The sequence below is a fragment of the Podarcis liolepis genome, assembly GCF_965112155.1.
Source record: "Podarcis liolepis genome assembly, chromosome: 1".
Classification (NCBI taxonomy): domain Eukaryota; kingdom Metazoa; phylum Chordata; class Lepidosauria; order Squamata; family Lacertidae; genus Podarcis; species Podarcis liolepis.
The window spans coordinates 75777928-75900296 of record NC_139554.1 but is presented as its reverse complement, the minus strand read 5'-3'; the positions used below and the strand labels follow the sequence as shown (position 1 = coordinate 75900296).

The window sequence follows — 122369 nt, the reverse complement described above, 5'->3', positions numbered from 1 at the left end:
CAGGCATTTGGCTAACTTAACAAATGATGGCCTTTTAAACCAGTGGGGGTGGGGTATTGTCTTGTTTGTTATTATGTTGTGTATTTTTGTGTTTTAATATTGTAAGCTTCCCAGCATATGGATTTCCTTGCAAAGCTCAGGTTTCTCCACACGCATATACACACAGATTCTTCAGGAAATTTATATAGCATCTGTTTTGCATGTAGAAGGTATCATGCTCAATTCCTGGTATCTCCAGATACGGTTGGAAGCAGTGGTGGAGCAAGTTGATCGGGTGCCTGGGGTGGCATGCCCGTGGGGGCAGGGCCAACTGCCTGTGGGGCAGGGCAAGCCAGGGCAGGATGCTCCGTGGGGCCTCCGAGGAGTCTGTCTGCCTCCTCCCACTCAGCTGCCCTACAGCTGAGGAGGAGGTGGTGGGCGGACCGTTTGGGGCAGCGCAGAGCCTGCGGGTGCCCAAGCCACCACGTCACTTCCAGGAGAGACATATGGCTCGGGTGCACTGAGTGCCGCCTGGCATTTTGTCACCCCCCTCAGCGGTGACACCTAGGGCAGACACCCCCACCGCCCCCCTTCCTCCGCTCCTGGTTGGAAGAGACTCCCTGTCCGGAGATCTGGAAAGATGCTGCCAGTTAGTGTAGACAGTCTCGAGCCAGGTGGCACCATGGTCTGATTCTGTATAAGGCAGCTTTCTATGTTGCATGTCCCTTCCTCCTGCACACGTCTCTAAGAGGATGTTTCAAAACCAAAGAGAACTAAAACTGTTTATGGGGCTTTGTGAATCATGAGCTTGCAGGTTTTTTCAAATAAAGGAAGTATTTGAAAATAAGAGGCAATCTTTGGGTTATTAACTGAACCTGAAAGCTATGCTATATGCCAGTTTAAAAAGCAGAATTGGGAGTGGGGAGGTCTTCATGGAATGAAATTTGTGATCTTGAAATACTACTTCAGATTCAGTTTCCTCTTGGGTCACTGACAGAAGTTTATCTAAAGATTTGCAAGGTTCTTGCCTGCAATCCTATCCATACTCACTACCGCATGGAATGCACTTCTAAGAAAGTCTGTGTTGAATTGTGCCGTAAGTCTTTTTAAATGGGAAGTAGAATCCATACTGCCAACACTTCAAGGCCTTCAGATGCAAGAATCACCTGTACACAAGAGAAAGCTGATGGGAAGTTTGTGATTCTATGATTCTATGTACTATACTGAATAACTGTCAAAGTGGTTTCCATAAACCAGGAGTGGACCTCTTCGATGGATGGTAAGGGCCTTTCAATCTCCTGTCAAACACATATGACACCAGGTGTAGGGCAAATGGGTGTGATTTGGAGCAGCCATCCTCATGGGCCAAACTGGGACGCATGCCAGACCTAATTAGCCCTATGGGCTGGAGGTTGCCCACCACTGCTATAAGCTTGTCAAACCAGCTTATCAGAAACACATGTCAAGACATCTCAGAAACCATCACTTAGGGACCCTACCGCCCTCCCCGGCCAAACATAGGAACACTGTATTTTCCAGCAAATGTTGCATCGCGCCCCCTTAAAGACAACTAGCATCAGAGAAATAACTCCAGATTTGTACTCCTCTAGGAGAATCAGCTTCTCAGAGGCATTGAATTGAAACCAAATATTGTCAGCACTGAAAGGCTTTCCCACCCATTTGCTTTAGTGAATCAGAGTGAATGAATGAGCATACAAAGGTGTTCCATACCATCTAGACCCACACCATAAAAGCAAATTTACCTTTTCCCATTCTCTCCCAGGTGTAGAGGAAGAGAAGGAAAAAGAGGACTCTAGCAGGCTGGCCACAGTGGTTTCAAAACCTCCCATGATCCAAGCTCCTGCCATGGCATACTGATACAAAATCTTCATATTCTATTTCTTTCCAGAGCACAAAAAAATATTCTGCCTATGCACATCTCTACAAAGATGTTGGAAACAATGGAATACTTACAGCCACCATTGGGGCTTTATCAAGAAAGGTGTGTTGATAAGGCGAACAACTCAAACCAGCCCTTTCTGTCAATATTAACATGAGATAAACCTCTCATGAAAGGCTATTGGCACACAGTATTCTACATTGCATTGGTAGTGGCCAGGAAAGGCACCTTTTAACATGAACCTATCCTAAAAGTTTCTAACCTTCCTAAGAATCAACCATAGAAGCGTAACATTCCACCCCACAAGAAAGAAAAGTGCTCTTTATACTGTTACAAACTGGGGGTGGCCAGACTCCTCTTCTTCCTCCTCCTCCTCCTTCTCATTATTGTTATTAGAATCTATATACCACCCAATACCCGGAGGTCTCAGGGCGGTTCACAGAATAAAATCAAAATATAAAACCACAAAATACATAATCAAAATAAAAACAACCACCACCCAATAATCCCCCCCAAGAAAACCCCCACCAGATTTTAAAAGGGCATAGGATGTCAATCAACCAAAAGCCTAGTTAAAAAGGAACGTTTTTGCCTTGTGCCAAAAGGTGTATAATGAAGGTGCCAGGCGAACTTCCCTGGGGAGAGCATTCCACAGATGGGGAGCCAACTGAAGAGAAGGCCCGTTCTCGTGTTGCCACCCTCTGGACCTCTCAAGGAGGAGACACACAAAGAAGGTGCTCAGAAGATGATCTCAGAGTCTGGGTAGGTTCATATAGAAAGAGGTGGTCCTTGAGGTATTACAGTCCTGAGCCGTTTAAGGCTTTATAGGTCAAAACCAGCACTTTGAATTGGGCCTGGAAATAATTGGTAGCCAGTGCAGCCTGACTGGGATTGGTGTAATATACTCAGACCGTCTTGCTCTGGTGAGCAACCTGACCGCTGAATTCCACACTAGCTAAAGTTTTTGAATCTGAGGCCAGGTAGAGGCAGCCCTAAATATAACACATTGCAGTAATCTAACCTTGAGGTTACCAGAGCATAGACAACAGTAATTAGGCTATCCCTGTCCAGATTGCTGGGCCACCAGCCGAAGCTGATGGAAGGCACTCCGGGCCACTGAGGCCATCTCAGCCTCAAGTGACAGCAAAGGATCCAGGAGTACCCCCAAGCTACAAACCTGCTCCTTCAGAGGAAGTGTAACCCCATCAAGAGCAGGTGATCTCTCTACCATCCAGTCTAGGGAACCACCCACCAACAGTGCTTCAGTCTTATCTGGGCTGAATATCAGTTTGCTGGCTCTCATCCAGTCCATTACCGAGGCAAGACACTGGTCCAGCACTTCCACTGCCTCAACTGCAGATGTAAAGAGCTGAGTGTCATCAGCATACTGCTGGCAATGTACTCCAAAACACCCAGCATTTTCATGTAGATGTTAAACAACATAGGAGATAGGATTGAGCCCTCTGGAACCCCACACTGAAGGTTACACGGGGCTGAAAAGCATTCCCCAAGCAACACCTTCTGGGAATGATCATCCAAGTAGGACTGGAACCACCAGAAAGCAGTGCCATTCACCCCTAGTTTGGACAGTTGGTCCAGAAGGATACAATGGTCGATGGTACTGAAAGCCTCTGAGAAGTTGAGTAGAATTAACAGGGACATGTTTCCCCTGTCTCTCTCTCAACAGAGGTCATTATACAGGGTGACAAAAGCAGTTTCTGTGTCAAAACCGGGCCTAAACTCCAGTTGAAATGGATTCAGAAAATCAGTTTCTTCCAAAAGCCATGGATCTGGTCTGCAACCACTCACTACAGAACTTTGCTTAGGAAAGGGATATTGGCAACTGACCAGTAGTTAGTTAGGTTTTCTGAACTGGGAAGGTGTCTTAAGGATAGGTTTTACCACTGCCTCCTTCAAATAGGCAGGGACCACCCCCTCTCTTAAAGAGGCATTGATCACTTCCCTGGCTCAGCCAGCTGTTCCCTCCCTGCTGGTTTTTATTAGCCAAGAGGGGCAAGGGTCTAGAGTGCAAGTGGTCTCCCTGACCAATCTGGGCACCTTGTCCACATCCTGAAGCCTTACCAACTGAAATTTATCCAAGATAACAGGACTAGACTGTGCTCTGGACACCCCATGAGATTCATCTGCTATAACATCAAAGTCAAGTTCTTAGTGGATGCAATCAATTTTATCCTCAAAATGCTGCAAACTAGTCACATTGAGCTACCTTTGGGTCTACTACCTCTTTTGGAGCAGCATGTAAAAGACCCCATTACAACCCAGAAAAGCTCTGCCAGACAACATAATGAGGATGCAATGGAGGCAGCAAAGTATGTCTTCTTTGCTGCCTTTACTGCTGCTAGGTAGACTCAATAATTGAGTTCTTACCAGTGCGGTTTCATTCATTATGATTTTTGCTCTACTTGTGTTCAAGCCATCTCCCACCTTGTTTCCTTGCCCTAAAGCTCTGGAGTATACCAGTGGGCCAAATGGACTCCACAAAGTGGGAGAGGGCACTCAGGGGTGATTGTATCACTAGCCCAAGCCATTTGGGGGTTCCAGAGGTCAGCCAGGGCTTTGACAGGGACACCATTAATTTCAGCCAGAAAACCCCCCAGAGCCGTTTGGAATCCCACTGGATCCATCAGCATCTGAGGGTGGACCTATCTAATAGGTCCCCTATCTCTGCAGACAGCCTAAATCTCAACAGGAAATGATTTGACCATGCCAAGGGACTGATGTCAATATCCCCCACCTTCAAAGCACCCTCTTCCTGCCCAGTCAAGAAGACAAGATCCAGAGTGTGGCCTGCCATGTGTGTTGGGCTGGTGACATGTTGGGACAGCCCCATGATTGTCATGGTGGCCATGAAGTCCTAAGTCACCCCAGAGCCAGCTGCCTCAGCATGGATATTGAAGTCTCCCAGAACCAGCAGTCTGGGAGTCCTCAACACCGCCTCTGAGACCAGCTCTGTCAGCTCAGGCAGGGAGACTGCTGGGTAGCAAGGCGGGCAGTAAACCAGCAGACTCCCTAATCTGTCCTGATTGCCCAACTCAAGGAACACAAACTCAAAAAGTCCTTGCTGGCCCAGGTAGAGAGAGGCAGGAGCATGGCCCTCAAGCTCTCAGCAGGATGGTCCTTGCTGGGTGGCAGCAGCAGTCCTCCTGCTTCAGTTACTAGCTGCCATCAGGCCACCAGAGGCAGGACAGCAGTATTTAAGCACCCTTCCATCATGCCTGGACACATCTGAAATGGTCTTTTTTTGTATTGTATATTAATTGTTTGTCACTTGGGAGTCAGTCTTTAGCTGAAAAGTTGGCTGAACTTACAATTAGTAAATAGAAGATGAAACCCATCTCTCTTATAGTCAGCAACATTTGAATGGTGTGTTGCATATATCTCAAGTATTATCTCCCATTCAGAAAACATGCCAGAGGATTGCTGAGCAGTCCAGTGCCTTAATTATTACAATAAATGCTATTGAAGGAAATTGATAAGGGATAAGAGTTCCAAGGGGGTCTCTGTTAACATTTATAGACACACCTACAATGTAAATACATGTCAAACACATGTTTCAATTACAATACTGCTTTTGTCCCATAACACTTTTCAGCACTTTATCTGCAGTTTTCTGATTAAGTTTACATTTCTTATTGGCTTTATAGAGTAGTGGGAGTTCTTTGGGTGTAAAAGATAGGAAATAGCTTTACAAATATTGGGCATCATCCATCCAGTCGAGTACTCTTTGAGAGCTGAACATGTTTAATTCCCTGAAATCAATGGGAATTCAGATTGGTTTGTTTTGGGGTGAATTATATAACAGGTCTCTTGCCTTTTGTAAAACCTAGGTGCATACATCATACATTTTTATGTCACCCTCACCCATTGAGAAAGAGAGAGAGAAAGAAAGAGAAAGAAAATCAGACTATTCTCTTTTAAATCTTTTTAAAAATGTGCAATGCCTACTTTTAGCTTTAGGGAAATCTTACACTTCCTCTTCATGATCCTCAATCCAGACCAAAGTCTCAGACTTGCAACTCTTAAACCATTTCTATTCATGAATTTTGCATAGAAGCCTAATGCATTGAGCATCTCTGGAAAAGTAGAAAAAGTTATACTATCCATTTCCCAGAGCAGATTTTTGTGGGGAGGGTGGATGTGATTGTCCAGAACTTGTCCTTTCTTTGCTTCTCAAGATAATGAGAGGAATTAACTAAACCTAAGAGCAGTCTACTTCAGTCCTTGAGTCTGATCCAGTCTCATTGCTTTCCCTTCAGAAGCACAGAAGTGGCAGTTCTCTGATCATTATTACTGTAAAATCTAAATCCCTTTATAAAGAGTAAATCTTGAAGCACATTGCAAATATGTCCCCCCCCCCTTTCAAGCTCTCTTTTCTTAAATTCTTCAGCTCTGCTTTTAAAAACTTGAACTTTCTTTATCCCTCCACTTCAGAAAAAGATCTACCAAGAGTCAAAGGAGAAGGCTTTATCTACTGGAAAGCAAATGTAAACCATGGGGGAACAACCTGCAATAGGATCACAGGATCACAGGATCTGAGGGGATGAACCACAGACAAAGTTAAAGGATAGGGATAAGTCCAAGAAGGAAAGGAACTGGGGGACTTAGGTCAGAAACCTCAGGCGGTAACTATGGTTTCCCTTAATGACAACCTCACCTCTAGACACCTTCCTTCAACTCTTCTTTTGGTCTGGAAGAAATCTTGCAGCAAAACTGTGTAAGAGCCTTGTCACCAAACTCTATAAAATCTTGTTAATGAAACCAATTAAGCTCTAAGAACCTTGTTGATGAAACCAATTAAGCTCTATAACCCCCAGTTAATTAAAACAATTAGCACCTAGAAAGAGCCTGAATTATATAGTTAAGCTTTGACAGATAAGACAGGAGCACCATTTAGTGCAAGGGGGAGGGGAGGAAGTGGTGCCTATCCACATCTTGTTGAACTTCTATCAACATCTTCACTCCTATCAACCTCAGCCAGTCAGCCTGGGCAAGGGTCAGACATGATGGGAGTTGCAGTCCAGCAGCAACTGAAGGGCTGTAAGTTCCTTATAACTGATATAGTGGGTTAGATCCACCACAGTTTCCCCATAAATTGAAGGAGCCCTTCTGTTCATAGAGGTGACTGCAATCCATCAGAGCCTACCACTAAGGAAATTGGATAGATTTTTTTGTTGTTGTTGCCAATTCTTCTCGCTTCATCTGCCATGATGTTCCAAAAAGTCTCCCACACCTTCCGGAACAGACTTTTGGAGGGGGTCTCAAGAGATTGTTGGGAGTGAAGATGGAGGTGCTTTCCTCATGGATTTTAGGATTCAGCCAAGTGGATCCTTACCATGAAACATGTCAGTAGCATTTGCCTTTGTAGGAGAAGCTTACGGCACAATTGTGCTGAATCACACAGTGGATAATGTTAAGCTATATGGCCAGGAAAAGGGGTATGAAAGTTAAAAAAAAGGATGCCCACCCTATGGCAAATAGAGACCAGTTATTTCAGTATTTTTACTGTCCAATATTAAAATATTATTTCTCTGCCAGTTTATTTCGGTACTAAGAACTATATGCTTTCATTGCATAATTAAGACATTGCAAAGTGGTTGAACAATCACTTTTCTTCCTCTTTCTTTCATTCCTCAGAATCCCTCTCCCATGACAATGACAATCTACACCTATAAACAGTCACTCATTCTGCAGATTTCTGATAATCAGATTTCCTGTGATATGGACACATGTGAAATATTAAAGAAAGTCATGTTGACGATGTTACATTGAAGCCCAGCAGCAAATCCATATGATCAAAACTCGGCCCCCTGCCTGAAACCCGGGAAAGCCATTGCCAGTCAATGTAAACAACCCACCTAGATGGGCTGATTCAGACAAGAGCGAGGTGGGCAGATCATTGTCTCTGCACTTGTTGGACTCATTATAAGGCAATTTCCTATGTAAATGCAGTGTTGGCCTAGCACTGAGTAAGGATGCAGTCCTAATCCTACTTATATGGGGGTAAGCCCCACTCATTTCAATCTCACCCTACTTTGCGTTTTACTTTGTAGATGCTGTTTGGTTCTCAGTCAAATGAGTTGGTTGCTGGATTCGTGAGTTGCTTTGAAAGTAATAAAGGCTACATTAATTACAGCTTCTCCTTAATTATTTCTTCGAACAATATAATTCTATTTCATTGAATACACAACTCATATAAAGTATCCCAGGTATAAGGTGCATCTTGCATTGCAAAGGCAAGAAGAAAGATCTTAAGGTTGAATTTCAGTTTGTATATGATCCACGTCATGAAGAATTGGAGGAGATATAATGATGTATCAATTAGCATTTCTAAACTTTATTGTTGTTCCAAGAGGATGTACATAATGATTACAATCCAGAATGGTTGCGCACAGGAACACAAGAAGCTGCCTTATACCAAGTCAGACCATATTCTATCTAGCTCAGTGTTACCAACACTGACCAGCAACTCAGGGTTTCAGTTGGGGGTCTCTCCCAGTCTTAACTGGAGATGTTGGGGACTGAACCTAAGAGGGACCTTCTGCATGCACAGCAGATGCTCTACCACTGAACTACTGAGCTGCTGGGGCACTCATGTAGAAATGATAAATTATATTAGCTGATGCTCTGCTAATATTTCCATTCAATGTGTGAAACCACTGGCTTGTATCTGTTGGCCTCAGGTCTATGCAGACTCCTAAGGACTGGACTTGTCGTTCTTTAGTGGTTTAGACCACTAAACTTGAGCAAATATGGTATCAGTATAAAACAATACAAACAGAACAAATAATGCAAATTAAACACAGTTCCCCCAAAGAAATCTGTGAGTCAACCCATTCTTCTAGGGAACAGAGACAGGAGTTTTTGACATCTGATGAAATGTTGAGGCCTGTCTAACTTCAATAGACAGTGTATATGTGGATGATACTTTCTGGTTGTTTTTGGATTCTTGTTCATGTTGTGCTTGGTTTATTCATATTATTTCTTTTTAGCAAACAACAACAATGGCCACAAAACGAACAATGGACGCTTGGTTTGTCTTGCTCAGAGCCACAGTGAGGCAAGGAAGAAGGGCTACCCTTATGCTATTCATATAATCAGTTATCAGTAATCAATATATTCATATATGCTCACACATAATCAGGGCTTACAGTATTGTATAATCCATTTTGAATCAAAGGGAAGCTGTGCCTTTGCTAACTGCATACTGCTTGAAACAGCAAAATTAGGAGCCGACCTTTCCCCTACAAACATCCGTGTACCCTGGACAAGGGGAAGACGTGAATCAGAGATACTGGTGCAAAATCCCCTCAGATACAGGCTAAATTAGTCCACTGGAACGGAAGAGCTAAACCACAAAATCTCCAAAACTCCCTGTCCTGTCATAACTAGGGGAGAGGTTAGACAGAACGTCACTGCAAGCAACAGAAAGCAGAACTAGAACTCCGTGCTTGACCAGTGCTTGACCAGGAGCTGGAAGCATGGCAAGAAGCTTGCTAATTGGCTAATTTTCGCTGGCAATATCGTGACTGTCTCATGGTTGTCTCATGATCTATGATTTGCTGTGATCTGCTCAGGTATAAAGACCTCTGGATTTCTGTCAATCGGGGTCCCAGTTCCTTTTGGAAGAGATTCCAAACTGGGTCCTTATTGCCTGGCAATAAACTTCACCTTCTTATTCTCCATTGCTGAGTCTGCCTGATCCTTATTAACACCAAGTGGGTACCTGCTTACGTTCATGTGCTTCAACAGTGCTTTCCGCTGACTAAAATGCTCAGCACTATTGAGTGCTTTGTTTCTTGTAGCATCTTCCCCATTGCCAGCCTTGACATTTATTCCTCCCTCACAAACATTAATGGGAGATGCCTTGAGCAGCCTGTTATATTTAAAATCCTTCAATCAACTGGTTTCCTGAATGCATTTCAGCAACTGAGGAGGTCAGAGATGTGTTGAGTTGAAGTAAAAAGTATGGGGAAGCAGGAAGTGAGAGTGAAGTCATTATCGGAATCATTTGCAAGCACTATGGAAACATCTTCCACCTGAGTTATTTTTGTGCATCTGTTTTAAGAATGGCTTACATTTAGCCAGTCTAAAGTTGCCGTTCATTTAATTACAAATTAACTTGTCAATGCAAGTTTCCTCCATGGGCTGCGGGCTGAATCCACCAAAGATTATGGAATACTGCCAGCAGAACCTGACTCTTCATGCTCAATGGTTCATAGAATCATAGAATAATAGAATTGGAAGAGACCACAAGGGCCATCGAGTCCAACCCCCTGCCAAGCAGGAAACACCATCAGAGCACTCCTGACATATGGTTGTCAAGCCTCTGCTTAAAGACCTCCAAAGTAGGAGACTCCACCACACTCCTTGGCAGCAAATTCCACTGTCAAACAGCTCTTACTGTCAGGAAGTTCTTCCTAATGTTTAGGTGGAATCTTCTTTCTTGTAGTTTGGATCCATTGCTCTGTGTCCACTTCTCTGGAGCAGCAGAAAACAACTTTCTCCCTCCTCTATATGACATCCTTTTATATATTTGAACATGGCTATCATATCACCCCTTAACCTCCTCTTCTCCAGGCTAAACATGCCCAGCTCCCTTAGCCGTTCCTCATAAGGCATCGTTTCCAGGCCTTTGACCATTTTGGTTGCCCTCCTCTGGACACGTTCCAGCTTGTCAGTGTCCTTCTTGAACTGTGGTGCCCAGAACTGGACACAGTACTCCTGGTGAGGTTCTTATGCCACTGTGCAGAGATTGCCCGATCCCATCCCTATGTGTGGCATTCTTTGGGTTGTTATGGGCCACAGAAACCATAGAAGCAGATTCTATAACATAATGGATGGAGGGACAGGCATTTACCAGCAACAAAGCCACACTTTAGTTGCCCTTGGTTCATATTTCTGCTTCCGATGTTGCCATATGAACCAAATTCCAGAATCAGACTGCCCATGGAAACAGGTCTTTTTAATGGCACCTTTCACATGGGTGTACAGTGGTGCCTCGCAAGATGAAATTAATTCGTTCCGTGAGTTTTTTCGTCTAGCGAATTTTTCGTCTTGCGAAGCACGAAATCCCATAGGAATGCATTGAAATTCAATTAATGCGTTCCTATAGTCAAAAAAGTCCAAACAAAGCCAAATTTGGTACAACAAGAGTTTATTAAGTGCTCTTTAAAGTCACACATACTGTAAAGAGCATTTCAAAAATTGAAGGAACAATAAATTAAGTTTCTAAACATGACAGAAAAACATTTAAAAATCAACAAAGTGAACAGTACATTTTCTAAGACTCTGGGGGACAACTCAAAGAAGGTTCCTCTTCCACTCTTTGCTTCTTGCTGAAGAACCCCCTCCCCAACTGTTCCCCCAGCCGCCCACCACACAGAAATTCAAATCCAGATTTTTTTAAAAAAAAACAGCAGAGTGGCCCAATGGTCACAGAGAATCATAAAAATGCAGAAAAAAACCACACAAGCTTCCAGATTCTTGCAAACCCCTCCCCAACACCAAGTCCTTGAATTCCAAACACCCCAACCCAAAATCCAACCCCCCCCCAAAGTTTTAAAAGTTTAAAAGAAGTTTTGGAAAAGCTTCAAAAATCACCAAAGTCTTCAAAAACCTCAAAAAAGGCTACCACACCGCGTTCTATGAGTTGCTCCTCAAAGTCAAGTCGCAACTGTATTAACGGTGTTAAGAAAAAGGAAACAAACTTGCAAGACGTTTTCGTTTTTCGTCTTGCAAAGCAAGCCCATAGGGAAATTCGTCTTGCGAAGCAGCTCAAAAAATGGAAAACCCTTTCGTCTAGCGAGTTTTCCGTCTTGCGAGGCATTCGTCTTGTGGGGCACCACTGTACTGTGCCTGAAGGATGTTACTCAACCTTGACTGAAATCAGTACAAATATTTAAGAAATCTACTGATGGCATAATTTGCCTTCACAGCAAATTAAATTATGCAACTAAAAAATGCAGATGTATTTAATTAGTGTTATTTATTCTAATATGGTTGGTTTTTGCACACATCTCTGCTCATAGACTGCCAGTATATATTAGCAGAATAGGTAGCATGTAAAGGATTCTGCCCAATTTTCATTTTGACTATCAGAGAGTTCTCAGTTGTTATGTGCTAATCTGTTAGTTCTGCCTGCACAGCCTGAAGTGGTTCAGTCCAAGCTTTACCACTGGATTCTGATGTAAATGAGCTCACATCCATAAATTCTGTAACTAAGAGTATAGAATGCATATCAGCCTGTCTGGCTGGAATGTCTCTAGCTGACAGACACAAATGCTTAAGTTAAAGTGAAAGACAGCTCAGAAATGAGTAGCACTGTTCATATGGAAGTATTTGGTTGGGTTGTTCCACTTCCTTCCAGTAATTTGGAGTCTTGTTGACAATCCAATTTATTGAGTAATTTGTGACACGGTCCACATTTGTTTGGGCTTCATTCTTTCTGTCTAATATCTCTTGTAACCCTAATCCAGCCAATAGGTTTTTCCCAGAGTTTTGATTCATGAAGCAAAAGGTGATTGATGGTCTCTGCTGAGCTATTCTTATGTACAGTGCAAATTTATTATACTGTCGATTGGTGTACAAGGGAAACATTACATTCTCTGTCACCTTGTAAAGGTCTCACCACCCTCTCCCAGCTCAAACAAATTTGCCAAGCCTAAACAAATCCCCTTCAGCAAGAACATGACTTACAGGGCTAGATCTGTTGAATTAAGCGCTCATTTTTGTGCAACAAGAGATGCCATGTATCGAAGAGCCTAGCAGGTAATAGTTCTTTAAATAAAACCACTGGCCTGCTTACAAAAATGCTTACTGTCTAGCATTTACATTGTTCTGAATACAATGGTACCTTCTTAAAATAAATTCCTGTAAAGCTACGGAGCTGGTAAAATATTTCTGCTGTGCAACGTGGGAAACAGGCTCATAAAATTTTATGTGGAAAAAATGGTGAGGTGAGACCCTTTTCATTTCTATGTATACCATATGGATAGAGATACAGTATATCTAAATATTTATGGGAAGTTATACTACCTGTTCGGCAATAGCAAAGATCTGATCTGCCAGGCAGAATAACACACAAACTGAGGAAATGTGAATGTTTAAACATTAAGGATTGAGGAGTTGTCATGTCTTCCATTTGCAAAGGCCTTCCTAAATGTGTACCCACCCATATACTTGAGATACGCAATTGAGGTGCATATAATGAGGGTTCTAAATCTAAACCCATGAGTGCAGGGGGCTCCCCACTGCAGACAGTTACCCTTCAACTTGTGGAGCTTGAAATGGGCATTTTCCCAAATAATGTTTTACCATAAACTCAATACTTCTTTTAAAAAGACAATGCCATTCATTAATCTCTACTGGTTTTCAGTATGGCCTATGTTGTCTGGCTATTGTGTTGAGGCAATCACCTCAGGGTGGCAGGTTCCATACAGCTGGGATGGGTGCTACCACCATGCATCCACTACCACTCACCCGCTGCCCACCCACCCACCACCCGCTTCTCTCTGGCTCCTTTTATTCCCTTGGCCGCTTCCAGATAATGGTGGCTGTGGAGTAAGAGGTGGATTCAGCATTTTCAGTTTGGGCTGGAGCAGCAAAATGTCCTGGGCCAACCCTGGCTTTGATTTTTATTCTGTTTTTATTTTTTATTTAATATGATCTTATTTCAATGAATGTTAGTTTTAGCACTCACTCCTGACTAGATGGAAAGGGTAGTCCAAAAATTGTGCAAATAAATAAATAAATAAGTTTCAGGCTGCTAATCTTCATGTAATTTTGAGTTATCACGCCATTACCAGCAAACACAGCAATCAACACAAAACCTCTTCTGAAATTATGCGAGCCGCAATCATGAGATATGTCCTAGAACAATTTTCACACACACACACACACACACACACACACACACACACACACACACACTGTAAGTCAACCACTTTCCTCTAAGGATTCCAAAATTACATTTGCTTTACAGGTCTTCCAAAAATGTTTTAATGAAAATTAGCCTCAAGGGAAGGATGTTCTCCACTGCTTGTTCCTCATGAGTTCCTTCACAGGAAAAAAAAGTCCCTTAAAATTAATACTCCTCCCCAGATGCAAATACACTTGGCCAGCCCCTGACAGAGTAAAAAAAAATAAAAAAATCATCTATTTACCTATGCACCTGCTAAAAATCTCTGAAGCCCCACCTCTTAGGAAACTTGTGAAACAATCTGGGAACTGAGCCAAAGTCCACACTCCTGCTATATAAGACTCATCAAAAGACAGGTGCCTCCTCAGAAGCCTGTCGTTCGGTACCTGTTGCCGAATCCCAGCCAAGATGGGGACAGGCAGGGGGGCAAGGATACCACTATGGATACCAATGCTAGTGATCGCCTTAACATGCCAAAAAGGTAGGAAATTTTAAAAGAACTTCATTCCCTGGGCAACAGCTAGTGCCTGCTTTCTCCATGGTCCGAAGGACTTTACAGTGATTTTGTTTGCTTTGCCTCATTAAATCTAATCAGGACTTTAAACATATTTGCCCTGTATTTTCCTATCACCATTCTAAAGACAATATGCTCAGGTTTCAGGGATATAAAATTCACTGCCCCAGTGCCCCGAGGCAGTCGTTTGGTAGATCAATAGGCCATGATCAGTAAGTAGATCAGCCTCAGTATAAAAGCCATTAAAAATTGGTTTCATCTTTTATGCTCAGACACCGATTGATTGATTTTTACTAGTACGAATGAGGTTTGTAAAATGTGATTGTCGAAAGGAGCAAACCTGGCAGGTTAATAAGGCAAAGAGAGAATTGTATATATTCTTTATAAAACCGTATGACTGCATCATTAAGCCTTTTGAAGTCAGTAGCAAAACTCTTGCTGACTTTGATGAACTGAGTTCCAGTTTAAATCCAGTTATGTTTGCGATCAGCCATACAGAAAGGGGTACCAGAATAGGACTTTGTGCCGGTGGAGCATTTTTCTGTGGCCTTCCATGGAATCAAAGTATTCTGAAATAAGGGACATCCCATTGTGATCCATGGAACTAAAATGCTCTGCGAAAATGAGACAATACTTTTAAGGGAAACACAGGTTTGAATGCTTCTTTCCTTCTATCAGCATCTTCGATAGAGAACAATTTCAAGAGTCAACCAGTTCCATTCACATTTTCTTTCTGAGCCTAGAGCAAAAATGGATGCAAACTCTAGGTTCTGAAAATAGCACAATACATAGCTATTTGAAAACTAAACCAGCCAAGCCCAGAGCCAGTTATTTCCTCAGCAGTGCATCCACAGAGAGTGTTCTTGAGTTAATGACTTCTCTCTCTTCCCCTTCAATTGCAAATGTGTATTGAAACAGGATGGTTTCCACTTACAGCTACAATCTTCTATGCGGGCATCAGTAAATACAGTGAATACTTCACCACAGGACAGCTGGTGTAGGCTACATGGAATGAACTACATCACTATCATTACAAATCTGCCTTATTTAAGATCTCCTACCCATTTATACTGAAGAAATAGCATAGAATTCAAGACAGCTGTTTCAGGGAGAATTGCACATGATTTGTATGCAAGTAAGGGAAAGTTTGTTGGGTTTTTTTTTGGGGGGGGGGGGTTAAGGTGGGTGGTCCAGAAGAGGAAGCTACCCAAGGCTGATTCAACTGGTTCATGTTGTGGTATGATTTTGCATACCAACAACAAGAAGCTACACTGCGGCAAAAAATTGTGCAAATAGGTTTTGGTGTTCAATCAATTGTCAGTTTACACACAGGATTTTCAAAGGTCTAATGACCAATCCAACTCCTATCAAAGTTATCACCTGGCTTAGGGTGACGATAGATGCAAAGCTCAGTTAAAATGTCAACTCAGGATGCTGCAGCAGTTGAAGGGCAAAATTCCCCTTAGGGTTTTGTTATGAAAGGGATTGGAAATAGAATAGGCAATGTGCCATAATGGGTTAGATCCAGACTAAGTTAATCATGCTTTATTCTCTTTCAAATCAATGGGGTAAAGTTCCTCTGGACCAATATAAGCCCCATTCAGTGAGTCTGTTCCACTAAGTCTCTAAGATCCATACCAGTGTCTTTATATAAGTCTGCGGTGTACTTGCATTTGGAAGGACCTATCCACACTTATCTTGTCCCACCACTTTCCTCCGGGGAAACTCGCTCCTTACAACTGAATCACAGCAAATGTCAACTGGATTTTCCATGAATTGATGATTGCTCTGTTTCAGTGGGAAAGAGCAGGTTTTCCCAGGGAAAGCAGTCTGGCAAGTGGAAAACTCCTGAGACTCATGCTTTCTAGGCATGGGACAAGGGGAAGTGTGGGTGAACATGAATTCTGCACAGTTCTGGCCACCTTATCTCAATAACTGGGCAAGTCAGTTCAAGGGATTAATAGGTCGGAGCAGTTTCCCACTCAGGAAACGTGAGCTCAGAAAAGAAGGGGGCTTTTTTCTTCAGAAAAGAAAGGTAACTAAAGGGTGAATTCTAGAGATTGACAAAAGCATGGATTGTGTTGAGAAAGTGGACACAGAGAGGTATTTTCTCCCTCTCTCATGCCAGAACAGGGAGTTACCCAACGAAACTGATTAGTATTTGATTCAGGATAGATAAGAGAAAGTCCTTCATCACTTTACACACATTTATGGAATTTGATGCTGCAAGATGAAGGCATCTCTTAGGTGACTTTGAAAGCGGAGCAGAAAACCAGTCAGGGAGGGCAGGTTGTTAACCGTAATAATTAAGTGGAACCTCCATGTTCATGCAGTACAAATCTGAATAGGGTATCAGTTGTGTGGCGTGAGGAGGAGAGTGGGAAAGGTCTGCTGCCTTGATACTCTGCTTCTACTGGGAAGGGTCACATGCTTTGTCCAGTGGAGTGAACTCTCTAACAGCTCAAAGCATCTGATACTTTACAAATGGGAAAGCCACAGATAATCGAAGAATCATAGACCTGTAGACTTGAAAGGGACCCTGAGGGTCATCTAGTCCACCCCCTTGCAATGCAGAAATCTCAATTAAAGCATCCCTGCCAGATGGCCATCCAACCTCTGCTTAAAAGCCTCCAATGAAGAAGAATCCACAACTTTATGAGGGAGTCTGTTCCTCTGTTGAGTAGCTTTTGCCATCAGAAAGATCTTACTGATGTTTAGCCAGAATCTCCTTCCTTGTAACTTGAAGCCATTGGTTCAGGTCCTACTTTCCAGAGCAGGGGAAAACAAGCTTGGTCCATCTTCCATGTGACAGCCCTTTAGATACTTGAAGAAGGCTATTATCCTTCCTCTCAGCCTGCTCATTCCCAAGCTAAACATACCCAATTCCCTCAACCATTTCTCATCAGGCTTTGTTTCCATGCCCTTTCTAATCTTGGTTGCCCTCCTCTGCATAGCTTTCAGCTTTCCAATATCCTCCTTAAATTGAGATGCCCAGAAATGGACACAAGACTCCAGGTGTGGTCTGACCAAGGTGGAACAGAGCAGTACTATTACTTCTCTTGTTCAGGACACTATACTTGTGTTGATGCAACCTAGAATAGCATTGGTCTTTTTCTTTTCTTTTCTTTTTACTGCTGCATCACACTGTTGACTCATGCTAAGCTTGTGGTCTACTAAGACCCCTAGATCCTTTTCACATGTACTACTGGCAAGCTAGGTGTCCCCCGTCTTAAATTTGTGCAGCTGGTTCTTCCTGCCTAAGTGCAGAACCTGACATTTGTCTCTATTGAAATTCATTTTTCTAGCATGAGATCAAATCTGTGGGTCTGCCTACTTGTAAGTGAGCCTGCCTGTGTGCTGAGACACCCATGCACAATATGCCTCCATGGTTTGAAGCAAAGGACAGGTCTTTTAAAATACTGATGCTTAGACTTCAGAGTGCCCTTTCCTGAGAATTTCACATAGCCTCTTCCATTCTTGGTTTCAGACAGCATGCTAAAAGCAACTTTGTGTAGCTGGGCTTTTGAAAGAGGAAGGGAATGGCTTTAGGAGACTGGTTGATGATTTGAAAATTGTATTTTGAGCTGATGCCAGTTCCCCCACCTATGATGTTTTGTATGTAGTTTTGCTTGTTAGCTGTTAAGTTGATGGGCCAGGAAAAAAATATTTTTAATGAAGAAATGAGTTAAAGTTTGGTCAAATCCTGTGCCATTGCCTTTTGCTAGTTAGCAGAATTGTTGCAGTCCCTTTCTCACTGTTTTAACTGTTGCCACAGTCAACACCCAGGTTGAGCAATCCCAGTATGAAGACCAGCAATCCCAGTATGAAGACCAGCAGTATGATCAACAGCAGCAGCAGTCAAATTACGACTATCCATCTGTGCAGCCGACACATGATGACCGTAGGTGTTTCTAACTTCATTTGGACTCCAGCGCTAGCCAGATATGCTTGCAATTGCCAAGCCATAATTATTTCCGTCTTTCCCATATTCTTGGTCTCTGCTTTAAATTCCTACATAGTTTTGCATCCCAGCCTCTTAGTAGGCAGAGATGAGGCAATACTGAAGCTAAAGGTTTTCTGCTTTAGCTCACAAAGTGATTGCTTGCACACCCCTCTGAGTTGCACCTGTTCCTTTTTGCTCTGAAAATGAAAACTGAGCTCCTCAAGCTATTAATTTGTTATCTTTGGGAACATGTAGGGTGTTAAGGCTTGATTCTTAGATAGTGTACAGTGGATAAAGTTTTGTTTATCTTGAGATTATGCTAATTTCCATCAGTCAAAGAGCAAGCAAACACCCTCATGCGAGGCAGGTATCTAATCTAGAACTATGTTTGTATTGCATAGGTGTTTGCGCAGCACACAAATATATTACGTGTGAGCATGGGTGTACACCCATGTGGTGCACCCATGATAGTGGGACATTTAAATACATCCCTTTGTGCTTAGAAGTTCTAAACTGCATCACTCCCAACTGGGACAGGTCCAGCATATCTGCATAGTAATTTTATCATTTTGGAAATGCCTAAGAATGTTAGATTGTGTTTTTCAATAATTAGAGAAAGCTGTTTGCATGGCTCACCGGCTAGATCACCTTTGCTTCTACAATAAATTGCACATTGTCCATTTTACATAATATGCTTAAAAACTGGCTCCCTTTCAGCTAAAGTAAGAATGACAGCTTGAACAGAACTGACAGGAAGAAGCCAAAGTTAAAGAGATTCAGAAAGGAACACAGCCCATTACCCAGCCAAAGTCAAACACTGTAATATAATAACAATAATAATTTATTATTTATATCCCGCCCATCTGGCTGAGTCTCCCCAGCCACTCTGGGCGGCTTTCATTTGAGTGTTAAAAACAATACAAAGCCCCTTTAAATTCAATGGAAGAGTTAAATGTGCTGTTGAACACTGGCTTTTATCACTTTGTGCAATTTACAAATTTATCTGGTCTGAGAAATAGGTGATTATCTCTTGCTTTGCCTTAATCTAACATTAATTGGGTTTCACACTCTGTGCAATCTACAAACTATGGGGAATAGCCAACGAAGTCAGAGTAGACCCTCTGAAATTTATGGACTTAATTACTTACATCAATTTATTTTGATGAGTCATCTCTGAGTATGACTAACTTTGGATATTGCCCAGTTAAACAGAATTAAAGAATTCTTAGGTAATTTTTTTTGACACAAGTTATGCAAATGATAACCAAAGTGGTTCTTAAAATAAACTATGGTATTCATTTCATATACTGTATTCTATTTATGGTAGGAGCTATAAAAGATCAGGACTATTCACATTTTGAATCATCCAAGATACACGGAGTTAGTTTTGTATTGCTTTTAAAGGCAGGCTAAGTCTTGCACTAAGTAATTTTTTTATAGAACTTTTCTGCATCTCATTATCTTTTATATTTTTGCAAAAAAAACCCAAAAACAAACAAACAACAACACAGAAAAGAGGGACTTTCTGGGGGAACTGTAGAAAGCTTTATGTTTCAAACTGTAGAAATTCTTACATAAAAAACTGCATGTCACTGGTACCTCAGTCCCACATAAACTACAAGTGTTGGTAAATTCTAGTGGGAAGGGAGGAAACCCGCTATTTCCTCCTGTCTTCTTGTATGTTGCAATAGCCCTTGCGTTGAACAGAATCCATGTTTTTACTGCAAAGGGGCAAGCACTGATGTAGGAATATCTGGAAGTAATTCCTGAATCATGGCTAGCCCATAATGAGATTTCAGAAATGATAAAAGAGGCTAAGACAAGGAGAACCTACTGGATCAGGTCAATGGCCCATCTAGTCCAGCTTCCTCTTCTCACAGTGGCCACCCAGATGCCTGTGGGAAACCCTCAAATGCTGATATCCTTTCCTCTCACACCAGGTTTAATGAACTGCTACTTCAGTGTAGCAACACAGAACGGCTATAATTACACACACAGTTAAACCATGGTTTCTTGAAACCATGGCTAGGTTAACAAACCACAACATATCATCTTATAGACAAGTAAGCAAGCCACAGTTTATTTCCCCAAAGTATGTTTTGTTTCTAGCCTTCTGCCTCTGTAACTTGGCAACTGTCTCAGGCAGGATGGCCAAATGAACCAAGGTAAAGCAGCAAGGCTGCTGGGTTTGGACAAAATGTCAAACCTTTGTTAAAATAAGCCATGGCTGAAAAGCCAATAACAAACCATGGTGTGCCATAGTTTGTGACCAGAAAACAAACTGCGCTTAATCTGTTTGACTACAGCTTTGAATATTCAAACAAACAACTCTGATTCAACATATGATGGCTTCATGTTACATGTAATCCAGACCAAGACCATGCTATTATAGATGCTGCTGTTTGTTATGCCTAGATACATCCGGCGCAAATCTCTTTGTATGCAAGTTCAGAAACAAGATATTCCATAAAACATAATCACATTTTGTTTGAGCCAAACACAGTGAAAGGATTTAATCCCTCTCATGTTGCTCACAGTGTATGTGATGCCCTTTCACAAAGCAAAGGGAAAGCAATTAATTTACAATGTGACTAGTTTTACCTGGAAGAGGCTGGTATCATATTCAAGTTACCGTATGCTCCACATGAGAAAAGCCTCATTACATGAGTAAAGTTGGCACCATTTTGGTTATTTTGACAAGTTGTATTTGGTGCCAATTCTGACAGAACACTTTTGACATTTTATTTCTGCAGAAAGTGGTAGGTAGTGTGACACCAATACTTTCCTCATGTGCATATCTGAACACTTAGTTAAGAATTTTTTTTTAAGCAGAAATTTTGTGCCTACTTACTTGAGAAGAAATCTCAGTAAACTCACTGGGGAATCACTTTCAGGTAAACTATGCACAGAATTGGGCTATCAGTATGACAAATCTCAGGATTTCATCACCAGCCACTTGGCCTCTACCTTAGAATCCTTTAATAGCTCACTAGAATTTACATTTAAAAGCCACACTATCTAGAATAGAAAAAGGGTGTGTGTGGAATTGAGAAGCATAGTTGAACTCTCATTGCCCCAGCCAGCAAGGCCAACAGTAAGAGATTGTGGAAGTTGTAGTTCAGAAGGTCTGCAGAGCGCCAGGCAGGGGGAAGCTGCATTAGAGCTTTATTCACCAAATGGATTTGGAGATATCTCCCTATTATTTCATTATGGAAATGCTGGTACAAGCTGTAATCATATTTATTTCCATCAGCTTTTGTCAAACCATCTCGTAGTCCTCCTGTGACCATCATCCCTCCCATGAGAACAACTCTGGCTGTGAAAGGTAAGTGAACCACAAACCACATTCTTGTGTTTTAGACAATAATCTTCCACTCACTGGGTGAACTTCAACAAATGAGTCCTATCAGTGGCAGCCCTATGCAAGGACTTCCACTTGTGCAATGGGGCTCTTCCCCCACTCCTCCTCCCCATCTCCCCTGTGTCCTCCCCCACCGCCATTGGCTCTGGCGAGTTGGGGGAGTGCCCAAATTGGGGTTGGGGAGGTGGGGTGGAAGAGAGGGGAGTTATTCCATATGGCAAGCTGAAATGCTTTCCTTGACGGAACTATTCCATTAGCAAGAAGTTGGATTCCTCCCACTGATTCAAGTTCCATTCCATTTACTTCAAAGGTTCTTTAGCAGCTGTATTCCAGAAAGGAAGATTGCAAAACTGAACCTTAGTATCATATCGGTTAGAAATGGACTAGGGAGAAACAAAGGAAAGGGAAACAACCCATGGGCTTCCCTTCAAGATCAAACAACAGATCAAGAGCAAATAAAAGAATATCATGTGGCCATATTTTATAGAAATGTAGATTTTGAAGATAAACTGAGGATGATTCTTGGATGAATGGATAGGTGGGTGGGTGGGTGAGCGAAGGATTTGGGTAGAACCTTACAGATTATTTTGAATCCACAGCCGGAAACTCTGCTCACAATGGGAGAGTGTGTAGCACATGGGGCAACTTCCATTTCAAGACCTTTGATGGGGACATCTACCATTTCCCTGGCACCTGCAACTACGTCTTTTCCTCCCACTGCAAATCTGATTATGAAGACTTCAACATCCAAATAAGGCGCTCTGTGGTTGAGAATGCTGCCATTATCAGCCATATCATCATAAAAATTGATGGAGCAGCCATTGAACTGACGCCACACTCCATTACTGTCAATGCAGAACAGTAAGTTCAGTTACTTTACTAGCAACCTTATTAATGCTATTGGGGCCAACAACACAGAGTGGCTGTGTGGTACAGGAGCAAACAGCTATGCATAGTCCAAGGTGGGTTATAAATGCCACAGCTTTTATTGGTTGTAGCTGTAGTTCACAGGCTCCAGTGTTTTCAGAGAGCAACGATCCTATCATCAGGCACCTAAAGTGCTGGAATATGGCTGATTTATAAGTGAAAGTGTTAAGAGAAAAGTGTCTTTGCATGAGAATAGTCATGGTTAGACCTGGGCCACATCAGTCTTCAAGTCATATAAGAATGGGGTAGTTTCATATGCTTGAACCATGTGTCTGTTTATATTGAAGGGATGCCATGAATGTTCTTAAAAAGATGAATTAGGTTTTTGTCAATGAGAGGTTTTCTATTTGCCACCTTCAGTTGCAATTTGCTTTATCTCCAGCGTCCAGCTGCCCTACAGCCACTTGGGAATCTTGATGGAGACAGTCTCAGGTTACCTGAAAATTGTTTCCAAGCTAGGCTTGGTGATCATGTGGAACCAAGAGGATGGCCTTCTGGTAAGAATATGAATGCTCAATATGCTGTTTTGTAACGAACAACCATGACACTATTTATCATGTGTTTGTTAGCAAGTAAGTGGTGATTAAAAGTATTTGCAGTTTAGATGTGATGCCCTCCATTTCGTTTTGAAATTAGGAAAAAACAAATTTGCCTGTATTCGGCATCGAAGATTACCTAATGCAAGATTACCTTCTTAGTAAAGAGGGGGGAAACAAGATGAAAACTGTTGCTAAAAATTAATCGCTTTTCTCATGTAATCAGCATTCCTGAGTGCATATCTTTTAGAGAAAGGTCTTGAGCCGCACAGTTTAGAAGATAACAGCACAAGCACAATCCCGCACTTAAATTCATACTATTTTAAAAGTGAAATGTAAAGATAGCTATAACTCTTGAGATTTTTTTAAAAGGGGGTTTGTTTGTTTTTGTTTCAGTTTACTCATGAGTGACTTCATAAGTCATGCCTGATATTGTGAACCAGAATGATTATTCAGTATATCCCTTTGCTCTCTTGAGCTCTTGGATCATTTCTTTGGTGGTCTGGTCATTATGTTTCATCATGTTAATATCTTAATTCAGTGGCTTGGATCAAAACTTGAAGGGGCAGAATTGCACTAACCAGACACTCCTACAGGCAGAAGTGATGAGTGTGCTTCCTTCCCCCCCCCCCATTTCCCTCTTCTCTCTTCAGCCCCACATGCCCCCACTCAAATCTGTTCCAGGGGGTTGGGGAGCCTGTCAGACCAACATGGAAGATGGTGTGGGGAAGGGTTCAAGGAAGAAGGGGAAACTGTTCTAAGAATAGAGAGTAATCAAAATGAGCCATTCAAAATTAGCTCAGTCAGGTAGTAAATATTTACAAGCTCAATCAGCTTGTAAATATTGGGTTCATCTATACATCAGTTGTTCACCACTCTCATGCAAAACCAGCCATCAGCTCTCATTTTTATTCATCATATTCAACACTCTGTGATTTCACCATACTTATCTCTTGCTTCCCCCATTTGTTTTAGCTTGAACTGAATGAGAAATATGCTAATCAGACTTGTGGACTTTGTGGAGACTTCAATGGAATCTCAACTTTCAATGAATTTGTTTCTAACAGTAAGTATACAACCCCCCCCCACACACACACACAACAACGCACACAGGCAGTTCTGTTGTTATTGCTTCTGAAAGTTCATTTGTAAGACGGCAATGTTTATATTGGCAAACACTTGTGAAAGGCTGTGTGGCATTTTAAAAGGACCAAGGCTCGTCTGTTGAAGTGATCTCTTGCAAAAATTGCAGTCTTTGTTTTCCCTGTCTTTTTGTAGCTAATTCTGTAAATGGTCTATTACATCTTTAAAACATGAGTATTATTTTTTTTAATGTGGGAATGGGGCTCCCAACTTCGAATATACAAACATAGGAAGCTGCCTTATACCATTGGTCCATCTAGCTTAGCTCTGTCTATGCTGGCTGGTGTCAGCTCTCTAAGGTTTCAGACATGGGTCTCCTCTAGTCCTACCAGGAGACACCGGGAATTGAACATGGGGCCTTCTCTATGTAGAACACTTGCTCTACCACTGAGCTATGGCCCTTTCCTGAGTTTGTGTCAAGCAAGGAGAGTAATGATGTAGCAGAGAACATCCTCCTCCAAGTTTCTGGCCTGGCTATATCTTGTCTCCCTGACCTATGCCACTACATAGTGCTAGTCTGGGATGCAGGATCTTTCAAGGCAGACGTGGGTAGGATTCCTTCATGGAAGTTTGAAAGAGGGCAGACCTACATTCTGTTTTTGGTCTTATGCACCAACCCATCTGTCCTAAAGGATAACAGCCCATCCAGCAGGGAATTCACCATGGATCTTGAGCAACTTCTGGCTTGATGTGGCCAGGAAGGCATCTTGGTTGGGATTGCCAACCAGATGATGCAGACAGATGTGGGTGTTTTTACTTTAACCTCATTGACCTTAGTAGGAACTATAGCTGTTAGATTAATCACAACTTGGAATTTCTTAATGCATAGGTATGGGACAAGAATCTGGGCTTTCTTGAGGTAAATGGGTAGGGGTGGGGACTTTTAAAATATATCTTTCCAGTAGTTGACCTGGCTGTCACCTCATGGGCTCAAGCTCTTGCTTCTACATCCATCTGCCAAACTTATCTGGCATAAAGAAAATAAAGATGTGGCCTGTGCCACCCTGGATCAGTAGGATTGGCTGTACCCTATCTACTCCTGCTCTAACTACAATTTTAGGATGAGCATTTTGAAAATAATGCTATTCACACTTATTGCAGACATCAAACTGAATCCTGTGCAGTTTGGAAACATGCAGAAGATGGATGGACCCACCGAAGAATGTCAAGATCCTGCCCCTTCAGCTGCAAGCAATTGCAGTCAGGAGTTTGTAAGGATTCTTTTTGTTGTACCTTCTTTTTAAGGGAGATCTGATATTTTCTTTCCCTTTGCTTTGTCTTCAGGGAATGCAAAAGACACTGAGACAATGAACTTTTGGAAATAAATGCTAACTTACAAAAATCATTGGTTAAAATCAGTAGTAGTTCAATAGCTAACTGGCGCTTTATGAAGCCCATTGATTACACACACTGTCTATTTCCTACTTCCAGAGTACTGTCTGCCAAACAGTATTGACTGGTGAAGCATTCATGGGCTGCAATGCACTGGTTGAAGTACAAGATTACATTGATGCTTGCGTACAAGACTTGTGCAGCTGTGATAAGTCTGCCACTGATTACTGCATTTGCAACACCTTTGCTGAATATTCCCGGCAATGTGCCCATGCTGGTGGACTGCCAATGGAATGGAGGACAGAAGATCTGTGTGGTAAGTATCTCTGAAAGGCACTTCCGCCTCTCTGGGTCAGACTCAATCATAATGTGGGGGGCACTGTTGTAGGCCGTCTAGCCTAATCCTTTGCTTAATACAGAAATCCAGTAAGCCCAACAGATGGTTGCCCAGCCTCTGCTTAAAGACCTCTAGTGATAGAGGGAACTCTCCAACCCCATGCAATGGATTCCATTCTTGAATAGAACTTTCCATCAAAAAAGATTCTCCTCCTGTTCCACTGAAGTCTACCCCCTATAGCTTAAGCCCATTTGATTTAGTCCTGTCCTCTGGGGCAGCAGAAGACACAATTTTTCCCTGTTTGGTGCAACAGTTCTTCATGTATTAGAAGTGTGCTTTCTTGTCTCTGCCTAGTATACATATACCCAGTTTCTTAATTTTCCCCTCACTGGGCTTGTTTTCCATACTCCTGCTTAAAAGAAAAACCTCACCAGAACATAAAACACCATTTGTTTAAAGCAATTTCACCTCAAGAAAACAACCAACACAAAAATTACATAGCGGGTCATCTAATGTTTCTTAATTCATGTCTCCTTTCAGCCAAGACATGCCCTTTCAATATGGAGCACCAGGAATGTGGCTCCCCCTGTTCTAATACTTGTACCAATCCCGAAAGGTCCCAGCTCTGTGAAGATCATTGTACAGATGGCTGCTTTTGTCCACCAGGTAAGTCAACAAACAACATTAGGCTGACAGCAGGGGCTCTGGATATTAATAGCTTTCCATAGAAAACAGCTTCCTCAGTTACAGTTTTAAATGAGATAGTTATGATTGCTATCCTCTGCTATGAAAATTAAGGGTGGTTCTTAACCCCCCCCCCCCACTTTTGGATTTATTTTGGATCTTGTTTTTTCTATATATCTTTATAGAGTGCTTTTGTGGATAGGCAAATTAAAAATTTAATATATGCACACTTCTTTGCATATTTTAATTTTATTTTTAAAATGTTTTCAATTATTTTATAATACTTCTTGCTGGAAAGGTCATACACTCTTGCAGAAAGGCAAACTAGAAATACATACAATCAAAAAGATTGTTCTTTTTCATTTTTTAAAAAATGCATGTATTTATTTATTTCATGCTGAAGTGCTAGTGCTATTCTGAGTAACTTTCAGTTTCAGTGGGTGATGCTTAGTTCTAGTATTAGCAGAAAGAGGGAAAAAGAAATTCCTGTGAACTTTGCTGAGAGTAAATGACTGGCAAGTTTTATGAGGGCAGGGTTTCAGCTGGATGGCTCAATGAACTGATCCAGCATGGTAGCTTGTGTGCTCTTAAAACAAAGCAAACCTGGTCAAGAACACACACACACACACACACACACACACACTACTACTACTACTACTACTACTACTACTACTACTACAGGTGTTTAATGTGTGGGAATGTTGAGGGTGGCAGGAAAGGATATATTGATTATTAATATCCTTCCCAACTTGCACTAGCAAGTTTCTTCACTCTGCTAGAGTGCATTCCCCTTCTTACAGAGCAGAAAACTGGTTGCAAACTCATGTGAGTTTCTTAAGACAATAAACAATTCAATCTGGGTTGCCCTAAAAGAATAAAGACACCACAGTCTTATTCATAAGTAACAAAAAGTAGTTTTACTCACGATCAGGCAGAGCACAGTGTGATCCCTGAAGGCAGGCTTTAGGCTTAAAGTTACACACATGTACAAAGAGGTTTACCTCATATGGGAGATAACATGGGGAACTGCTGTGGCAGCCAGCAGTACAGTCCAGACAGGACAAACGGGAAGGTCGAAAAGGGGAAGGTAGCAGCGTGACTTGCCTTTTACCAGGTCTGGAAAGGTCATGCCCACCTACTAGTCACATGCAAGGAAGGATGCTCCAGGCCAGGAAGACAGGAAGTTTTGACTGGCTGAACCAAACATTCCCTTGCATGTCCACTCTAGCAAAACAAGGAATGTTGTACTTGACTGCTCCCAGTGGATTACATCCCACATAATGCAGCTCCCACAATGCCAATTTCTCGAGCTACTGGAAAATGGTAACATGGTAGGTTGCCATCAGGAGTCTGGCATGACAATACCAAAGTCAGTGGAATGGTGTAATGTGCCTCACAGATCTTAAAAACAATGAAACTGATACCTAACCTACCTCCTTATTCTTTTAGGCACTGTGTTTGATGACATAAGCAGCTCTGGTTGCATCGCTGTGAAGGACTGTCACTGTACTTACAATGGAGACACTTATTCTCCTGGAGCTTCTTTTGCATCCCAGTGCACTGCATGGTAAGACACCCACATCTGCTCATTCCTATTGCCTAAAAAATAAATGTGATGGGAATAATGACTCAAGCGTAGAATGTTGTGGTATTTAAAAAAGAATCTCAGTATTGATGTTTACTACTTTAGTGTCAATTGTGTCAAATGCTAAAACACTGCAGCATGGAGCCACATGGATGCTCCCTTGGGTTCCGTGAGAGAAGAAAGGTAGACTATAAATGATATGAAACAAAATAAGCTACTAAATACTGAAAAAACACCAACTGACAGGCATCAGATTAATATGAGTGAATTAATATGGCTGAATGTCAAGTACAGGTATCCATATTCAAAGGATATCCTGCTGTTTCTAGGATATCCCTCCAGGTATATTTGACATCAAAATTCACAAAGAAGAGGAGATATTTGAGGACTTTTTTAAGGAGCAGGTTAATGTCATTGTGAAGGAGGAGGTGGAGGAGAAACCCCATTTTTTAAATAAAAACAACAACCCATTGAATGCATTCATATTGTAGATGAAGGAGATGAAGGTTTAAAGAGGCTTTTGTTCAAATATGTGACATCAATCCATTTCTATTCCAAAATTAACTAAAGGGCCCCATTTCGGCAGTGTGTTTTGAAATATGAAGCCTTCAAGAATACAACGGGTTATGATTTATTGTTTATTGTTTCAACGTCTTTCAAAAACAGTTATTAACATTGCTATAGCTCATCAAGGAACATTAGATTACCTACAAAAAAGTTGTTCATTAATAAAAGACCACAACCTACAGCAGCACTTAAAGAAAGGGAAATAAGTGTATTAAAATAGCCTAGCTTTAATTATTGTACTTTTCTTTTTTGCTTGTTTTGTTTTCCTTGTGTACACTGTCACCTGATGCACACCACTCTCTTCTCTTCAGTACATGTACTGGAGGCCAGTGGGCCTGTGTCAGCCTTGACTGCCCCGGAATGTGCTCTGTTGAAGGAGGCTCCCACATCTCCACATTTGATGAGAAACGTTATTCGGTCTTTGGGGACTGTAGCTATGTCTTAACTAAGGTAACCAAAAGGCCATATTTAACTTTTGGGGAGGTTTGCAATGGAGAAATCCCCACATGCAGGGATCAAAATGGCTTGGTTAGAATGTCACAGGAAAAAGGTTTGATTTAATTAAGCTATTGACATCAACAGTAATTTTCTGTACACAGGAAACCCCAGCAAAGAGTCCAACATAAAATAAGTACGTTGATGTCAGCAGGCTTTTGCAAAAGTCCCATAGGAAAGAACTGCAGTTGCCATGCTTTGGGGATTTCATATGCAACTGTTCAATTCAGCCTTCCTCAACCTGGATATTTTGGTCAACAACCCCCTTCAGCACCAGCCAGCATGGCCCTGGTCTGGGATGATGAGAGTTGGAATCCAAAAACACCTGGAGGGTACTAGGTTGTGGAAGGCTAGTTTGATTCACTGCTGTTTAAGTATTGCAGTGTATTTCTCAGACTGGGAAACCAAGCACATAGTGCTGGAGAGATGGAATGGGGCCTGGAAAATCTTGGGTCTGAGTCCCTATAGATTTTATGTGTATGCTACATCTGAAGGACACAGCCTCATTGACAAGGCTCATCTCACAAAACGCCGATTGAGACTAAGCTAGTTGGACTTAAAGGTAAAGGGACCCCTGACCATTAGGTCCAGTCATGACCGACTTTGAGGATGCGACGCTCATCTCGCTTTATTGGCTGAGGGAGCCAGCGTACAGCTTCCGGGTCGTGTGGCCAGCATGACTAAGCCGCTTCTGGCAAACCAGAGCAGCGCACGGAAACGCCGTTTACCTTCCCGCCGGAGCGGTACCTAGTTATCTACTTGCACTTTGACGTGCTTTCGAACTGCTAGGTTGGCTAGTTGGACTTAAAAAAGGTAAAGGTAAAGGTACCCCTGCCCGTACGGGCCAGTCGTGTCCGACTCGGGGGTTGCGTGCTCATCTCGCTTAAGAGGCCGGGAGCCAGCAGTGTCCGAAGACACTTCCAGGTCACGTGGCCAGCGTGACAAAGCTGCTCTGGCGAGCCAGCACCAGCGCAGCGCACGGAAACGCCGTTACCTTCCCGCTATAAAGCAGTACCTATTTACCGTATCTACTTGCACTTGGGGGTGCTTTCGAACTGCTAGGTGGGCAGGAGCTGGGACCAAACGATGGGAGCTCACCCCGCCGCGGGGATTCGAACCGCCGACCATGCGATCGGCAAGTCCTAGGCACTGAGGTTTTACCCACAGCGCCACCCGCGTCCCATCTAGTTGGACTTAGTTCCCATTAAATTAATGGGACTTGAGCTTAGCCAATACTTAATTTCAATGGGGCTAAAGTATGACTAATTTAGTTTACATCCAGTCCAGAAGCTTTCACTTCAAATCAGCACCTCTCCTCAGATTACTTCCTGTATTACTTCCCTAAGCCAGGGATGGGGACCCTGTGGCCTCCGGACAGTCAGAGATGATGGGAGTTTTAGTTCAGCAGCATCTGGAGGTGTTGGTCCAGCAGAACACTGGGAGCTCTTTTACCTCATGAGCCCTCTTGCCCATTAAGATAATGGAGAGGATGCTCTATTCATGCGCTAGCTCCTTGCAATGAAATATCAATGGGAGCAAGGGATAGACCTTTTACAGCACTGGCTCCTATTCTGTGAAACACCCTTCTAAGAGAAATGTCAATTCTATGATCTTCCTTGCCTTTCAAATACAAGGTAAAGTATGCTTGTTTAGGCAAGCTCTTAATCTTCCATAGGAACTTGGCATGATATTTGACTTGCTAAATTATCACGTTTTAGTCTTATTTATATCATACTTTGTTTTTTAAAACATGTTAGCAACGTGTTGTAAAAACGACATTATATTGTTTTAATTGTGGGAAGTTGCCCCATATTGACAACGAAAAGCAGGCTGTCATTATTTTAAATAAACAACCCAGCTAGCTCAAAAGCCATGCGGTAATGGTTATATAAAAAGCCAAGCATTGCATGCTGCCTACACTCTGTGTTCTTCACTTCCAGCTCTGTGACAGTAAGGCCTTCACTGTTCTGGGAGACATTCGAAAATGTGGCCTGACAGACACCGAGACCTGCCTGAAAGGCATCGCCATCAACATAGATGGAGGAGAGACAGTAAGTATGGAAAACAAGGCCAACTATATGCTCAAAAGGGAGATTACACACTGATTTATAGAAGCACTCCTTCCGCCCACAGTGAAACAGCAAATATGTTCAGTCTTATGCAAAATGTGTAGAACTGCTCAGTTTTATCTCCTGGTCTCAATTACTACTCCTAACAATAAACCAACTGACCTGTCCCAATCAGAATGTGAACTTCAGTCCCCTTGTGTGGCCCTCATTTCCCCTCTAGGTTACAGTAAGTCCTTTCACAGTCTAGATTTCATAATATTGCAGGCCCACTGCCCCACAACCTCAAGCCCTCCGCCTTTCCTTCCTTGCACATTTTCCTTCTCTTCCCACTTCTTTGTTTCCAATGCTCCTTTCTTCAAGTCTCCTTCCCCATATCTATCCTTTCCTCTGGTTACTGTTTCTTGGCCTAGTGCTCTCTTCCTTCAACTAACTTGCTTCCGGTTTTTCCCTCCCTCCCTTTGCTTCCTTATCTCCTTGTGATTCTTCCCATTCTCCAGACTGCCCCACAAACCTACTCTGATCCATAGAGAGCTGGGTGAAGATTTAATTCCAGTCAATTGACAGTTGTCCCTTCCCTCATAAAAGTTATTCCAGACATTCTAGCAGCTTTGTTTCCTGAGCAGTTGGAGCATTCATGAACAGTTCATTTCCAGCAAAATCAACTGGTGTCAGAGGCTTCACTGCTACAGATGGAATACAATGTGGATTTTGTTGGAAGTTTATGTGCATGAGCAGTGTCATCCAAAGTCACAAAGAAACAGGAAAACAAGCGCATATGATATTTTTAACCATACTTGTTCATCATTATCTTTACCTTTCTCCTCTGCCAGGTAGTTGTGATCAAGTCTACTGGGGTCGTGTATGTGAATATGATCCTTTCCCAGCTGCCTATCTCAGCATGTAAGTTCTCCTTTCAGAGATAACACATGACATTCATCATTCTTCACTCTCCTACTCTATTATTGTTCTCAACATGAGGGATACCTTCAGCAAGGCTCTTCTGATGTTCTTAGGATTTTGGACTTTTCTCTTATGCTAGAAGGCCATTTACTAGGGAAAATGGTTAAAATGCTAAGCATAAGCAGTTATTACCTCATTGTTAAGTATGCAAAATGCACATACCCTCATGCCCCCCCCCTTGTAGCAAATGCCATAGCCATATGAATCATCAGTTGACACCTGATGAAATGTTTGATCCCATTAGTAAACTCATTATATTCCACTTCGACAGCCAATGTCACCATCTTCAGGCCCTCAACCTTCTTCATCGTTGTGGATACAAAATTCGGCCTCCAGTTACAGATCCAGCTCGTGCCCATCATGCAATTATTTGTACGTTTGGACCCAACCCACAAAGAGCAGACATGTGGTAAGTGAGTCAATTAGTCATTAGTCTCAAGACATAGAGGTGATGTTCACTGAAATCACTGTGATGCTGTATGAAGGATTGCAAGGATTTAAAGTTGAATCCTGACAGGAAAGGTGTACTGTGGAGTGTGGGGGACTCCCTGGTCCTGAATGGGGCAACTGTGCCCCTGAAGGAGCAGGTGCACAGCCTGGGAGTCATTTTGGACTCACAGCTGTCCATGGAGGCGCAGGTCAATTCTGTGACCACGGCAGCAGTCTACCAGCTCCATCTGGAAAGCAGGCTGAGACCCTACCTGCCGCGGACTGTTTCACTAGAGTGGTGCGTGCTCTAGTTATCTCCCGCTTGGACTACTGCAACACACTCTACGTGGGGCTACCTTTGAAGGTGACCCGGAAACTACAACTAATCCAGAATGTGGCAGCTAGACTGGTGACTGGGAAGCGGCCACCGAGACCAAATAACACCGGTCTTGAAAGACCTACATTGGCTCCCAGTACATTTCCGAGCACAATTCAAAGTGTTGGTGCTGACCTTTAACACCCTAAACAGCCTCGGCCCAGTATACCTGAAGGAGCGTCTCTACCCCCCATCGTTCAGCCCGGACACTAAAGTCCAGCTCTGAGGGCCTTCTGGCGGTTCCCTCACTGTGAGAAGTGAGGTTGCCGGGAACCAGGCAATGGGTCTTCTTGGTATTGGCGCCCGCCCTCTGGAACGCCCTCACATCAGATGTCAAGGCAATAAACAACTATCTGGCTTTTAGAAGACATCTGAAGGCAACCCTGTATCAGGAAATTTTAAATGTCTAATGTTTTACCATTTTTTATGTGCTGTAAGCCACCCAGAGTGGTTGGGAAAACCGAGCCAGATGGGCGGGGTATAAATAATAAAATTATTATTGTTGTTGTTGTTATTTAAAGTCCCCATGGTTTTGTTCCAGGTCTCTGTGGGAATTTCAACAATGTCCAAGCAGATGACTTCAAAGCTGCCAGTGGAGTAGTAGAAGGAACTTCAGCTGCTTTTGCCAACACGTGGAAAGCACAGGCCAATTGTCCTGACATCAAAAATATTTTCGAGAACCCGTGTACTCTCAGCATAGAAAATGGTATGTGCACTGATATTTTGCAGCTTTTCTCCTAGGACACTCTTTAACCAACAGCCTAATTAGAAAGACCCTTTAGAATTATTTTTTAAGCAGAAACTCACATTAACTCTATTAACTATTGTACAATAGAAATTGCCCTTGTATAGGGCTGGTAAGGACATAAAGGTCATGTTGACTTTTTTAGCTTTTATATTCCACCCTTCCTTCATGCAGCATCCTAATTCTTCTCCCTCCCATTTTATCCTCACAACAACCCTGTGAGGTAAGCGTGTCTGAGAGAATGTAACTGGTTTTTGGATACCTAGGGATCTTAAAAGCTGGGTGGGTGAGTCCAACACACACTCTCTAAGTCATAGTTTGTTGCTCTATGCCACACTGGCTCTCAGATGACAATGGCTCCCCGTAAGAGAAAAAGGCTTTGTATAGCTGGAACAATCATGGCAGACTACTCCACATTATCCAGATCATGGTGTATTAAGATAGCAGAGAAAAATGGCATGACAGACAAAAGATGACGGGTTAAAGCAGATTATGGGTGACTTGAGCAAGCAAGCACAACTATATGATGCAGAAGGAAGGCAGAAAGATACAGTTAACAATGAGAGCAAGTTCTAATACAGTATTTTCTCTCATTGACTGGCTGGAATAGGTTCTCGAACTCTGATAGTGATTCTTACATGCTTGGGTGGTGGATATAGAGGGATGCATGAGTCTGAAGGAACTAGACTATTGTACAAAGGTGAAGTTTGTAGCTCTGCCCTGCCGACCACTGGCGTAAGGTCCCTGAGAGGCTGCACAGAAGGGAATGTGTTCCTTGGGCTGAAACACATTGCCCATCTCTGCAGTAATATGTATAAAACCACATTGCCCTTTGTCTTGTATAGAAAAATATGCTTCACACTGGTGCGGCCTGCTAACGGACAGCAATGGACCCTTTCAGAAGTGCCACTCTGCAGTAGATCCTGCTGTTTTCCACACGGTACTTTGTACATTCTGTTTCTTTGAAGTGCCAATGAGAATCTGAACCTAACTCCTGGGGGTGGGAATTAAACCTGTTAGAGTGGATAAACAATGTCAGGGCTTCAATATACTCTCTGCCAAACTTTCTGTCATTAATGTATATTATCAATCCCCATATTATGTTATCCTACATATTCATTTCTCGCTTCACTACTAAATATAAACATCTCCTCATTCCACTATGTGTGGTTGGCCATGTAGTTTGCCAACTTCTGAGACAGAGGTTAACATTTAAGCAGCTGGTTCTCAGGAAACTCCCAGGTCCTCAGTAGTTTAAAGCAAGCAGTGTGAAATATAAAGACATATTTTTAGATTAAATTCATAGATGAGTTCTTCATGTGAAGGTTTAAGAGCAAATGCCCCTGAAGGGGGGGGGGGGAGTTAATATTAATGGCTATTCTCTGTCTCCCTAGACCTGTATGTTTGATACCTGCAATTGTGAAAGGAGTGAGGACTGTATGTGTGCTGCCCTTTCCTCCTATGTCAGAGCCTGTGCTGCAAAGGGAGTGCTGCTGAGCGGATGGAGAACCAGCATCTGTAGTAAGTTATGAGGATTTTGTAAACCAAAAAGCAAGTGACCAAAGGAGATTGTCAAAGTGTTTCAAATAGAACTCCAAACCATGATTCACCCCAACATTTTTGGATTTTTTTTCAGTGTCGCTGAATTATTTTGCAAGTTTTCTTAGTAGTAAGTCTCCATGAAATTAATGGAGCTTACTTTTAAGTATCCAACATGGTGCTAAGTGAATCTCTGTCAGCGCAAGATGGAAAGTTCTTCTCTTTTCTCTTCCCGCCCTGCCTGGACACCCCCTAAATGTGTTCTTGGAGTTCCCCCAACCCTCAAGAACAGGTTTGGGGAGGGTGCAGGGTGCATAATACATAATGTAACAATGCATATTATAAGTGATTCTTTTTTAAAAAGAAGAAAGAAACCCAAATGTTTTAAAAAAGTAGTCTTGGCATTTTGGGTTTAAAAATATACTGCAGTTGTTTAGAACACCACTTCATTTTTGTGACTTTATTTTTGATGCATCTGCTTCAGCCACTGCATCTCTCAAATAAAATGAGCTGCTAGAGAGAAACATCTGCTCATCTGTAGATGTGTGGTTTTTTCTATAGAAATTCAACTGCTGCCTGCTAGTAAGTGGCAAAGAAGGCAGTTTTTTTTTGTTGGTTGCCATTTTGAATTTCCCCAACTGCACATCAGAACAAGGCCGCCTGGTTCAATTTGCTCCATCTCAAGATAATTTTGATCCCCCCCCCCCAGCCTGAAATACTGATGAATCAAAACAACTCATTTCAAGGAGGTGGTTTTTATGTGGACCCGATCTTTGCCAGTTAGTAGCAGCTGTAGTTTCAAAATTATCCTGGACAAGATTTTGAAGGAATTTGAAGCATCTATGCTTTGTTTGTGTGACAACCCCAAAGTGGTGCCAGTAGTTTCCTGAAAGTCTTAATCTGGTGAGCAGATACAGATGAGGTTTATGGGAGCTGCAGAAAGTTCAGAAGGAAATAAAGTTATTGTTTGCCATGGGAAAGCAAATCACAACCAAAAAACCTTGCAGTCTTATGTGAATAATGGAGCATGTGCTAGTTTCTCTCTCTAGTTACACCAAAGAATTCTTGACAGCACTGGATTAGAAATTAGGAGTAAAAGACATATTTTTTGGGAAAGATAGAAAAACACACAAACTATCAAATGAGTAGTTTTCAAAGCTGTGATTTAAAGATGAACCTGGAATCACATAGCTTGATTCAAAGGCCAATAAATTACATGGATTAGTCACGTTTTGAACAGGCTCCTTTTCATAAACCCATACAAGATAGTAACTTCCCTTCTGCAAGTTAAATTTAATTCAAGGCATCCAAACAATCGTTCATACAGCCTTTATGCACAAAGCAGCATACGTCACTGTACCCAGAACATCCCATCACACCTGGATGGTGAGGCAGACATCCTAAACTTCTCCAGCCTCTGGGACTAGAGCCCAGCATCTAGATATACAGATATGCATCTAAATACACACATCCAATGTTTTTGAGTATGCATTGTACCCTGCAACGTCTAGTAATTTATAGCCACAGTAGCCCTTAGATAACCTCTGGAACAACTTCTTTTCTTTTCCCTCTCTCAAGCCAAATACCAAATGTGTCCCAAAACCCTGGTTTACCGTTACAACATTACTTCCTGCCAACCCACCTGCCGATCTCTGAGTGAGCCTGATGTCACTTGCAACATTAAGTTTACCTCCGTGGATGGATGCACCTGCGAAGAAGGGATGTATATGGATGAGAGCGGCAAATGTGTACCTGCTACCAGCTGCCCCTGCTACTACAAAGGGACTCCTCTGCTGTCTGGAGAAGTTATCCATGAAAATGGTGTCATATGGTAAGTCATGGTTTGAAATAAGCATTGTTATGAGGTGATGGGAATAGCCAAAATTTCCTTCCATAGAACCATGCTTCTAAGCTGCCCTTAATTATGATTTTTTTAAAATTTTGTTTTTTGGAAGATTCAGTCAATTTAATTTTGTAATGTCTGGTGCTTAGATATTAGGTGCCTTTGTGACACATTTCTAAATGCCCCAAAGTTTCTTATTTATGTGAGAAAAATATAGGAGCCCAGCTGGATCAGACCAACCAGAAGCCTGTGCAAAGCTCACAAGCAACTTATGAATGCAATAGCAACCCAGCTCATGCTCATTAGCAACATTATTCAGAGGCAATACTGGAGGCAATATAAAGACATCATGACTAGTAGCTGTGGGTGGCCTTGTCCTCCATGAATTTGTCTAATCCTCTTGTAATGCCTTCCAAGTTGTGAACCATCACTATGTTATCTGGTAATTAATTCCATAGTTTAACTATGCTTTGTGCTTCCCTTTGTCTATCCTATATCTCCCACCATTAAACTATCGCATCTGTTAAAAACAGGCTTTCTAGTAATGGCTGGTGGAGGGTGAGGAGAGAACTTGAGACTGGCAACAGCACCACAGGTGCCCTGTGGATCTCTGAGGTCTGTCCACTCCTGATAAAAATGCCTCACCCCAGTCCAAATCCACCAAGGAGGAATTCTTAAAGCATTTTAACAGGCTATTTTAAGGGAAACATTTTCCTTTTGGTCACAAGGTGACAATTCAGCATTCCACACCGTGAAGGATTTGTTGTTGCTGTCCTTTAGCCAGGCAAGAACAACTGCTTTTCATAAAACTGGTTCAATTTTTAAGTAAGAAACATTCTTCATCTCTTGCAGCACTTGCACACAGGGAAAGCTTCAGTGCATTGGAGAAGTGAAACCACAACCAGGTAAGAAAAAGATAATAGTAGTTCCAGAGACCTTGTAAAACTGAAATATTCAATTGGACTTTGAGTCCTCCGCAAATTGGTTGAAAATATCCAATAGGCTCCCTCCAATGTACAGATGTGGAGTTGTTTTACAACCTTGAGTGATGCAAGTTTCTATTATCTGCTAAGCACCATAGCCAAGATAGCCACCATCCTCTGTCTTAAAATTGGCAGTGAAAGTATAATGTTGTCGTTGTACAAAGACTTTTATGTGTGTTTTTAAGTGAGGTGTTGATAATGGTGTGCCCTGAACTAGTTTTCATGACATACACTCATTGTTTTGGTGATTAATGTCTAATTACAAACTGAGATTTCATCTAGCTCTCCTTTCTATCAGAATGTTTTGCTCCCATGGTCTACTTTGACTGCACTAATGCCACAGTAGGAGCCACTGGAGCTGAGTGTCAGAAGAGCTGTCAGACCCTTGACATGGGATGCGTAAGTGTGACTACATTGTAACCATTTCTTATCTAAATTACCTGTTCAACGTATGTATTACATTGTTCCCATGATGACTGCAGTTATCACTTATTTCCTGAATTTATGAAACTGTCAGCACCGCTCAGCATTCATCATGGTCTCCTGTTACAAAATAGGAGTCATGCTGATGGGTGATCAGAGGCAATGACGAAAGCTAGCCTACAGAACCCATCAGAAGGTACTTCAGTGGTAGAGACAGGGAGGTGCAGGGCATGGTAAACCAGTTTAACCACCATGTTATGACTTGTGAATCACTCTTACACCCAACATTTTTTTTTAAATCAAGGGACACCCAACATTTTTAAAAAAATCAAGGGTATCAATATACCAAGTCACAATCTAGTGATTTATAATAACATTCTCTCAAAGAGTTCAAGAAAAGTTCTCCACACCTAAACTCCTCTGAAAAAGTAAACTTGAAGCAGTTTTGCATAGCTTGCTAATTAATTGACTCTTCATTGGTAACGCAGCACTGGAGACAGATACTGATTTCACTCTGTCTAGTATCTTAGTCACTTTTGTTTCTCACCTATTGATTTGTCAAGTAACATCTTTTGCTGCCTTATCTTCTGTTACAGTACAGCACACAGTGCGTCTCTGGCTGCATGTGTCCCAAGGAGTTGGTGTCCGATGGCCAAGGTGGGTGTGTAGCTGCTGAAGAGTGTCCATGCATTCACAATGAAGCCACATACAAGCCCGGGGACAGCATCAAGGTGAAATGTAATACTTGGTACGTATCGCCTGTTATAAGCTGAACTAAAAGTATCGAACTCTTCCATCTAAATGGGGGGGGGGGGAATCAAACAAAAAACCCCAATGTGAAATTTAACCATGTTTCTGTCTGTGCAGTACATGTAAGAACAGAAAGTGGGAGTGCTCCACTGAACCCTGCCTGGCAACATGCTCTGTTTATGGAGATGGTCATTACATCACTTTTGATGGCAAACGCTATAGCTTCAGTGGAGACTGTGAATACACACTGGTCCAGGTATAATACTTTTCTCCCCAAGCACTTGCTTTTTTGAAATGTAGAGTCTTTAGTCTTGATATGGCAAGCTGTGTTCACGAACACCATATAACCCTCTTCTCCACAGGATCATTGCGGTAAAAACAATTCAAATGCAGGGACTTTCAGAGTGATCACGGAGAACATCCCCTGTGGCACCACCGGGACAACCTGCTCAAAAGCCATTAAAGTCTTCATGGGGGTAAGTAGGTTCACGCAAGATGAACGCAAAATATGACTTGTGCACCTGGACAGAACTGGGTTATATTAAATCTACAAATGGGGAAATCATGGAGTGCAAAGTAACTAAGTTGTAAAGGTAGGTAGCCGTGTTGGTCTGATGTAGTCGAAATAAAAAAAATAAAAAATTGCACCTTAGAGTCCAACTAAGTTTGTTCTGGGTATATGCTTTTGTGTGCATGCACACTTCTTCAGATACACTGAAACAGAAGACCCTTATCTATAGTGGGAAGGTGGGGTGGGGTTTTTTAGAAGGGTAGTAGTAGATGGGTGATTGACTCGATGGGTATGGTAAACCTGTTGACACTGTTAACGACTGGAATTAGTCCTACAGGAAAAAGCAAAGGATAGTATGCAGATGACCAAAAATAGCTTTAGCATGTGTAATGAGACAAGAATCCAATATCTCTATTCAGACCAGGTCTCTCCATAGTTTTCAGTTTAGTAATAAGTTGTAATTACTTGAAAGACAAGTTGCTGAATTACAACTTATTGTTGCTTTTCATCTTTCAGAACTATGAGCTGATACTCGCTGATGAAAAATTTACAGTGGTACAGAGGCTTTCTGGTGGAGGTGAAGTGCCATTCAAGGTCCGCTATATGGGAATCTACATGGTGATTGACACCACAGCTGGACTGGTCCTGTTGTGGGACAAGAAAACCAGTATCTTCATCAAACTCAATGACGAATTTAAGGTATGCTGAGGATGCCAGATCAGATTATATAGGGGTGTGTGTGTAATGAAAGAGAAGTGCTACAACATTCTTCCAGGAAATTCTGTAAAGGACAAACATTAAGAGCTAATGTTAGCATTTAAATATTCCAGTCAGTTGATTTATCAGATGAATCCCCTTACTTGACCTCTTCATAGTAGTTTAACATAGGTTCTTTGTCTGTATGAAGAACTATTGATAGTAATGAGAAACTGGTCACATTAAAAGCAAAGTACAAGACAATGTACTAACTTCATATTATGATAAAGTATGACTCCAGAAATTGCTATTGATTATTCTTTATGTGATCTCATGGTGGGCTTCCCATGGACATCTGGATGGCCCTTGTGAGAAAAGAATGCTAGATTGTATCAGCCAGATCCAGCATGGCTCTCTTTACATTCTAGCTATTATTTCTATCGCAGAACTATTTTTTCTTGCGTGATCAATGCACACAGGACTGGTTACAGGACAGTGATAGACAACATGGTGCCTGACATCATCCCTGACCATTGCCCATGCTGCCTGGGGTTGATGGGAGTTATAGTTCAACAACATCTTAAGGGCACCGTGTTGGTTACCACTGTGATAGTATATAAAGGTTCATTTGTTTTTTCATAATAATGCAGCAAAACATATGCTGTGATTGTCAATATCCAAAATATGGTTAGGGTTGACATTCACATTCATATGTAAATGCTGGCCATCCCAAATTGGACAAGCACAACATCCTGATAGTGATGGAAACTGCCCTTCCTCTGGTCATCAAATTGATCATTTGATACACAGGAAAGTGAGTGGTAATAATTCCCTTGTGTGCCTGTGTATGAGAGAGAGAACGTGCAGGGGCTGCATCTACTTTTGGTCCCATCCATCACTGCAATGCAGCCTTAGGAGGCTTGACCAAGGGTGAATGAATCAAACCCAAGGAGATTACCACCTCTGCTCTCAAGGACTCCCTAATGATGCAGAAACAAATCACTCAAGTTTCTGCTTTTTTATTTGTAATTATGGTAAGAAGTATTTTTTAAAGAATCTTTTTGAATGAAATTATTTTTTAAAATAATAATGATAATAATAAATATTGAGAGTGGGTGGGGAATCAGGCTATGCCATTTTTTTCTGCTAAAAAAAGGAACTGTTGGAGCAATTGTTCTTGTAGAAGCCTAAAATATAACTTTTAATATACTTTATATGTTATGAGGCTATGCTTAAATAGGTGTGCTAATTCAGTGTACTGCATGTGTTTGATGTGTACATAGGATCTCTGAGCACATGAAATTATCAATTCATGTAATGGGGACAGTCAATCTATCCATGCATGTACATGCTGATCAGCTTCCTCTGCAGAAATTAACTAAAAAGTCCTCATGAGTGGGAGAAGCCCACAAAGTATGAGAGTCACTATAAATAACCAAAGTATTATTCCATTTTGAAAATGCAGGGTCTCTAATCCCAGGAAAATAATTTTTCCACTCCTCATTAACTTGTGCTTATCTCTCTGCAGGGTCAAGTTTGTGGCCTCTGTGGAAACTATGATGGCAATGACATAAATGACTTCACCACCAGGAGCCAGTCTGTTGTAGGAGACGTACTGGAGTTTGGTAACAGCTGGAAGGTGTCTCCCACTTGCCCAGATGCCCCGGGCAGCAGAGATCCTTGTTCTACAAACCCATATAGGAGTTCTTGGGCCCAGAAGCAATGTAGCATCATTAACAGCAAAGTGTTTGCTTCCTGCCACTCTCAGGTATGGGCAAATGCATTTTTAAAAGAATGTATAGGACACTTGAACAGCTCCAAGCTTAAGACTTGATGTGCCTGCTCTTGGGACAGGCTGTACCAACCACTGCATAAGAGCAACATAAAAATGTGTTGTCATTCTGTCAGCTAATAATTCAGATAAGAAAAAATTAAATGTGAGCCCCAGATTGGTTAGGCTCCCCAGCACAGTAAATGCCTGATATTAACACATTTAATAGATAATTAATATTTAGGGGGTTGCCAACCAATTTTACTTTTTCTTCAGTGGATGCATAAAAATACCCTTTGCTTCAATGACAAATTACTTCCTTGACAATTACTAATGGTAGATGATACATAACCTTTTCACGTCCGCTTGACGTTTCGGAAGCATTCATGTTTATTATTAACAACAAATTGCCTCTGCATGCCATTCTGTTGCTATAACGAAATGTGCAACTTGAAAATAAAAACAATGACTGATGTCACAAATTTTCCATGCTGACTTTGTCGGAGAAACGAGAACTGTAATTGAAAAAAATCAGAAAATGCACCCTCCCTCTCTGACCATGGTCTGCCAAGACTGAACCACAAATTAAACCATGTGTATTCCTTCTCTAACAGGTTGAACCAACTAAATATTATGAAGCCTGCATCTCTGATGCCTGTGCTTGTGACACTGGGGGAGACTGTGAATGCTTCTGTACTGCTGTAGCCGCCTATGCTCAGGCGTGCAATGAAGCTGGCAGTTGCATTTCTTGGAGAACTCCAAACATCTGCCGTGAGTACTGCCCATTCCTTTTAAAGTAATAACAAAAAGATAGATTAGTGAGAACAAGGAGTAGGCTAATGTTTCTATATTTTTAGCACCATATATGGTATGTGGTAGGATGGCATGCAGTAGGTTGGAGCATTGCTGAACGTTTGCATATTTTTGTAATCCAATTTCTGCATTCATTCTGAATGCAGTGACGCGATCACAACATGATTCCTGCTTGGCACATTCATATCATGAACATTTGAATTTATCCTAACTTTGCAAGAGCTAAATGTCTTCAGAATGTGCTAAATCTCAGCATATCCCCTCCTTACTGTCCAATCCCCTCCTTACTGTCTCCCGTGCTGTCAATCCATAGCTGCCTGTGACCATGAGGTCAAGGAAAATAGGAAGACTTTCCCTGGAACAAGTACAGCTGCTGCTACTAGCTACCTGCCTTGTTATTCATTAAATTTATATACCGCCCTTCATCCTAAGATCACAGGGTGGTTTACAGTACAAAAAAGCAGAATACATAACATAATAACAACAAAAAACCCCAGTAACACGTTTAGAAGACCATAGATCTTTTATATTTTGGCAGAGGAAGTGTAGCCATTCACCAGGCCCAGCATTCACCACCCAATCCTACCTGTGATCCACCCAGTCCAACATCTCTGATCTTACCTCCTACCAGCTGGGGAGAAGAAGTAGCAGGAGGGTAACTGGGTCTGTTCCTGACATCCCTGCTCACAAAATTCATTTGATGGTGTTCCTGACTGGTGAAGTGAATAATGACACTGGAAAAACAAGCAACTAATATTGCTTACCAGATCATTGAACATAAAAATGAGAAATGACTGGCATACAGTGCAAGGATAAGTATTGAGTGCTATGAAATTAATGCATTTTGCTTGAAAGTAACATTAAAAAAAACCCTTTCCTCCTTTTGCAGCTCTGTTCTGTGATTACTATAATCCAAAAGAGGAGTGTGAGTGGCACTACCAGCCTTGTGGCTCTCCGTGTATGAAGACTTGCAGAAACCCAAGTGGAAAATGCCTCCATGAGTTACAAGGCTTGGAAGGTACAAGGATTGTAGCCTTACCCTTGATCTACTAATGATGATTACAGGAAACTTAAAAGCTTCATTTTATATTAATTGTTATAAAAACTGTGGTTGCCCAAAACGAAATGCTTGATGCTTTGTGAATATGGGAAGTTTGGTTTAGGGAAAGGGAAGTTACTGTTTTGTCCCAGTCAAGGGGACAGGATCTAGCCCAGTGGAGGCATGTGCTACACAGAAAATTCAAAGTCACATACTGCTGGTCCCTGTCTGGGATCCAGAAGCAAAGCCAGATCAAGCAGAGATTGGATTTCAGCGGGCAAGGTCAGATTCTGATGTTCAGGGTCAGGCAAAGTAAAACACAGATCAGGTTCCACTGAGGTCATTCCAGCAAAGTAGAGAGTAGGTCCAGATAAACAGAGTCAAGTAAAGCAGAGGTTGGGGTCCAAAAAGGCAAATGAGCAAACAAACATATGAGCAAACAAACAGTCTAGGCTGGACTGTTGTTCCAGCACCCAACTATCCTGGACTGAGCCTTAAGTAGGATTGCTGCTTTGATTGGGAAGCTAACTTCTTCCCTGATGCATAGAGCCCTTACAGTTAAAAGAGGCCCAGCCACTAGGAGCCATTCACTTTGGAAGCTTGGGGGAGACCAAGGTTCAGTTCTTGCCTCTAAGCTGGAGACCAGAGTTCGAGGAAGACAAGGCAACTTCTTCAAGGTGGAGAGGTGCAGGCATCATGCGCTCCTTTGATGCTAGAACACCCAAGGAGGCAGGAATGTCTAAAGCTGGTCTTGAGGTCAATCTTCCTTTTGGTCAAGAGATTCCCTCTGCATCCATGGCCTCTTCTCCTCAGCCCCAGCCTTGCTAAATGACAGTTGCTTGAGATCAAGATATGGCAGGGATGGGCAGCCTGTGGCCCTCCAGATGTTGTTGAACTACAGTTCCCATCATTCCTGACCCTTGGCCATGCTGGCTATGACTGGTGTGAGCTTGTGTCCAACAATGTATGGAGGCCAAAGGTTCCTCATCCCTGGTTTATGGGGTGATAGCACCATACACAAAATCAGCTTCAAGGCTAACATTTGTGCAGGGTATGGTAAAAGCTCTCTTTCTTACCACAGGCTGCTATCCAAAGTGTCCAGCTGATAAGCCCTATTTTGATGAAGATGAGATGCAGTGTGTTGATCTTCCAGCGTGCGGCTGCTTTGATGGCAAAGGAAACCACTATAAGCCAGGAGAAAAAATGCCTTCACAAAAGAGCTGTGAATCATGGTAATGCTTGTCTTTCAAATGATGAGAATGAGAATGTGAATGTAAAATTGTTTAAAGTTGTGGCAGAGGCATAGCATGCTCTATTTCATACTGCAGAAACAGGTTTGAGAAGGCAAAGTTTGGAAATGTTCTCCTTAGGATTAATCTGCTCCAGCATGACTTACTACATTATAATATGGGTTCCATTCTTCTCTCCTGCCCACCTCTTTTTGAACTTCTACTGTGGTAAAAAGAAAGTTTGCCTGAAGGCTCTAGTGAAATTACTACCGCTCTTTTCTTCACTTTCACTCAGCTAATTTGTTTCTCCTTTTCTGTAGGTTCTGGTGAGGATTCTCTACTATCCTACGTGCTGTGCTTCTTCCTTTTATATAGGGACAGATTCTGATATTTAGGGCTGTGTACACACCACACATTGAAAGCACATTGAAAGCACATTCCCAACTCCAAAGATCCGAGGGATCTGTAGTTTGTTAAGTGTGCTGGGAATTTTAGTTCTGGGGGTAAACCACAGTTCCCAAGATTCTTTCAGGGGGAGATTTGCTTTAAATGTTTGTTATGTACACAGCCATTGTCCATGCTGATTAGTAGAATGAATAACCAACCAAATCAGCTTTAGGAATGACCGCTCCCCACATTAAGTAAGCCCTTTGTGTGGTTGCGCGCAGCCCCCTGGACCCTATGTGGCACCATTAGCACAGGCTTGGCTTGGCCTTCTCCAGGTGGGATACCTGGAGGTCTCCGCCTACCTCAGCCAGTTGCCCAATCCCGCCTGGGGAGGCGTTGCCAAGGTGATCAGGCCAAGTAGGGGGAGGGACCACCTGCCCACACAATAGGGGGAGGGCCTTACCTGGGAATCATCAGTTACCCCCACCTTCTAAACAACAGCCAATATACCAATTGTTGGGGGGAAGGGGGTATCTGCTTTTACAAAAAGAAAATTAGAGTTAATCATTGGATGTTCCCTGTGGAACCAAAAAGATAAATGATTCAATTTTAATTCCATTTACTTTGAAGTGCAGTCCATTTATTTCAATGGAACTTCCTTCCAACAGCAAGTAAGATGCAGTCTTTCACACACCCACCTGGAAAATGGAAGCTCTACTGCCGGGGTGGCCAACTCCCGAGAGACTGTGATCTACTCTCAGAGTTAGAAACCGGCAGTGATCTACCACCTTTTGGGGGGTTCTAGTCTAAGTTGTTGAGCTTTTTTAGGGAGGAGGAACGCTTTCTTTAGGGGAGCTTCTTTGGGGGGAGCCCGTGATCTGACAGTGATCTACCACAGACGTTCAATGATCTACCAGTAGATCACAATCTGCCACTGGATGTCATGGAATTTAGTTCTGAGTAAATGAGTAAAACCAATTAGAGTCAAAGCCTAAAATTGCTTTCTCAATCCAAGTGTAGTAGTTTATTCAGAATTTCACCTCCATAGACATTCTTTTATACTGGTTGTATATGCCCCTGAGGGCACACTCCATTGTCTCTTGAGGCAGAGGGATGCCAACAACTAATATAAGGAGGGCTGTTAGTGTCTTCTTTGCTCACTAAAGAAAATTAACTACCTTCAAATGTGTTTTCTTTCCTTTTAGCTATTGTTCCATGGCTGGCAAACCAGAGTGTCGATACGATGAACTTGGTATGTTCTCAGTGTTAAGTTTTAATATGAATTGTGAGTGATTTGGAACAGCCTTTTACATTTTAAGAAGTTTAATGCTGACAATTTCTTTTGAATGACAGAATGCCACTGCATCTATGAAGGGAAGATTAGCAAGCCGGGGGATGTCATCTACAACACAACAGATGGCATTGGAGGGTGCATCACTGCGATTTGCAGTAAGAATGGAACAATAGAGAGGAATATCTTCCCGTGCACAACAACACCCACCACAACCACAACCACCACCACCACTGCACCAACCACTACCGTCTTTAACTTTTCCAGTACCTCTTCACCAGCAACCACTACTGCAGGTAAAAACTCTGATGATAGTGCAATCATATGGTTCACTCCCTCCCTACCCTGTTCAGTGAAACCCATCTCCAGCACATTGGAATTAGTAGATTGTAGTAGAGTATAAATTTCAAGAGCATTACCCTGCAACGTTGTCTGTGGATTTCTGTAGTTTCTTTACCACCTTTTGCATAGCTGTATGGTACATTGCTATGGCGGAGACATAGTTCTGCCTCCTGGAATGGTACTCCTGGAATGGTACTGCATGGGCGTTTTTACCCTTAGCATTTTCTGAGCTGGTGGAAATGAATACCAGCCATTCCAATCAATCTAGGAAGGGATGGGTGTTTTCTGGGAAGCCCGGATGAGAGGGCTACCTCTCCAGCTCCAGCAATGCAAAATATGACCTGTGCCTCTGTAGTTTAAATCTTTCAATGAAATGTTTTAGAAAACAATAAGCATTTTTTACTGGTGTGAAGAACTACTTGTAAGTAAATGTATATAGGATACTTTTAAGTAAGCCAATAAGCTGTGGTCCCTCCTGTGATGTGTTTCCAATCTCCCAAAGAGCTGAGGAGAAAAATGGAGGTGCTTCACTCCAGGTTCTCCTTGACTAATTTCTGGGCAACTTGCAGTACCCTGTTTATTCATAGTGCTCCCACCCATCTCATATGTGCTTCATTCAATTTTCCTCCCATCTCAATCAGCTGCTACCCAGTTTCTTGATTCAGGACTCTGAGGAGCTCCAGTCCCAGCAGCCCATATCACTTTTCCTTCTCATTTCCTCACTCGAACATTTTGATTTTACATTTTGTTCTTACAAAAGGAAATAGAGATATTTAAAAGCCTGTGTTACTCAGCAACTAGTTCCAGAGGGGTCCAATGGATTGGTTCAGTCCAGATGGCTCGGATGAACTGATTTAGTTAAACCCTCAAAGGCTGCTTCCAAACCACCTGTTTCTTGAGCATCCATTCTGATTTGTTTGCCAGGGAGGTTAGATAACACGGTTTCAAGCCAATGTTATCCCACCCTTTTCCAGGGCATTTCCCAGTCTCATTTGCAAGTAACTCAGTTTTAGAAGGGAGTGAGTTTGTTGCTCAAGAGCACCAAATCAATTGCACCAAATGAATTTGCTGGTATGTGACTGAATCCCGCCTGGAAATGGTGGCAGTCTAGAAGAGCCTCAAGGAAACTTCCTTCTTACGCACAGCTTCTACTGTACATGCTTAACATTTAAAAGTTTAAATAAGCATGAAAATACTAATGTGCCATTTTATCTTTTTACCCTCACAGTGCCTGTAACAACATCCGTTTGTGTTCAGGAAGTATGCCAGTGGTCACAGTGGTATGATGTGAGCCAGCCTGGCTCTGGAGATGATGATGGAGATTTTGATACTTTTGAAAAACTACGAGCAGAAGGATATAAAGTCTGCAGAGCTCCAAGGGCCGTTGCCTGCAGAGCTGAGAAATTTCCCAATACTCCATTAAGTGAACTGGGCCAGAAAGTAGAATGCAGTAAAACAGTGGGGCTAATCTGTTACAACAAGGATCAGCATCCAATGAGCTGCCACAATTATCAAATCAAAATCCAGTGTTGTAGCTTTGAACCATGTGGCATTACTGCATCGACACCTGGGACTACGCACACAACAACACCAACTACTCTTCCTGTAACAACTCCTACTCCTGTAACAACACCAAAGCTACCACCTACCACAACTGTAGTAACCGAAACAACTAGCATCTCAACTACAACCCCAGCAACCACAACAGAAATACCACGGTCAACACCTTGTAAACTCACATGTAAATGGACTGAATGGTACGATGTGCACTTTCCCACTTTGGACAACAAAGGGGATTTTGAAACATACGACATCATTAAGGCTGCAGGAAAAGATATATGCCAAAAACCTGAACGTATAGAATGCAGGGCAGAGAAATATCCAGAGAAATCTATTGATGAAATTGGACAAACTGTTCAGTGCAATGTGACATTTGGCTTTGTCTGCAAAAATGAAGAACAGTCAGGAATCTTGCAGATGTGTTATAACTATCAGATCAAAGTATACTGCTGTTATACTGACTGCTTAACCACCACTCCAGAAACTACAACAGCAAGCACAAGCACTGTTTCAGTAACTACCACAGTTACTAGTACAACTCCAGAAACAACATCTACATCAATAGTGACAACTAAGCCAAAAACAACAACAGTCACAACCACACCTTCTACTACTAAATCTACAACCACAACTACTACAGCCACAACATCCACTACAATTCCAGAAACTACAACTGAAACAACACCTTCTACAACTAAAATTATAACCACACCCACAACAAAAGAAACAACACATCCAGCTGTGTCAACAACTACATCAACAACCTCACAAATTACAACAAAAGGTACAACCACAGTGTCAACTACTTCTGAAGCAACAACACTAACCACAACACCTCCAACTACAACACAGTCACCAACAACAGTAACAACTGTTCCAGAGACAACAAAAAGTTTAGAAACGACAACAATTTCAACAGCAGCCCCTTCGACACCTGAACAATGCACTAAGGAAGTTTGTGAATGGTCACAGTGGTATGATATAAGTTACCCAGGATCCGCACCAGATGATGGAGATTTTGATACATTTAAGAATATAAGAGCCAAAGGATACAAAGTCTGTAAGGCACCAAAAAATGTTGAATGCAGAGCAGAAAGATATCCTGATACACCACTAAATGAATTAGAGCAAAAAGTTACTTGTAGTAAAACAGAAGGACTCATATGTTACAACAAAGAACAACTTCCACCAATTTGCTATAATTATGAGATAAGAATTGAATGCTGTGAAAAAATAATTGTACCATGTCCAACAACCAGACCACTAACAACTACAAAGCCTTTAACTACAACCTCACAAACAACGACCACCAGCAAAACAACCACAACAGCATCAACACCAATAACTACTACCAAAGAAAAGACTATTATTACACGAACTCAGACAACTAGACAGCCATCAAAAGCACCGCTAATAAATGGAACAACATCAGTCACAACTAAACCTCTACAAACAACAAAAGTCACAACAAGGACAACACAATTAATTACTACAAAACCTGAAACACCGAAAACTAAGCCGACAACTGAAGTTACAACAACAACGAAGCCAACAACAACTACAAAATTGCAAACCACCACAACACAGACAACGGAAACACCCACCAGTGTCATCACAACAACAAAAGCAACCACAACACCTGTGGTAGTAAGCACGACTTTGCCTAGAATGACACCAGAAACGACTACAATGGTGACAACCACCAGTGCCACCACCACTCCCAAACCAACCACTACAGCTCCAGAAACGACCACCACCACACCAGTAACAACTTCAGAACCCAAAACCACTACAAAACAGCCAACAACGACACCAACCACCACACCTCGGCCAGTAAGCACAACCACCTTGCCCACGACCACTGTACCAGTCACCACAACAACTACCAAGACGACTACCACCTCTCCAGAAACAACAACGTGTGGACCTATATGTCAGTGGACCGACTGGTTTGATGTTGACTATCCCACTTCTGGACCTAATGGGGGTGACATTGAGACGTATAACAACATCCGAGATGCAGGTGGCAAGATCTGTGCCAAGCCATCAAACATCCAGTGCAGGGCTGAAAATCACCCTGACCTCAGCCTTGACCAACTCGATCAGATAGTAGAGTGTAATGTTGACTCTGGACTAGTTTGCAGGAATGATGAACAAATTGGGAGGTTCAAGCAGTGCTTGAATTATGAGATACGGGTGTTGTGCTGTGAAGTAAACCCACGTTGCCCACCTACAACCATCCCAACCACCACCACTCCCAAACCAACCACTACTGCTCCAGAAACAACCACCACCACACCAGTAACAACTACTGCGCCCAAAACCACCACAACACAAGCAACAACGACAACCACCACCACTCCCAAACCAACCACTACAGCTCCAGAAACAACCAACACCACACCAGTAACAACTACAGCACCCAAAACCACCACAACGCAACCAACCACCACCACCACCACCACTCCCAAGCCAACCACTGCTGCTCCAGAAACAACAACCACAACACCAGTCACAACTACAGCACCAAAAACCACCACAACACAACCAACAACGACAACAACAACCACCACCACACCTCGGCCAGTAAGCACAACCACCTTGCCCACAACCACTGTGCCAGTCATCACCACAACAACTGAGACGACTACCACCTCTCCAGAAACAACAACTTGTGGACCTATATGTCACTGGACCGACTGGTTTGATGTTGACTATCCCACATCTGGACCTAACGGGGGTGACATTGAGACATATAACAAGATCCGGGCTGCAGGAGGAAAGATCTGTGCCAAGCCATCAAACATACAGTGCAGGGCTGAAAATCACCCTGGCCTCAGCCTTGACCAGGTTGGTCAGAAAGTTGAGTGTAATGTTGATTCTGGACTGGTTTGCAAGAATGATGAGCAAATTGGGAAAATCAGGCAGTGCTTGAATTATGAGATACGGGTATTGTGCTGTGAAGTAAACCCACGTTGCCCACCTACAACCATCCCAACCACCACCACTCCCAAACCCACCACTACAGCTCCAGAAACAACCACCACGACACCAGTAACAACTACAGCACCCAAAACCACTACAAGACAGCCAACAACGACAACCACCACCACCACCACTCCCAAACCAACCACTACAGCTCCAGAAACAACCACCACCACACCAGTAACAACTACAGAACCCAAAACCACTACAAAACAGCCAACAACGACACCAACCACCACACCTCGGCCAGTAAGCACAACCACCTTGCCCACGACCACTGTACCAGTCACCACAACAACTACCGAGACGACTACCACCTCTCCAGAAACAACAACTTGTGGACCTATATGTCAGTGGACTGACTGGTTTGATGTTGACTATCCCACATCTGGACCTAACGGGGGTGACATTGAGACGTATAACAAGATCCGGGCTGCAGGAGGGAAGATCTGTGCCAAGCCATCAAACATCCAGTGCAGGGCTGAAAATCACCCTGGCCTCAGCCTTGACCAGGTTGGTCAGAAAGTTGAGTGTAATGTTGAGTCTGGACTGGTTTGCAAGAATGATGAGCAAATTGGGAAAATCAGGCAGTGCTTGAATTATGAGATACGGGTGTTGTGCTGTGAAGTAAACCCACGCTGCCCACCTACAACCATCCCAACCACCACCACTCCCAAACCAACCACTACAGCTCCAGAAACAACCACCACCACACCAGGAACAACTACAGCACCCAAAACCACCACAACACAGCCAACCACCACCACCACTCCCAAACCAACCACTACAGCTCCAGAAACAACCACCACCACACCAGTAACAACTACAGCACCCAAAACCACCACAACACAGCCAACCACCACCACCACCACTCCCAAACCAACCACTACTGCTCCAGAAACAACCACCACCACACCAGTAACAACTACAGCACCCAAAACCACCACAACGCAACCAACAACAACCACCACCACCACTCCCAAACCAACCACTACTGCTCCAGAAACAACCACCACCACACCAGTAACAACTACAGCACCAAAAACCACCACAACACAACCAACAACGACAACCACCACCACCACCACCACACCTCGGGCAGTAAGTACAACCACCTTGCCCACAACAACTGTGCCAGTCACTACCACAACAACTGAGACGACTACCACCTCTCCAGAAACAACAACTTGTGGACCTATATGTCACTGGACCGAATGGTTTGATGTTGACTATCCCACTTCTGGACCAAATGGGGGTGACATTGAGACATATAACAAGATCCGTGATGCAGGAGAGAAGATCTGTGCCAAACCATCAAACATCCAGTGCAGGGCTGAAAATCACCCTGACCTCCGCCTTGACCAGGTTGGTCAAGTGGTCGAGTGTAATGTTGACTCTGGACTGGTGTGCAAGAATGATGAGCAAATTGGGAAATTAAAGCAGTGCTTGAATTATGAGATACGGGTGTTGTGCTGTGAAGTAAACCCACATTGCCCACCTACAACCATCCCAACCACCACCACTCCCAAACCAACCACAGCAGCTCCAGAAACAACCACCACCACACCAGTAAAAACTACAGCACCAAAAACCACCACAACACAACCAACAACGACAACCACCACCACCACTACACCTCGGCCAGTAAGTACAACCACCTTGCCCACAACCACTGTGCCAGTCACCACCACAACAACTGAGACGACTACCACCTCTCCAGAAACAACAACTTGTGGACCTATATGTCACTGGACCGAATGGTTTGATGTTGACTATCCCACTTCTGGACCAAACGGGGGTGACATTGAGACATATAACAAGATCCGTGATGCAGGAGAGAAGATCTGTGCCAAACCATCAAACATCCAGTGCAGGGCTGAAAATGACCCTGACCTCCTCCTTGACCAGGTTGGTCAAGTGGTCGAGTGTAATGTTGACTCTGGACTGGTGTGCAAGAATGATGAGCAAATTGGGAAATTTAAGCAGTGCTTGAATTATGAGATACGGGTGTTGTGCTGTGAAGTAAACCCACATTGCCCTCCTACAACCATCCCAACCACCACCACTCCCAAACCAACCACAACAGCTCCAGAAACAACCACCACCACACCAGTAAAAACTACAGCACCAAAAACCACCACAACACAACCAACAACGACGACAACCACCACCACCACACCTCGGCCCGTAAGTACAACCACCTTGCCCACAACCACTGTGCCAGTCACCACCACAACAACTGAGACGACTACCACCTCTCCAGAAACAACAACTTGTGGACCTATATGTCACTGGACCGAATGGTTTGATGTTGACTATCCCACTTCTGGACCAAACGGGGGTGACATTGAGACATATAACAAGATCCGTGATGCAGGAGAGAAGATCTGTGCCAAACCATCAAACATCCAGTGCAGGGCTGAAAATGACCCTGACCTCCTCCTTGACCAGGTTGGTCAAGTGGTCGAGTGTAATGTTGACTCTGGACTGGTGTGCAAGAATGATGAGCAAATTGGGAAATTTAAGCAGTGCTTGAATTATGAGATACGGGTGTTGTGCTGTGAAGTAAACCCACATTGCCCTCCTACAACCATCCCAACCACCACCACTCCCAAACCAACCACAACAGCTCCAGAAACAACCACCACCACACCAGTAAAAACTACAGCACCAAAAACCACCACAACACAACCAACGACGACGACAACCACCACCACCACACCTCGGCCCGTAAGTACAACCACCTTGCCCACAACCACTGTGCCAGTCACCACCACAACAACTGAGACGACTACCACCTCTCCAGAAACAACAACTTGTGGACCTATATGTCACTGGACCGACTGGTTTGATGTTGACTATCCCACTTCTGGACCAAACGGGGGTGACATTGAGACATATAACAAGATCCGGGCTGCAGGAGGAAAGATCTGTGCCAAGCCATCAAACATACAGTGCAGGGCTGAAAATCACCCTGGCCTCAGCCTTGACCAGGTTGGTCAAGTGGTCGAGTGTAATGTTGACTCTGGACTGGTGTGCAAGAATGATGAGCAAATTGGGAAATTTAAGCAGTGCTTGAATTATGAGATACGGGTGTTGTGCTGTGAAGTAAACCCACATTGTCCACCTACAACCATCCCAACCACCACCACTCCCAAACCAACCACTACTGCTCCAGAAACAACCACCACCACACCAGTAACAACTACAGCACCCAAAACCACCACAACACAGCCAACCACCACTACCACCACCACTCCCAAACCAACCACTACTGCTCCAGAAACAACAACCACAACACCATTAACAACTACAGTACCCAAAACCACCACAACACAACCAACAACGACAACCACCACACCTCAGCCAGTAAGCACAACCACCTTGCCCACAACCACTGTGCCAGTCAGCACCACCACTACCGAGACGACTACCACCTCTCCAGAAACAACAACTTGTGGACCTATATGTCAGTGGACCGGCTGGTTTGATGTTGACTATCCCACATCTGGACCTAACGGGGGTGACATTGAGACGTATAACAAAATCCGGGCTGTAGGAGGGAAAATCTGTGCCAAGCCATCAAACATACAGTGCAGGGCTGAAAATCACCCTGACCTCCGCCTTGACCAGCTTGGTCAGAATGTTGAGTGTAATGTTGAGTCTGGACTGGTTTGCAAGAATGATGAGCAAATTGGGAAATTCAGGCAGTGCTTGAATTATGAGATACGGGTGTTGTGCTGTGAAGTAAACCCACGTTGCCCACCTACAACCATCCCAACCACCACCACTCCCAAACCCACCACTATAGCTCCAGAAACAACCACCACGACACCAGTAACAACTACAGCACCCAAAACCACCACAACACAGCCAACAACGACAACCACCACCACTCCCAAACCAACCACGACAGTACCAGTAACACCAACTGCCTGTTTCTGCAAGATTAATGAAACCATTTACAGACGTGGTAAGTAATCAATGTAGATTTCTATGGACTTTGCACATCATTTTTTACTTAAAATTATAAAAATAATATTGCTTATGGATTCATTTGCATATTTTTTTCCACATTTTTGCTAAACCCTCCTTTCTTTAATACAGCCCATTGTTCATTATTCTTTCATTATTTTGTGCTACTACTTTGTATGCTAGAAATATTTACAGTCTAACTCTTTGATTCCCTTTTGTAGGTGATACGATTTACAATAAAACAGACAGTGATGGTTGCCTTTTCACTGCTGTTTGTAGTAAAACATGTTCTGTTGAGAGATCCAAAGGTCCATGCAAACTAACAACACCAAAACCCACTCCGACAGTTGTTGTCACAACCCCCACCCCCACCACTACCATTGCCACTACCACTACCACTACTGAGCAACCTGGATGCCCAGATGCTAAACCACCCTTAAAGGTACCAATCTCTTTTCATCTTGCTTTGAAATAATGTTTTCCATTCGGAAGTTGATGCACAGAAAGCTACAGGTTGGGTACCTGGAAATACTCAATAGGGCAACAGGGATTAGCCTTACTTCTTCGCAGTGCTTATCTCTTGGCTGGTTCGTGGTTAGGTTTGCATTCACCTGAATGCTGTGTAGGGGTGTAACTCCAGTTATCCATGAAGTTTTACCAGCTCCGAACCTGAGTGCTCCAGTCCTGGGGGTGGGGACATTTTCAAACTTTGTATCAAGTGAGCCCTCTTATTTGTGCAGTACAGGTGTGGGAATAGTGGTGGATTTTCTCTCTTTATTGTGTAGGAAGAAATTGCCTCTAGATCAGTTCTGCATGATTCCCCCACATGTCGTGACTTTGGGGGCTTTTAATATAATATTTGCTAAGGTGTTCCCACCCCCCATGATGAGGGTTTAGCATGTGCATTCAAAAAGTCCAAGCCAGAGGTGCTCTTGGGAAATCCAGTAAATGGGTTGCCTAGGTTGCCCAGTGACTATCCAGGTATTTTAATACCTGTCATGTGACAAGCGGTTGTCGGGCTGAGGAGATACATAGGCTTAGGCTTCATAACCAGGTGCCTGGAAGTGCTTGGACCTCACAAGAATACTTTAGCAGGGGAATGCCCAGACTCTGTGGCCTTGAGTGGCTCTGCTTGATTCAGTGTAAATCAGAAATCAATGCAAATCAGAAGAATTTGTTATGATGCATATAATGTGGTGAAAATTACGATAATCTGGACCATTAACTGCCTAATCAACTGCTTCAAACAATCCCTCTCACAATTCTCCTCTGCAAATCTTAATGTCACTTAGACTATAATCCAGTCCACACATAGCTTGAAATGTGTTACGGTGGGACTTACTTCCAAAGAGGCATTTACAGGACTACGTTGTTGTTATTATTATTAACAGGGTATTTTTGGAAATTTGCTGAATATTCACCAAACAATATTTGTTATTTAACTGTGCCGTGGTAGCTGATATGCAATAGTATTTAATATTTAACAGTATTTGCTGGGGGTCAATGGGGCAGAAAAGGTATGTGCAGTAGCCTGTGTTAAAATCACTTGATACAGCCTTGGAGGAGATGTTAAACGAAACAAAAACAAACTAAGACAGGTGGGATAAACCAAGGAACCAGAAATTATTTATGACTTTGTACATAGAACGTAAGTAATTCAACAAAAAATATAGCAGGATTAAGGAGTTTTGCATAGTAGACCCAGACTACACATGCCAAAATTCATAGATATGACTAATATAGGTCCATTAATTTCAATGGGACTACTCTAAAGTTTAATTGGATACAACCCAATGTGTTTTATTAATAATATTCAATAACTGTCATTCCAGTGGTGTAAAGGGCAGTATTCAGCACACTCATTCTGCCAGTGCAATGACTTTTGGCTGCACAACAGTACTTTCCCTCCCTCTTCTCTTGCCATACCCCTACCTGCCGACCTGGAGGGATTTGGGGAAGGTGACCATGGGATGAGGAGGGGGGGGAGTGTGTGCAAGTAGAAATCCTTTCACTCATGGAACATGTGCATTGGATACCACCGCAAATATTTGATAATGATAGTTCAATAATAGGCAATAGTGTTTAGTACTGGACAATATTTGACAGCTGGCAGCATCAAAATGACCAAGTGCTGGAGACCTTTAGCCCTCCAGATTCTATTGGGCTACAACTGCAACCATCCCTGACCATTGACCATGCTAGCTGATGGGAGATGGAGTCCAGCAACATCTTGAGAGCCACAGGTTCCCCATCCTTGATGTAGGTGCAAAGCTTCTATGGTTAACCTCTGATTGGTTGGTGCTGAAGAAAACTAGATACCAGGAGATTTCTGAAGTAGGATGCATTCACTTGTACATGTATAAATGGTATAAATAAGCAGGAACCAAAGAAGAAGTGCCTATTAGTTATATATAAAACTGTACATAAAGCTTAGCTGGGCCTAACTTTATGTGTCAGTGGCAACAATGTCTTTCTCTTCACAGACTGGCGACAAATGGGTATCGAACTGCACCGTATCAACTTGTGAGGGAAACAATAAAATTTCTGTAAAGCAAGTACAGTGTCCACCAGTGAGGAATATTGTTTGTGAAAATGGGTACCCACCAATCAAAGTCTTCAGTGAAGATGGCTGCTGTTATCACTATGAATGCGAATGTGAGTGAAAATAAATCTCTAAAGAAGCACTCATGACTCCGTTTTCATGGTGCAAACATTACCTCAAACATACTCTTGTTTGAGTCATTGTTTATGCTTTTCTTAAAGTCTAACTTAAGTCCTAATGGTTAACATCTCCCCCTCTAATTTATCAGGTGTTTGTAGCGGCTGGGGTGATCCTCACTATATCACATTTGATGGAACGTACTACACTTTCCTGGACAACTGCACATATGTGTTGGTGCAGCAGATTACACCTAAATACGACAACTTCAGGATTCTAATTGATAATTACTTCTGTGATGCTGAAGATGGACTTTCATGCCCTCAGTCTATCATTGTTTACTACAAAACTTCAGTGGTAGTGCTAACCCGCAAACTCTTTGATGGTGTGGAAGCTAACAAGGTAAAAAAAAAATGTACACTACTTGAATTGCTTCTTTTGATGTATTATTTTATAGAAAATGCAAGAGGACTGAAGGAGCTAGGCATATTTACTTTAGTGAGTAAAGGGAAACCCAAGACTCACTAAAGAGCCCACACTCAAGAGAAAATGATTAGCTATGCCTTAGAATTTTCAGTAGGTGTATTGTATAGCAGCCTTCACTCATCTGGTCCTGCCTGAGGTTGATAGGGGTTATAGTCCCTGGGTTACATGAGGACTGAGTCTTCAGATGATGAACATGCATGGGTAAGCCTGTCCTATATTTCTACCCCCATCTGAGAAATCAGAAATTTACTGCAAGATCAGAAATGTAGATTTCTGAAGTTAAAACATTGCTGTCTCATTCTTATTAGAAAATGTTATTGATCTTCAACAGAGTGAAATCTTTCCTAGATTAGTTATGGTCAACTGTAAAAAGGCTATGTGCGAGTCAACTCACTCACATTTGATTAGCTTAGGGACACAAGGAGACAGATAAAATGTGAACAACACATTTTGAGAACAAATCTGAACTGTGTGTCAGCTGTGAAAAGCAGCATTGTACATATTAAATAGCACAGCAAGACTGGGATTCAAAGTGATTTTCAGTCTCACAATTCCTAATACAATCACACTCCTCCTTTCTTTCTTAGACATTCAGGGGACCCTGTGCAGTGGTATTCCTTGAGACACAGTAGGCTATCACAAGAAGGGGAAATTGTCAAACATCTTATGTGGATGCAGAAGTGCTGTATGTGTAGATTCAATTCATGTACTTTAAGTTTATTTTTGTAGAGCAAGTGGAATATAAATTCCATAATAAATAATTTAACAACATATCTACAAAAGTAGATAAATTACTTTTTAAAAAAGCATAGCAAAGCAAAGAGAATTCCTCATTGTTGCAATATTAATCTCATTTACAGATCTACTTCGATGATAAGATTGTCAACCCAGGCTTCCAGAAAGACGGCATTTTTGTCTCCATGGTTGGTGTCAACATGGTAGTTGAGATTCCTGAGCTTGGGGCTGTCATCACCTTCAGCGGTTTGATCTTCTCAATAAAACTTCCATATAGCAAATTTGGCAACAACACCGAAGGACAGTGTGGTAAGGGGAAATAATGCTTTACTACCATGAAAATCCATGTTGTTCCGTCAACCATTGGTTCACTCTTTGGAACCGATTACCAATTTAAAGTTAAGTCAGAACCATGTTTTTCATTTTAGTTTCACTTTTGTTGTTTTCAAAAAGCACCTTGGTTTCTCTGTTTGACTGCCCCTCCTCCTCAAAATCTCATTTATTTCCCCCCAAATCCTGGATGCCAGGTATCCTGGATACTGCTGAAAATTTTGAGAAGGAGAAAACTCAGAATGGAATAGCACAACATTTGCTTCAAAAGAAAGGAGAATGTTTCTTCAATCAATAGCATGATTTAAATGTTATGTATTTCAGTGATTCTAGCATCGCACTGAATGCAAAACACTGCGTAGTTTGTTGCAAATATATAAAACTCTCTACCTTCAATTCTGTTCTGATTCTGTTTTGTTTTCCCCCAGGTACCTGTACAAATGACAGAAAAGATGAATGTCGCTTACCAAGTGGCGAGATAACTAGTTGTCCCTACATGGCTCCCCATTGGAAAGTTGATGATGAGAAGAAGAACTACTGCAAAAACAAAACAGTACTTCCTGTCACACCAACACCAGCAGTACCTTGCAAACCTTCCCCTGTTTGCGATATAATTCTGAGCGAGTAAGTTGGAAAATTGTTCTAATGTATGCTTTCCTGCTTAGATAATATAATAAAAGTATCCTATGGAAGGAGAAGGGGAAATAATGTTAAAGTCTGATGCACAACTTTCTCGAGGTCAGCTCTACTGAATAGAGTGGGATGTAGTTCTGAGCCAACATGCATAGGATTTCTCTGTACAAGAGCACAGCTATATAAAAGGCCCTTTAGCTCAAGTTCTAGACAGCCCTACCTCTTACTATAAAGGTCTGCAGGGCGGAGGGTGTCTTAACACATCTAGCTTCACAGTTCTTCAAGCCTGCATATCAAACCCACAAATTCACTGAAAAAAAATCAATTTACAGCTATAATAGGGTTGCCATATTTCAAAAAGTGAAAATTTGGATACAAACGTTGTTGACCGAATCCCAGCTATATCCAGGAAATTCTGGGTGTATGGTAACCCTAAGTTATAATATTCTTGTTGCTGTTATTGGAAATTTGGCTTGTGAAACTTTGTTTGAAAGTTAGTTTGCGACAACCCTTTTTTTTAAAGGCTCCTGGGAGACCTTTGATGCAATCAACTCATTTGCTGTGCATTTAAAGCAGACTTGTTTTGCACCATACCACATCTTTCTTCCAGAAAGCTACAATTCTGTTGTGAATATAATTGAAATTAGTGAAAGCTGAATTTCATGTGCATGAAATTCTATACCATGATGAACATTCAGTCCTGAGAAACCTTTTTAAAAAATCCTGTTTTCCAGCTCTTCAAATCCTAGAAGTGAAAATAGTCATATTCAAAAATGTATGTTCATGTCAAGTGTTTATGATATCTTTTACGGAGTCTTCCCTGATTATCATGTGTGATTTTTTTTTTTACAGAGTCTTCTCTGATTGCCATCAAATCATACCTCCAAAGCCCTTCCACCAAGGTTGCTCCTTTGATTCTTGCCACATAGTCAATACCACCATGCAGTGTTCAGGCTTAGAGATATATGCTTCACTCTGTGCCTCTAAAGGTGTTTGCATTGACTGGAGAGCAAAGACTAATGGTTCATGCCGTAAGTACTGGATCAATGCCACAGTTTCTCCACAAATTATACAGCCATGGGAGCCTTGTTCATTAAATACTTTGCATGTGTCAGTTTTATTTTTGTAAATAGATCCATCTTAGGGAATTGTAGTTTAATGACTAAAATACAGAAAGATGAGAGGACATTCTCAGCCTTTGAGAACCTCTTCAGCTATACATTTACTGAGGCTTTAAGAGGGCAGATGTCCAAATGAGATCTAGAGTCTGGGCCCTTCTGGTTCATTTAAGTATAGTGTTCTGTCTTTAGGATCACAGGAATGTGCCATCATGTTCACAGGAAGCATATCTAATAAAAACAATTATATGAATAGAAGCAGAATATATGGCAACTAAACATGTTGAAATGTGGCTAGAATTTTAGGGTGTTGATTTCTTTTTGCTTCTTTTTAACAAAGAGACCCTCCCATGCCATTAACTACCAGTAAAAGGAGAGAAAGAGTGTGGGGAGAGTCATACTGTAGCTGCAGTAGCTGTAAATGTAAAGTGTATCAAAGTATGTCTTTATGTTCACCTTGGTTTATTTTTCTCACCATGTTTAGCATACAGCTGTCCTGAAGGCAAAGTATATGACCCATGTGGCCCTATCAACCCTCCCACATGTGATAATAGGTAAGGAAAGAACGGAATCTCTGTTTAGGTCTGTTTCACTCCAGTTGTTGGAGCCAGTGTTATGTAGTCAATAGCATGCTGGATTTGAACTCAGTTCAGAGTCATCACGCTCTTAACAGTGCTGATGATTCAAGGCACAGACTGAATTTTCACAATGCAAAAGGGTGCTGTATGACCGTAACCCATGCTTTCTTTCTGCAGCAGGGCTAGTCAGCATAATGGCACTGGCATAGTTGAAGGTTGCTTCTGTGCTCCTGGAACCAAGCTCTTCAACTCCTACAATGATATCTGTGTAGAACAATGTGGTAAGTGTTTTTGTTTCAAGGACAGAAGAGAGTACCACACTGCAGCAACACTATATGGAGTGGAGGGTTCCTCAGCTGCAATTCAGGTCAGCCTAATCTAGGTAGCCTCAGCAGGGAGACAGAAGCACCCTTAGAAACCCAAGAGAAAGTGATTTCCAGAAACAACAGGAGTAACTCAATAAGCAGTAATAATCACTCAAGAGAATGCTATGTGATCAGTGGTCACCTTGCACGAGTTACAGAAGGAAATGGAGTCTTGATACAATGAGGAATTTCCATGTATCCTTCAAACATGACATCCCCGGCTATTGTAGATACAACTTTCATGCCCACAACTTCCAGAGGGATAGTCATGTTAGTCTGTTGCAACAAAAATAGCCGAAGAATCTTGCAGCAGCTTAAATAATTATAAATGACAGGCAGGATTCAACGAATGAGCCGTGCTAGCAGAAGCCTGCACAAGGTCTTCCACCAATGCAGGAAGGCATTCCCTGTTTCTCCTCCCTCCATGCAACCCTGCATCTGGCTCTGAAGGAGTCAAGAAATGCTTATGCTGACTTAACTAGCCCCATGTTGAATTCCTCCCACAGAGTTGTTTAGTCTTTAAGGCACCACAAGAACTTTTGTTGTTCTTTCTGGTACAGTTCAGTCTCGGCAGCACCTCACAGTCCCAGCACCTTTCCACTGCCCTTTGACCCAGATAACAATGCCAGATGGCGCTGTGGCCTGTTTGCTCAGGTAGCTAAATTTGCTCCAGGACTCTTGAGGAACAGCAGTGCAAAAAATCTCTGTTATTACATTTCTTTCAGGTTGTACTGGACCAGACGGGATGCCCAAAGAGGTAACTAAAAATATGTACTTCATGAAATGTGGATGGGTCACCTCAGAAGGTGTTGGGAGCAGAGGCCAATTCAGGGCAGCACAACTGGTTCCCCTGTGCTGGGTGCCAAGCCTAGGGGGCGCTGCAGCTATGATGTAGTGAATTGAGTAGAACAGAAGGTGAGGGGTCTCACCCAGTAGAGAGTGCCTCTTTTAAGATGCATCTACAGCCCCCCCAGTGATTGTACAGTAATTATTATGGCTTTAATAAGCCGATTAATAGGAGGCACCCTTTTTGTAAAAAAAAATTGAGTAAGTAACTAAACTGATTATTCAGCTAAGTATTTACAGCCTTGATATATGTTGATGGCACTCTTTCTGACATGATCTCTGACAAGGCAAATTTAGGGAAGATGTGTCTTATTTTCTTTTAAATACCTTTTTTAAATTATTTTTTTTGCAGCCTGGAGCAAGCTGGATCAGCAACTGCCAGGAGTGTACTTGTGAAAAATATACTCTTAAAGTGCAGTGCACACCAAAGATATGTGCAACACCTGTCCCAGCACGCTGTGAATTTGAAGGCTTTGTGCCTGTCAGCGTCACAACACCTGAAGATAAATGCTGTCCTCAGATGAAATGTGGTAAGTAAAATCTCTTGCCTGTTTGAAACAAAATATATCATGCTTCAATCCGGTGCTGCATGAGCGGAAGACAGCTCACACGACCGATCTTCTCCTTCCCTTCCTTTCTACCGCCTGCATCCTCCTAAAAAGCCTTTTTCTGATGGTGGGGGGGGGGGGACTGCTAAATACTATGGGCAATGTTATCTAAGTCTGAAGTGAGAGGGTGGAAATACCCAGAATCAGCTGGAGAAATCTTGTACCAATGTTAGTTTTCTCTGCCCATTTTTGGGTGATTCTTTCCTCCTACTGAAACTGCAAATGACATAATCTTCTTTATACATACATACATACATACATACATACCCTATCCTTTCTCCTGGGAGTTTCAAGGTGACTACCCAACATATCCCATGCTGTCTAGTAGAAGAGGCTATCACTTCTCAGCTGGTTGGCTAAAGAGGCTTGTGTGGGTACGGGGGGCTGAAGAGGGAGGAGACAAAAGGGAAAGGTCCATTATGCTTAATTTCCTTCTGCTTCTGCAATGTCGGATGCAATCCATTGTGAATAGCTCAAAGCAACCATTTCCAAATGGGTACCTTTTTCACTTAGGTAAATTCCCATTAGTTACACCACAGGAGGTCCTACAATTGGACTGAAGCCCTGTGCTACAAATCATAGTGGTTAATCTATCCATACTACAGGAGTGCTGGTGGGCAGAGTTGGGCAACCTGTGGCCCTCCAGCTGTTATTAGACTGCATCTCCATTGGCCACAGGGGCTGGGAGTTGGAGCCTGAAAACATCCTGTAGAGATTCACGCCTCTTCTTCAGACACAGAAGCAGATGTTTCTCTGGACATAACTGGAGTGTTGAAAAATGCCCTGTATGTTCTTGTTATAATGAAAATATCCTGATTTTCTTTTATGGCTTTATTATTATTATTTGCCTTGTATAGTATGCAACACTAGTTACTGTCCTGGATCCATTGAGACCTGTCCAGTAGGATATGAATTAAAACAACAAAAGCTGCCAGGAGATTGCTGCATTCAAGCCACTTGTGGTAAGAACTGAAACATGACATTTCTGAGGAGTATTTGAAACTTCTCTCCCCTCCCCCTTCCCTCTCTCTTCCTCTCTCTCTACAACTCCCCACCCTCCAGATGAGTCATATTCCATCCCCACCTCCCATGCTGGCATTTCAGTGGCCGTTTTGCCTCTTCAATTGTTTTTATTTCCTGTTGCAAGAATCCTGAAATTGTTCTGAATAAGCAGATGCTTAATTTGTTATATATCTCATATCTGCTGAGAAGCTGGTCAATTAAGCTGCTGCTGGCAAGTCTCAGTTTTGTTGGGGCTTCTTTTGCAATGGGGCTATTTTGTAAAATTTTCTTTTTGGAGAGGATATTTTGTAACATATACACACACATTTCTGCAAACCTGCATAAGGTAGGGTTTCCAGAACCTCAAGCTGAATCCTTACTGCTTGTGTACTCGATCCTGGCATGGTTACTAGGAGTAGACATTAGGGTGGATCCATCCACTTCCTGCCCACATCACTTTCACATGTGTGTACCCATAAACCCATACCATCACCATGAATGTTCAAATTTAAATACCTGTTTACATTTACTAAACAAATTTTCTCCCAAACCATATATTATTTAGGATATATATTTCTCTCAAAATATGTACGGTATTTAAATGTATATTTTGAAATATTCAAATTACTGAGAACTGCATTGTGGCTTTCAGTGAAGTTTAAAATCTGGTGGATAGTTAAGTTCTGATCTGTGCATTAGTATGAGTGGTGCACATCAGGTTAGTTTGTACTATACTTCCCAAAAGACTGAATTCCTCAAACAACTCTACTGGAAGAACCCACTGCACACTCATCAAGAAACCATTTGAATCACAGCTACATTGGTACTTCCTTGTTTGCCTTCAAAGGTTCTGGACACACTATATATCCTGGTAACATTAGTTTACCTCTCACAGAGCTACAATTCCCAGAATCCTTGGCAAATTACCATTTCCAGAATTATTTGAGCCTGTGGCTGAGAATGTGTTTTGCATGCATTTAAAATGCATACTCTGTAGCGTACACAGCAATATTCCATTCTTATCACTGAAAAGAAAATTTTAAGATTCATTCCATTGCACCTTTCTGTTTTACAGCGAAAATACCCGGCTGTATTGACAAAGGCATATTCTACAAAGTGAGTACATTTTATAATAATGAATGCTAGAAGCAATAATTTGTTTGTTTGGTAAATGTATAAATCACTTGCTCACAAAATCAGTCCACGGCTGAATAAAGCAAAACTAGATTACACAAACCAATAAAAAAAGAAATATACATAAAGCATTATTTTAAAAATAAATAAAATTATTTATTAAAAAAATGATTTGCACAGAAATGATTGATGCCATAGGCACTGTGGGCCCCCTCAGTGTCTTTTTGTTGTTGAGGGGGCCGGGCCCCCATATTGGTGGAGTTGGGCATGGAACAATGTCAGCATGTTGTGTGATGCTGTGCTCGCAATGTCTGGACATTGCATCTTTGCCCTCAACGTGCTTCAGAAGATGGTGCCTCTGATTGAAGCGGATTAATAGTGAGTGTGTTTAGCCCTCCATGAAAAGCTTTTAGAAGTTATGATGTTACTGGAAAAAACCCTGCATATCTTCCTTTGATTCAAACTATGAATTATAAGCTTTCACAGTAGAAATACTTTAGCATCCAAGAGAATTCTTGGTGTATCCTGCATTAAGGTGCAGAATCCCCCCCCCCTTTAAATAAGTTGCCTATCAGTTCAGATCAAAAGGAAGGAACTAGAAACCCTACATTTCTTTTTCATCCCAGATTAACAATTCCAAATCCATTCCACAACCCATAGATAAATATACCCCTTTCATGGAAACATTTATGCATCCCGGTAGAAAGAAAAAAACACCTTGGTTCATAAGTTGAAAAGGGGCCTGCTGGTTGCTGGGGTTCTTTCAAAGAATCCTGAGCTAGATGAAGCAAGACAATCCACACATTTTCAAGCATTTTTAGGATTAAATGAGCTTGTATACTCAAGATTAAATGAAGAAGCTGCATCCAATTGGTGATCCTTCACTGACCGAAAGCTCTATGATCCAGTGGGTGCTTCTGTCAGCAGAACAGAAAGAAAAGCAAATTACAGTTTTTACCCCTCCTAGTGTGTCACTTGCCCCCCTCCCAAGCCCCAAATATGCTTCAGAGGGTTGGGGAACCCCACAGAACAACATGGCAGGTGGTGCAGGAAGCTATAGCAGGAGAGAGAATGACTGAATCACTTCCGTGCTCATGACACTTATGGAAGCCTTTGCTGGGTCAATGGGCTTTCTGTTGGTGGAGGAAGACCAGTTGCATACATTTGTGATATTTCTGATTTATGAAAACAGTTTAGAATTATTTAGGACCATTTCTCCTCTGCCCTTCTTTAGCCTGGAGCAGTTGTTCCAAGAGGCCTCTGTGAAACGTGCAGATGTTCTGTTGAGCAAGATCCAGAAAGCCAAATAAACACGGTGGAATGTGTGTCACAAGCATGTGACAAAAACTGCCCAGTGGTAAGTTAGTGTTACAAACTGTTTTTGTAAATTGCCAGCTTTTCAGGAATTTATCTGCAAACCTAGCTATTTCACCTCCTTGATCTTATGAATCTCTTTCCATATTTTCTCAAATACAGGCCCAAGAATACAAGGAAATCCCTGGACAATGCTGTGGTAAATGCTCAGCGGTAGCATGTGTTATAAAAGAGGGATCCAGTGTTCAGGTTATCAAGGTAGCTGATGTTTTATGAATACCCATACATGCAATCTCATGTTCTGTCATACTTGTGTTTCTCACGCTTGGAGTGGAAGCTTACTAGAGGCCATGAATGATATTAACTGAAGCAATAATTAATAGATCTGCATTTAAATTCCCATAGTTATATTTTCCTACCATTGCCTTTTTCCGCTCCATTGGATATTTTGAGTGCAAATCTTTAGTATAAATCTTTTTGGCTTGTGAAACTTTGTGCTATATAAAAATAGTAAAAAGGGAGAAAAAAGAAGCTGCCCTATCAGATGGTTGGCCCATATAGCCAATGTTGCGTTGACTCCCCACATTCTGTGAAGGAGATACCAATGCCTTATTTTAATTTGAAGTGTAGTTTTTATTGTAGCTTTATTAATGAATATAGCCTAGTGTTGCCTAGCCTGATTAGAAAGGACTCTCCTAAGTCTTAGACTTGCAACCTGAAATCCCTGAGAGGTGCCAGCAATTGAACCTGGAGCCTTCTACAGCCTTCTACCGAGTCTGACCATTGGTCTGTCTAGCTCAGAACTGTCTAAACTCACTGGCTCTCCAGAATTTCTTTTCCTTTTTCGGTACCACTCAGCCTATGTTCTCTCCCAACCTTCTTAAGGGGGAAACCCCCAAATTTTCAAGTAGGGCTCTCCCTCAGCCCTACTTGGAGATGCATGGGATTGAGTCTGTGGCTGAAGCTCTGCCACTGACCTACCACCCTCCCCATAAAGTGTGGGAAGCATGTGGTCATCCACCACTTGAACCCATCCCACTCTAGAGAGAATGCTTGAAAGTAAGATGCCACATGTGACCAAGCTATGCCTTCAGATATTTGATCACACAATCTGTTTCTCTTGACAGAACGCAGTCATGAGTATCTGGGGGCAGAATTCCGACTCCACGTGCCTGAGCTAAAGGGTTTATATATGGTCAAATCCTTGTGTCAGGGAGGCCAATGAAGTCACATTTAGCAAAGTGATGCCAAACTGTTTCACAGTGCAGTTTGTCATGAAGATAGGCATGGAGAGAGAGAGAATGTGTGTATTTGTGCATTTGAGACAACCAGAGACCATGAAGCAATGAAAGAAGGCACTCAATTATATCAACAAATCCACATGGGGTTTCTTCCTTCCTTCATCTGTGTAATACAGTGGTGCCTTGCAAGACGAAAATAATTCGTTCCGCGAGTCTTTTCGCCTTGCGATGTTTTTCGTCTTGCGAAGCACGGTCCGTCGCAACTGCGCCTCTTCAAGCGGCTTTAAAAAAAAAGCGCAAGACGTTTTCGGCTTGCAAAGCAAGCCCATAGGGAAATTCATCTAGCGAAGCAACGCAAAACCGAAAAACCCTTTCGTCTAGCGAGTTTTTCGTCTTGTGAGGCATTCGTCTTGCAGGGCACCACTGTATGCACAATGATGAAGACAGATGGCAAAAGCAGAGGACATGTTCTGTTAGTTTGATAAAGGTAGCTCAGTAGAGCTGAGTGGAGGCAAGCAAACCTAGCTGTGAATATGAAAGCTATATTCTTTCCCACATAGTTTTCATAATGACCTTTCCTTATTATAGTAAATTTATCATAAATTTCCTTTGCTTTTTTACCCTATCTGTATTATCTTAGTGATACAATCAAAGCCCTTTGAAGGACATAAAAATCACGTGTCAGCTTCTAATAACATAACTATAACTCTGACTTTTTTCAGCCTGGGGAGATTTGGCATCATCCAGGAAACAACTGCACAACTTATGAATGTGAATTGGTTGAGGACCAGTATATTCCTGTCCCTACCAAAAGACCCTGCGCTCCACTTAACTGCCCACCTGTAAGTTTACCAATATGATCAAAAGTCTTTGTGTCTGTTAGATTATCTACTCAGTGAGAACAGGGTTTATCTAAGAAAGCTGGATGAGGGTGTTGTTGTTTTTTTAAAAAAATGCATAAATCATATGGGTTTGTTTAGGTAGTTTGGAATTATTATGATAGGCAAGGGTCCTAAACCAAGCCTAAATTAACAGAGTCAGACTTGGCCCTTATCAAGTTCCTGTTCATATATCTCTTCCCTACTTTATTTAATGTTATTTAAAGTTCCCTACTTTATTTAATGCAATCTGAGAAGTGTGATTCACTAGATACTGTAAATGCTAAATGAAATGCTCGTGTAGTTATATAATCGTTGTTTAGGGCTGTATAAATAGTCTAATTTTGGTCCATGTCAGTTTCACATGTATTCTTTAATAAGTGTTTCATCCTGATTCTGTATCAAGTGGATTATTATTGCGGGGAGGGAATTTTTTAAAAAGTGGATTATTATTATTGTTGTTATCATTATCATCATTATTAAACACATGTAAATATGCATTTTCCCCACAAAATATTGTATACATTTCCCCTTAAAATACATACTTTTGTATGCATTTCATAAAAAATATTAATTTTCAATGATACCATAATACAACAATAAATCAAAACTAAAGGAACCTAGACAGACTAAGGATAGTAAATAAGATGAAGCAAAATACCAAGCAGGAGAGAGTAGGAGCATTACTACACAGAATTGTATAATAGTTGGCAATGCTGTGTACAGTAAGAAATTTAAGGTATAACTTCTAATAAACAGGTGATGAATTATTCATTGAGAGATTAGTTTACCCCAAGTGTGCACATAAACATTGTTGTACATATTCTAACCTGAAACATACATTTTACATGTTTTTTAAGTGCTGAAATGCATCACAATTCAGAAAACTGCAAAAAAAGAATGCTATCTGTGTTCTAATCTTTGCATTAGTACTTAAAAATGCAGCCCAGTAAAAATCTTCAAGCATCCCAATTACAGTGCTTAAAATTAATAGAAGGTATTAACTGTATTGTGGGAGACAATGTGCTTTGGAGTCTATGGGCCCAAATATTGTTTACTTGCCTTTGTGCACACTTTTCCAGGGAATCCTGGCAATGGTGAAGGTCTCTCATGGCCACAAAGAAACTGCATTAGTTCAGAGAATAATAATCGTTTAGGTTATCTGTAAATTCATCTAACCCATTTTGGTTTTTCAGGAGAATGTGAGACTGAGTGAAGATGGCTGCTGCAAGGTGTGCGGACCTCCACGTAAGTTATGACAAAATTGTTAAAATAAGCCTGCACACCAAAAAAAACCCCACAATGTACGAGAGCAGGGGGTGGGCAATCTGTGGCACTACCTGTGCACGTCCTTATTTCATGTGGTCCATAACTTAATTTCACATGGGTGGCAAGGAGGAGAAAAATAGGGGAAAGGGTTTAAGGGAGAGAGAGAGAATGAAAAGTGTGTTAGAAAGAGAGGGAAAGCTGTGCCCCTTTGTCTCAAGCCCTACCCACTTTTGACTCTGGCCCACTACCACCAATATGTAGTTCCAACAGATTATGCTTGAGGGGAAAATGTGACCTTTGGTTAGCCGTGACCCCCGCTAATTGATTTACGAACCTCAGTTAGCGATTTATTGACTTCCCGGGTCCGGCGCGCTTCCCTCAGCTGCGCCTCTCCGTCACGGTTCAGCAGAGCTTCGCACAGCGATGTAAAACTGTCACGTTCCAGACAAACACACACAGCACCGGTTTGTCTCTATTTACAGCATTTATTCCAATATTTCTCAGGAATTTCCAGGACTATTTGCAGCCATGCCAGACTTACGTCTTTTCCCCACGGAGTACAGAGTGGGACTGGCAATCTTTGCCCAGGCTCCTCCCAGGCTTCGAAAAGTGACGTCAGAATGGTGTGGCATCATGGGAGAAACTTAACCCGTTAAGTTCCAGCCTCAACACCCTCCCTTGCCGCACCTTCTGACAAGACCCTTTTGAGTTCAACACCTTCCCTTTTGCCTTGTGCTCCTTCCCAGCATCTTTCCCAGGCACCTGTTGAACCCCTTCAACACTCCCAGAATCACACTGTGCGAACCAGGCCCACGCACTTGTCGCTTGGTACCTTTCCGGCGGAATGCCCTTCGTTGAGCGACTGGACCTCCTGGGCACAAACTCAGATGTTTCCTCTGACTCACTGTCACCAGGACCTGTGTCCTCAGCCTCACGGGATTCCCCCTCTGACTTAAAACGCTTTCGAACCCTCTCCATTACACTCACCGGAGAACTGGGTTCGCTTTTGGGTGTTCTCTTAACCTGAGGAGAAATTACAGATACCTCCTCCTGTTCCTGACCTTGGTCAGTTACCTGATCGTCATCATCATCAGACTCAGTTTCTTCCTCCCCCTCAGAATCTTCCTGTTCTGAATCAGAAAGACATTCTGAAAGAACATCACGCTTTGAAGCAGGTTTTTTTACAGGTCCCCACAAATCTACGTGAATTTGTTCAAAAGGCCTAGTGGTTGTCCTCTCAACTTTTGGATAACTGCATCCTTTTATCTTTGCCAGCTTGCAAGTTTTACAACTTACCGCATGTCCACATTCTAAAATCTCACACCCTTTAGAAACCTCCGGCAGCACCTGTAGTTCTTCTACTGAACTATGTGCCGTCCTAGCATGCCAAATGTGGACACATTCATCATGTTTGGGAATTGTAGCACGCAGTGCTTGTGCTTTCTTAACCTTCCCATCACCCTCCAGAGACGTTTTAAGAATGAAGAGATCATTCTGCCCCTTTTTAACCTTGGCAAGCACCCTCCCTCCTTTGGAGATTGTGCACACATCATCCTGAAAACAAACCGTAAATCCCTTTTTCAGTAGATACGGCACAGATAAAAGACAGTGGTTCATCCCAGGAACGGTACAACACTCCAGCGTTTCCTGTAAAATACGAAAATGCAGATTTACAAAGTTAGTTAGATTTCCTTTCTGTCCATTTGCAAACAGAACAGTTTTCCCGGCAGGAATTGCCGTGCAGTTCCACCTCTTGACAGCAGGTGTCTCTGGAATCAAATTGCGATTAGCTGCCGAGTCAATAACGAAACTCAGCTCCTCTGTCCTTGTCCCACGGCTGTCTTCATCCAACACCAGACTAGCCGTGATCTGATAAGTCCCTTCCTGGCACCTGGCACGTCCACGAGCCTCAGTCCCATGCCTGGCTGCTCTCCCAGGCTGGTTGCCATGGAAACCCGACTGGTTCCCATGAAAAGTGTCCTTGACAACATCCTGTCTTGCCTCTCTGCTCCGGTGGGGGCAATCACGCCGCAAATGTCCCGGAGTTTTACACACGTAGCAAAGACGAACTCCAGTGGAAAAACACTGCCTGGGGCTCCCAGCTGGCTTGGCCTTCCTTCTTCTGGAACGGCGCCTCCCACCAGCCTCGCCCTCCCTGAAGCCGCTCTTCATTCCAGCAGGTTCAGTGGAAAACTCTTCAAACTCGCCTTTGGAACTTTCCGCCCCCCCGACTTGCTCACTAGCACTCCTTGAGGCTAAATCATCAGGAACAGGGGCTTCTAGTCCAGCGTCTGCAGGGCTCTGGCCTCCCGCTGAAGCTTGACACAAACCCTTCAGTATATTCCAGGCAGCCCACGCTGATTTCACACCCTCTAAGTGGGGTCTCAGTGATGCATCAACGCATGCCTTGAGCATCTCCAGCTCTCTTTGCATTTTCTGCTGGCTATCTTCAGGCAACGCAGCCTCACAGCCTGCAACGTCTCCAGCCGCTTTAGCGCTGGGTGGTGGTGGTAGTGGCTCCCTCTGGCTTGCTTCCCAAAGCCCATGGACCAGGAACCACCCCTTTATTCTTTGCCTCCAGGTTGCCCAACTCTTTAGAGTGAGCTTTTCCACCGGTACATCCTGGCTCTCTGCCATCTCCTTCCGTTCTCCCAAGGGGGCCCCAAGCTGTACTTACAATCACGTCAGCTCCACTGGCTTTTCTCCCTGGAGAAACGATACCTCAGCTCTGCGCAGTTCTCAGCAACCCAGGCACTTTTCTGCGTCTCGCCGCTTGCTTGTTTGCCTCTGCCTGCTCTTCCTGCCGTCTCTGCTCGACACCTCAGATTTTACAGCTCCCGGCAGTATCTTCCGTGACAGTTTTACAAGCGATGATTTATGGACCCATAACCTGTGACCTTTGGTTAGCCGTGACCCCCGCTAATTGATTTACGAACCTCAGTTAGCGATTTATTGACTTCCCGGGTCCGGCGCGCTTCCCTCAGCTGCGCCTCTCCGTCACGGTTCAGCAGAGCTTCGCACAGCGATGTAAAACTGTCACGTTCCAGACAAACACACACAGCACCGGTTTGTCTCTATTTACAGCATTTATTCCAATATTTCTCAGGAATTTCCAGGACTATTTGCAGCCATGCCAGACTTACGTCTTTTCCCCACGGAGTACAGAGTGGGACTGGCAATCTTTGCCCAGGCTCCTCCCAGGCTTCGAAAAGTGACGTCAGAATGGTGTGGCATCATGGGAGAAACTTAACCCGTTAAGTTCCAGCCTCAACAGAAAAGGCCCTCTACAAAAAGTTCCACATCCCTGCAGTAGACTGTGTTTTTGCCTATATTTGCGACGGTCAGGCAGGAAGTGAGCCAATAAATTATCTGTGCAGAGAGAAAGTGCTAAGATTTTCCTCTGCACCTCTGCAGCATAGGTGTGAACATCGAGACTAGTACTGTGGAGCGAGAAGTCTTTGTGGTCAAATGTATAGCACAGGCATCTTTGTCAAAACATGCTAGTGGCATTAGATTAGATCAGTACAGGAGTTTATCATGTTCTTTCCTCCCATCCTGACATTCCAGTGCATCAAGAAGTGGGTTCTTATTATGATGGACCTACCCAGTGCTATTTTTCTAGAAAAAGAGGTGCCAGAACTCAGCCTGAATGCCTCCCTTGTTCTCTTATAATGGCAATGGTGCCCACCTGAGAGGTGCAAGAACTGAGTTCCAGTGAGTTCCGGCTGGAAAAAAAGCCCTGGACCTACAATTCATTTTTCCTTGCCAGTTTCGACAGTTTGCACATGTGCACTCACACACCACCTTACCCCACTCAGTCTTCTGTTAGGCAGTATTTGTGAGCACACAGTTATGATGGTTTTTGTTTTTGGTTGTTCTCCCCTCTCACAGCGGGAGATTGTATTCCAAAGAACATCACAAGTCTCATCAGACATAATGGATGTGAAGCTACTGAACCTGTCGAATTACGGTACTGCGATGGCCACTGTGGCAGTTCTTCAATGTAAGTAGAAAAGTGGGCATTGCTGCCTCCCCCGGGGAACTCTAAAACTCTAAAACCCAATAAATAGTCCAGGGGTCATTCAGTTGAAGTCCAGGTTAGCAAGACATGGAAAATTGTGCTGGGAAGCAGAGCACTTCATTTTTGAGCTCAATTATGTACTCATTTGACAGGTGACATCAGGCAATTCACTTTCTTGTCAAAACAACAACAACAACAACAACAAAAACTACTGTAAATACTATCTGGATAGACCTAGAGAACTATATAGAATCTTTGGAATCACTATATCCTACTGCAGTGTTTATCATTGCAGGGGATTTTAACGCACATATGGGAGTAAACGATGTAAATTTGTACACCCATTACAATCAGATTCTGGAACCAGATATTTTCTTAGCCAGAGGTACCTCCCGTCTGTCTAAAGATCATAGATGTAATTATTCAGAGCTTTGTTTAACCCATGTTGTAAGGCAGAGGGACTTGTTAATATTAAATGGTATGATAGAGGGAGATTGGCCAGGGAAATATACCCACTTTTCAAAGCATGGAGGCAGTGTGATAGATTATATTGTGATTTTACCATTTGTATATAAGTTTGTTGTGGAGTTTGAGGTGGGCCATAATATTGAGTGTGATTGTTTACTCAAACAATGGTACTTGTAGGCCCAGTATTTAAAAATTCTTCCCCAAAAACTCAATTTATCTCTAATGCAAACTTAAGTCTGACAGCAGGCAATAGAATTAAGTGGACACCAGTACTCAATCTATTCTAAATGAACCATGTCAGACTGATTGTTTCCAATACAAACAAAAGCAGAATGATGGCACTGCGGGTTGGTGTGAGTGGTGGACTTGATTCTGCAGCAGCTAAAGCCTTCTTTGTTTTCTCTTAGATACTCTTCTGAGGCTAACACATTGGATCACACATGTGCATGCTGTAAGGAAACCAAAACCAGCAAGAGGCAAGTGACACTGATGTGCCCTGATCGCTCCACCATTGAATATTCATACATCCATGTTGACTCATGTGAGTGTGTGAGCAATCAATGTGATGTGAAGCCCAGCCCAACACCAGGAGAGCAAGAACAGCAGCAGCAGCAGCAGCAGGAAGAGCAGCAGCAGCAGCAGCAGCAAGAAGAACAGCAGCTTGGCCAGAAATAAAAACAGGAGCCAGGACTGACCTAGACATTTTTTAAATGACCAACACCAATAATTAACAGAAGATAAATTAAAATGAATCTTGCTGTTTTGAAATAAAAAGTATCCAAGGCAGCAACTTGAACATACAGATGAATTTCTCTTCTTCTAAATCTACTCTTGGCAGAAAAGTATTTTCTTTTCTTTGGGGTGCCAAACAATTAGAAATTCTAGGTGACACTTTTCTTGGGGCAAGGCTTTTGTGAGACTACACTGTGCAGTTACAAATAATTTGGAGAGGAAAGTATTTGGCATAATAAAAGGTTAGGGTGGGAGACAAAAAAAGGATTTTAGCTTGAACTCTTGTGAAGTTATGATGCCAATATTAACAAAGCATTGGTACAGACACTGGCATTTCTAATACACCAAGAAGAATTTCCTCCACCAAGTAGCACAAGCCAGCCATAACTTTGGAGCAGAAAGAGCTACTCATAGCGTCCAGTTCCATTACAGTGCCATTGGTCAACATGGTCTGTTCTCTATCTCCTTTGCAAAAGTTAGATCTCACTTTCATAACTTGGTCAGCCTTTTTTGTGTTTTTTCCCCAAGTTCCTTCTTCTACAAACCTCAACCTCTCAAAGGCTGTGGGGCTATAATACTCAGATATTATTTGTAGATCTATTTTTGTACAAAAAAAACTCCCCATGAAGTATGGTTGCTGCTGAAGAAGACTGTTTACATGATATCATCAGCATATTAATTGTATGAAGATCTGGATTTTTTAAAATATAAATGTTTACAAAATGAACATAAGATATATAGATATATTTGCCGAATTGTCATATGAAGAACTTTTTAAACCAAAGTAGTAAATATCAATAATATAAATTCTGTTCTAGGACAATGAATTATTTTTTAACGTTGTACCATTACTATTTATTTGTTTCTGGAAAATAGACTATTTTCTTCTGTATTAGCACCATCTGTCAAATGATGCCTGGTTGAGGGATATCTTTACCTTTTGCTGTTTTTATTTGTTTCTTAAAGAGAACAGTTTCAATGATTAATAAAATTTTAGCATTTTGCACCTGTTGTGTCATTCAGTTTATTTTTTTACTACTCTGATCTGCCTTTGTGATGTACACCAATTCAATGTGTCATTCAGTTTGACCAGCAGCCACTGTTTTCCCTCAGAAGTATAATGACCACAATCCTGGCATAGCAGTACACGTGATCACAATTCTGCCATAGCTGTTATGCCAGACCCCCATAGCTCAGATGTCAACTGGACCAGTTTGCATATTGGTCACTGCTCACCCAAATATAGCAATTTAAAAGCCACTGCATTTAAAAAAAAGACCACACCAAAACAACTAAAGATCTTTGTGAACTAATGAAGCTTGCAACTTATACTGAAAGTTAAGAAGTTTATTTGGAGTACATACTTCTGCTGCTGAGTTCTTGCTGATTTCCAAACATTCTGTTTATTGAGCATCCGTCCTGATTTGCTTGCACAAAGTTCTCATGGAGTTTATGCAGCATTAGCATTCATTCTCATTTGTTTCTGTGGAGGTTTTAAAGCATCCCAGCAAGCCATTATTATCGCACAGTTTCCAAAGCATTTTCCTTTCACTTTCCTTGCTGCAAAAAGACCAACATTTTTGGGAAGCAGAATTGATTTGAAATCGTGCCAAATCCAGTATGTGATTTAATTCTACCTGTGAAACAGTGACAGCCTTGATGTGTCCTTAGTCACAAGTAAGGTGTCTCGGGTTTAGGCAACACAGACCAGATGTCAATCCAGATACAGTTGTAGGAAGAAATGCATTAAATGTTTTAAATGTACTTTCAGAGTTGGTTGCATTATCGACAACTATATGAAACACATAAAGAAGACAGCAAGAAAGGATTTAGTTATACTAGATCTAGGTTTCAAACGGAAGTGATTGAAGGGAAAGTGAAACTACTGAAGGCCGCATACAGCATACTATTAGAATGGGAGACGAAAGATGAAGAGGTCAAATCAGTTATGATTAAATGGGCACAAGATGTAGGTCACAACATTATGATGGAAGACTGGGTTAAATTATGGAAAACTGACTTAAAATTTACAGATTGTTCCCTATTGAAGGAGAATTACATGAAGATGATGTACAGGTGGTACATAACACCAGTGCAGTTAGGGGAAATGTACAAAACTAGTTCAAATATATGTTGGAAGTGTAAGGAAAAGGAGGGGACATTTTATCATATGTGGTGGGATTGTAAGGTAATTAAAAAATTTTGGGAAATGATATACAACGAATTGAAGAAAATGTTCCATTTAACATTTGTTAAAAAACCCGAAGCATTTTTGTTGGGGATTGTAGGGAAAGACCTGCCAAAAAAGTTGAAAAACATCTTCATGTATGTGACAACGGCCGCGAGAGTTCTGGTAGCATATGGATAGAAGACTGAAGAAACCCCAACTAAATAATCATGGCAAGAAAAATTGATGGACTATGCAAAACTGGCAAAACTGACATATAAGCTATGGGACAAGGATAACTGTGACTTTAAGGATGAATGGGAACCCTTTACAAAGTATCTGAAGACGCAACAAAGCGAACTGGACTCCTTGTCAGGTTTTGAGTAAACATTCACAAACTTTTTATTGATAATAATCAGCTAAATAGTTTGAGTATCTATACAACTTTGTAACATGCAGAAAACAGCATTCTTAGAGAAACCAAAGACTGGAACTGAGGGAAGTCGGGGGGTGGGGTGGGGGTGGGTGGGTTTTTGGGGGGGAGGAAAAATGGGGGGGAAACAAGGATGATATGTTTTTGGATAATATGTCTTGTTATAATTTTGAATATTGTTTTTTTTAAAAAAGTTTTAAATGTACAATTTGTTTTTAACAAACAGCTCTTGAGCTGTTCTGGTGAAAGGAGTTAGCAATACCGTTAGTGCATTGTACATATCAAGCAAAAAATTTCCAAAAGATGTTTCCATCACATGCTGGTGGAAGGGCACTAGAGGGCAGTGCATACACAATTTACCACAGTGTCACATTTCAAAAAGAATTGTCTGAAAGCGGACCGCTTTATGATTCAATTATATATTAAACTTAATAAACCAAAGTCTGATAGAAAAGGTCTATTCCAGACAGCACATATATCTTCTCAGTGTAATCCTTGGTACTGAACAGCCATTTGAGGGAGATCAGCAAAAAAACAGGGCCAAGATTTCAAAACCAATGGTTTACTAGGCAAAATAATTATATTCTAAATAGACATAATCTCATTACACTAGCAGATACCCAGAACAACTCAATTATCGCCAAAGAAATTGATTTAACAGTAGTTCTATATTGTGTTCCACATTGTAGCTGGTGTTGTGCAATGGTTGCAGTTTGGATTAGGAGCTAGGAGACCTGGGTTCAAATTCCCACTCAGTCATGAAGCTGGGTGACCTTGGACCAGCCACTATCTCTCAACCCAACCCAACCCAACTCACAAGGTTATGATGATAAAATGGGGGCAGGGAAAGCTGTAGAGGCTACCTTGACTTTTTTGGCAAAAAGGAAATATGTGAATGTAGTGGGATAAAAGCTTTGTTTTTAAGCCACATTGGTCTTGTGACTGAGCACAACTGAATCTCATGCTCAAGGCTTTTGCATAAAGATTCTGCAGCTACCCATGATTTCTCATAAGCTGTGTATTCATTTTTACAGATAGGTATCTGAAACAGGCAGCAGCTCTCTGAATATTATCTGATTCCTCTTTGTGGGGGGAGAACCAACTTAATCATGGAAGTTTTAGTTCAAGTAGCACAATGGTATATCCAACAACTATGATTTACCTGTCAGCTTACTATTAACCAATTGTACTTATGCAGAGCAAACACTAGAAGGCAAAATATTACATATTATTATGGGCATGTAGATACCTATTTCCTGACACACTATGTGGATTGGAGCGAATTCGTTTTTTTAAAAAAGGAAAGTTTGTGCTCTGGTTACACTGGTACATTGGGGAGATGCAGGTGAACAGGCAGACAGTGAACCAATGGATTCAAGATATAAGAAAGGAGGTTCCAACTTAACATCAGGAAGAACTTTCTGTTCAACATAGGAACAGACTCACTCAGGAGGCTGTGAACTCTCCTTCCTTGGAGGTTTTTAAGCAGAGGTTGGATGGCCACCTGTCATGGATGCCGTAGTTGAAATTCCTGCACTGCAGGGGGTTGGACTAGATGACCCTTGGTGCCCCTTCCAACTCTACAATTCATTGATTCTATGTGTGAGGCAACTAGTGGTAGTTTATTGCTTGCCTGTGCAGAACCCACTCCCCTTCCACACAAAGACACACACACCAGCAACAAAGACACACACACCAGCAGCACTCCTCTCCACCAGCATAGGACAATAATTGTACATCATCTTACCCCACCCATCCAGCCATCGAGGGATAAGGTTGTCCTGTAACATTCGTTATATGTAGCCTTACTCTGTTTTTGGCCTAGATTTTCTATAAAACGGAGAAGCCATCTACAAAGAAAAAAACACGCTCTCTGCAAAATAAGGAAAGTGTGGGTTGATAGTACTCTATTCTCAGGAAATTAAGACAGTTAAAACCATGTGTCATGTTGCTTTTCTTTGGAAAAGAAACAAACAGTGTGGAGCATAATCCTATGCACATTTACTCAGAAGTAAGCCCCACTGGGAGCTTACTCTCAAGGAAGTGTTTGCAGCCCCAATTTATTTTATTATTATCATTTCAATAACAAGTAGCACAACTCATAAGGTATTATTAAGGCTAGGGAAAGGAAGCAAAAATAATAACAAAAAATAACAATGGGGAAAAGCTCATTTTCTTTGGTTTCTGGAATGAGAAATATAATAATAAGGTTGATTTATAGTCCTTGCTGCTTTAAAATCCCATTGGGAGAACAGGATGTTGGACTAGAAGGGCCACTGGCTTTCTTATATGAGTGAACTCTCCTTCCAAAAGTGCAGATCAGCACTGACAAAACTAGACAGTTGTTGATCACTGCTGGCAACATTAAGATGAACACTGCCATCAAATGCACAGTCACCTGACAAGTTAATATCAGGACACGGACACAGAGCATTTCTAAGACTTGGAATGTATGAGTATGCAATATATATATATATATATTTGTTGGCCTTTCAAAAGGGAATATCTCCCCGAGGTGGCAATAGTACCATGAGCACTGGCACTGTCGTGTTTTAACTTACCACTCCAGTATTGCACAATAAAACCACCTGTTTCCTTTTCATGGTGTTGCAATTTGTTTGCTTTAGCAATCAGTTTAAAAGCTACTGCTTACCCAAACGATTATTTCTCAGATTTCTTTTCCATGACATTGGAAGACTGTGTGTGACCAGCTCCTGTATCAGTATTTACATCAGTTTGAAGTTTCTTGTGACATTTAATATATCTGTCAGAAAACTCATAAAAGATCTTTGTTCTAGCAGCCCAAGAAACTGAAACTATTAGGACAGAAATATCCAATGTAGTGCCCTCCAGAGGTTTGGACTACAACTCCCATCAGACCCAGCCAGCATGGACAATGGTCATGGATGATGGGAGTTGTAGTCCACAACATCTGGAGGGTGCAATTCCCAGCACCCTTAACAAAGTACAGGTCTCAGGATTCTTTGGGGGGAAAGCCATGCCTGTTAAAGTTGTTTAAATGGATGGTGGAGAAGTGATCCTGGATTAGGAGAAATGAAGGTGTGTACTTCAGGTAACAACCACCTAAAAGATCATTCCCCTTTCAGACACCCAAGTGATAGCTGCCCCCTGCAGAAGAGAGCTTCCTGCAGATACCACCTTATTGAGAAGTCTGTTTCGTGTGATAGAGAAAATGGTCTTTTTGTGTGGTGGCAGCTGCCCTTTAGAATTCCCTCCTGTCAGATATTCGGCAACAACTTAGAACCACCTGTAAGTAAGAGATATATCTAATATGAGAGCGAAATATCTGTAAATATAATGAGATTTGACACCACTTGTATTATTGTAGAAAATTATGCTGTGATTTTTTTAAAAAAGGTTGATTAATAATCTGCCTTTTAATAAACTGATAAATTCATTAATAGATTAAATTTGTACATTACCAAGACTTTAAGAGAGGTGTCTTTTTGAGGTATTGTTGGCAGTTACTACTAATTAAATGAAAATTGTTGCTAATCTTTGTCAGAAGAAAGGGCCCATTGTGACAATGTTTTATTTTTATTAGGTATCACAGTTAATGGTCAGAACTACTATAGCTGGAACAACAGATGTGTGCTCTGAATGTTCACCCCCACCCATTAAAATTTGACTTTGCCAGTTAATTGCCTCCCGTTTTTAATTAAACTGTATTATTTAATTAAACTTTATTAGTTTGTGCTATTGGTATGTAAAAAAAAAATCAACAACATCAATATTTAAAGAATCGACCAATTAGACCAATTAAAAATTGAAACCCTACTTAAAATAACCCTGAATTACCTTCCCAAAGGATATCACATTGCTTACAATTATAGGACAGGAGTGCCATGTAGCCATCCAAAACCTATTCCCTGGCATCCAGTCCACAATCTATTGCTAGGTACTACGTATTACTTAACAAAAGAGACCATTCATGAAATACAAAGTGCTCAGTTCCAACTTTGTTGTTTCTACCTGTTGCTCTTTTTACTGGGAGGGCTGACAAAAGCACCTTCATTAGCTGCAAAGTGTTACCAGGATCCTCCTGGAGACTGCCACCCCCCCCCATATTTTACGGAGTTTTGCTACTATATAGGCATTGACTCAGTACAGCTCTCCTTTTTCCAGCAGTCTGTCACTAAGAGCTGGTTTACATTGAATATGCTTCCTGTGATACCAGCAGAGGCCGCCATTGTGGTATTGCCCACCTGGCTTCTTAATACTGCGCATTGTGGCCAATTACAGGGAGCCTGACGCAGTGCAGGTGCAGCAGCAGGAGCAGTGGGTTGTCTCTAAGCCCCCACACCACACTGAGCTGCCTGCTACTTCACCCCTCTTCCTCTTCGTAACTGGCAGTGACTCACAGTGAAAAAGGATGGCTCACCCACACTGCCCCATCAGCCAGTACTATGCATACCCCACAAGTGTCCTGGGAAAAACCGAGGCACCCTGTCTCCCCTCCCCCCGCTAGAGAACAATGGTAATTTTGGGCAACGTGATCTCCGTACCCTCCAACATTTCTCCGATGAAAATAGGGATGTCTTAAGGAAAAGTCTGACATTCCAGAATCAAATAAAAAACCAGGACGGCTTCTATAAATCCAGGACTGTCCCTGGAAAATAGGGACACTTGGAGGGTCTGGATCTCTTGTAATTTTGTGCCAAGATCTTGCCCAGAAAAAAACCACACTTTTTTCAGGGCCGCAATCTCACATGGTGCACCAAAATGCAAGTTTTGGGACATTGTGAGAGCACAGTGCTGAAAAAAGTGCATCTTCTGGGCTCTGTCACTTAACACAGGTCATACAACACACACAGGAGCCTGGACAGGAAGATGTGTATCCCTGTTTGGGGACTCAGCATGTTGAAGGGTATGACTGTGTGATACGATTCTACTCCCCAGAGAACCACTGTTGAAAGTGAATTTGTATGATCATTTTCCCCCATGGTATTCTGGCAAAGTTCCAACCAGATTGAGGTCATATGAATAGCTCAACATGCCACACAGTTCACTTGTGGCCAAACTGAGAAATTATGTCTGCTCACCATGGAAAAACGGCAGCATAAATCTACCCTCAGTCTGACAGACATAGGAAACTGCCTTAGACTGAGTCAGATCATTAGTCCATCTAGGTCAGTACTGTCTACTCTAACCAGCAATAGCTCTCCAGGATTCAGACAGGGGTTTCTCCCAGGCTCCCAGTCCCGGCTGGAGATGCCAGGAATTGAACCTGAGATCTTTTGCATGCAAAACAGATGCTCGGCCACTGAGCTATTGCCCTTGTTTTGAAAAAACAAAACAAATTCTGAGCAAGTGCAGTCTTGAAGGAAAAGGGAAGCATACAAGTTCTATGGGAGTTGAGTATCTTGTAGCTATGAATCCTTTGCAAATCTCAGCAACATGTCAGAATGTGGGTGAAAACCTATTCAGTAATGGAGCAATGGACCACAATTACCAGTAATGGAGACTGGTCAATTAGAGCAAATGGGGCACTGCTCCACCAACCTCAGTCTGCTCTAACTAGTCCCTCTTGCCTGCCTTCTTACTTACAACCAGGCTGTCAGCTTCCTCCTCCTTAGTCTCAGTTTTGCCCATGTAGAACTCAGCAGGGAGGATGCAGACAAAACCAGAATTAGCTGGATCTGCCTGTAGTTAGCCCTGCCTCCACCCACTGTTGATCTTCCTGCCTTTCACCCTACCAGTCCCAGTGGGTACCAGGCACCCCGGATGACAACTTTATCCTTCCTTTCATGATCTAGAAGCCAAGAGAAACATCAGCTTCTCTTTACGTTGAAATTCTTTAATCAACTTCAGCTTGACTAGGTAGCAGCAAACTAGGCAAACAGAAATCACACAAAAGAAGCAGACAGACCTCCCGCCTCATGCCTATCAGCCTATTTGAGGTGTGGCGCTGGCTGCATCACAGTGTGACGTGCTTGTACACTGTGCCATGTTACCAAGGCTGTGTGCGTCAGCCAGGATCCACATGAAATCCTTCTCAAAATACGACTGTCAGGTGAAAAGATGATGAGATGAGCTATGGAGACGAGCTATATGTGGCAACCATGGGCGGAAGAGGAGGGGGAGCAATAAATCAGGTGCTGAACTTTATTCCTCACACTTCCATAGCAGTCAGAGTCCCAGGATGCAAGCAATGTCCCACTGAATGGCAAGAGTCATATTAGTTCTTATGGTCCTATATTTTACCCACTTTTTTAAAAAAAATTGAGACCAAAGCCATGAAACGAAACTTGAAATGCTCACCAACAGATATTGTGTGATAATGAATTCATTCTTCATGTCATCTTATCCCCCTGCCTTTACAATAACAGTGTTCCTTTATACAGCATTAATAATTAGTAAAGATTCCTTCTCAGTTGCTGCCTCGTAAGGTCAGATAAGAAAATACTTGCACTTTACAGCTTCTCTGAAGTAGGACCCTCTTTGGTTCTAACCTCTCACTGTGACATAGATGCGGTCACAGTGCTTCACTGGAGACTAGGCTCAGTGGCAGAAGCTGCCTCTATTATAAGTAAGGTGTGTGTCATCATGGTCAGGTCTGACATTGCCAGGAACAGGAGTACAGTACTTGGTGCACTGGCAGCAAGCCTCAACTGTTCAAAAGTGCTCCTGGCCACTACTGAAACCTAGGCATTTGGGTTCAGGGCTGAATCCAAGGGGTACCCTCAAGTTGCAAATCCGAGTCCTCAAATAGAGTGACTCCCTCTGAAACAGGTTGAACCCTTATTTCCCAATCTGATGTTATTTGTAACCACAAGTCATTTGGTTTTACTCCTGACTTTTTTGCTTGCTCCAACATTACTGTTTGGTTTATATCAACTATTTCTATATTTATTGCATGCTGCACAAAAGTCTTCAAGTGACTCACACTTTATCTACAGCACAGATAAAAATAATACATTACAATAAAAACGTAAAACGGTTCCTTAAAAAAAAAAGCAGAAAAAGCTTGAGTATGGGTGGTTTTTTTCTGCTTTGATTCCCCCACCCCATTTTGGCTTGAATGTATTTTTAATTTTTGCTTGTTTGTTTGTTTGTTTGTTTGTTTGTTATGGTTCACTTAGGAGCTGCCTAGAGTGCCTCTTATTGAGGCAGAAAGGCAAGATAGATTTTTTAAAACAAAAAACAAATAAGCACTGTGGAAGGTGAAGGTATGAGGACAGCCTGGGAAAATTCCTATGGAAAAGGCCAGCCCTGATGCACATTCAAGACTTCTCTTCCCCTCCCATCACATTTCCCCCATATTGATTTTTGAACTTTGAGTTTTATTGTTATTCATGCTTTTATACTGTATTTTATACTGCTTCTATATTGTATTACAATTAAGTGTTTTAAATTTGTTGTTTTTCATCCTGAGCCCGGTTTTCTGAACCAGGAAGGGCGGGGTATAAATAAAAATTTATTATTATGATGATGATTATTATTATTAACACATGTACAAAAAAGTCGTGCAGGGGGTGGCCTTGAGTGGGCATTTCCCACCAAACTTCTGTATTTTCAAGTATTGTTCCTGGCTGAAGGGCTCCCCAAGCAACTTGCCTTTGATCCCTTCCCTGTCATGATTTCTAGGAAAGATACCTTTCTTCAGGCTTGGCGGGGATCAAGAGAGAAGAATTCCAATTGTAAATGAAATCATTATTTTAGCCACCAGCAATGATCAAGAAATGTCACTTCAAAAGTGTCTCTGAGATACAAGGATGTCAGCACACCGCCTCCAAGATAAATAAAATCCGCCTGCGTGACATTTTATTTTTCACAGCCTTCCCAGCACAGTGATACAGAACAAATTCTTCAAAGAAGGGGAGGATATAAGCAGACTTGGTTTCACACGACTCCACATGAAACAAGGTGCTCTGCACAAATGATTACACTGGGCATTCTTTATGGCAATTATCTTATTATCCACATGCTATATTTTACAGCAAAGTGGAGTTTATGGAAATGCTTTGTTATAGCTTGCCAGGAGTAAAATTACACACTGCCCAATACTAGCAGTTTGCCCTTTGAGGATGTCAACATGTAGGCTTCTTCACTGCAGACAACATGTTCACAGAATTATAGAATGGTAGAGCTGAAATAGATCCTTGGGGGTCTTCCAGTCCAACTCCCTGAAATGTATGTTCACCTGTGGAGATCTACAGATTAGGATCAGTCATTGTGCCCAATGATAGGGGTGGAGCAAGGAGTGAGGCCTCATCCCCTGGCAACCAGATGCAAGTAACATGTGCAGGAGGATTGGGCATGGTAGCCCAGGCATTGGTAATCTCCAAATTGGATTACTGCAATGAGCTGTATGTGAGCTTTCCCTTTAAGATTGGTCTGGAAGATGCAGCGAATACAGAATGCCACAGCAAGGCTGTTAAAGGGGTTTTCCTATTGACCATGCGTAACACCTGCATTGAAAGAAGTTCATTGGCTGCTGATATGTTACTGGGCCAAGGTAAAGATCATACTATTGTCATGTGATGTCCTGAAAAACCTGGGACCAGATAACTACCAAGAACACATTACCTTGTATTCCTCTGTCAGGTCTCTTCAATCCTTGAGAGAGTAGAACCATTAAATTCAATGGACTTAAGTAACTTACTTCTTGCCAACAAAGGCAGCCTAATATTTCACTACAAAACTTTTTTGTAGCATACCCTTCCAAATTCTAATCAACAGCAGGCATAATTTTATTTATTCTTTAATACAAAGCAAACTATCTATTAATCGATCATTTAATATCAGTGAAGTTAATTCAACTACTGTTACCAAAAATGTTGAATAGTTTTGTAACTATTGCTCTATATCCGGGTAGCTAATCCTTTCTTGTGCAAGGAGGAAGTTGGCACATCAATATCTGCTCCCTGTCTTCAGGATGCTAGTCTTCCAAGATCCTCTGACAAAAAGCATTTTAAAAAATATCTGCAATACCAAGCTAACATGCAAAACTGGCACACCTTGGCTGTCATCTGGAATTAGTAAGAGTCCACCTGTATGTAGGGGGCTTGAGACTGATCTCCCCAGGTAACAATTCACAGGTAAACCCTCTGAGTGAATGAGTTGCATCTTCTTATCTTGGCATGGATTCTAGCTTATTTCAAATGCTTGTCCAAGAGAAGGTGTACATACTACTCTGGATTATAGCTGGCAGAAAAACATTCTGCACATGCTATGAACTAAAGCCACAAAATGGATCCTACTGCAGTGAAGTTGATGTAATCCTTGATTTGTTGCATTTAGGCTGAGGTGCACTCATGTAGGGCAGAGATGAGCAATCTGTGACTCTCCAGGTGCTGCTGGACTATAATTCTCATCTTTCATAACCATGCTGTCTCAGGCTGATGGAAGTTGAAGTCCAACAACTTCTGGAGGGCCGCAGGTTCCCCACCCCTGAGCTGGAGAATCTAGGCATTATTAGCAATGTTACCCTGGAACATTTATCTACACTATTGAATAGCTACCTAATCCTACAAGGCAGAGCAAACAAAGCAACATACATACATGCACACCCATTCCATTCTTTCTCCCTTAATGTGCAAATATTAGCTAAAATGATGCTAACTGAATGGTTACACCCCAAAGAATGTTTCACCAGGCGACAAGGTTCTTCTAAATGCTATATTCTGCCCCCAACACCCAAAAATTATAAATTGCATGTGCATTCCATTAAGACATAATTTTAAGAGGCCATAATTCCAATCTGTAATGATGTTCAGGATACTGTAAACCCAGCTGCAGTATAATGGACATGGGTGGACAAAAGAATTAGAGTTGGATAAAACATATATTAGTAGTTTCCTCTCCTGCTGTCTCCCCTTCTTTCTGCCTCATGTTGTATTTCAGTAGACATTGGGGATTGGGGAAGGCAAAGTTAGGGAGGACTTTGTTAACCCTTGCAGCATCAATATGGAGATACTGGTTTTATATAGAATTCTCTTGCCTGTCATCAGCATATTGAACTGTTGATTGCTTTAATGGAATTTCACTAGCAGATCTGAGAACTGAATTTGTGTCACTGTTTATACTGCAAAGTCTTTCATAGCATAGCAAATTATAAAAGAGTCAGTTTGCCAGCATCTTGTTAACAACCCAGTGATTAGTAGAAGCCAGCATGGATTTGCCAAGAACAAATTCTGCCAGACTATTCTTATTTCTTTCTTTATTACTAGCTTAGTGGGCTGTTGGAATGCTTTGGACGTAATTTCACTTGATTTCAGCAAACCATTTGAGAACGTTCCCTGTGGTATTTTGGTTAAGGAAACTGGTTAATTGTAGGTTAGAGGATAATTCCATCAGGCGGAGCCACAGCTGATTGGAAAACTGCACTCAACATGATCAGCAGTAAGGAAAAAAGACCGATGAGGAAATGTTGATAGAAATGGCTTAATCTGGAGAAAAGACTATTAAAGGAGGATATGATGGTGCTCTCTAAATACCTGAAGAACTGTCATGTAGAAGAAGGCAAAGATTCACTTTCAGCTGCCCCAGGGAGCATGACTAGTTCCAAGTGACAGGAGGATAGATTTTGTTTCAAGAATAGAAGTTCTAAAGAGTTCCAATTGAAGAATGGAACCAATTGCCTGGGGATGCAGTAGACATCTCTTTTCTGGGGGGTGTACTAGCCCTGGATTTCTGGCACTCAGCAGGGTGCGCAGGCAGGATAGGTGGTTTACAAACACCCCTCCTGCTCTATGATTCTATGTCATGGGTAGGCAAACTAAGGCCCGAGGGCGGGATCTGGCCCAAATGCCTTCTAAATCTGGCCCGTGGATGGTCTGGGAATCAGTATGTTTTTACATGAGTAGAATGTGTCCTTTTATTTAAAATGCATCTCTGGGTTATTTGTGGGCCATAGGAATTTGTTCTCCCCCCCCCAAAAAAAAACCATATAGTCCAGGTCTGAGGGACAGTGGACCGGCCCCCTGCTGAAAAAGCTTGCTGACCCCTGTTCTATGTGAACAAACATGAAAATCAAAGTGAAAAAGCAATCCCCCAACAGCTAGGATTATTTGTTCCTGTGGTTTGTAATACAATCACTTCTGGTTATACTAATACAGCAGCATTTATATGCATACACATAAAGAAAGGTTATGGTGAGCAAATATTAGATAGATTAAAGGGTAGTTTATAGTTCCACCCAAAAGCAAAACTTGGTCGTGTGAGATCCTGTTGACATTCTAACAGACTTTGAAAGAAAACAGAAGCATGTTAATACACTGAAAGCCATGGTTGCTCTGTACCTTCTTTCCACTGGAATAATAATGGCATCTCCATTCAAAAGTCCACTCCATAGTTAGCAATGGTTTTATAAGTGTATGCATGTATAACACAGGTCTTTGGGGGCTGTAGTGCTCCAACAATAATATGAGTTCTCTAAAGCTCTATCATTGTGCTGCCCATATGTAGTAAGGTAAAGGGGTAAAGAAGGATTGGGGCCACACCATTGGCACCACGCTGACGCTATGTGGCCATCTTAGCTCCAATTCTAATTTTTGGATGTTGAGCATGCACATTTGTAAAGGAACCCCTTCAGACGAGCAGCTGTTCACAAATCGAGTCCTAATCTTCAAATATCCAGATACAACATACTGTCTTGGCTCCCACCCAAAACATGACAGCAGGTGCATTACATATAAGTAAGGGATACATATTACAGCAGATTCAGTGGCATGGAAAGAGCCAAATACAGTACAGGGATTCCTACAAGATATAGGGTTGTAAGTCTTGGGGGTCACATATCCTCTTTTCTCTTCTCCCTGAGAGAACGCCGGGCGTGTCTCCATCTCCAAATCCTCCCACTGTGGCACATCAGACCACACCCTGGAGTCATCCCTGCCCCCTGGTGGGGAAGCATCTGCCACAGTCTCTGGCAGTCGCCTCTCCATAGGCATGGAAGAGGAAGCATCTGGGATTCCTTCTTCAACAGTAGAGCTTGGCACATCCAGAGGTTGGTGGGAGGGAGGTTCTATCAACTGGACTCTACTCTGTTGTCTCATGCCCTCTGCCTCCCATTCTTCAAGTGCATGCTGCTCCTGGTCTGAATCAGAGTACTCCATGGGAATTATGTCATATACAGATGCTGAGGGACATAAGAACATAAGAAGAGCCTGCTGGATCAGGCCAAAATGGCCCATCTAGTCCAGCATCCTGTTCTCATAGTGGCAAGCAGATTCCTATGAGAAACCAGGAAGCAGGATTCAGGTAGAAGAGCACTCTCCCCTCCTGTGGTTTCTAGCAAGTGGTATTCAGAAACATTGCTGCTGCCAACTGAAGTGGCAGATTCAGTCCATCAGGGGTAGGGACAGCAAACATCAGGGGTAGGGACAGTAGGGATCAGAAATAACTGATGAGCAGGGCCATAGAATTATCCTGTTTCAAAGTCAGCTGTCTAAAGCACCAGCCTTAATAGAATAGACCCTCGATGCTCAGAAGCAGTATACTTCTACATACCAGATGCTGGGGACAAAGAATGAATGTGACCCTTCCTTTCAGGTGCTGACTGTGTGTTTTCTATAGACACTTTGTTGCCCACACTGTTATAAACAGGGTACTGGTTTAGAGATGGACAGGGTTCATCCTGTAACTCTTTTTGACACCCTCGAGTCTGAAAACAGTGTGTTCATACTATTTATACACATTCATATTTATAATTAACATAGCATTTTAACTTACTGGGTAGCATTTATTTGTCCCCAAAGCAACCCTGTTAGGGCACTACCATTCCATCTATTGATAAAATACTGAAAATGAGAGAAAGTGACAGGTCCAAGATTAGTTAGTTTGTATCAAGCGTGGGACTCAGATATGTCCCAGGTACAAGTCCATCTGTCTGTCTATCTCCACTCAAAATGAACTACGAATATTTCTGGGTATCAGACTCATTGCCACAGGACTTCCAAACCCTAAACCCCAAATCTATGTTTCAGCATGGGTTGTTTCCCGATTGTCCATGTGGCAGACAGATGCAGTATAGGACCAGTGCTGACCTTAGAACATTTTGTGCCTGGAAATATCAGATCCCACCTGTTCTTGCTGAACTGCTGAAACTGTGCCTAGAGGTGGGCATTAGGGTCAAGAAAAGGGCCGACACTGATGCTCAGATTGACTATTATACACCAGTGCAAAGATATGGATGACTCCCAGTGAACTCAGGGGAAAAGGCCTCATCCATGGATGCATCCTGTGCACCCAACTCACTTTGGCAGCCCTAAACTGTCGAATTTCCTCCTTACAGAGGCACGTCTGGCACCTTCATTGTATAGCTTTCATCATATGCTGAAGACAAACCTCTTCACTCTGGCCTTTGAAACCCAGGATATATACTTTTAAGGGCCATCCTATTATTTTAACTTATCCTGTTTTAACTGATTTTAATTATGTATTTCTATGTTGCTGTAAGCTTCTGTAGGGCCTGGGTAATAAGAACAATAATAATGAATGTAGAGCATTGCACTGAGTGATGTATTTGCTGCTGTGTTTATGCTATGTTTAAGTGGCCCAGCTGAACCCTAATGTCATATTTTAATATTTGTTTTATAATTTTGTTACCTATTCTCAGACTGGGATGGGTTGTAAAAAACAAATTAAATAAATGTGCCGACACAGCAGCCAGACAGACTGTGCAAGTCTGCAAACTGCTGCAATGAATATGTCAGCAATATTTTAACAGGCTCCTACCCAGTGCTATTTTTCTAGAAAAAGAGGTGCCGGAACTCAACATGAACACCTCCCTCATTCTCTCAGAATGGCTATGGCACCCACTAGCTGAAAAAAAAGCTCTGCTCCTACCACATATGAATGCCAAATGTTATCACTGAAGTAAGTAATAGTGGCCTGACTATGTCCTGAATGCTTCAGGTGCTGTGTAACAGCTTTGTGCAATGTTGTTATGGTGCTAGCTTAGCCAACAACAATTCAAAGACTGGCTGAGGCACCATGACCATGGGCTATAGGAGGCATAGGCAACCTCGGCCCTCCAGATGTTTTGGGACTACAACTCCCATCATCCCTGACCACTGGTCCTGTTAGCTAGGGATCGTGGGAGTTGTAGTCCCAAAACATCTGGAGGGCCGAGGTTGCCTATGCCTGGGCTATAGGATTCCTGAAAGGGGCTATCCAATGGGAGTGCTCCTGAGAGACTGGTGTCTATCCTGTGATTATCTAATATGCAGGCCAGTCTTGAAGGTTTTCCTAATCCATAGATCCCACTGCAGGTGTATGGGTTGGGAGAAGGCAAGATTGGGAATGTATGGGAATGTAAGCAACAGCAGTCAAGAACAACAGTGGGAAGCTAGGCAACAAGGGTGTGCCGGATGCTCCCTTAATACTGAATTAACATTAAGAAAATCTTCAGTTTGTCACATGCATTTCACTGACAGGAGATGATAATAAAACATTTACTTTCTGTCCCTCAACTGGGCATACCAGCCAACAGCTAAACTTGTAAGCAGAGCTGCAGAGAAAGACAAAGGCATCATCTGGAGAAAGGCGCTTCTCTATATTGTTCTTGGTCACTCTTACATAATTACCAACAATTCTCTATGTCAGTCACCCAACATTTTGTCACACTTCAGGGTGACCAAGCAACACCACCCACAATTTGACTATGTGGGTGGGGACAAGTTTGATTTTGAACTGCTGGGATCTCCAATTCCAATGAATGGTTGCCTTTTCTTCCTGTGGGGGAATGCTGCACTTCAGAATGTTACAGTGAGAGCAAAACATGCCCCACCCACTGACAGTGGGTGGCTTAGTATCTTTGGGGCTATGATGATGGGAGAGCAATATCCTTCCTTTCAATTCTAAAGGCAATCTCTTAGTTGTGAGGAAGGAAGCACCATGTTTCAGGCCCTGTCCCCTAAATAACTAAAATTCATACATTAATAGAAACCATTTTGGACCCCATGGATAAACTTCCCCCTTCCTAAAATATTGTTTAAGTGCAAATTTTGTAGTTTTGGAAAATGTTCTTCTTTGGTGAATTATTAAGGCCACTCCTCCTTTTAAAGAAATGATATTGTGAGGATAATTAACTTCTACTGAAATGAGGATCAAGATTTATTGACCTCAAGGTAAATATATTCCCAGGGAGTGTTAAGGTCAAGCTGTTCCTTGAGGTACCATAAATCTTGGTTGGAATAGGAAGTCAGGTCATCCATAATATAATACACACACAGTAAGAAGTCTGAACAATTCACCGATCAACAGATCTGTACTTTATTACAGCAGCCTGGGCAGAAGAAAACTGATGAGGTCTACATACTATCCTTTCTTCTGTTCATTCTACCTCTGTTCTTCTCACACCCTCTCTCATTCTGTTGTTTGTGGGGGGAAGTCTGACATTCTGTTTTGTACCTGGCATCTAGCTATGAGATTTGCAAGAGCTGGGTCCAACTTTTAAGTCTGGCTCATCTCTGCCTGAACTGGAAGGGCAAGAACCTGACAATCTCCAGCTCAAAGGCTGTTGCTGGAGCATGTTACAGGAAGAACTGCTGGTGGTATTGATAGAGATTAATGCACGTGTGCTTTGGGCTGCCTTCTTGCAATGCTGCTACTTTGATTCAAATTTAATAGGTATGAAAACGACAACATTTCTATATCCTTAGCAATTTGGATTCAATTGAAAAAGGTTTGTTGGCTAAAAGTGGATATTTTTTATTATGGAAGAAATGTTTTTCATCCATGGATATCTTCCATCTGTTTACAGAAATGTTAATTGTAATGTTTGTGAGCTTGTTAACATGGATTTTGATATTATAAAATGAATAAACATATATGTATGTGTGAATTTTGTTGTTGTACCCATATATTGAAATGTGCTCAATTGCTGGAATAGGGCAGGTGAACAGGAGACAATGAGAAGCACAGGCAGGGTCAGAGGTCTTTAGGGTTGACAGTAGGCTCCTTGCTGGAGTGTGGGCCTCAGCAGGTGCCCAACAATATAAGCCTCTGGTGCTGGTTCTGCTTCTGTGTTCATAAGGCACTAATGCTCAATATCTTATATTTTCCAGTTCTCATCTATTTTCCTGTGAGTGATATGCCCTGAAATGTGTCTCATATGATGCTTCTCTATTGTCCTGGGAACTGATCTAGAGATGTACAGTACACAGAGCTGCCAGCTACCAATTGCTTTATTCCTCAAAAAAAAAAGCTTGGTGATGCAGCTCCCTAGCCAACCAATGTTTACAAAAATGTATATCTTTGGGGAGAGAGTGTGTGTACAAATGCATATATTAGTGAAAATAGCACATAAAAGTGCATTTAATTAGAGGAAACAACTTGCCAATTTTGTACATTAGTCAAAACTGCATAAATGCAAAACGGTCTTTATTGGGAGAAATTCATACTTAAATGCTGGCAAATCTTTGTGAGGGTTTTTTAAAATAAAAAAATCATAAACTGCTGCAGAAACGTGGATAACTGAATTTAAGATGGGGAAAATGAGAAGTTGAGAGATGAAAAAGTTGCAGGTCTTTCCTGTAACATGAGAGCCAAGCATAGCAGTAGCTATAGAATATTGTCCACATTCCAAAAGGTAGGAATGTGCCTCCTGGAATTGGCTCTCAGGAGCACTGAGCACTAGGCAGTACAATCCAATGCATGCTTGACTTTGTTTCAAGTTATCTCAGTTGAAAACATTAAATCTAAGATGACAACCAGCTTAAACAGGACAATCTGGTTTCATCCCATCTCTGAGAAGGGATGAGCTTGAACTTTGCTAATATTTACATAGCAATATTTGGGAACTCCTTCCAGTGTGCAAATAGCCCAATATGTTGAGGGACAGTCAGATTGCCCTGGCAAGTGAATATCCTGGGAGCCCCTGCATGCAGAGGAAGATGCTCTATCACTACCCTTCTGTACCTGGCTATAGTATGACTTCAGTTGTTACTGGCTATCTATTTTGTCATCCTGTCATTTACTTAAATACTTAGCTAAACAAGCATATCAAATATATTGTTAAGAGTTTGTGGGTATCAGATTCCCTAAAAATTCCTGGGTTCAGAAATGTTAAAATATAAGCCAGCCCTGTTTCCTTATCAGGAAATCACCTGGGGTGATGGGCAATTAAGAGAACAAAAGGAAGGTGCTGAGCCCTTAAGAAAGCCATTATAAAGGCAAAAGCTCTGTACCAGATTGGAAGTGGGACAGGCTCCTCACCCAGCTCTGATTTAGAAGATAATGCCAGAGTTTTGAGGCAGAGTTTTAGAATTGGTTGGGATGTGACCTAGAAGAAAAAGGTTGCAGTCTGGTAAAGGCGGCAAGCTGGAAAGAGGACCTGAGCCATGGCTGATGTTTGTTTGAATCCACAGTTGCAGCTATGGAAGAAGCAATACTATCTTGGAGTGCTGTGAACCCCTCCATTGTAGGGTCGGGTTGTATATATGTGTAAATAAACCATATATCATAAAGACACAACAGTCTCCACTGTGCCTAATTTCCAAAAGGAAACATGAACCTTGGGTAAAGTGTCTGGAACCCCTGGAATCTTTCACCTTTCAAAGATTGGAGTGGTGTGCAATGATATTTATTTAAAACATTTTTGCTCCTTTCAGGAGTTTGGATACTGAGGTGCCACGTGTGCTTTTCATGTACAGAGGTATTTGCATTCCATTTAAGTTGCTGGTACACATGCACACAGTTTCTCGGCAGGAAGCCCTGCTCTTTTTCTGTTCTCCATTCTATTTTCCAGGTTTTATGAACCGTGAAGATGCAAACTTGGGGTGTGCAAACAGCTAACCACTGATTCAGATAAAGTAGCTTCATCAAACATCCTGGACGGCTTGAAAAGGATCACATAACATTGTGTAATAAGAAGGCAAATGTATTGACCTACTGATTAAGCACCTCAGATTTAGCTATACATTTAGACCAGCAAGAACGTTGCTTCCAAACTCAGTGTAGCTTAAGAGCAACCAGTCAGAGAATAAGGAACAGATTTATTCAAAGGTCAACAACACTCACTGCATTTCAGGTCAAAGATAAGAAATGTATTAACCTTCAGACATGTAATATAATTTATAAATTTTCTTAACATCATAACTGAAAAACATTTGCATCTCATTAAAGCATCAGCAATAAAATGAAAAGGACCCCACCCCCTTGGCCTATGTATGAATATGGCTGATACAGTGAATCAGGGAATTTGAATACTTAATTACATTCACTTGGTATAATAAGGTCCATGCTTTGTAGTCCTGTCTTGTTTAACCATTATGTCTATGCTGTAAATAGTTCCATGCATTAACATACCTGTGCTTTATTTATTTCGGTTTTATTTTATGCCTGTTTGACAGTGATCTATAATTTTATATGGACCATGGGTGTTGCTGCAGGGGGAGGGGGCAGCTTCTCCCCAATCAAGTAAATCTATAAAAATACTTAACTAACTGAGGTTCTGCCCTCCCCAACAAAAAGCCTGCCCTCCTGACACAAATCCTGGATATGCCCATGATATGGACTAATGTATATTGTCATCAGATCTTGTTTGATAGCACTATGTTTTGCAGAATTTTGCATAAGCTTTTTTTTTTGAAATTAATAAACATTATTAAAAATAAAACATAAACATAAACAAATATTTACATTTTTAATGAGCCTGCAGAGCAAGATAAAGCATGAAACATTACAGATACTCGTGCAGACAAGTGATAATACCCTTGATATCCTTAAGTAATTCCTTAATTGTAACTTATGCTTTTAGAGAAGGAGCGTTACAGAAGCAAGAATGGAGTGATCTGATATAAAACAAATCTTACTATCTGTATTTTGTAAGTAATAGTGAACTAATTATTTGAATTTGGAAACAATCAAAACAGTCCATCTGTGCATAAGTGGGAGACTAGGAGCAAAGTACCAAGGGTCACACAAAAATACAAAAACAAAAATTAGGGAGGGAAATATAAGGAATGGGGATAACAGGCCAGTGAGGGCTAAGCATGCTTAGTGGGCACTTAGGGTGATAAAAGATCCAACCAAATCAATAGACTAAGTATTAATTTTAATGGGTCTATTCTGACTATGACCTTATATGCTCACTGTTGGTATAAAGGGGTGGGAAATGGAAATGACTAACCTGAAAAAAGGCATGTTTGGTTGTGGGGAACCCTGAACAGGACTAATCTATACGAGAGCTGGGCCAAAATTTGCCTTCCATTTTGCAGTACCATGCAACTCCTTGTTAATTGGAGAGTGACTGTCTGCAGTTTTCTAGTATACAGTGAGAATTGCAGGGAGGGAGAGAAAAATTGGGGGTGGGGGACTGCATTTGCCTTATTTTACTGATCAAGGTGGCTCAGGGATTTTTTTATTATTCTTTAAACACTGTGTAAGTAAAAGTCTTGTGTGTGTGCTCACAGCAGTACAAAGCTGTCTCCATGCTGGCTTCCAGCCCAGCAGCACTTCCTGGAATACCTATGTCACTACTACGCAACAGCATTTAGTCACACAGGCATCCCAGGAGGTGCTGCTGGGCTGGTAGTCAGCAAAGATAGAGATGTGGGCTGCTGTGAATGTGTGTGAACAAGATTTTACTTGCTTTTTATGTACACAGTGTAGAAATAAAAATATCCCCTCTACCCCAGCTACCACATACAGCAAAATAGGGTAAGCACAGCCCCCTGCCCCTGAGAAACAACAAAAAAACATTTTCCCAATTTCATTTGCACTCCACCATTTTCAAGGGAATGCTCAGTTTGGGTCCTATTTCTTGTGTTATCATGGGGGCATTGGGAGAGAAGCATTAAACCATGGAGGATCTTGGGATCTCAAATTTCAGTGGTGCCCTGTGCAACGCTAAAATTTAGCGCCCCTCTGCCTCTTGCGCTTCTTTCTAAATCAAAGATGCGACATCCCCATTAGCACTCCTGGGACTCTGTGCCCAGTGCAACCAAACTGGTTGTGCTCCCCTAAATCCGCCTCTGCATTAAACTCCCTCTGCTCATTCACCACAATCCTGATCCTGATTTGGCATCTGAGCAGCTGCTACTAATAGTTTACATATACACATAACATGAAACCATGTATTTAGCATCTGTTGTGGTTTGGCCCTAAATGTGCAAAAAGACTGTATTGAAAATAAATCCCTCAAGAAAATGGGCAGTAATCTATTGTTTTTCAGTGTGCATTTGGAGACTGAAAATCAAATAGAACAGATAACATGACTAGCAAGATAGATATCATAAACGGGGAGGAAAGTGAAAAAGCTAGGAGGATGGCACACGGCATGTGTTAAGAAAACCTACACTTGAAACATGCAGAAGAGTAAAAAGCAACAACCCACCAACATGTTATGCCTCACATCAAATCTGAAAGGTTCAGATTCAGCTGAGGATTCAGCAGCCAGTCAGAATTTGACTTTAAAAAAGGGCATCTGAAGCAAAATGGAAAATGTTATTTGGATCCTATTGAATTGAAAGTAGTAACAAAATTCAGTACCAAATTCGGCACCATCAATTACAAGGTTACAAGTAATGTTGCAAGCGGGGGGAAAGGTAATAATGGTCTTTAATGGAGTGTAAAATGGAGACAAGATGCAGTATTATAGCTTATGTCAGAAGGGGTGTTATACAACAGAAAACATTATGATCTGAGGGAGAGTGTCTCAATTTATCATCGCAGGCTGGGGTTTTCAGAGGAATCTAATTGAAATCTGATGATGTAATCGGATCATTGCTTCAAGGCCCATTCATTTCACTGAGACTCTAAGACAGTTTATACTTTTAGCAGAAAGTAATGGAAAAGTTTTTCCTGGACTGTACCATTTTGTGCTGAGGGGGCATGCTTTGTGTTTGAATGGCTCCCTGCTCCCTTCAAAAGCAGCAGCAACAACCACCTTAGTGCACACAGAAAAAGAGTATGGGGAGAAAGATACCGGTAGATTGAACTCTTGTCTCTGACATGCTCAAGGACTACTCTAATTGTTGCACACCTGCTCTTTCAAGGGAATACAATGAATCTCTATGGAGGCATGGTATGAAATGTTGTGGTCCTAGGTGGTTTCTGAGAAGCTGACCACTGAAGTGAAATTATTTAGGGGGGAAATAAAAAAAGACCAAATTTTACACTATTTGTCTGATTTGCTCAATAATACAGCAAAATTGGAAGATCTGAACAGAATACCAGCATGGTATACACTTATACAGAATCAATAATTGCATCTTCTCTTCAGAGTCTGGATACATTTGATGGTCACAATGAGTTATGATTTATTATATGTTTCTGTGAAGGACTAGACATATAATCTCTCTTTTACTAATATTTGTAATTATGATTAATGAATGTAATATAATAAGCGGTCCTGGGAATTTGTTTCTTCTAGTGTTTGGAATTATATATCTTTTGTTTCATTCCATAAAGTTTCTTTTGCAAATTGTTTTTTTTTTAACGTATCCAGAACACCAACCTGTGAACCAGCAAACCAAGTGCCTCCATCTTGTTAGGATTCAGCTTCAGTTCATGTGCCTTTCTTTAACCTTCCAACCAATCAACCAACCAACCACGTCAGAGCTGTGTTGCTTTCCACACAGGCCTATAGCCAAAAACACAGTCATCACTGGAAACTTCCAGGAAACAGTAGTACATGCTGGTAGTAATTGGAGTGACAAATATGCATACAGTGTCAATATTCTTTTCAGCAAGTGATAAGTATCTATGTTGCCACACCAAGAACTTTACAAGAACAGTTCCCTACTGGCGTACAGGTTCAGAAGATATAAATACTATAGATGATAAGAATTACATTCATATTGTGCCTCTGGAAAGTAAATAGTACAGCATGGATGTAATCATTGGCTTCATGCATGTTGAGATTACTTATGGTCTAGAACTCAATGGGATACAGGATTTACTAGGATTTTTGTTGCATCTGTCCAAAAGCATAGAAGGAGTGTTGCGTCTTCTTGAATTTCCTTTCCTTTCCCCCAGTTTTGCTTCATCTCACAAAATAAATATGCTCTTTTAAAAATTGTGAATATAGTCCAAATGCTGCTATATTGACTAAATATAGAGAGGCGGGAGAAGCAAAAAGCTGAGATATCTGAGGAGATCAAGGATTCTTAAAAATCAAAGTTTGGGACTTACCAATTTATTAATAAATAAGTTAATAAGAAAATAACTTTTGATATATTTCTATTTCACCATAAAATATTTCTTTTTGATTAATGAAACATATAGCATGGCATAAAGCAGAGCTTTCAAAACTTTTCATGTTGGTGACACATTTTTTAGACATGCATCATTTTGTGACACAATTATTTAGTTTTACTAGCAAACCAGAGGTTACAATGACTCCTTTCCAGCCCTGGGAGAAGCGCGGGAGCATTTGTGTGACATAGCTACACACTGCAGCTGACACAGTAACGTGTCGCGACACACAGTTTGGAAAGCTCTGACATAATGTCTGTGACTGGGTCCTAAACACATGCTGTTCTGCATTTGCACTGGGGGCATTTCCACCTCCTCTTCCTCTTTCTATTTGTATGCTACTTTTTGACAAAATGGTGCCCAAATGGTGCCAAATTGGCTCACAGTACATCAGATGAACAGTAAGTTTTTAAAAAATTAAAATTTCCACTCCCTTCCCACATAGCCTCTTTAGGATTTAGTCCCCCTGCCCCGCTGCACAACTGCCCAGTCCAAATTAAGTCCCTGTGACTGCTTGGGGGGGGGCAGGGGAGATGATACGAGACAATGCAGTCATAGATCTCCCTGGTGACTTCCATGTAGTTTGAACCTTAGTACCAGATGTCAGGAGCAAACTTTTCTTCACCTGTTTGTTAGCAAATAAGCACCTCTTTGTCCTCTTTTTTTGGCAATGCATAAGTGGTCTTCCTATTCTTTAGAAATGTTCAAAGCCTTTACGGCAGGCATGGGGAACGTATGACCCTTCAGATGGTGAACTTTAATTCCCTGCATCCCTGACTATTGGCCATGCTTGTTGTAGTTAGGGCATATATGGTAAACCCTCGTAGCAGCAATTTAGATAGGTAGTTAGGTAGGCAGGTGGATAGTTCATTGCCCATTGTTCAGGACAAGGGGAGCAACGATCTGAAGTAGTCATGGTTAAATAGAAGGGGGGGCTGTTGGTGCTTTAAGGATGACAAGAAACCATTTTTATTTACTTAAGGAGGCTTCTTTGTAAGGCACAGCAATCCTTTTGATCTCATTAATCCACAAAGCAATATTGCTTGTGAGTTCTGAAAAGATATTCAAAGAAAAAAAGGGGAAAGTGTCTAAAAGGTGTGTGGGAGAGAAAGAACTCTCTCAAAAGACAGCAATTGATTCTCAGACAACAATGAATTTCACAGCTGAGCTGAAAATAACCAATTTCTAGAACAGTCAATAGATAATACCAGGCTCCCAAAAGTATTTGAGCAAATAGGTCTGTTTGCTCAAATGCCTTTATTCTCAAACACCTCCATTTTCAGATAGTATTATTTGGTTTTTCTACTTGACTATTAATTTTGGAGAGCATTTGAGAAATAGCTGCTGTGCAGATGTGTAGAATCCCTCATCCTCCTCATCTCTTATGATAGTGCGTTCTGATATTTGCTTTTACATTGAGTAAAGAAAATAATTTCTTAGAACTGTCAGTCCTGCTAGGACACAAAGCAGACAAGTATCTGTTAATAATAATAATAATAATAATAATAATAATAATAATAATAATAATAATAATATTATTTATACCCCACCCATCTGGCTGAGTTTCCCCAGCCACTCTGGGCAGCTTCCAATTGAGTGTTAAAAACAATACAGCATACATTGCAGGACATAGGAAGCTGCCTTAGACCAGTGGCCTATTCTAGCTCAATATTGTCTACAGTGATTGGCAGCTGTCATCCAGAGTTTCAGCCAGGATTCTGCCCTCCTCCCCCAACTGGAGATGCCAGGGATGAACTTGGGACCTTCTGCATGCAAAACGTGGGCTCTATAACCAAACTGTGACCCTTCTCCATTTTAGTGCAGCAAACAAGTCCTGCTTCTGAAAGGTCTACTTGTAGGCAACTTTGCTTACCTCCAGTCAGAAAACAGCATTAGGCAATGACTATTTAACTGTGCCTTGATCAGACATTCTCAGGAACATTCTCCTACTTCACATCATCAAACAGAAAAACATTGACACTGAAAAATGATCAAGCCATCCTCGTAGGGTATGGATTGTAAGCTATCCCGTTCCACTTGCATCGGTGGTATCACAGAATAATACATTGGGAGGTGTCAGCAGTGATTGGCAGGGAGCACAGGCAGCACAGTATCACACACCTGATTTCCTGACACCATTTTTTTTGAAGAAGAGGATGGGTGAGACATGGGGAGCATGCACAATGACAGAGCCAATTCAATGCTGCAGCCACAATGGCCACACTGCACTGATCTTGGTCATTCTCCTCTGCACACGTTCCAGCTTGTCAGTATCCTTCTTAAACTGTGGTGCCCAGAACTGGCCACAGGACTGCAGGTGGGGTCTGACTAAGGAAGAATAGAGCAGTACTATTATTTTCCTTGATCTGGACACTATACCTTTGTTGATGCAGCATAAAATAGCATCAACTTTTTTGCTGCTGCATTGCACTGCTGACTCATGCTACGCTTATGGTCTACTAAGACCATCCTTTTCACATGTATTATTGCCAAGTTGGGCATCACCGATCCTATATTTGTGCATCTGGTTATTCCTGCCTAAGTGCAGAACCTTACATTTGTCCCTACATTTTGTTAGTTTTGCTCCAGTTCTCCAATCTGTTAAGATCATATTGAATCCTGATTCTATGTCTTGAGGTATTAGCTACCTAAATTTGATAGGAAGGTCCACCTCAGTTCCTTCATCCAAGTCATTTGCAAGGATATTGAACAACATCAGGCCCAGAACAGAACCATGGGTCTTTTCCAGGGAGTCTTCTCTTCTCATGAGGTGGCCCAAGTACTGGAGCCTCAGCTTCACGATCTGTCCTTCAGAATGTTCAGAATAGAAGGTCTCAAATTATCATAGTTTTTCATACCTCAAAAAGCTTTCACTCCTTCTCAGCACTAACAAGGGAAAAGAGGCATTTGCCACACTAGATGGGCATCACTTAACACAGTAACCAGAATATTAAACAGTGACCTGCCTGTCACTCAGAAAACCACAGATTGACTCAAAAGCTCCTTGATTTTTTTTCCAGGATCTTCAATGGCATTTGCTGGGGAAGAAATATTACCTTTTTGCTATTCATTTCTAATTTCCTTTATTAGATGGAACCTTGACAAAAAAAAATATACCTCCCAAAAGGCAAACATGCTCAGCCAGTCATCAAGGAACTGAAAGCGCATCCTCTATTTACCCCTGTATCTGCTAAGATCCTCACAGCCCCACCTTGTTAGACCATGTCAAACAAGCTGGGAAAATAGACAGAACCTCCTGCTATATAAGCCTCTGAGAGTGCAAGTGAACTAGTCCTTCTGGCCAGAAGCGGGCTGAGTACCTTAACACCGAACTCCATCCAGTATGGGGTTTGGTAGAGGGATGAGGGTGCCATTATGGGCCCTAGCATTCATGATCTGCAGCATCCAACAGAAAGGTAAAAACTCATTTCCTTTGCTTCTTTTACAAGAAAAAAAGTGCCAATGTAATTGAATATCTCAATTCACACAAATTATACCTCATTCTATTTTGTGAGTCATGCAAATGTTTGAATTTCAAAGAGTTTTTCACCCTTTTAATACTGTTTCAGTTAAATGTTTAACAATTCCGAATAAACTGGGGTATTTTAATATTGTACTTCCTGAAGCGAAAACATTTAGTGACATCTTAATGTGGATTGAATGGGGATCAAATAGAAAAGTACGATTTGGGCCTCTCCTTGAAAAGTTATAAAGTATGAAATGCATGTTTCCTGGTTAGAAGTCTGTCAGAATACTAACATACTAACATTTTAAAGTTGCATATTACTGTATTCACTTGAATCTATTGCTCACCTTTTTGGGCCAAATTATGTTGTGAAAATGAAGGTGTGCATTAGATTTGATGGCACATTTACATTCGACAGCAAATACTTTTTTGGGTTTCAAGGTTCTGAAAATTGAGTTTGCATTAGATTCGATGGTGCATTAGACTCTAGTAAATACGGAAGTATGTACAGCAGCTAAACTCCAAAGAAGATAGACAAGGGGGGGCATCACTTTCCATAGCCTTGTTCATATGAACGTATCTGATGTGTAAATTCTAGTGTGTGTATGTGTTATTTTTCAACGAAGTAGCTCCCAAATGCAAAATCCAAATGTTACCACCCCAGAAAAAAAGCACTGAGGTGATCCCTAATTTACAAACAAGTCTGGGAGTTGCTTACTGAAGACCCACAAGTCTTCAGGCCTGAGCTTATCTTTTAATCAGGTCCCTCATTCTGTTTCCTGAACTACATTGGCTAAGAGGCAGGACAGAAAAGGAACAAAAATTCCCTCTATACAGGGCAGCTGGGGAGAAGAATTAAAACTCTTGCTTAGTAGTAGTAGTAGTAGTAGTAGTAGTAGTAGTAATAATAATAATAATAATAATAATAATAATAAATTTTATTTATATCCCGCCCTCCCCAGCCGAAGCTGGGCTCAGGGCGGCTAACAACAATCAAATAATCAAACAATCAAATAATCCAACATTCTAAAAACATTTCATTATAAAAATTAATTAAAATCAAATTGATGGCAACCGTTAAGCAAAATTCTGTGCAGGTTGCCAGAGGAGGGAGTCAGGCTGCGCCCTGACCAAAGGCCTGGTGGAACAACTCTGTCTTGCAGGCCCTGTGGAAAGATGTCAGGTCCAAATAGTACCAAATGTTATCGGTCTCATTGTATGTTAAAGGGTACTAGAGTCAAATTTGAACCAGGAAGCATTACTGATGCCATGTGAATTGCATCCCGGGATGCGGTTGATTGGTACAGTTCCTTACTAGGATTTAAGCCGAAACCTGTATTCAGTGCCAAAGTTCAGCACTGGAAAATGTGAAATAGAAACAAAGAAGAAATGACAAATGGTGTTGAATCTCAACCAACCCAGCATGAGGGGTAAGGCTTTTTCAGGGCAGGTGTGAGATTTCTAGGCAGGGATTAACATTTTAGGTCATCATCACTACCATCATCATCATCATCATCATCATCATCATCCAAGAGCATTATTTTGGAAGCAGATTCCATTAAAATCAATAGCGCTTGCTATCAATAGGACTTGAGTGCTGGGTAGTTAGAGGTCTTGTGCCAGGTTCACTCCTTTTTATTATAGCCAAAGCCTCTTATCACAGTACAATTTTCCATTTACCTTCAATGAGGGACTTTGGGTTTTTATCTATGTTTGTCTAATTTTATACCATCAATTAAACCCCCACAGATATCTGTGAGATGTATAGCAAACTATCTTTAGTTAGATTGTGCCCCAAACCTTCCATCTGAAGACACTGAAGGCAGGCCCAGCAACAGCAATCGGCCAGATCAGGCATTCCTCATTGGCCAAACCCAAACCATTAATTGTGTCCTCTCCTGGACTCTTGGAAGTTTTAGAGCAGTGGATGGCAATGTATCTAATAATACCTGTTGCAGTAACATCCTCCAGAGCCAAGATGTGTCAGAGCCCATCAATATTTTGGATGATAAAGATTTGAAAGATTGATTAACTTTGGCTGGATTGTGCCAGTTTGTGTTAGTTTGATATACAAACTTAAAAGAAAATACATATTTATAATTTCACTGAAATTGAGAACCACTGTCAGCAGCTGGTATAGTTAGAGTATCCACCAGTCTCAGTCATGCATATTCTACACTTCGTGGTGAATGTGCTCTTATAAGAGTTTCACACACTGCTTTTCAATTGCCAACTTTTGGATTGCTATCTTCCACCATGGGCTTTCTGCACACTGGTGCAAAAGCACAATCATAGCATTTACCAGGCCCTGAAAGCTGAGATTATGGCTTTAACTGTTTAAAGAATGCACACAAATGAACATACATACAAATTATGGTTTTTCTGTTCCCTTTGTTTGTAGCTTCTAGTGCAGAAGGTGAATCGGGAAAGGTTACCATCATCCCACCATTGACAACAACACCAGTTATAACATGTAAGTCTACCCATAAACTGTCTCAGGTATTTCCTTGTATCTATCAGATATACTCATAAGAAAGGCAAAATGGATAAGGTCAAGAAACAGATGAATAGATGGGTAGATGATTCAACAGGTAAGTAACAGAACAAACATCTTGGCAAATTTGAAAAAAAAGCAATGCATTCTCTTTCTATGCAGGGCCCTCCCTGGGACTGTCCTCCTGGCACCCCTCTTATGGGTTTTTGGTGCCAAGTAAAAATGGTTTTATTTACTCAGGTATTTTATTGTGGCATATTGCAGGCGAGGGCGTTTGCTGCTGCTTTTAAATTTCAGATTTTATCTGCTCTGTTTTATTTGTTGCAGTGCTATTTTTACTCTTCTTGTTGCTTTTATCTTGGCTTTATTACTTGCTCATTTTGTTTAGTTTTATCTTTATTTTTATCTCTCTTATCAAATTACTAAACAAAGAGAAAGAAGCAGAGAGGTTATAAAAGCAAGTTAAGCTGGTGGACATATAACACATGGACGCTGCAGTTCTTTACTCCATGTACTGGGGAGCAGGGACTGTAGAACTCAATGGGACTTACTTCTATCTGTATAGGACTGCACTGTAAATAACCTTAAATAAAGCCCAGCCAAGGATGTTCCACTTTGTGCAAGTGCAGGCACCTAAGGAGGCTGCATAATGCAGACCACCATAGAGATGATAGGAAGAATGAAAGGATGTTCCCAAACACTCCTTGGCCACCTCAGAAGTAAAGAAAGTGCATGCAATTTATTTTCTCATTAATTTGTACAGAATGGTTAATATATATATTTTTTAAGTAGGTCTATTATTTCCAGATCTAGTATATATCTGCAGATATTTGCTCACCCCTAAAGAAAGGTAGAAATAAAGGGATATGCCTCACACTTCCTTGTGACCTTTGAAGGATTTCCATCTAGAGCAAAGAGATAACTGAAATCTAAACTATTTACTTTCCTTCTATGCTGTCACGGTGTAAGCACTTACTTATTTCTCATTGTAATGAGATTACAAAATTCCTGCCCAGGTTTTGGCAGGGGGTGTCAGGGGATGAAGGTGACAGTCTTTGTGCCAGTTATGAAAGGTTAAGGCAATGACTATATAGAGAGAGGTTGAGTATACACTATTTTCTTCCCAGCTCTGGAGATCTTTTACACCTTTGTAGATTTTACACAGTAAAATCCCTTCACAGGTTTTAGTTCCCTTTGAGTGCTAAATAATGTATTGTACAGTGTTTGATCTTCTGTTCTCTAATTTAAACTTATTTTGTACTCAGTGTATATCCTGCAGTGAAATCTGATTCCAGTTGTGGGTAACAAAAGGGCACAGGGCTTTTCCTGCTTCTGTTGAGCATGCTCTGTTGCACTTTAGTAATAAATCCTGCCATAACTCTAGTTTATGTTGAACAACAGAATAACTTGAAGGATTATGTGTCTTCCTCTGATCCCCTACTCAGCCTGGTTGGGGAACCTGTGACGCACCACATGTTGCTGAACTCCCAAGTCCCATCATCTCCGACCACTGGATGTGCAGGCTAGGAGTGATGAGAGTTTGAGTCCAACAACATCTGGAGGGCCACAGCTTCTCCACTTCAGCCTAAGGGAAAGCTGGCATCAGCATCAACTTACTTCTGAGCTGAGCACATAAAGTGGCAAAAGAAGTAACAGTGTCTACCCAGGGCAAATGCAGGCAAGGAACAAAAGCCTGTTTGTAATGGGTGATAAGCTAGTAATGTCACTATGTAAGCTGGCATAGAAAATGAAGAAATGAAGATGTTGTCAGTAAAAAGTGTGCAGTATACCTTTACAAACTTTTGTGAATTTGCAGCCTTCAACTCAGCTCATAATGGGCAAGTCTGCAGCACGTGGGGCCAATTCCACTACAAGACGTTTGATGGGGACATCTATTATTTCCCTGGGACCTGCAACTATGTATTTGCCTCCCATTGCAATGCTGCCTATGAGGACTTCAACATCCAGATCAGGCGCACAATGGTGAAAGACATTCCCACTATCAGTTCTGTCACCATGCGGTTGGATGGGACGGATTTTGAAATGCAAAAAGATGCCATTGTGGTGAATGGTGAAAGGTAATAACACAGACTTGTGTCCTGAGCAGACCTACTTCCTCAAATAGATTCCTTAATAGGCAGATAGAGTTCAGTCCTACCATGATCTAAGAACCAATAACCATGAAAGGTCCATGGTAGCCACTTCTAATCTGGGTGTCAGTGTCCAGCCAGTGGTGTGCAGTGACTACCATGTTCAGTATCAATCTGTGGTCCAACACCCAGAAATCCCCATGCTGAAGCACACTGAGAAATACATTAATGAAGCCATTAAAGGCTATTGAAACCCCCAAATTCCCAACCACAGAGGAGGCTGCTTGTGGCCTCCAGTAGGCTTTGCTGCTGTGGTCACCATAGCCACATGCCCTTCTAATTTGTCTTGGGTGGGCATGAGTAATTCTGCAGTAAGTTCTGTAACGGGATAGTTCAATCACTCATGATGGCAATTTGGCAGTTATACACCCTCAAAAAAAGCCACATGTCACTTTGCTTTGAATTACATATCCAGTATCTCTGATGCTTTCTCATCAGGGTTCAGCTGCCTTACACTGGATCAGGATTCGTTATTGAGAAATTTACCATCTATGTGAGAGTGATTGTCAAGCTGGGCCTAACCTTACTGTGGAATGAAAAGGACAGTCTAATGGTAAGTGCTACATAATATAGAGAATTGACAAGTGTGACCCCAGCAGAATGTGGCAGTGTAGAATGTTCCTGTTCAGTATCCCAGCCTGCCAGCCAGCCATGCCTTCCTTCGCAATACCCAATTCCACTCTCCCTTCCTGCTGCTTTTCTATTTCCCCACCCGCACCAGAAACTAAAATTCTGTCACCACTGAGCATGCTCAGTCTTCACAGGGTTGTTTGGGGGCAGGGATCACCCCTTTAGATCCCCCGTAATATTTTTCTACTTCTGCAAGACTTGGATTTCCCATGAAGCATGCTGATACCTCCCTCGTATTTTTCACTAGCCTGTTCTGGCTTCATCATAATCATCATAACCCAGCAGCTGAGTTTACTTTTTGTATGTATGATGTCACCTGAACAACATTACAGATAAAATCATGATACCACAAGGCAGTTTGTTGTATAGGGTCTTTGCAATATGCTCTTATGTCAACTCATGCAAGTTAACATCACAGATTTTCAGTAACTGGTGAAAAGAAACCACCCAAATAATTGCTTCTAAGTACAGATTGGGCTTTGATATGCACAAGGCTCTTTGGGGTATTCAGCCTGCCTGCCTGCCTGCCTGCCTCCCTCCCCACCCTCTCTCACACACATACATACCTAACATCCTGTTCTGTTTATAATAAGCTCTTAGTAAAAGGTAAAGGACCCCTGACAGTTAAGTCCAGTCGCGAATAACTCTGGGGTTGCGGCACTCATCTTGCTTTACTGGCTGAGAGACCCGACGTTTGTCCACAGACAGTTTTTCTGGGTCATGTGGCCAGCATGACTAAGCCGCTTCTGGTGAAACCAGAGCAGTGCACGGAAACGCCATTTTCCTTCCCGCTGGAGCGATACCTATTTATCTACTTGCACTTTGATGTGCTTTCGAACTGCTAGGTTGGCAGGAGCTGGGACCGAACAATGGGAGCTCACCCCATCACAGGGATTCGAACCACTAACCTTCCGATCAGCAAGCCCTAGGCTCAGAGGTTTAGACCACAGTGCCACCCGCATTCCCTTACTTACTTACTTCCCTTACAAATCTTATTTGCAGTCAGTATCTAACTGCAGAAATCAACCAAGATATGTTTCCACTTAACATTTTATCTCTGTTTTCAAAGAGATGAAAACACGTTTGGATTACACATTTAGCATATTCACATTTTTGCAGGAGGTGCCACCCGTTGCTTCAATTTTTCATTTTCTAGTAAAATTTCTCTTTTATAGGCCCTAACCTTATCTATAGATTGCAGAGCAGGGAATCCCATTCAAAGAACAGAAGGCATAAGTGGAGAAGAGTCAGCTGCTTTTATATATATACTGTAAATATTACAATGAAAACTGGCTGAGACTCAAAAATGATACCCCAATTTTCTATTCACTAAATTTGAATTGCAACATTGATGAAAGTTATCTTGGTGTCTCCAGTGCAGCTGCTGTCTTGAATTTTCAATCTATATCATGGAGAGTAATATTAACTTTCATCAACTTTCTCCTATATAATTTCAGCTGGAACTTGATAAAAAATATGCAAATCAGACCTGTGGACTTTGTGGGGATTTTAATGGCATTCCACAATACAATGAGTTCTTTTCAAATGGTAAGTATCAAAAACACTGCTTATTGAAATTGGGTATCAACTATTTATGTGTCATGATTCATTGAGTGCTGTGGAACTACAATCTCTTCAGAGGTTTGGCTTTTCATCCATTTCAAAACATTTTAAGTGGTATAAGCAGTGCTTTGGGGGCGGGGAGGAAAGACATGCTGGTATTCATATACATATTGATAAAAATGACAGCACAAAATGGCTGTCATTGGCAGGGGGAGGGGGAATGAGGTGCCAGTAGTCTGTTCTAGTGAGCACCCATCATAAGAAAAAGCCCCAAGGATAAAAACCTGGTGGATTTGTCTGATATCTGTCATTCTTCACTTTTAAAATCAACAACACACATTGAATATTTAGATATTAGGTGAATTTCACTTTTCATGCTCATCAAAATAGATTTTCAGCATATGGATGATATTGATAGCATTAAGTAAATGAATTAGTGATTGGAAAAACATTTCTATTTCTGAGGTTCTAAACCAAGGCCACCATAGTGCCCTCAGACACAAGCTGCGGTGCATAAGACCCTTTGCTCTTCCCGATGTTTTATCCTTTTAATTAAAAAAACATGATGACATTTTGTTGTTGAGAGGAACAGTTGCTTGGTTTTTCTGTCTGTGATAATTTGTTTGAGTGGGGTGTAGATAGTTTGCTTGTTTTGATAGATGGTTCAGCATTGCTGCTTTAACTTCTGAAAAATGAGTACTCTTGTTTCTCCTCGGCTTGTTTTTGCTGCAATCATACTTACCTACTGAGATTGCTGTTAGGGGGAATGTTGGCCAATGGTGTTTTTACGTCAGTAGAGAAGGCGTACTGGAGCTTGCACATAGTCAAAAGGCCCTTTGAAAGTTACTGTTGCTACAGGGGAGCTGCTTTTCTCCCAAACAGCCTCAGTAAATAGCCATTGGGGTTTGGAGGGCTGACCCACACATGGCATTTCTGTGGAACTGACAGTCCTCCTGGAAGGGTAGCAAATCTGAAGCTGGGACCCTCACTCACATAGTTGGTTGTTTAAACATTGCCTTGATCATGCCCATGGAGAAGCGACTTCCATGCAACTAGGGTTCAGAATCATGTGCTGTTCCCATACAGTCAATAGCTCTTTCCCCATTGAGACAGGTGTGTGCTTCAGCCCATGCTGGCCCTTTTCTGTCCCATTGGCTGACAGAGAGCCATGTGATTTGTACAGTTCTCCCAGCTGGTGCTCTGAAAGGTTGTCCCAGCGGGGGGAAGCATCTGGTTTTCCACAAGGTATTTACTGCACATCCCATTGTGCTATAGTGCTTTACTAAGCGTAGGGGAAAGAACCATGTGGCTATCCCTCTCAGCATCACATTTGTCAAACTGGAACAAGAACCTCTATGCAAGATACTTTCTCATATGAATCTTTTTGAAGTCATGGGTTGCTGTTTTTCATTACAGGGGCCGAAATAACTGCTTTGCAGTTTGGGAATATGCAAAAAATGAATGGGCCGACAGAAGAATGTGAGGATCCTACCCCGGTCTCTCTGAGCAACTGCACTGATGAATTTGTAAGAATTTTTTTTGCTTATTCTTACACTTTATATTTGTTTTATTTCCAAAAGGATGCTTAAAACTTAAGGAAGAATTGTAATGGCAGAGAAAATATATTGTTGTTTCCTCAGCTCCTGAAATTAACATTATAAGTTCCTTGTTGCAAGAACCTGATTTCTTTTCCTTGTATTTATGGCACTTTACAAAGTGCCCTGTGTACTAAATATGTCATTGTCATCTAAGACAGGAATGGGTAAACTTGTTATTCTTCACATGTAGCTGGACTCTCCAACCAGAATAGCCACTGATGAGAAACATTGAGAGCTGGAGCCTGACGACATCCGGAAGGCCACAGATTCCTCATCCCTGATCTAGGATCAGTTAATCACCATTAAAACAGTCCTTCTTGATAAAAACTTTGTGCTTTTGCTTTTCCATCTAGGAGCTTTGCCAGCATGTACTGACTGGCTCTTCATTCTTTCAATGCAATGCTGTGGTGGGAGTTAATGACTACATTGAGTCTTGTGTACAAGACCTGTGCCTCTGTAAACAAGAAGATATCACCTCCTGTCTCTGCGACACTTTTGCTGAATATTCCCGGCAATGTGCTCATGCTGGTGGGGAACCTCAGAACTGGAGAAGCCCAGACCTGTGCCGTAAGTGTAAATCACAGCTAGTCAATTATTTCAGCTGGACATTTGATACAACTTGACATGATATTCAGCAATTACTCTGGTGAACTGGAAATTAGAAGGTACAACCAAAAGTAGAGTACACACAAAGTTGCATGCTTAGAAAGGTATTAATTAATTAATTGAATTTGTATACTGCCCTATACCTGCAGGTCTCAGGATGAGCACCTGACTAGTGGATGAGCACCAGGCTGTAAGAAGCTGAAGTGTTTCATAGATCCCTATATTGAGTTTGTCCTGCTTATGAATGACTTGCATAAGTGGTGGGAGATAGAGAGATACCTCTAACTTGCAGGTGATACATAGCTGAGAAAAACTGGAAAAGAAGCAATCTAGAGGACATGGTGACAGCTAGGAGTTATTTGAATGTATCAGAACACTGTGTTTTCAGCAATCAAATGAGAAATGCAACTAATTTAGAAGTTTAGATGTTCATCTGCTCATCAACTCTGCTGTTTTGGGCAATGGCGAGTCTGGGAGATATGATCTGCAGCGCATAGAGGAATGAAGTCATCAGAGATGTCCCAGCTTATATTGCTCCTGCTTTTGAGAGGACCTTTTCCCCACAGTCTTACCACTTGAGTAATAAACTATGAAAGGAGAAAAAGTCCATCAGGCAGATTTGTTCAGAAGGAGATATTAATAAAATGTAACTAATGTCTATTAACCAAATGGTAAATACCATCTAGGCCACCAGGGCCCACAAAAAAGTGGAGGCACATATACCACTGAGCAAATGGCAAGCCACAATACATGCCTGGTTGGTCACATGATGTGCAGGGCCACTCCATTTTGGCTGGAGGGTCAGATCCAACAGTGGCTAACCCTCTGAGAGGGCCACTTGGACAGGTCGATGGGGCCTGAATTTCCAGCTGTGGCCTGAATTCCAAAAGTGCAGAATGGCTTCAATTAAAGAATCAGGACCACACTCTTAAGTCTACTTCTGATTCTTCCTTCTGGCACTGTTTGCATTTGATACTTTTTTCTGTCACCTTGCAGGGCAGCAGAAAAGGGCACCAAATTCAAAAAGCGTCAGATTCAAGCCACAGCTTGAAGCTTCCCACACCTAAGACCATATGAAACCAGGCACAGGGGAGCTGGCCAGATTCAGAAGTCATGTGGGCTGGTGGTTCTCCACCACTGCTCTAGCATAATGAAAAAAATCATAGGAATTATAATAGACCCCAGTCAAAGCATTCATCAGTTGTGGTATGTGGCTACAAAAGAAAGCAGGTGCCATTTGGAGTTGCAGCAGAAAAGCATTAAATGCAACACACAGAAGGCAGGTCTCTGTTCAAGGCAGAATCACTATAAGGAATTGTTTATTAGCTGAGTGTGCTGCGTGTATCAAAGGGTAACTGAGTTATAATTAATATCCTTCTTTTCAGCAATGGAATGCTCTTCCAACATGCAGTATCAAGAATGTGAATCACCATGTACAGACACTTGCTCCAACTCTGAAAGATCTCAGCTGTGTGAGGACCACTGTGTGGATGGTTGCTTCTGTCCACCAGGTAAGCTTCCACCTTTGTATCCAACTGTTGTAGCCCTTTACACACTTGCTCAGTAGTAAGCGCCACAGATCTTAATGGGGCACCTGCCTCATGGTATTCAAGGTGCAAGCAAGGAAATCTACAAAAAAGGCATGTTGTTTTTAGGAATAGAGATTGTACAATTATAATTTGTGTCAGGGAAGCTGTGCATGTAACCAACTATCATTTAACATCCTTTAACCATTATAATGTTTAAGTTATTTCTTCCTTTAGGAACTGTATATGATGACATTGACAATGCTGGCTGCATCCCCCACGAGCAGTGTTCCTGTGTTTACAATGGAAAATCCTATGCTCCAGGGACAACCTATTCAGACAACTGCCGTTCTTGGTAATTGACAACCTTTAATATGATGAACAAGTACTTTGTGTAGGAATCTAGGCTTGATCCATGATTTCAACATTTTAAAAGCTCTGTCTAAGTATTTGAATGAGTTATTTCTGAACATGATTCCCAATGAAAGTTCAACAGTATTTGTGATAGATTCCTTACCTTGGCTTCTGCCTAGTGCAGGGGTCGGCAACGTGTGGCCCACGAAGACCATTCTACAGGCCCCTGAGCCGACCTTTCAATCGGCAAGCAAAAGGCTCAGTGGTTTACACCACAGCACCACCCACATCCCATTCTGCTACATACCGAGCTGCTATTTGGGCATGACCAAATGAAGCCAGTCTTTTGTACAACTCAATGGGTCAGGATTACCACTGAGATGGTTTAGTGGTGACTTTTCACATCATTAAGCTAAAATTCTGCAGTAACAATAGGATCCTAGGAAACTGCCTTCTGCCAGATTACACTATTTGTTCATCTTGACTATTGTTATCTACTCTGACTGACTGGCAGGCAGGGATTTTTCCCATTGCATGCTACATCACCCTTTTTACTAGAAATTCCAGGAATTGAATCTGAAACCTTTTGCATGTAAAGTTTGTGCTTCCCACTGAGCTGTGAAGCTCTTCATAGGGAAGAATTCACCATTGCGCTAAGGCACCTTTGGTGGACTACAACTCCCATCATTCCTAGCTACCAGGACCAGAGGTGATGGGAGTTGTGGTCCAACATCTGGGGACTCAAGTTTGAGAAAGGCAATCATTCCATCAGGGCAAGCATTTTGGTCCTTTCCCTACTTCCCCCGCATGCTGTTTCAGGGGTTCTCATGACCCCCCCCCCACCAAGTTCAGAGGGCACCAGGGGGCATGGCAGGAGGAGAGGAAGGAAAGTCCTATTGGTCAAGCAGTCCGTGTGTGGAGCTTCCTCTGCATTAGATGAGTCCGCATTAGATGAGTCCCACCCATAGCTTTTAAGCTCCCACATGTTGACTCTTTAAACACAAAGCTGTGCTGGTTCCTACACTTTACAAATGTTTCCACATACACTTCAAAGAATGGAACTAATAATGGAAAATAATATAAGCTAATGTCAGTGCAATTTCTTTCCTTAAAATGTATGTTTCTTCTCTTTCTTCCTTTACTTCAAGTTCCTGTATTGGGGGCCAATGGAACTGCATAGAACTCCCATGTCCTGGCATTTGCTCAGTAGAAGGTGGATCACACATCTCTACTTTTGATAAAAAACGTTATAATGTCCATGGAGATTGCGTTTACGTTCTCTCAAAGGCAAGTCACTTAAGATATACTGTCATTATAATTAGCAAAAATGTCCCCATTACCACAGTGCTATACAGGCACACAAACACACACTAATCCTCTTTCTGGGATTATAAAACCAGTGTAATTGTTCCAGTAGTAAATCCCTTGCTTTGGATATCATGGCACACAGCTTATTCAGTTTTCCTTTACAAGTTTTAAATCCCTCTCACTTCCTTATTGCTTCTACATTATCACACCATTATTTTCCATAAAGCAGTAATGTTTTTTTAATGTGTAGAAGACACAGACTCAGAAGAGACACCTTTGGGGAAAATTAATAAAGCGGGGGGTGGGGGGCAGAATCTCATTTCAGGAGAATTACATATGATACGACAATGAAACTGAAATAAAGTTGCTCAGGGAGATGCTACACATTCAAATAAAAGGCCCATGAGACAACTAGGAAAGTTTGCTTACATATTTTTAAGAAGCCCAACACATTCAATATCTATGAAGGGAGGAAGTAGCAGATTTTCCTGTTCAACAGTTTTGATTCAAAATGTCTACTCTCTATTTAAAACATCCTGAATCAGTTTCCCTAGCTAAAGCAACCATTATAAGAAGTTAAGTCAAATCCTAAAACCAAAATACTTTTGAGTTCAAGGAAGCTAGAACTGTGCATCTGCAATACTTTTTCAGTACAATCTTAATTTCTAGGCGCTATTGCAGTACGTTTGCGATGTAGATGGTAATTCTTGGGTGTTGACTTGCTTTTTTAGTTTTGTGGAGATGATACATTTAGTGTTCTCGGAGAACTCCGCAAATGTGGCCTGACAGAGACTGAGACATGCTTGAAGATGGTTGCCCTCAACATCAATGGAGACCAGACTGTAAGTTTCTAAACCAAAGGATAGAGAACACCTTATAAGCCACAATGCCTTAAGAGACAGAAGAAACTAGGGGGGCGGGTATTCAATTCCATTCACATTTAAAGGCACACCTGGCTAATTCACACTTTCCAAAACTATATGGGGATTTAAACACAGGCACTCGTCAAAATTTGTACTTATATGAAATTTTCAGTACAGTTCTGTAGCCAAATAATTTGTGCAAAAATGCATAAACTGAAGCTTAAAATACACTTTAAGTACAATTTAAGTGTGCTTAAAAATTGAATTAGTGAAAATAACATGCAAAAATGCATTATAGTAAGAGAAACAGCTTTGCAAAAATGTGTATGTGAGCCAATTTGCATACAAACAAAATTGCATAAAATGTTTGCATTAAAATGCTGATAAATTTTCATGAAGAGTTTTTGTAAAAATGCAAACTGATCTGGAAATGTGGAGAACTAAGCTTGAGACCTGAAAATCTGAGAGAGACAAAAAATGACAGATCCACCCATTCCTAGAATAGAATCTGTATGTAAAGGCAACTTGCTTTTTCTAGCTGATGCCCAGAGTATTAGAGTCAGAATAATAAAGTATCAAATAAATTGCCCTTATGTATTCCTGAAGACAATGGGTCAAATCCAGACAACCAGTGAGTGGAACTGTACTCATGGAAGTGGGAGGTTTTTGTTGATAACCGCAACACCCAAGGAGCTACTCCAGAGAGTTGGAGGACCTCTCAGAAGAACATGGGAAGCAGTACAGTAAGCTGCTAGGGAAAGTAGTAGAAATCATCTCTCCTGACTCTTTTTTGTGAGTAGGACTCTCTGCTGGGATGCCACCATGAAAAGGAGCTCTTCCATGACAATAATCAGCTCTGAAAAGGCATTTAGTCTATGAAAAGCAAAATGACTTAGTACTCACAAAAGTTCAATTAGAGAATGACTGCAAAATGTGTTTTTAATTGGTTTCAAAGAATGTCTTTGAAAGAACTATTTGAAAAGGAGGAAGAATGGGGCATGGGGGTGGGATAATCAGTTGCGGTTTCAAATCATAAAAGCCAACACTGTCAACCATATTGTTCAGAACCTTTCATCTTTGTATTTTACCAGTTTATGAAATTATGGTGTAATTTGTGCTCCTTACTGTTCACAGTAATGAATGCACAGAGAGATGGAAAGAATCGGGATTGGATTGATGGAGCATCCTTTGAACTTATTTAGGAACAATATGCTTCTTATGGTTGGCAACCTGCCAAAAGCTTGCCTTTTTTAACATGCATATTAGATAGATAGATAGATAGATAGATAGATAGATAGATAGATAGATAGATAGATGATAGATAGATAGAGATAGACAGACAGACAGACAGACAGACAGACAGATGATAGAAGATATATGATAGATAGATGATAGATAGATAGATAGATAGATAGATAGATAGATAGATAGATGATAGATAGATAGATAGATGATAGATAGATAGATAGATAGATAGATAGATAGATAGATAGATAGAGATAGATAGATAGATAGATAGATAGATAGATAGATAGATAGATGTAAAAAGTGTCCGGCCTCAAAATCAACCATTCAAGATTGGTTATATTAATGCTGAACACTCCCTAATTTCACTTATCTGATAGCAGGACCTGCATGTAATAGTTTTTATTCCCCCCCCATAAAGCTTATTAGAAGAAACAGAAGATGTAATTTATCACCAAACTCATTATTACTCCTTTTCTCTTTGTCACCAGACCATTGTGATCAGTCCTAATGGTGGTGTATTAGTCAACTCGCTCTACACTCAGTTGCCTCTCTCAGCAGGTATGTTGCATGTCAGAAACTTCTGTTTGCCATGGCAGCCTTAAAAGTTTTGAAATCTTAGGGGCAAGCTCAGCAGAAGGGCTTGTTACTCCACAAGCTAGCAAGGTTTGATTGGGTTACTATTTTCCCTTTTCCAGTTCTGCTGGGAAAAGAAAGTTGGGTTTGTGTAGAGCAGATGTGAGGAACCTGTGGCCCTCTGAATGTTGCTAGACCACTAGTCCCATCAGCCCCAAGAAGCATGGCCAATAGCAGAGTTGTAGTTGTAGTTCAGCAACACTTGGAAGACCAAATGTTCTCCACAACTAATGTAGAGGTTTCCCCTGGAAATGAAGGATTCTCTTACCATCAGCCATGTTTTAATAACATCCAGCCACAGCTACTATAATATAATGCATTGTATGTAAGGCAAACTTTGAAAGGAACTTCCAGATTAGATAGCAAGTTTGTTAACCAGGACTCTCCATAATGAGAATATAAACTGCTGCTGTTTACTACAAGGTCCTAAGCTACCTCTGTAGCTGAGACCAGAGTATGTGAAGGACAGCCACCTCCTATAGGAAACTACTTATTAGCTGAGATATATTTTGTGAAAGGTCTTTCACCTGGTGTCCAGAAATAAGCCCTTTTTTGCACCCCATTTATGGGACTGCCTTCTAAAAGATGTCTGGTGCCATCGTTGTTATCATTCTGGTGCCAGACTATTCTATCATATTCCCCCAATCCTTTGATGGTTACGATTTGTTAGATCCATGCCATATATGCCACATTATTGTTTCAGTTCATACCACTTAATCATCAACAAAACTGGGGCAAACGATGATATGGTGGCCAATGTAGATTGGGCTGATGGTTGGGCACAATCTGAAAGTAAACATATAATTGTTTCAACTTGTATCAAACCCTTCACACATCCATCCAGCCCACAGTCACAACATGCCAATGTGCTTGCCTTGCATGAATTGGCCTTCACAAATCTGGTTCTTCTTTTCCTGAGTAATGGATGGCAGTTGCAGCTCTGAATCTCATAAGAATGGTATCTTCTTTGTCCATAGCTAATGTAACCATATTCAGACCTTCGTCCTACTTCATCATTGTGCATACAAACGTTGGCCTTCAGCTAGTAATCCAGCTCGTACCCACAATGCAATTGTATATTCATGTGGATCCATCTTTCAAAGGAAGGACTTGTGGTAAGAAGTATTTTAAAGCAAAAAGAAATTTGTGGCATGCCTGGGGGGCAAAGTATTATAAAACTGGACTATAAAACTCTTTGGGGTTTCTTTCAAAGGTCTCTGTGGAAACTTTGACAAGCGCCAGATGGATGACTTCACAGCCATAAGTGGAGTGGTGGAAGGAACAGCATCTGCATTTGCTAACACCTGGAAAACTCAGGCTGCATGTCCCAACATCAAACAAAGTTTTGAGGACCCTTGCACGCTTAGCATTGAAAATGGTAGGCATATTTGAGAATTATAAGCAAGACTCACAAACACTTCAAAATTATAATTCTACCTAGCTCGTGGGGAAAATTAATAGAAATAAACAAATTAGAAGAACTGACTGAAAACAAATATTAATAAATGGGGAAATCAGGGGAAATAAATAACAATAAAACCTTGCAAATCAAGATCCTGTAGCCACAATCTAAACAGAAGAAGTTAGGTATGCCACCCCCCATTGAAATACGGTAAGTGGATGTACACATGGCTACCTCTTTTTTAGACTGTGGCTTGTAAGTTTTGCAAGTAGTCTATAAACTAACAGCCCATAATTGGGTATATTGGGTATCTGTAGCATGCACATATTCAAGATTTAGATCATTTCCTTCCTCAGTCCATGGCTTCAGGAGGTTCAGCAATGAGTGAACAGCAGTGAGTAGAACAAGCATTGTAGCGGCACCAGGATATCCTGTCTAGAGTCAGTGATGTGAGTTGAGGTAAAAGCTGCCATTTGCACCTATAGAAATTCCCAAAATGATATGGATTAATTTCTTCTCTTTGTAGAAAAATACGCCCGACATTGGTGTGGATTGCTGACTGACTCGGAAGGACCTTTTGCTAAATGTCATGCCTCAGTTAATCCAGCTTCTTATCATACGGTATGAAGCTATCTGTTACCTCTCATTGAAAACAGTTTATTGGAGGAAGTTGAAAAGTATCTTTGGTTGGGGTAGGCAACCTGGTGTCCTACAGATATTTTGGACTGCAACTCCCACTGTCCATGACAATTGGCCATGCTAGCTGGAACTGGTGGGAATTGTAGTCATAAACATCTGGAGGGCACCATGTTGGTTACCACTAATCTATAAGGAAACATAATGGTGGGACAAGACCAAATGGGTGGAACTAAATGGAAGGTGTCATCAGTATAGGATCCAAGCCATACCATCACATGTTTCAGGGATGAGGCAAGATATGTCATTTCAAAGAGAAAAGCAGAAATCAACAACTGGAGAGGGTGAAACTGACAAGGGAGTCGGGGAGCTGAGTGCTGGGCAGTTAACATAGGCCATGCTGAGACAGTGAAATGCTGAGCATAAACAGAATGTCCAGGAGTGAAGATGATGTGAAAGAATTTCAATAGAGCTTCTGGATGTTCTGAAGGCTGGGAGAAAAGCCAGTCAGGATTTAACTAGAAGGCATAGGAGAGTTTAAAGGACTAGTTCACAAATGCATGCCCATCACTTGATGACTACAGTATCAAATGCTGATTCCATGAGTAAATTGGCCCAGTGGCGGAGGAAGGGGGTGCGGGGGTGCAGGTCTCCCCAGGTGTCATCACTGAGGGGGGTGGCATAATGACAAAAATATGAGTTTTTAAAAATAAATTGGGCTCATGAAACTTTTTAGTTCAGTCAACAAACA

At 41.8% G+C, this 122369-nt stretch overlaps 2 protein-coding genes across 3 annotated transcripts in view; both read left to right on the top strand.

Moving 5' to 3' along the window:
* The first annotated feature begins 14139 nt into the window (after positions 1–14139).
* Positions 14140–77380, top strand: MUC5AC (mucin 5AC, oligomeric mucus/gel-forming). 2 transcript variants are annotated; one of them, XM_083500034.1, is made up of 49 exons: positions 14140–14298; positions 18107–18232; positions 21528–21599; positions 22235–22496; positions 22945–23059; positions 24074–24164; positions 25343–25452; positions 25673–25889; positions 26451–26576; positions 28044–28161; positions 29058–29196; positions 31182–31292; positions 32141–32210; positions 32542–32679; positions 33617–33781; positions 34666–34760; positions 35215–35341; positions 36938–37190; positions 38055–38107; positions 38484–38584; positions 39205–39356; positions 39476–39614; positions 39721–39834; positions 40386–40568; positions 42094–42333; positions 42951–43107; positions 44039–44167; positions 45270–45420; positions 47010–47056; positions 47158–47391; positions 48666–55955; positions 56179–56399; positions 58441–58612; positions 58768–59018; positions 59963–60146; positions 60596–60791; positions 61653–61831; positions 62403–62472; positions 62674–62777; positions 63587–63618; positions 64060–64237; positions 65173–65277; positions 66393–66433; positions 67686–67808; positions 67928–68023; positions 69729–69848; positions 71081–71132; positions 75045–75156; positions 76050–77380. In XM_083500034.1, exons 1-49 carry the CDS (start codon positions 14226–14228, stop codon positions 76315–76317), a joined length of 13902 nt encoding a protein of 4633 aa, XP_083356160.1. In that variant the 5' UTR covers positions 14140–14225; the 3' UTR covers positions 76318–77380. The 2 variants fall into 2 exon arrangements, 1 of the variants encoding a protein (XP_083356160.1); XR_014525210.1 differs by lacking the exon at positions 76050–77380 and having other exon boundaries at positions 14184–14298; positions 71081–71443; positions 74433–75156.
* Positions 77381–104436: 27056 nt separating this feature from the next.
* Positions 104437–122369, top strand: part of LOC310686153 (mucin-5B-like) — a 62124-nt gene continuing 44191 nt past the window's right edge. Inside the window, exons 1-15 of the mRNA XM_083459376.1 lie at positions 104437–104557; positions 107009–107080; positions 108918–109179; positions 109690–109804; positions 111339–111429; positions 112861–112970; positions 113396–113609; positions 115034–115159; positions 115412–115529; positions 116677–116815; positions 117568–117678; positions 119436–119505; positions 120558–120695; positions 120794–120958; positions 121509–121603. Coding sequence (XP_083315502.1) covers positions 104533–104557; positions 107009–107080; positions 108918–109179; positions 109690–109804; positions 111339–111429; positions 112861–112970; positions 113396–113609; positions 115034–115159; positions 115412–115529; positions 116677–116815; positions 117568–117678; positions 119436–119505; positions 120558–120695; positions 120794–120958; positions 121509–121603 — 1851 coding nt within the window. The 5' untranslated portion in view covers positions 104437–104532. The remainder of the gene's footprint in view (positions 104558–107008; positions 107081–108917; positions 109180–109689; positions 109805–111338; positions 111430–112860; positions 112971–113395; positions 113610–115033; positions 115160–115411; positions 115530–116676; positions 116816–117567; positions 117679–119435; positions 119506–120557; positions 120696–120793; positions 120959–121508; positions 121604–122369) is intronic.

Excerpts from the sequence above, each read along its gene's own strand:
- MUC5AC (XM_083500034.1), top strand. The coding sequence starts at position 14,226 with ATGGGGACAGGCAGGGGGGCAAGGATACCACTATGGATACCAATGCTA. Across the intron at positions 32,211-32,541 it reads CCAGCTGCCTATCTCAGCAT|CCAATGTCACCATCTTCAGG; the intron begins GTAAGTTCTCCT and ends CCACTTCGACAG. Across the intron at positions 75,157-76,049 it reads CACTGTGGCAGTTCTTCAAT|ATACTCTTCTGAGGCTAACA; the intron begins GTAAGTAGAAAA and ends GTTTTCTCTTAG.